This window comes from Theobroma cacao, chromosome 1 (genome assembly GCF_053813885.1).
Source record: "Theobroma cacao isolate CCN51 chromosome 1, ASM5381388v1, whole genome shotgun sequence".
In the NCBI taxonomy this organism is placed as follows: Eukaryota; Viridiplantae; Streptophyta; class Magnoliopsida; order Malvales; family Malvaceae; genus Theobroma; species Theobroma cacao.
The window spans coordinates 4,402,013-4,542,181 of NC_142639.1; the positions used below are offsets into that span (position 1 = coordinate 4,402,013).

Consider the following 140,169-nt stretch of genomic DNA (forward strand, 5'->3'; position numbering starts at 1 on the left):
GGAGTTGGAAGCACTGGTATGAAATACTAATTTGGTGGAATGTTGTCTGCTGTCGACTTGATTCCAGAGGATATTAATTATTTTAATCATTTTTTCTGATCCCATCAGTCTTTTTTCCTCTAACTTTATTAAGTTATTTTCTATCAAAGTTGCATTAAAAATCGTATCCGAACATTTGATTAATTAATTAGTACATAATTCTCTTACCTAAAGGGTAAAGTAACCTTCTCCCCCAATTATATAAAAAAAAAAATTGTATTAAAAATCTTCCATGAATTCCTTTAGTGAGGACATTTTTTCTCTTATCAAATTTGTCTGTCAGATAACATTTTAGAGGAAATTACATGGAATAACTTTTCTTGATAAGAGCATTTTAAAAATAATCATCAAAATAGATTTAATCATTTTTAATTATATTTACTCATGACTTGATAAAAATACTCTTAAAAATATTTTAAATAAATTAAACCATTCATCATAATTTCTTTCCATTTGTGCTTCCGATTTCTCTCTCTCACCATCTCACTCTCTTTAATTTTATCGATTTCTCTCTTTGACATTTATCTGCTATGCTTTGATTTCTCTCTTTCGCATTTCAGATTTTTCTTTCTTGCCATTTCAAGACATCAAGCGATGGTTTGAAATAGCCTTTAATTTGAAGAATTTGATTTTTAAGTATTTTGGATAAAACTAAAATGGTAGAAATGATCATAGATGTTTGAAATAGCTTTTAATTGGATTAATTAGAGACCTAGACATCAATAAACTCAAAATTTTGAAATTTATAAATATAAGTTTTCAAAGGAATTTTTTTTATTTTTAGTTGAAATAGGTGTTTTAGATAAGAAAATTTACGCTTTGATTTGTAAAAACATGTTAGAAACACTTTAATCGGTGTCAAATTGTTAAAAAAACAAAAAGAAATGAAGAGAGTTGAGAAGATTTGAAGTTTTGGTTCGTAAGTAACAACAATATTTTAAGTATTAAAGTGTAACAAAATGTTTTTGAATATGGCGTGTAACAACAATTTTTTTTTTCAATATGGCATGTAACAACCTAACCATAGTGTGTCACATGTTTTTGTACATGACGTAAAACAACCTAACCATGACGTGTCACATGTTTTTATACATGACGTGTAACAACCTAACTATGGCATGTCACATATTTATATACATAGCGTGTAACATGTTTTTGTACATAACGTGTAACAACCTAATTATAACGTGTCACATGTTTTTGTACATAACATGTAACAATCTAACCATAACATGTAACATATTTTTATATATGGCGTGTAAAATCATAACGTATAATTTCATTAAAGGTAATTTTATCCAATTTAATTAAAAATAGTTAAAATTATAAACAATATTATTTTTAAAAACATCTTATTTATAAGGGTTATTTTTTAAAATGCCTTTAACATTTACGTGGATTTTGAGTTCTTTTAAAAGATTATGACAATTGTAAAAGTTCTTTCAATAGATTGATGCTTACAATCAATCATAAGGTGTGTTTCTTGTTGAAATATGTTTAAAAAAATCAATCAACGAATCATAAAACGTGTTTCTTGTCGAAATATTTTTAGAAGAATCTATCAATATGCTGACTCACTGGCAAAAAGGAGTGTGGGTAGGAAGAAATTGTCTCTGGAATGGCGCTGAAATTGAAATCCATTTCCTTGTTGAAGATGGTTTCATTCTGTAATAGGAAAAAAGTACAGCGGAATGGCAGCTTTCTTTCTTTTTGTTATATTGGATTTTTCCTTACTCGGACTACTGCTGTTGTATGAGTTCTCTTCTTTCAGTTTGTCCGAGATATTTTGGTATATCCATCAAGGTACCTAGGACAGAGTCAGGATTTCTAATTTAAATGAGTAAAAAATAAAAAATTTAATATTTGAGAAGACTAAATTATAAAGTTTTTTGAAACTTTGAGAAGGTGGGTGCCCTACTAACCCCCCTCCCTCCGCCGCTGTCAGTACTTATGTTTCAAGTATTACTCGACTCGATTTTAGTTTGAGCAAATCTTAATGAAATTATGACTTAGCAAAAAAGAATACTAATTTTTATAGAAGATTTGAAAACATAAGAATCAATTCGTGTGTGCATGATTTGAATACTTGAGGTAAATAAAATAATTGCTTTTCTATATTAACAATACCATAAATAAATACATAACCTACAATTAATATTTTCCAAATTAAATTAGAGAAGCATTTTAATTTGCAACAACGTATATGGGTAGCTTTCGCGTAATATGTCCAAATAAGACAATTGAATACTGGTTGAAGCTAAAAAGCACGACTACTTCATTTATAAAATCAATGCCAGATTGTTTAAAGAGATTAATAAAGAAGAATAAATAAAAGTTTGAATAAAATATGAGTTAATAAAGGTTAATGATTTCTAAAATTATTGTAGACGTTTAACCAAAAAAGCTGCTAATTAACTACTACTACTACCCCTTCTGTGTCTTTTTTTTTTTTTGTAAGAAAATAAAATATGAAATATTTTTTTTAAGAAAGAAAAAATTTCATGTTTCTATAACCATTTAAAGGTATTATAATCACTAAAAATATTTAAGAAACTTTTTCTTAGTATATCAATTTAATGATTGTTAATAGATATATTTTGTGACCCGTCGACATTTGCCATAAATAAAAGAGTAAAGCTGCTAAAACAAGTCTTCTTAGCTCAAACTTGACATTTGTGCTGGAAAGTTTAAGAAGCTTTGTCTTAGTCAATCCTACATAGCAATAAAGCATATGCTTGCTTTTGTTTCTTGTTTGAATATTTTTAAGATAAAGTGAAAGAAAGGAGTAGAAAAAAAAACCGATTAATTCGATAAAATAATTGATTATGTGAAAAATTATGAAGAATAGTCGACTAAATTTATGTAATTAATCGACTGACATGATGCAAAGATGAGCCGAAACACTTCAAAACTAGGTTAGTCCATTAAAATCTTTGAATAGTCAATTATCGGTAAAATTCAAAGTAAAAATTTGGTTTTGCACCACATTAGTAGACTAAGGCCTTTCATATGGTCAATTAAAACTCAAAGTGAAAGTTGGGTTTTGGAATGTGTACCAGTCAAGAATCTTGATGAATTTAGCCAACTATCAGCAAAAATCTAAAATTTCAAAGGGAAACTAGCTTAAAAAGAATCAGCACTATGAATCCTTAACATCGAATATAAATTTGTAAGTATTTAAACCTTTTTCAAAAACAACAAAACTATCATTTTTTTTTCTTAAAAAGTTACTAACAGTATTTATTGAGATCCAAAAAATATGTCCTCAAAGATAACAATTGAAAAGACAACTTGGTCAGGTGAATAATCACCGTTGAAAGTTATATATCTTTTGATCCAAGATAAACATTATTCCATCACATAATAAAATTAAGACAACTACTTCTAATATCAATCCTCTTTATTCCTTAAAACAGCTCAAGTTTCTTATACATCTGATACCGTAAAATATTTTGTATAAGCTACATTGTTTCGCCTCTCATTAAGAATGTTTAATGATTTGATTTAATTAGTGTGAAGTGCACGAATCAAATAAAAGTTTGATTGTATCCTAAACTATTGCATTAAATTAATTGCACATAATGATTGATGGGGTGTAGCCAATCTTTCGACTATGACATTTGACATTCGAGCAATCTCTCTCAAGTCATTTCTTTCATTTCTGATCTAAGTTTGAAGCATTAAAATACATGAATTTAGTGATTCTTATTGGATGCCCCGTTAACATTTGACTTTAATTTATTGACTGGAAATTTGAGATTGAGCGGCGACTAATTTCTTTTATTCATTACAATAATAGCGTAAGGTCGCTTTGCTCAGGCCCTCTATCCCTTTTTTGTAAGATAAAAAACCAAGATCCTGGACCGCTGTCGGCTTCAAGCGGCCTTCAGTGTGTTCCCAATGTCAATGACGAATCGGTATTTGACATCTGCTTTGAGAAGGCGCTCCATGGCAGTGTTCACATAATCCATAGGTATAACTTCAACATCTGGTTTTACGCTGTGTTTAGCTGCGAAATCCATCATCTCTTGAGTCTCCTTCATCCCTCCAATCATGCTTCCTCCGACTATCTTCCTCCCTGCCATTAAAGGTATATTACTTCTTGTTAGTGCCTCAGTCTTAATTCCATATTATATCCAATACTGGATTGGAATATACAATAGAAAGCATTACGACTCCAACCAACTTAATTAGGATATCTATCGAGATTCGAGACCTCAACTCACTCCCACAAAACATATACTAATAATAATAGATATTCTTACCTTGGAGCAAAGGCAAGGCTGGTAACTCAAGTGGTTTCTCTGGAGCACCAACAAGAACCAGCTTCCCGTGAGTCTTCAACAGCCCAATCAAAGGCAGCAGAGGGTGTTGAGCAGATACTGTATCGATGATTCCATCCAATGTGCCAATGGCAGCCTAAACAGTCAACATATATATGTAGTGAATTTAGAAACTACTACAGACACTCGCAAGAACACATCTTTAATTAAGTTATTGAAAGGGAAAAAAAAAAACGTTTTCAAAACCAAACCTGAAGCTGTTCTTGGTCACGGCTAACCAAAAATGAATCAGCACCAAGCTTTTCCAAAGCTTCCTTCTTCTTGTTAGGAGAGGTGCTGATCACAGTAACCTTGGCCCCCATAGCCTTGGCAAATTTCACTGCCACATGGCCTAGCCCTCCCAGGCCAACCACACCTACATGCAAGTCAGGCTTATCAAGTCCGTAATATCTCAATGGACTATAAACTGTGATTCCAGCACAAAGAAGAGGAGCCGCAGCATCAAGAGGCAAGTTGTCAGGAATGCGGACTATAAAGTGCTCATCAGCAACCATATTGTTGGAGTAGCCTCCATATGTAATAGTTCCATCATAGTACTTTGCCCCGTAGGTAAGTATCATTTTCGGGCAGTAGTTCTCGAGTTTGTTGGTACAGCTATCGCAGGACTGGCAAGATCCAACCATGCACCCCACTCCAACTCTGTCCCCAACTTTGAACTTTTGTACCTTACTGCCCACCGCTGTCACTTCACCAACAATCTCATGCCTGCATCGGATACGAATAGTTAATATCTAATCTATTGCTTAGGTTCATGAATAAATTCTGCTACATATCATTGAATCTGCCGAATTGATCCAGTACATTACAGATCTATGGAAGCTTATATCATGCGCAGCTGAATACTGAAAACTACAAGAGCTAGTCCCTGTTTTCTCACTAAATGAAGCCTCAAAAGTAATTGAAAAGTGATTGAAGCCTCAAATGAGGACTTAATCGTAAATATGAGCGAAAAGGAAACTGATCAACTTAAAATTATCTTAACAATTTTTGGTTTTGGGTGGCAAGTAACAGAAACTCCTAATGATTAATTAACTTTTTGTTGAACCAAAAAAATGCCTACAAAGGCATTTTTTATAATGAACAACAGCAGAAATAGATAGATGAATTGAGGGAGACATACCCAGGGACAAGAGGGTAGACGGAACTGCCCCATTCATTCTTGACCATATGAAGATCTGAGTGGCATATCCCACTATAAAGCACCTTGAAAGCCACATCCTTTTCTCCTGTTGCCCTGCAAATCCACATCATCATTTGATCAAACAACAACAAAAAAGGACCCCTGGAAGAAGAAGAAGCACAGATCCAAAGACAGAAAATAGCATGAAAACCTTCTAGAAAATTTAAAGGGAGAGAGAACACCGGAAGTGTCTCTGGCTGCCCATCCAAAAGCCTTGTTGGGGTGCTCTTCTTCTGGCAATCTGGTCATGTTTGATCGATGCGTAACCGTTTCTCTCGTCAAGTCACAAAGCAAAAGCGAGGCAAATGAAAATCGAAGAACAATCTGGAACGTTGTAGTATGGAGTGGGAAGTTGCGGAGTCTGCTTATTTATAACTGCTACGGGGGGCTTTGCTGACGTACCGAGTGAGCACAATAAGGACGTGCCGGTCTTTAGTTTGGAATCATCTTCCAAAGAAAAGTCGGTTTATAATTCAACATTTTCAGCTTACCATATCTACCAACAAATATACTTGGTATTTTTGTTATTTCCTCTTTCATACCACAAAAGAATTTTCAATTTTCACTACAAGGTTATTATTATAAGTGTGTGTTTTTTTCTGTTAAAATTATTTTTTAAAGAAAATACTAAAATACTAAGTAAGTCTTTAAATTTTTTTCATTTTTCTAAATAAATTTTAATATTCAATAAATTATCTTTTTATTTATATACAAATAAACTCCTATATTAATAAATATATTAATTATTGTTATATCTTAACCAATTGATATTTTTCATGCACAAAAAATTACTGTGATGTGACGTAATGATATGATTAAAAGATATGATATTTTTCACTATTCATTCACATGTTTCATATAAAAATTGTGTGTAACTTTATTTGATAAAATTAAAATTTTTTGTAGATGTACAGGGAGTTTTTTGATAGGGAGAGAAAGTGTTGTAAATAAATAAAAGGATACGTCGGAAGCGACAAAGAGGAAGATTGAAATAGTTCTTAAAGTATTGAGTATTGTGACAGATGAAAGATAATAAAAAGAGCATTATATAGAGAATTTAGAGGGACAAGCTCTAAAGAACCATCTATTCTCTCCAAGAGAAAAGCCCCTCTAAATAAATTGTGAGACTCTTTATGTATAGTGTTAAAAGTGACGGTTACTCAAGAGTAGGTTTTAATTTGCTTAATAAATTATATTATTATAAAGAGTTTTAATGTGAGTAACCGTTACTATAAATGAGTGTAATAAGACTTATTCTCAAGTAAAAGATAATAGAGAAAAGATATACATGAAAAGATACAAGAGAAGAAACTGTATGTGAATAGGTACAAAAGAATAAGTTGTGCATGAATAGGTACAAAAGAAGAATGTGTATGTGAACAGGTGTACGAGAATAAAGTAGGAGGATGAAACATTTGTACTTCAGGAAAAAGTTAAGAATAAGACCTTTTAACTACCTTCATATCTGAGTCATCAAGCTAAACTCTTCGAAATAGCTCAAGATGAAAATAACTCATGAACCCTGTTATTTATTCCGAGTTACTTTCACTGTCATCCATATGAAGTAATTATTCTAATAATATTAGTTGTTTCAAATGAAGCAGTGTTATACTTATTCTAATTGTTCTGCGTGAAGTAGTATTTCACTTGTTTTAATGTTTTGTATGAAATAGTGCTTTACCTATTTTAGTTGTTTGGTGTGAAGTAGTGCTTCAATTGTAATGGTTATTCTCATTATTCTTCGTATAATATTATGCTGTAAAATATTTTTTTAAAAAATAAGTATTAATCAAAATCAAATATCTATAGTAGAAAATTTTGATAAAAAAATTATATAAATATAGTTTTTGTAAAGGGTATTTTTAAAAATAATCTTTGTAGATAAGATGTTTTAAAAAATAACTCTCTTTATAATTTTAACTACTTTTAACCAAGTTGGACAAAATTACCTTTAATAAAATTACACGTCATGTACAAAAATATGTTACACGTCATGGTTAGATTGTTACACATCATATACAAAAACATGTTACACGTCATGTATAAAAATATGTGACACGACATGATTAGGTTGTTACACGTCATATACAAAAACATGTGGCACGCCATGGTTGGATTGTTACACACTATATATAAAAACATGTGACATGCCATGATTAGGTTGTTACATATTATGTACAAAAATATGTTACACATCATGTACAAAAACATGTGACACGACATGATTAGGTTATTAGACGCCATGATTAGGTTGTTACACGTCATGTACAAAAATATGTGACACATCATGGTTAGGTTGTTACACGTCATATTGAAAAAAAAATATTGTCGCCATGTTGAAAAAATATTATTGTTATACGCCATATTCAAAAATATTTTGTTACACTTTAATACCTAAAATGTTGTTGTTATTTATGAACCAAAATTTCAAATCTTCTCAACTCTTTTCATTTTTTTTTTTTTGACAATTTGGTACCTATTAAAATGTTTCTAACATGTTTTCATAAATCAAAACATAAATTTTCTTATCTAAAACACCTATTTCAACTAAAAATTGAAAAAAAAAATTTGAAAACCTAGATTTATAAATTTTAAAATTTTGAGTTTATTGGTATCTAAGTCTCAAATTGATCCAATTAAAAGTTATTTCAAACATCTATAATCATTTCTATCATTTTAGTTTTATCCAAAATACTTAAAAATCAAAATTTTCAAATAGTCATTTACCAAAACACATCAAAACTATCGCTTGGTGTCTTGAAAGCGCAAAAAAAAATGAAAATGCAAGAAAGAGAAATTGAAAGCATAGCAAGTTAATGCTGGAGAAAGAAATCGATAAAATTAGAGAGAGTGAGACGGTGAGAAAGAAAAATCGAAAGTACAAATAAAAAAAAATTGTAATGAATGATTTAATTTATTTAAAATAATTTTAAAAATATTTTTATTAAATCATAATTTAATATAACTAAAAATAATTAAATTTATTTTAATAATTATTTTTAAAATTCTCTTATCAAGAAAGGTCATAATTTTCTCTTTTTGAAATGTGTCAATCGGTTTTTGACATGTCCACTATTCAGCATCTCGTACTACCAGCTTATAACTGTCAATTATATATAAAAATATAAAATAATGATGACAGACAATAAATATATTTGTTTATATTACTTTTATACATGTTAAAAAGATATATGTATCTGTCTGCATAAGCTTTAGAAATTAGCATTACCTCACAAGATACAATATATAATTAAATATAGAAGGTGACAGGTAATTGATTCTTTAGTATAAGAAAGAAAGAAAGTATTTACTTTTCTTAACATATGAATTTTCTAATTAGATTCAAACCAATGGAGAAAACTTGGGCCCCACCCTATCATTAAATCAGCCTTGCATAAGTGGGTCCAGTTAATTCCTGGCGTGAAACGCATACAAACTCAAGGCTCCCTCCAAACACGTAGCAGCATTGTAATAGGCACATGAAAAACAAAGCTGCCACTAGTCCTAGCACGTACATGAAAACGTTGGAAGTGTTGACCCGTTTTCCCATCGTGGGTTTACTCTTTTTCCTATGTCGTTTTGCGTTACGATGCTCTCACCTCAGTCGTCATCCGTTAGCTCACCCACCATGTCGTCCGTATTTACAAGCCCTCACATTTTGTTTAATTTACATCCTCTTTTTTAACACCTTAAATATTCTTGTTTTTATATATATTTTTTATTTATTTTTTAAGCATTAATTTTTAAATATAAAACAAGATTAAAATGGAAATTCTTAATTTTTTTAATCCAACAAAACGTCAAATGGAAACAATAAATTTGAAACAAAAAGAATACTATTCTTTTTGTAAGTATTAAATTATACTTATTAATTGTATATCATTTATCGAAATTTATATATGGAACTTTAAGCTCAATAGTAGAGTGAATAAATGTACAATGTAGCTACAAGCTACAGTGTAGTCAACTACAAAACTATAGTTGTTATGAACCTTGAGCCGCCTTGACAGACTACCGTATTCATTTGCTATTTACGATGTTTTACAGGTGAAGGAAAAGCATCAAACATTCAACCAAAAAGGAAGAAGGAAACAAAGATCGAGGAACAGGACCCGGAGAGACTCACCTGGAAGAGTCTTCTCTCCTTTCAAATACTCCAGATGGTTTTATATTCCATCCCTGGAGATGTGTCTTTCTTCTCTGCTCGTGAGCAGAAAGATAATGCAACTGGTGATTATCATATATAAAGCAGTGATGCGACCAGTGACTTTAAAATTGTGAGTTATGACCAATCAATGAGGGAATATGTTATTCAAGGAAAAAACACAAGTGATGCGGTGGAAAGTTTAAATCCTTGGGGCCACTAAAGAGACATGGAGATAATATTAGTATTCTTTTTTGTTAAAAGGTTTTAAATTATAGTTTGTTGAGAAATTACGAAATTATCTTTAAAAAATTGTTCAAGATCTAACTCAATCAATAAAAAAAAAAATTAAGCACACTCACAAAAACACAAGAATTTACGTGGTTCGGTCTTTTGATGACCTACGTCCACGGGCACAGTAACAGAGAAAAATCCACTAAGAGAAAAATCAGGAGATTACAAGAACAGTCTCAAACTCTTAACCCTTATCCCACGTACACCTAAATCACTCTCTCTAAATCTAGGTGATAATTATTCTTTAACCTATAGGGTCCTTTTATAGTGCCAAATATAATAACCTTATCCTAATATAATTAGGAATCTTATCCTAATAGAATTAGAAATTGTTATTCTAGTCTAACTAGATTTAAATAGTATTTTATAAGGTATACTAATTTAATTAGAATTAAACAATCCTAATTAAATCACAATTCAAAACTATCCTAACAAATCTCTACCTTAGGCTTGAATTCACCAAGCTTCACCTTACGAACCAATCTCTGTCGACACCGCCACTACCCCAATGGGCCTCAAGCACTACGAACACCGATCAAGTCCAAGCAATGCTTGAACTTTATCCCAGAAACTGACTTAGTTAGCATATTTGCCGGATTTTCATCTGTAGCTATTTTCTTTACTACAATCTCACATCTAGATTCTTGTCCAAAACAAATATCACTAACTAAGTCTCGAAGCCATAAGGCCTCCTTCACAATCTCGGTAACAGTCATATATTCAACTTCAGTTGTAAACAATGTAACTACTACTTTCCAACTGATTGCAGACCCTGAGAGAGTGAACACATACCCCATTCGAGATCTTTTACTATCTAGATCACCAGCAAAATCTGATTTGGAGAAGCCAACCACATTACGACTAATGTTTGCACCTCCTTCACACACTAAGCCAACTTCAATAGTAACTTTAGGTGTTTTCACAAGCTCCCATGTTTGATCCCAGTGTAGAGACTCAATCTTCTTAGAAGACTCGGCATATGTAATTTTCTCATGATAAAAGTAAGGCTCATCAATCTCTACTTCCACAAATAAAACATAAGAATCAGAATCACCATCAATACAAGTAATGCTTCGTTGAGATACCAATTCTTGTACCTCTTGCAATTCTTTCTGGATTTCATTATCATCCCGCATTGTCACAAGAGCATTGATTTCAAGCTCCACCTGCTTGCCAACTTTTTGGTCTGATGTGTTTGCAATTCTAGACTTTTTCCTACAAAGTAATGCAGACTTGTCAAAGGTAACATCCCGACTCACCATAAACTTGGGGAACTTATAATCAGTACACCACAACCGATAACCCTTCACCCCATATGCATAGCCTAGGAATATGCACTCTGTCGCCCTCAACTCAAGTTTACCATCACTCACATGAACATGAACAGGACAACCAAATACTTTCAATATAGAGTAATCAGCGGGCTTACCAGACCAAACTTCCTTGGGAGTCTTAAATTCAATTGTAGTTGATGGAGATCGATTTACCAAGTAGCAAGCCATGTTGATAATTTTTGTCCAGAATACTTTGGTTAGGCCAACATTTGAGAACACGTATTTTGCTCTCTCCAAAAGTGTTTTCTTCATCCATTCTACAATACCGTTTTGATATAGTGTTTTGTCGACAGTGCGATGTCTAATGATTTTCTCATTCTTGTAGAATAGACCAAACTCACCTTTGCAAAATTCCAAACCTTTGTTTGTTCGAAAGCTCTCGATCCTTTTCATAGTCTGCTTCTCGATCAATACCTTCCAATGCAAAAAGGTGGTTAACACTTCACTCATAGCCTTCAGAAGATACGTCCACACCTTTCTTGAAAAATCATCAATAAAGATCCACATGTATAATGATCCACCTTTTGATGCCACCGAAAAAGGACCCCACAAATCTGAATGGATGTAGTTTACTGCACTCTTGGTTCGATGAGTTGTAGTGTTAAATTTCACTATATGTTGCTTACAGAAATCTAGCTTTTCACTCTTTTGACCACATAACAAACTACGCTTACACAATTTTCTAATCCCTCTCTCGCTCATATGACCCAATCTCATATGCCATAAATGTGTTACATCATCTTTAGGATCATTAGATGAGACCACAGAAACAGTTTCAATGATCGTGTTTCCCACTAGACATAAAGGTCACCGGATAACTTGCCCTTCATGACAGTTAAGGCTCCTTTAGATACATTCAAGACACCATCTTGGCCACTATTTTTGAGCCCTTCTTATCTAACAAACTCAAGGATATTAAATTTTTTTTCATGTCAGGGACATATTTTACCTCAAGTGTTCTTACTATACCATCAAACATCCTAATTCGAATTGTGCCAATCCCAACATCTGAGAGAGAGAAATCATCTCCTAATTATACAGTGCCCATATCAACAGATTGATAAGTTGTAAACCAATCACGCCTATGACATATATGAAAGCAACAAGTCGAATCCAAGATCCGTGCATCCATCAGGTTACCATTAGTAATTGCAAGAACATTATCAATTTCCTCAAAAGTATCAAAGTCATCTCCAACCACGTTTGTAGTATTCTCAGACTTATTGATCTTTTCATCATCCTTAAATTTGGTACAGTCTTGACGAAAATGCCCTTTTTGACCACAATTCTAGCAAGTTTTCCCTTTTGCTCTAGATTTATCTTTTCTGTCTATACCCTTCTCTCTATCTTTTCCTCTATTCATAACTAAACCTTCTGCTTGATTTTCATTCTGGATACCACCAACTTTCTTCTTCAATTCTTTGGAATTTAAAGATGCTCTTACATCATCGAAAGTGAGAGTGTCTCGGCCATATAATATAGTATCCATGAAGTTTTCATATGATGGAGGCAAAGAACATAAAAGAATTAGGGCTAGGTCTTCATCCTCAATTTTAACATCGATATTTTTTAAATCAAGAATAACTCTATTAAATTCATTAATGTAAGTATTAAAGGACGTACTTTCACTAATCTTGAGAGTATACAATCATTACTTCATATAAAGCCGATTCGTCAAGGATTTAGTCATATAAATACTTTCGAGTTTAAGCCACACTACAGCAGCAGATTTTTCATCCGTGACTTCTCTTAGCACCTCATCAAACAAAGATAGGAGAATAGCACTATGTGCTTTCTCCATAAGGTCATCTTTCTCACCATCAGATAAATTTGAAGGAAGATACTTTTTTTCCCTTCAGTGCCTTCAACAATCCTTATTGCACTAGCAATGCGCGCATCTTAACACGCCACAGGCTGAAATCGTTTCTTTCATTAAACTTTTCAATCTCATACTTGGTCGACAAAGTTGTCATAGCGAGATTCAGATTGACCCAAGATCTTAAAGCTCTGATACCAGTTTGTTAGAAAATTATGAAATTATCTCTAAAGAATTACCGAAGATCTAACCCAATCAATAGAACAAAGAAAGAAAGAAATCAAGTACACCCACAAGAACACAAGAATTTACGTGGTTCGATCTTTTGATGACCTACGTCCATAGGCACAGCAACAGAGAAAAATCTACTAAGAGAAAAATCAAGAGATTACAAGAACAGTCTCAAACTCTTAACCCTTATCCCACGTATGCTTAAATCACTCTCTCTAAATCTAGGTGATGATTATTTTTTAACCCATAGGGTCTTTTTAGAGTTTCAAATACAATAACCTTATCCTAATATAATTAGGAATCTTATCCTAATAGAATTAGGAATTGTTATTCTAGTCTAACTAGATTTAAAGGGTATTTTATAAGGTATACTAATTTAATTAGAATTAAACAATCCTAATTAAATCACAATTCAAGACTATCCTAACATAGTTCTATGTTTTTCCCTAGTATATCCGCAAGAACTTGTGACATTAAAGATTGAAAGAGGAAAAGGGATGGGAAGAAAGAAGAGGTAGGTGAGGGTGAGGGGACACAAGTAAATCTATAGAGTGTATGATTCAAACACAAAAGATTTTAAACCTTTTCAAGAAGAAAAAGCAAAAAATTTAAGAGCATTCTTAATATATGTAGCCATAACTTCAGAATGGTTAGACTTAAGCTCCCTTAGAGGGCAAAAAAAAAAAAAAAAACCAGTCACAATACTTTCACTCTCTCTAAGGACACCTTCATAGCTTGCTAGACTGCATTTACTTTTCGCAGAACCAGTCACATGTAATTTTCAATTCGTCATTATTAAGGGGAATCTAGGAAATCCATATTCTTGGTCCTTCAACTAGTTGCGACCTTGTCGACATTCAAGGCAAATTCCACCAACCCACCTCGTCTAAAGTCTCTTCTTTCTCCATTGCATTAATCCAAAACTTCCTTATCATTTTAATCATAGAAGTAACTTCCTCGCTTTCCTATTTCTTCGAGTTGAAAAGAAAATCATTTCGAAATAGCCAGAGCCCCCACTACTGACATCCACATGTTTTTTAAAGAGTTATTCATCATAAGACTTTCGCAAAATTTTACCATAGTCGAAAAGGAGGACGACAGTACCCAATTAAAGCCCCACCACTCGAAAACACAGCAACAAACCTCCCATGAAAATTGACACCTTAATAGCAAGTGGACACATTCTTCCTCATACCGATCACACCAAGCACACAACAAACTCTTATTATCAAAGGAAATACCTCTAGTTTTCAAACATTGAACTTTGGCGGAACCAAAAAGTTCAATATTGAAAGATACCAAGCTCTACCCCTACCCATGCGAGATTGCCCATCTAGGAAGGTTACAACCCTTTTAAATGAAAATTTACCTTTATTGTCAAGTTCCCAAATCAAAAGGTTTTTTTTAAATGATCAATGCAAACCCTTTGAGGAGTAGTCAAGAAAATCCCACCTACCATATCCCGCCCTAGCTAGCTTGGAAAGTTAACGTTGCCTGTCCAAGTTTGAAGTGTCATGAGCAAGTTCTTGATGTTAACTTGATCAGTAGATTGGATTATACCTCTCAAAAGAAAAGGTCGATTAGATTATACAATCATTTATTTATGTGAACTGAAATGCAGGCATAAGATTGTTGGTGAAGTGACAGACTCGGGAGCAAGGTAAAGAAGTTCAAATTTGGCGATAGAGTTGGAGAGGGGTGCATTGTTGGGTACGGTCATGCCACTCCTGCGATGACTGCACCGACAATCTTGAGAACTACTGCCCTGGAATGATTTTCTCACCTATGGGGCCAAGTACTATGATGGAACTATTACACATGGAGGCTACTCTGCCACTATTATAACCTGCCTCTCATAGTCCGTTGAGATATTATGGAGTTTAGAAGCCTGGTTTAGATGTCGGTGTGGTTGGATTAAGGTGGGCTAGTCATGTGGCAGTGAAATTTGCTCAAGGCTCTAGGGGCCAAGGTGACAATGATCAACATCCCTCCTAACAAGAAAAAGGAAGCTACGGAAAAAAAGTAGTATGAATGGTAGGGAGGAAGCTGGTTAGTGGTAGTGGCAAAGAGGGATGAAAGAGACTCCAGAGATAATTGATTTTGCAGGCAAAGACAATGTGAAACCAGATTTTAAGGTTTTACCAATTGACTATGTGAACACTGCCATGGAGCACCTTGCAAAAGCAGATCTTTTATTTTGTTGTGAAGGAATAGTTTGATTTGTTGACTGCCTTACGTAGTAGGACTACAATCTGGCTCACTAGCGAACTCAGGCCCAAATCCAGAAAAAGGGCCAACCTTGAGAAGCAAATGTTTGTATCTTCAATAAAACCTTACTCAAGAACTTGATTAGAGCTGTCAATATGGGCTGATACGGTCCAGCCCAATCCAAGTTTTTGTGAATTAAAAAAATATGAGTTGGGTCCTATTTTTTATATGGGTCATCAAAATCTCAATTCAACCCACTCCTTGTTCGCTCATGTTGGGCCAATCCATTTCTTTTTTTACAAAAAAAAAATTATTTTTATAGTTTTACTTAATAAATTTTTTATTAATAATATTATTTTATAATTTAATTCATAAATTAAAATTATTAATTTGATAAGTAAAAATTAAACACATTAAAATATATAAAATAAATAATATTATTGATAACTAAAGTATTAATTTTATATAATTAAATATATAAAATTATTAAATTAATTACAATTATTAATTTTTTTAATCCATAGGGTTGGCCGACTCCATCCCACTCCAACCCACTGATTTGGTGGGTTGATCCATTTAAACTCGATTTTAATATGAGCTTAAATTTTCAAACCCAATCCATTCTATATTCAACCAAAAAATGAATCGACCCAATGAGTCAATCCATTTTAATAGGTATAACCATGACCTTAGTCTGTGGGATTATTAAAAGATTATAGAAATAATTTCATTAAAAATTTATATAGTAATAATAATATTGGTAAATGATGTAATAATAATAATAATAATAATAAATGTTTGCCTCAGGATAAAGCTGTAATTAAAGTTCACTCAAAATGTCGAACCTTGAGACTCGTGAATTATGAGAGCGACTTCACATTTCACAGGCAATTAACATGCGAAATGACCAAAGCAACCTCCCAGCAAAAGCGGAGTGAGAGGGAGAGAGAGCATGCTCATCCGTACAACTGGGAGTGGGTTTTATCGAGAACTTCTGGTGGACGAAGAGGTGCGGTGCGGTGCGGTGAAGTGCGGGCAAGAGCAGATGTAACGCCAGACAACAGTACACAGTCCTCCCCCCTTTGATTTTTAATACTGTCCTAGTTTTGTGATTTTTGGACCGTCAGTTAATCTGATGTTTTGGATGAGGTTTGAATTTTGATGGCGACATAACATTTGACGAACCTTTGTGGGTTTGGTGCAACCAAAGTACACTGTAATTTTTTTTTTTCCTCTCTTTCTTTGTTGTTAAGTAACCCCATGCAAAGTACAAAATTACCCTCTGACAAACATTTGTAGTGCAGATTTACCCCCCACTTTCTCTCCTCCTCACTTTATTGAATTAAGAAACCTTGTTCTCTTTGTTTGATGATTTGCTTCATCTCCCTTTCATAATCTCAAAGAAAATTAAAAGGAAAATTAATTAGAACCCTGATGAATCTCTATTGACATTAATATTAATGTACGATAAAACACATGTTTTTTTATATATAGAAGATTGCATAATTATATATCTAACTCAATCTTCGTCCCTGATTTTCTTAAAGTATAATGTGCATGGAGATTGAAAGATAAAAAAAGAAAAAGAAAAGCAAAGCAAAGAACCAAACAATGAAAAAAACAAAGTTAAAATTTCTATGAAAAGGTGTCTCAATGTGGTGTGAAATGGCATCTCTGACTATACCAACTTGAGTTTCGAGGAAAAGAATGATTTATCAAAACAGGGTCCTTTTTCGTTTTTTAGGGAACATCAAACTTCAAGTTGTTCATCAACACAAACAGGTTTTGTAGGACTGAAAGTACAGTGAAATGCTGGGCCATAAAGACTAATTCGGCCTATTGCTGAACAACAGCCAGGGCCTGGCCTTAAGATGACAATAAATTGTGGATCTGACACTTCAGATAAATCAGAAACAATTTCATCCCTCGAGCATAATTTTTCCTTTCTCCTCCTTTATTCATTTGTGCCTTCAGGTATGGAGTGTGTCGAGCGTGCATGCTGCTCTCCGGCAGGCTATAAGTTCCAATAAAGTTTTTCTTTTGGGAACTCCTTTTCAAGTATTAATTTATTACTAATTACTCAAATTACCTTAATCACAATTGAATCCACTATTGTAAATGAAATGGGAACTTTTGAAGACGCCTCTATTATATTTCTTCCCCTGTTCATCTCACTTTTTTTTATATGTTTTGTATATCTAATTTAAAGTCAATAACCTTGAACTTAACAGTAATGGGTGATTTATTTTATTTTCTTTTTTTGTATTTTAAAAGTTATCAACTAAATTTTTATTGTCTCAAAATCCTCCAATTTTCCACTATAATGATTTTTTATTTTGACTTTCATACAAAGGATATGAGTTTTCTCATATTAACTAAGTATCTAGAGCTTTCTTATTTTGATGAATAGGATAGGATTGAATAGACCTTATCTTTTGAATTTCTTACCTTAAAATTTGTCAATATTGTTTCTATTCTTTTAATTCAATAGAATGATTTGAGAGTTGTTAATAGGATTGAATACTTATCATATAGTACTTGTACTATAATATAGACACAAAATTACATATTTTCTTCTGAGACTTGGAAAAATTGGCAATTTTATATGAATAGGATCATATGAAATAATCCAAGAGCTTTTTTTCTTGATCATGTATTCACAATAAGATAAAATAAGAAATGTGCAGTGGATTAAAGGGGAGTAAACCTTTGGGAATTGCAGGAGCTGAATATAGAACCCCAACCCTACACACACCTTATCCATAGTCTTACACATGCACATCCATATATATATATATGCATAAATGCATGTATCAAACGCGAAACAAAAACTCCAAATAGAAGATTCAAAGTTTCGAGAATATAAGAAACTATATGTAGGAAATTGGGAGAGAGAGAGAGAGAGAGAGAGATGGAAGTGGTTTAGATGGGAAGGGGAGGCCCGTGAGAAGTTGTAACGTTTGAGAGGGGAAGAGGCCAAACCAAACCAAAACCATAATTGAGTTGTTTACATATGATATGACTATGAGGCTATAGAGCTTTGGGTTTTCTGGTTTGGTCTCACGGGAATCCAGCCACCCCTCTCTCTCTCTCTCTCTCTTCGACAATCACGTGTTCCTCTCTCTCTCTCGTTAATCATATTCATGTATTGTGATGTATTTGTCTATCTGGACCGAACTGTTTTTCTTCACAAAATAGTAGCAGTTCTTACGGCATTCCACGTTTCTTCTCTTGCATGCATTAAGCTTTCCCTAACGTCTTTGCCCTTTGGTCGGTTCTACTTCTCCCATTTTTGGGTGGATGTCACTTCCCACCTTAACTGCCTTGCTGTAAACCCTAATATCAACAACTTAATTTTTGCCATCAAGTACAAGGATATACTTGAAATATATTTTCTTTTTGGACAAATTATCTTCAGTCAGATTAGCTAATAAAAGTACAACAGCTTTCTCCTCTCTCCATTTTACCTGCATTACATTTTTAATGCCACTTGTAAAATAATCTATATTAATTAAACCAAACCACGCCTTTATTTTTTGTTTTGAGTTTAATTCTTCCTACAAGGAACTAGAATATTCAATAATTACATCACGCAACTTCCTTTCAATAAATATTTTTCTTAAAATCCGATGCATCAAGATTTTTTGATACAATATTTGGCAAGAGAATTTACCAATTAGACTACTATGGTTGATACTTTAATAGAAAAATAATTGGATAAAGTTTGAAAACCATATTATATAATCTTAATTAACAGTGTTTTGTCATTATTTAAATGGATGTCATTACAAAATTCCCCTAACTGCTAATTAAAGTGCAATGTGAGCCACTGATCATGTAACATTGACAACTTAAGTGCAGGGAATTTGATTTGAGATTTCATTATAATAAAGTAAAAAATTATTTATAATTAAATTTTTAAATTTAGGAACACGTCATCTAGTAATTGTGTTAATTCTATTGAATATTTTTTTATAAAATAATGGAAATGGGGGTGGTTTTTTTTTAATTAATAAAAATGGTTGCTAATGGGTACAATTAGCAGTCTAGCTGAGCAGAAGAGATGCTTCCTGCACCCCCAGTTTCAGATGAAATGAGTTAAAAAGAAGCAAAAGCAAAACAAAAAAATAATCTCTTCCTTTCTCTTTCCCAGGGTAAACTAGATGATCTTCTTTCTTTCTGGTTCACAGGAAAAAGTGGTCATCATCAAGCTACAACAAGACAAATAAGAAGAGAATCCCCACCGTTAAAACACTGAACAGGTATAGAGAAAGAGTATCTTTGCAGTTTAAAGGGCTCTTCACGATTTGTACTTTCTTTTTACCTGTATCTATTGACTCATAAAAACGCATAGGGTCAAGCACTAGTTTGCAATCAAAATGTATGGGCTTTCAGCAATAACTTTGTACTGCCTAAGTGGTTTTGTTTCCCCTCCCTGCATTTTTTTAATAGTTTAGAATAAAAGGTGTCAGCAAGAAGCCTTTCATGATATTATGACGACGTGATCAAGTTATGTAGCTTCTATCCACTAAATATATGTTGCTTGTCTCCTTCTAAAGGACTATTACAACGCCAAAAGTATCACTTGTTGGCTTTTCTTTACTTCAAAACGCCTATTATTATGAGCAGGATCAGCGAGGGCCGGGGGCAACAATTCTGGTCATTACTCATTCACTTTTTGGAGAGGTGTCCAAATTAATTAAAAGTAAGATTATGGCCCACAAATCCAAGTTAATTGAGATTAATAATGGGAGAAGGGGGGCCAATTAAAGTGAAGAAGAGGAAAAAGAGGGTTAAAAGGGACATTACATGGCAAAGAATAGACAAGGGCTGCAGTGTTCCGGGCAGAGCCACACTGCTATACACTACACTGTTGCCTCTCTCTGACTCAACCCTACTACTCTACTTCTAATACCACTTCTACCACTGCTCTGCTGCCATTGTTTGCTGCTCTGATTGTCTCCTTTTTTTCTTTTTTCCTTTTCACTCAAACTCTCTATATATATTCCATCAGATCACATATCCAAGCCTTCATGCATGTCATCAACTCCCATAAACATAACATGGACCATGACTAAGTCCCATACTATGTATTTGCATCACACTTCTTGAAAGATTTGGCAGACCTTTTTTATATGAGTTTCTATTTTCACCGTTTCCTTTTTTTTCAATCTCCATCCTATTTATTCATCTGAATTTTAGTAGTAATTGCATGCATGAGATGGTTTTATTTCTTGATAAAAGTTGTGTGTGATTGATTGTAAAGCAAAAAAAATAGTGCAATACCCTCCAATACATTTGTTTCTCCTGACCTAATAATTTATTACTAATCTAAGTTACATAAGCAGTATTTTTTCCTCCTTGTAAAAATTTCACACGTGGATATATATAGGATTAGAAATCAATAAATTTTATGTTAAATAATCAATTGGATTACCAAGAAAGAAATGAAGAATTAAGAGCCAAGGGTTAAAATATGTAAATCTCTTTCTTTTTTTGGTAATAGTCTCTTAGTTGTCATTTATCAATACAAAAGAATTAATTTGAATGAAAATCTCCAATTAACGCCTACGACCAGAAAATTATTATCTAGATATTTCTTATTATATTAACCACAGTTAAATAAATTAATCAAAACTTAATATATCATTAAAGATGTCAAGTCACAACTTAATAATATTTAGTTCAATGATAAAATATACTTATCTTTTAATTCAAAGGTAGTATAGTTGTATCTTAATTAAACAAAAAAAGACATAATAACTTAAATAAGTTTTTGAACTATTCAAGAAAATTTAAATAAATTATTTTTTATTAGTTTAATTAAATTTTTATATTTTTATTTTGAATCAAATAAACTTTTAATTATAACTAATTGTTGGTTAACTATTGTTAATGAAAATATCACTTGTCATTTTATATCATGTGATATTGACGTGGTACGTTGATATGTTTTAATGAATGATGATGTGACATAATAATATGATCATGTGACATTTCACCTTTATGTCAATACCATACAAGCATAAAAAAATAAATAGTATTTTAAATAATGACAATTAGTTATTTGATCTAAAATAAAAATATAAATTTTTTATTTAACATGATAAAAAGACTTAGAATTTATCTGAATTTTTTAAAATAATTTAGAAATTTTTTCAAACATTATACATTAAAAAGAACATAATTGAAAACAATTTCCTTGACTGTAACGAAAGTTTAAAAAATAAAAATCTTAATCGGCTTAAATATTAGAGAAGGAAACACAGTAATATTCTGCATGGGTAGCCATAAAAAATATGGAGTTACTGTAGCTGACTTTACTGCTAGTAGTACAGTTCATTGTGTTTCCAAAATTCTATTTTGGGCTAGCCGTTTGCCCATTGTATCTTACTGTGGGAAATGGACAAGAGGAACTAGAGTGGATTTTATTGAACTTCATCTGACAAAACCAGATATGCATGCTTCATTTCATTTTTAAATACTAGTACTTAAATTTACAACACCAACCTACTTAATCCCTTTTTGTTTCAATGCATAACTTGTCTTAATTATTACTATGAAATAATGAAAATTTCGCTTTTCCTATATCAACAATCAAGAACAATCCCTATCCAATTTTGTTTCAATCTGGTTGTGTATCTCTCTATTCTGCCAGATCAGTTTCAGATCATCTATTCTTTCTTTGTCTGTTCTCTCTCTCTCTCTTTTCCCCTCTAGAGCCAATATATATATATATTTGCCCACTCCTTTTTCTAGTGAGATCTACTCTCTCCCTCTCTCTTTTTCATGTAACTATACTTTATTTATTCCACCAGATCTACTTCAAACAAAACCCAGCTATTATATAAAAATTTCTATGCCCTCCCCACCTAGCCTTCTTTGATGAATATCACAAGACCCCATCATCAACTCCATCTCCCTCTCTCTATCCCATGCATGAAACCAATCAATTAAGTATCTTTGCTTCTGCAAAAGGAAACTGAAACAACCCACAATTTCATTTTCTTTTTCTTTCCATTTTCAACTCCTTTCTCAAGTGTTTTTCCATGATGTCTCCTGATAATCCTCCTGTAAAACCAGCTACCAAGGAAGAAAACCAAAGCGGTAGCAACCGAAAAGCAGCTTCAACGAGGCCACAAGAGCAAGCCTTAAAGTGTCCGAGATGTGACTCTCCCAACACGAAATTCTGTTACTACAACAACTACAGCCTCACTCAACCAAGGCATTTTTGCAAGACTTGCAGGAGGTACTGGACTAAAGGTGGGGCTTTGCGTAACGTGCCAATCGGTGGAGGTTGCCGCAAGAACAAGAAGATAAAATCATCTTCGAGGCTGTCAGGTGACTCAAAAGACTCCACCTCGTCTTCAGAGATGGGTGGATTGAAGTTTTTTCATGGCCTTTCTCCAGCCATGGATTTTCAGCTTGGCGGGTTGTCATTTCCTAGGCTCAATCCATCTCCAGCTGGCATTTATAACCAGTTTGCTTCATTTGCAGATAGTACTAGCCCTTCTTTCAGTCTTGATCCCTCTGGTAGCTCTAATTCTTTGATGGGGCTTAGTAATTATCCATTATCTTCGGTTACAAGTGGACTTAGCGGTGCAATTCAGGAGATGGGTTCGTTGAATGTTAATAGTAGCCTTACTTCTTCAATTGAGTCTTTAAGTTCCATAAACCAAGATTTGCACTGGAAGTTGCAGCAGCAAAGATTGGCTATGCTTTTTGGCGGAGAGAATCAAAAGGAAAACAGCACTGTTTCTTCGGTTCCACTTGACAACCAAGCACAAAAGCCACAACCCATTTTGTTTCAGAACCTGGAAGTTTCAAAACCTGAAATTTCAGCTGTTGGGAATCCAAGAAAAGGCACAAGCAATGAAACCGCCACGGAATGGTTCTTCGGGAGTTCTTATGCACCAGTCACTCCGACTCCAACCACTAGCAGCAATGGCAATGATAATACAAGCAACTGGAATGGGGTTCAAGCATGGAACGATTTGCATCAGTACAGCACTTTGCCCTAAAAAGAGAAGGATCAAAAAAGGTAGACCTTAAAAGGAAGATGGAAAAAGAAAAAAGGAAAAATAGGGAAAGTATAACATATTTTCTAAGAACCCATTTAGGTAATTGTTTGTTTAAAATGTTTTATTGGGTTCAGATATCAACATGTAAACCTTGAAGGGCAAAACAAAAAAAGATAGTGTTTTTTTTTCCTTTTTGTTTCTATTTTTTATTTTAGTAAGATGTTGAACATTAATTAGTCACTTTATAATTATGTTCTTTTTATTTCTACAAATTGTTTGTGTTTGATATATACTTTGGCATATTTCTACAAATGAAGATTGTATGCAGGAGCAGCTGGATTCCTGCTCAAGAAAAGGGCCTAAAATTTTAGATGAATGCGAAAGCTGTTGCTGGCTCTACATATCCTAATAAGTCAAGAAGAAAGTGATGGTATAGGACTATGATTAGGAGATATGAAATATATATAGCAATTGTTCGTAGGTATATACTCAAATCTCTCGATAGATTGCTTTTGGTTGGGGAACTGTTTGTCTTGAGGACTTTGATATGCGTTACGACTATTTTATCTTCCCTTACTCAATCTCTTTCTCTTTGGGATCTGTGATGGATTTTGGACTGTTATTAAATGGGACTTAATGGCATATCTTTGATTTGTTTTATGTTCAGTCAGTGTCCAAAACTCTCACTGTCTCAGTGTCTCAATCTCTCCCTATCAGGGAACTGAGTCTCAGGCTCTTCAGGCTACTGAACATTGTCACCATATATATGAAACACCACGGCCGCAGAAGCAGCTGGCCAAGCCCTTCCTTTGCCTAGCCTTGCAGTGTTAAGCCTGGTCTGTTTCCTTCTTTCACACTCTCTCTCTCTCTCTCAATGCCTAGGTCTCTTCGTAATAATTAGTTGCAGTGTGGTGTGATTTGGTGGTGTCTGAAAAAGTGGTGGTTTGAAAGTGAATTGAATGAAAGACTGTCAACATTTTGAATTGAGAGAGAAAAGGGAGGAGAGATATGGAGGGCATCTAAAGCTTAGGGTTCGTTCTTTTGTGCTGCAAAAATGTTTTGTTTAGCTTTTTAGGGTCTTGGGGGGTGAGCCCCCTCCGTGCTAATTGCTACTCAGCAATCACATTGTGAGTCTGTTTGTGACTGGTGAGCGACAGAGAGAGTGAGGGATAAAGCTTTGCTTTTTCCCCTCATTGCCTTTGCCCCATCTTTATTCATTACTTTCACTATTTATATGAAAAAATTTTGGTCCCACAACCTTGCCAAAGACATTACCCCTAAGCTTCCCCTCCATCTCCTCCATAAGTTTTAGGGAATGTTAAAGCTATTGGGGTGGGAATGAAATTTTTTATCAATTTCTTTTTCCTAAATCTTGTATATCAAATATATTCATCTCAATCACATTTATTGCTTTTACATGTGCATGCAATAGCTAGTTTGTTCCATGTATAATCACAATCATTCTCATTATGATTTCAGTTGATATAGCAGTAAATGAATCAACTTTTATCCAAATCATTGAGCTTTCTCCTCATGCATTAATCAAGTAGCTAGGGAACAATAATTTTTAACCCATTTAGTTTTCTCTCTCTTTTTTATTTTATTTAAAGCTGGGAGTGTGCAGCTTCCTTTCTGCTATTCTAATCCTGAAAATAATGGAACTCATGCCTTTTAATTACTTTCAACATTCTTCCTCTGGTTCTACTTAGAGATAAGAGTACAATTAACAATTATTGAATCCAATCCATCTCTCTGTAATTTTAACAAGTTCACTACTTGTTGGCTAACACTGCTGGCTGCATTGCTGCTTACAGCCTGGAAGAAAAATACATAAAAGAAAGGCCACCATTCTGTCTCATTTTTCTACCCGTTTCTTTTGGCCTACATCACCGCAGAAAGCTATCATTCTAACAACAAAGCAATTACATATCTGCCGACCTTCCATCCTTGAAACTCCCCTCATACTCTCTCTGCCTTTTCTCTACTTTTTAGCATTATATGTGCAACATTCTATAGGCTTATGTTAACCTAAACAAAGGCCATGATTCCTACCCAAAGACACCCAAAAACTCCTCATTGCCTTTGCCCAGGGTCCCCCACTTCCAACCTTTTAACATCATGTTTCTGCTTTTCCCTACCATTTCCTCTTCTGCACAAAAGTTTATCAGCAATCATTTACCCATTTGTTTTTATCTTGTGATTTTTTTTATGGACATAACAATCAGATAATTAATTTCTTAACATGTGGTAGAGAGACAGAGAAGAGATGGTTGGCTGGAAGAAGAAAAACTGATGAAGAAGAACATGAAGGAGATAGCGTGATTAACGTGATAGCTCTCATAGGGATAAAAAAAAAAAAAAAAAAAAAAAAAGGAGGCTTTTGTTTAGACTACTTGGTGTTGGTGTGCCCTTAACTGTCATTTTTACAACTTACAAACATGCAAGAAGCTCATGAGTCATGGCACAGTGGGTACCATCTGCTGGTTCTCATCCTCACCCAACTACCTTTGTTGCCCCCAATCACCTGCCCTTTAGTTTTAGTTTAACAGACGTTTAAACACCAATCCTTTTGTGTGGGTCCAATTAAATCAATCCTGTGATCAGTTTGACTCCACCTTTTCTAATACTACGTGACAAGGACTCAGGCCCCATTTTGTCCTAAGATAGAAACATTAGAAAGCCCTAATCCGTTCACCAGATCTTTCTTTTTTGATTGAGAATTATATAAAAAAATTTAAAGAATTAAAATTATTTTTTTATATATAATTTTGAATTATACAAAAATACTAACTCACCTTCTCTCCCATAAATATATTATCTTTTTAATTTCTAGATTCTTATTTTATATCCCAAACTTAAATTTGTTTCTTAATTCATATAACAAGATAGTTTTTTTAATCTCGTAAATACATTTTATTTATTTTAAAATTTAAATTCAAAATTTTTAAAATGAAATTTTAAACTATTTGTTGAAAATCCTCTTGAAAATTTGTAAGTAATGTAACTAATTAAAAATAATAATTCCCTAAACCTTCCTTTTGAACATAACTAAAGGTGTAAAATTACTCAGCCATGATTGATGAAGCGGATGATCAGAAATCAGATAATGTTAGTGAATTGGACGGTGGGTAACAGCTTGAGAGCAACAATGAAAATGTGGTAAGTGTATGTAGCTTAAGACTTGCACGTAGCAATTAGCGAATCAAAACGGGTAATCATGACTCATCACGTAATAACGTTTCCCTTCTACGAACGAGGTTTTTGGTTTTATTGTGTGTGTGATTACGTGTTGTACCAAGGGGCCCAGACCCAGACATACACAGCCCCACCTGACCAAACGAGAAAAATGTTTTCGCCTCTCATCACTCTTTTTGGCCTCTTCCTACTCTTCGGGGTTCACCTCCTCCTCCTCCTGCTCCCTCCCACGCCTTCCACCAAGGCCACCATCATCATTTCCTTTTTAGCATTTTCTCCCATTTCCCTTTTTCATCCTCAATTAATTTTCATTTTTACATCATTAAATTCGTAATTTGAGCAACGTATGAACAAAATTTATGGCATGAGGCTTTGGTGACATACACATAATAAATTGTATCGATATTTAACTGCGTTGATCACGGATTAAGGGTACAGTTTACTTGTTTTTATCAAACATTAACATATATCTACTCTTTAGCATCCATGCTTTTCATGTTCTTGAAAAATTCTCTTGTTTGTGTCATGTCCGCTAACCCAATTTGACTGATTATGGAACTTCTTTTTCATTGGCCAATGACGAGCTATGGTAGTGGAGATGAAGTGACCCAAAGAGACTTTAAATATTGTATTAAATACCGCACTCATACTGTTTTCTTTCTGTTTCCACCTAAACCAAGCGATGATAGCATAACATTGTTGTTTTTGACAGTTTTTTAATAATTGACTGTGCTTTTTGTATATATCATTTGAATAAAAAAAGTTTATATTATAAAACTACCATATTATGTACATGTTAAATATCCCTTGATCAGTACTGCCAATAGGAGGCTATGGCCACTTGTTTAATGGGGTCGAGAGACTTCATCAGGTTTCATTTTCTTTTATTATATTTCTTGCTTCTTCTGTTGATGTTGAATAATCAAAAGGTATTTTTCCTGCAGTTGTAATCTTTTTTAATTAGATTAGCAGCAGTGTGCTTGGTTGCCTGCATGGTAAAAAACTGAAGCACTGATCTTATCATACAGCATGTTGGAAATGACACTCCACCAAAAAAAGGTAGTTTTGCTGTTCTAAGTTATGATTATAAATCAGCTCTTTCTACCCAGAAACTAATCAAAGAAATTAGGTATGTTGATTGCCGTAATCAGGGATAAAAGTAAAGCCGACATGTTTTACAATCTGTTTTCGGGAATGGAAATCAACATGCAATTTGTCGTTCAGAGACAACTTCCCTGGTGACATTGATGGGATTCATTAACTCATGCCTTCGTTGAACATGGTTAAATAATACTGGATCAGAAGCATCCTAACTATTTAATATATGAAAGGAAGCCAGATTTTGGGTTGCTATGCCCTTACGAGGCTGGCTGGGAACATCAACCAAAAACCTGCACATTAGCTCTGTACAACAAGAACCTGAGAGCAGAGTATTCCCACATTAGCATGGGATTAATATATAAAATTTACAAGCAAAATTTGATTGTAGAAGAGACCAAAACTTTACTTAAAAGTTCGAATTTAATAGGAATTCGTAAATACTCTCCCACTTTGTCTCTAACAACGGATAATGGTACTTGTTCGCCGACGTCGTTTCCTCTCAGGCTCCCGCCTATCCCTTCTTCCTCTTCCGTCTTTCCTATTTTTGATTTTAGAAATCCTAGAACCCCAATCCCAACGACCTTCCCCTTTTATTATTCACTGTCGACGACGGGGTTTAGGGTTTTGTCTTCTTCCTTTAGTCGTTTTCTTTCTCTTCTACTCTCCAAAAGATCTCAAATTAAAATTTGTTTTGGGCTATTGCTTGTTTATCGTGCGGAGAAGGAGTTATTGTATCTCCCAATTTTTCGGTGTTGGCTGCTACTAGTTTCAGGTTTTTTTAATCTGTTAAAGGAGGTATTATCTTGGTCTCCTCCTTGGCTTGCCTGCTGTTGTGTTCTTCTCTGTTTGTGTTCAGTGGAGTTGTTTTTTGTTTGTCGGTATTTTCAACTTTTTTTTTTGTTATTTAATCAAATTTTAAAGTACAATATTTGTTTGGTATTTTCAATTTCTTTTTCCTTTCTTTTTGTGCTTTTTATGAAGGAAATTTTTTTTTATCTCTGCTACAAAATTTTTTTCCATCTTATGCTTTTTTTGTTTCATCAAATTTTGGAAGAAATTTCTTCAATCTCAAATTTTTTTTATGCTTGTATTTTACTTTCCTTTTTTTGTTCCTTTGGTGCCAATACACCCCTACACTATAAAATCCTAATAAGTTCACCAAAACCCTTAAATCATTCAAACCTAAACCAATTCATCGAACTCTAAAATTGATTCACCAACCCTTAAATCACTAAAACCCTAAAATCGACTACGAAAACTCTAAAACCAATTCATCACACCTTAAAACTAGTTTAATAAAACTTAAAAATCAATTCATTAAAACCCTAAAACCAATTTATCAAATCCTAAATCAATTCGTTAAAACTCTAAAATTGATTCACCAATTTACTCAACCTTAAATCCGATTCACTAAAAACCCAAAATCAATTCACCAAATCCTAAAATCAATCCACAAAACCCGATTCACATAACCATAAAAATGATTCGCAAAGAAAAACCAGTTCTCCAAAAACCTTAAACTAGTTCACCAAAACTTTAAAGTTCATTAAACCCCTAATGTGAGCATTGGTTGATAAATGTGAGCTTCCCCAAATGTAAGCATATTGGCAAACTATCGAATGATTGTTTGGTTAATGAAATTATTTGCTTAAGGAAATTATCTTCTGAGCATTTGCAAACTATCGGATGATTGTTTTTTAAGTAATATGAGAGAATATTTACATCCATTTTTGAAGTAATATAAATAGCTGTTCACTTGCAATTTTAACAAAAAAAAAATTCCTAAGAAGCATCGGAAATAAGTGTGGTTATGATGTACAAAGAGATAAGTGGACTCTTTTTTGGCTAAATTATCTTGACCAAATCTTTTTCTTTGTATCTCTCTCCTTAGCTGCTTGGACGTGATCTCTATTAATCCTTTTGTGAGTCAAGGGTCCTTGAGCCGCCCCGGTAACTGGTTTTGCCGTTCTCACAACCCTTGCAATCTTAGGTGGATCAGATTTTCTAGCTCTTTTATCATTCAAAGAAGCAGACATCACCATGTTGTTCTCTGTTTCTCCACTTCTAGAATACCTTTTCCTTCTTGTCTCATGGAGAGAATCACTAACTCTTGGCTGCTTATACCCCTGACTCAAGGGACGGCTGATTGAATTTGAACTCCTTAGGATATGTGGTTCAGCCTCACTCATGAACTCATCATCTCTTCTGCATTTTCCTTCATTAGGAGTGGCCCTCATCACATCACCAAAGTCACGTGCTAGTGCACATTGCAATTGTTGTTCTTGCTCCCTCAATCTATCTTCTAGCTCCTTAATCTGCCAGGAAATTATCATATGAAATCTTAGTGCTTTAACATTATAATTTCTCATGAAAGCACAAATAAAGTTTAAATTTGACAATCATATATCGTAGCACGTTCGAATTTCATGTCGCCAAAAAGAACAAAAGTGTCCATAAGATATTTCATGCGAGTGGGACAAGAAGGAATTAAAAAGTTGAGTCTATGCAAATTCTCATGTTATCAATGGGAAAATATACGACATTATTATTGGGAAGTTATTAGTAATTTTGATTTCAAAAGAAGAATATGGTTTGAGATCTTAAAAGCGCTAGGATATGAATTCCAGGCAAACGGTTAGACATTAATCACCACCATAATACAGGCAAGCTATATAAGTGACCTTTTGACGAAGCAAAATGGATTCCGGGTTTTGTTCTTGCTCTTTCAGCTTTCTCTCAAGCTCCTTAATCTGGAGAAGAAAAATATCATGTTAAACTATCTATTTGATCAGATAAATATAAAATAACATAGCTAAATATTTGCAACCTTGAGTTGAAGGGCAAGTGAAGAGGCCTCGGATTCTTGCACTTGCTCTTTTAGCTTATTCTCAAAATAGTTAACCTGTTTGAATCAAACAACTGACTGTCATCAGTTTTCCTTCCTGTTACAGCTCCTCATTATTAAATGGTCAGACACACATACACGCACATACACATGAAAAGGAGAAAACAATAATAAAAAAGATTGGTTCTAAGTGGTTAGACAATCTATTACCTTCTGCTGGTAACTAGCAGATTCTGATTGTTGTCGCTCTTTAAGCTTGGTCTCCAATTCTTTGACCTTTTGCAGATAATAGATTCTAGTTAGTGTGAATAACGACAGGTTATTATCTCAATTATACTTTAAATGGATAGCAACCTTTTGTTGAAGACCGGTGCAGATCTCCTCTCTCCCCTTCAGTCGATCTGAAAGTTGCGAGACCTGTTTCTCTGACTGGTTCTGCATGCTAGTTTTCAGCTCCAGTTGACATTCAAGTTCTTTGATCTTTTCTTGTTGGGTTTTATAAACCTGGTCTCTACCTTTGGCCTTACTCTCTAGGTTCTGTAAGCTCTCTTCTAGTTTCCTTAGAGACTCATCTTTGGATCTAGATTCCTGCCTTGCTTTGTCAAGCTTTATAAGAATTTAAAAGTACTTGCAGTCAAATTCTTGATCGATTTTATAATAAATAATATTGTTGGAAGAAAACACTCCTACACTTAATAACTAGACCTACCATTGTTTTCATCTTTTGGAGCTCACTTGTATCAACTTGCCTCTTAGCAGGACCCAACTCAATTCCTCGAACTCGAGTTGCAAAATTTAATGAGCTCAAGGTTTCACTTAAGTCCCGCTCTGAAGGGCTAATTTGCACTAACATCAAAGTCTTGGAGTCACCCCCTGATAAATACTAGCTACTGTTAGTTGCAGTATTGGAAGGCTGATTGTTCCAAAATCTAATACCAAAATGAGTAACTAACATAACTTGAATTAACCCTCTTCAAAACAACTACAGTCTGAATGACCCATATATTACCTAATGAATCTTGAAGTAAATGTGTTAACTTCGAGTTCCTGAAATCAAATGAAAGATGTCAAACAAAAGAACAAAAGGGCCAGTGACTCTATTGTCGAGAAAGGTATACCATCACCAGACCTGTATGGAATGTGACTGCTTTTCGTTGCTAATGCATATATTACATCCCCAAGAGCCGAAAGGGATTTATTGATGTTTTGAGCCTCCTTGAGTCGCTCCCCTTGTGCATCAGTTTTTGCAAGCCTCTCACTGCCTGCCAAATCCACAAGCCAAAGCTTGCTCTTGGTGCAGTCCCCAGTCATCAAGTTTTTTGATTTTACCATTATACGAAGTATGCTGAACAAAAACAAAAGAAAAACTTCTCTTTATAAAAATTAACAAGGAAAGGACAACGAATATTTGAATGATCTTCATTCATTTAAATGGAATGTGAAAAAAAAAAAGTATCTTCATACCAGTGGGATCGGCTGCTATGCTCATTCACATTGGTTGATCCAACAGCTCTCGAATTGCTTCCAATCTGCAATACATTCCAAACTTCCTTGATGTTATCAACCTTGGCTTCTATGATGCCTGGAACATGATGGAACCCTTCAGCAGATTGCTTTATCTCCAACCTAGCACTCAAACAAAGTGAATCCATCAAGCCTTAGGCCAGAATCACCATTCACTCTACATTCAGGATACCAAGTTTCAAAAATGACTAGTTAAAATAAAGCTGTCTCACCGCTTTGATGTCGGTGATGTAGATAACAAGTCTCTAATTTGTTCATTATATACTTCAAGAACACTAACAGATATGTTATACATAAAAGTTTCACTCCTTTCCTTGGCAATTTGAAACAACTGCTCAAGGGTTCTATAATTGACTCCCCTGTTCTGGTCAGTGCCCTCCATTGTGAACGTCTTTCCTGTTCCTGTTTGCCCATAAGCAAAAATACAGACATTGTAGCCGTCTAGAACTGATGTCACCAATGGCGAGGCATCCACAAAAACATCAACTGTTAAGGCAAAATGACTTCTAGTTAAATCAGCATCTTACAGGGTTTTGAATGCTTATATTGAGTTGGTAGTATGACAGTTAATTGCTACCTTGATTGTCTTTTGGTGTGTAAACTTGGTCAAACTTGAAAGTCTTTTTGGTGGAACCACCTGTCAGAATTCCAAGGTCTCCATCTTTTGCTGCATCAAAATCTACAACTAGAGCACAACCAGCCGATATCTCCTCTTTACTTAGTGGGCGGCACCGGCAAAAGACTCTGATATTACCTGATATCAAAAAACATACAGTGTGACAAGTGTTTTTCCCTTACAGTCTTCAATGATAAATTGCAAAAGATGCACTACTAAACTACTCAGAAGAGAGAAAAACTCCTGCCTTTTGTTTCCTGAATTTGATTATAGAGCTCCTTTCGCTTTGCTTGCTCCTCACTGTACTTCAGTTTGAGATCCTCACTCTGCGCAACTGCATAATGAATGTCTGAGTCCATGCAGATGCATAAATGAAAACTCCAACTCACTAAACCAATTCAAAAGCAGAACCTACCCAATGCCTGAATGCCAGTGACCATTTTATTTAACTCGGGTATTGACTCAGCACATGCATGTGCATCATGTGAGAGCTGAGCATGTTCATTTTTCATTATCTGCAGAGAAATCAAGAATAAAATGCACTGCAAGAAATAATCTCCTTACAGCTATAGCAAGTGAAATTATCATTGCAATAAGAGATTTTTGACAAGATAACATGATTTACCATTATTTTCTCTTGTAAATCATGGACTGCTGCTGCCCAATACTTCTTATCATGCCCGTACCTGCTAGTAATATTTTTCAAATTTTCGACTTGTTTCCCCACAGTTTCATCTGACAAGAAAAGATTTGTTGAGTTAAAAAGGAGCAAGAATAAGACTATCCTTGTAGTTATAGAACTTAAGCAGCCAACTAGTCAGACGTCTGTAGATAGACAAGCCACCTTCACACATAATCTTTTTCATTTTATTTAAGAAGTCATTAGCACTTTTTGCCATATATTCAGCATTTATGATCAGGTCAGCCTTTAGACTATTACCCACAAATACACCCCCACTCAGAAAACTTCATACATAGAAGAATATTGAAGAACGAGCAATGATTTAGCAAGATCGGCAGTTTTTAAGATCAGTTATCCAAGAAATGTATTTTCTCAAGTAATTAAAACTAAGAACTAATAAACATCTTCTATCAGAATCACTCTAGAAGATTTGTTTACTAACTGAACAAGTCTTCTTCTGCTCAATTAAAAGAATGGTTTAGGAAATATATAAGATGATACCGAGTGTGCGTGTTTGGAAGATCTTGTTGTCAAGCTCCATCCTAACCTTCTCCAGCTGCTCATTTGCAGCAGTCAATGACATCCATGCCTCATGGCATTCATGTGTCTTAAGCTGGCACTGTGTAGTGAGCTCTTGTATCTTCTTCTCATATTTATCTGTAACTTTTGTTCTCATAAGTTTCTTCTGCAGAGCCCAAAATAAAAAGTCTAAATAAGCAAACAGTTTAGAAACTAACTTCTCATACTGAAAACATCTAATCGGAGCTAAATAAACTCTAACCTGAGCTGAGGAAACTTCTATATCAGCAGCACAGTTGTTGCACTTAAGGTATTCTTGCGAGGCCTGAGGAACTGTTCTTAGATTGGAAATAAGGTTTCAAATAAGCAGTTCTTCTAACATGCTCCATAGTTCTAATTGAGAATGAATCAAAAAATAGGAATGCAAATAACGGTACCTGGAATATTTTGTGCTTTCCTGACACATATCCCACAAACAATTGGGCTTCCAATAACTCCTTCAAACCTCATTGCAATTAGCCCATCCTCCTTCACTGAGACCCTCAAATCATCAACTTGCAATGGCTTATTGGCTCCAACAACAGAGAAGATATCAAAATCTGATAGTACCTGCCATATTGACACCAAAATTTTAACATTTCTATACAGTGAAAAATAAAAATAAAACTGAAATGATTTTATCTTAATTAACTTGCCTTCTCTTCCTGCATATAGACATTGAATACCCTCATTCCTTTAGGTCCATTAGTATTTATGATCTCTGCAAAATGAAGATCAACAAAATAGTCTCCGGGAGGAAAATTATTGAATCGGTAGCAGAAGCTCCCGAATCTCGCTGACTGATAAATGAATGGACAATCTCCAGCCTCAGCTATATGCTCATTAGTCTGCATAGCATTTCCTCCTTCAAAGTAACTATCCCCCAGAAATTTCATTCTAGAATCTGCTTCATTCAAAGCCTCACCGCCAGCATTTATAAACATCATAATTTCATCTGTAAATTGTATACCAAAACCAGAAAAACTTACAACCTCGGTGGAATCATATTTGATCCTCTGAACCATTAAGAACTAAAAAATAAAGCCAAAATTCATGATTTACTCATAAGAATTAAATTAATCTACAAAATAAGAATATAATAATTTATAAATAATAAAAGTTACCCCAAAAAGTGTGAACAGAATTTCGCTTTATTTTTTCTTTTCTATATTAAAACTTTCATACAATGTCTAAAATAATACATGTACTTGACAAGATTATATAAAAAAAAAAAGACTCCATATAATTAAATCACGAAAAAACTTTATAGCTTTTTTTTTAATCAAGAAAAAATATTTTAGTTGCTTTCTTTTGTTCCATAATTTTATTATAATTAAATAATTACGATTTTAGCTGGGCACAAATAATAATAATTAGGATTTTAACTAGACATGAAATTTAAGAAGCATTACTTACCTGTGCAATTAGATTTGGAAAACCCAAATGGGATTAGCCTTGAATTAGAGTCACAAAGCATTGAATCTACCGAAGATTCTTCTTCATCTTCGTCCATGGCAGAACTAGGTTTATCTTGATTCAAGGCCATGTCATTCTTTTCCCAGTCAAAAACCCTAGGAATAGACGGATTGGTGAAAAGGGTGTCTGGGTTTTGAAGGAAAGCGTTTAATTGGGAATCATCCATTTGGGAAATCAAGTGATTGGTTGCTGAGAAAATACTTGAGATTTTTCTTGGATTCTTGGTGGAAACGTGTAAGAACAAGAAGAAGAGGAAAAGAAGTTGAAAAATTGGATGCGTTTGATTTTGTGTTGTATTTGGAAAGAAGAATTTTCGAATTTGAATTCTTTAGTCGACCGTTGGGAAAACTTTACCGTTGAAAACCTTTTTAATAAATGGGATCTGCAAGCTCTTTTCCCTGATTACTGAATATCCAATTGACTCAAAGCCCATTGGGCTTCTCTTGCTTCAAAGCCCAAAAACCCACTTAGAAGCCCAATTTAATTGATTTAGAAGACTAGAATTTCATTTTTTTTTTCCAAAAAAGGGGAAGTGGTGCATCCTAGGTATTAAAAAGATTGAGGTTTCAAATCTTGAACTTCAATTTTTCTTTTATAAAGATGTAAAATTTTTTAAATTAAATCTGAATTATTAATATTATCATTGTTATCACTAACATTATTAACATAATAAACCAATGTGTAATTAAACCGATGGATAACTGTGACTTTTTTTTGTTAATATAAATCATTTATAAAACCCCTCAATCAGCATATATACTATAAGGCTATAAGCCCACATTATGTCCTTTTCATATTCTTTAACATTACATTATATAGTTTTTAAGATCAATTTGAATTATTGTATCTTAAATTATATTTAAACTAAGATTACTTAAATAAAGATCCATCTAAATTTAATTTAACTCACCTTTTTTTAAGTTGATTTTATTAACTATACTATCATACAAAACTCAAGCTTAAACTCAAATCGGATACTATATTATATTGGTTTCGCTGTATTATGCCCTAAATTAAAAAGTATTATATTCAACAAAGTCTAGTAGCATAGACTTGTGATTAGCATGGAATTAAGTAGTTATACAATAAATAATTAATTAGATGAATCGGTATCGTAAACAAGAAACAGGCTTAATATTAGTGCAATTATAGACTAAACTGAAAGAAAAAAAAAAAAAAAGAGATTTTTTTTTTTTTGGAGATCACCGGTCAAAGATTTTTTTTCCTTTTTGATTGGTTGATTTCTATTTATTTAATATTTTTGTTGGTTATGATGTCATTGTTCTGCTTGATTTTATCTAAAATAAGGATAATCAGTAAATTGAAACCAAGAATATAATTTAAACAAATTAAAACTAAAAAGAGAGCATAATATAAAAACTTTATATAATCCTTCATCAACAAATAAGAGAAATTACAATTAAAAGTAACAAAAAAAAAAATTCAAATCCTTGAATCTAGCTTGTCAGCTTTGATAATGAGATTTTCTTTAACCAAAACCAATCTATCAGCTTTCTTGAAATCAAAGTTACATAAATGTTCTTGAGGATAACGATGAACATCACATAAAACTTTTCCGCATCGACAAGAAAATCCCATCAAACCAACTTTCTTGTTGCAGCTTTCACACCGGTTCTTCAATTTTGATGGAGCAGAAGCCAGTGAAGAATCAACTGGAACAGAAGGACATGATGCAGTTAAAGCGGTATCAACTTTCGGTTCGGATTTAGACTTAGAAACCAATTCTTTGAGGAAATCATTGTAACACTTAGAGCATAAATTCTTGGTTTCCGACGAACCATAGAAGCCGCAACCCTTTGCACATAGCGGAGGCAGATCAATGTTATCCATGCCGTAATTTCGTCTGCTGGTAACAAGAAAACTCTAAACTCTCGTCGAATGCATATGTTTTTGCAGTAATTTGCTTGTGAAATATTTCTGAACGAACGAGATATATATATATATATATAGGCTTCGAACATATTGATTCCGTGTCCTTGTTAGATTTGGATTTAGTCAAGAAGTTAAATATGAGTAAATTTGTATTAAGTATGCTTCACCGAATCCGCTGAAAGGTTTTATACATGTAAAATTTCTTAAGAAATTTAGTACGGACAAAAAAAAGTGCAGTTGGCGATCCTCTTTAACATGTGGAGTTCATGTTTTCGAATAACTCATCCACTTGGCAATCCACATTTTTTATCAAAGCGGACACCCGTCGCGCTTAACTGCTTAAAATCTCAACATTGCCAGTCACTCCCAAATCGGCGCGTGGGCTATCATCCCCATTTTGTAATTTTATTCTTTTATTTTATTTTATTCTTATATTATTATTAATATAATAGTTGATTCATTTGATCTTTCTAACATATTAAAGAAATTAATATTATTTAATATAATAATTTTAAAAAATGCACATTTCCCCTTAAGTATAATTTTTTATTAGTATTTTTTTTGATACGTTAAATGTGGATAAATAAATTAATTAATTGGTCTTAAAACTCAATTTTTGATCTGTATCAATAAAAATCATAAATTTTTAATCTAAAATTATTAATTATTAAAATTGAATGAAATTACCGTTAAACAAAACTTTTGTTGATAGTTTTATTATTGATTTTTTAAAAATTTATTTTGTACATTGAGTTTATATTATTATCAAGTGGTAATTTAATTGTAAATGAGAAAATCAATAGTAAAATTAATATATTTGATTAAATTGCACATAGATATTTTGAAATTTATAAATTTTTTTGGCCAATTATAAGATAATAAAATTTAATTTCATGAACCAAACAGTTAAATGTATCTAATAATGATTTACTAAAATCGGTTTATAACCCAGACGCCGAAAGAGCGCGTGACGAATCAAATCCCGGAAGTCCACCAGCACTGTCTTAGGAGCAAGAAAAGAAGGGGGCGTCCCGATCCTTTCCTCTCTCACCACCCCAACCCAGGAGGCCAAAACCTTCAAATTTTCCCTCACTTTCTCTCTCTTGCTCTTACTTTCTCTCAAATTATTGGGTTTGCTCCACTTCTTCTTTCAAAAATAAAAAAGTAACCTCATGTATTGTTTTAATAATTTCTCCAATTATTGATTGCTGCACTTTTTATTAATTCTCTTTTTTGTTTTACAGTACTCTTTTCCTCTTTTAATCAAATCATTCTCTATTACTTTTCTTCTAATTCATTAATCATGGTTTTTCTTGTTTTGTTTTAATTTTTCTTACTTAATTTTACTGGTTCTAGGTTTTGGGGGGGGTCTACAAGCTGCAAACTTTTGCTTTTGTGGATATTTTTTCTTTCGGAGTGATCTTTCAACAAGTAAGTTACTTAATATAATAAATTTTTGTTTCTTTTTTTTAGATTATTTTTTATTTGAATTCCCATTTGGGTTGTGATATTTGCTTCCTGTGGTTGTATCTTAAGCTTTTGGTTTTCTTTCCCCTTATTTATTCTGTGAAGTTTATTTTAAGGTTGTACATGGACTGTTATTTTTCTACTTGGTAGGATTTGTGAATGTTTGAGGAATTTTGATTTTACCCTACAGAGGAAAATCTGTCAATATGCTTTATTATTGGTTTAGCTCTAATTGTTGTTCAGAGTTCTCTCTCCTGGGTTGAGAAGCATGTAGAGACAAAGAATACCCTTGACTAGATATGTATAAAAGTGCAAGTAGACACTAAGGCATGCTGTTTTGGAAAAGTGAAATGATAAAATTCCTTTTCACCTTGTGATTTTTCAGATGTTATTTCCCAAAATTTTGAGCTAAAATGTTCCAAATCGATCCAGTTTTGAAAAAATTGCATTCCCTCCTAAAATTTCATGCTTTCTCCAATGCTACAATGGTTTTGGCATGTCTGGAACATAAATTTTTCAAGGTTGGACAGAGACGGTTGCGTCTATCTCAAATGCTCAACTTATTGAATTATTTATGTGCCAAAGTGCTTGTATGTGATATTGAATTCCGTATGATTAGATTGGCCAAAAGTGCCCTCACTAGGTGGCAAAAGTATTTTGATGAGTGGAACCTGAGTTTCTTCCCATTAATGACATGGTTGAAGAAAATAAGGGAAAGGGGATGACTATTTATCCTTGGTGTTTCAAATCTTTGCTTAAATAGTCTTGGTAGCTGCCATGTTTTCCTGCACCACTTGTCACCTAAATTCTTCGCCTACATACTCTAATATTTTAGGGTTTTCCTTCCAGCTACTGATCATGGAGACTCAAAATCAGCCAGAGTTTAGTGGACAGAAAAGGATGCTTCCTCCACCTGCTGGAAATTTTCAAGATCGTGAGGAGCTCATTAAACACGTGCGTGATTTTGGGGCTTCCCAAGGATATGTAGTGACTATTAAGAAATCTAGGAAGGACAGAAGAGTCATCCTTGGGTGTGACAGAGGAGGTGTTTATCGCAATAGGCGTAAGATTGATGAAAGTAAACGCAAAAGGAAAGCATGCTCAAGGCTTATCAATTGTCCTTTTGAAGCCATAGGTAAAAAGGAAGATGATGCATGGGTTCTCACCATAAAAAACGGGGAGCATAATCATGAGCCTTTAAAAGATATGTCAGAGCATCCTTATAGTCGTCGTTTTACTGAGGAAGAAGTTAGGCAAATCAAATTAATGACTGAAGCTGGTATAAAACCACGTCAAGTGCTCAAGGCTTTGAAACAAAGTAACCCAGAGTTGCAGTCAACTCCAAGGCATTTGTACAACCTTAAAGCTAAAATTCGTCAAGGAAATTTATCAGGTTATTCTCCTTTTGTTGTTTTTACATTTGTATAATTCTATTGTGAATTAAATAAGCTGTAGAATCTCAATGTTAACTGGGCCTCTCCGCTGCTGCTTGATCAGTATCAGGGTTGATGTTGTTTGCTTTGCAGTTAATCATCAAAATGTCAGATAAGACCAGGTAGCTGTTTCCTGGTTCTAATATGAAGAAGATAGGCCATTTTTCATTTTCATCACAGGATCTAGGATCTACTGTTTGTAGAGTTTGCAAGTACATATTGATGATATAAGTATAATTTGCTGATATTTGGACTAAGGTTCATATGTTATTCGCAAAGTTTAGTGGCAGCTCGATTCTGTTATTTATCTGGTTCCAGGATTAATGCTTATTTTTTGTGTAGAAGACTTCAAATATTGAGTCAAAATGGAGGGAATCAAAGTTGAGAATAGATTGTTAAGCATGCTATTGAGGTTGCATGGGTTTGAGAAGGAACATGTTCTATTAAAGTGATTATTTTTACATTCTAAGAGGACAAGTGAAGATTTTAAACAATAAATCTATTTCCACTCCCACTTAGAGAATGTAATCTTTAAAATAAGTTTATTTTATTCCTCTACAACTTTCTTTATGGTAGAAATGTTTTCTTACAGAGAAAAGTTTCAAATCATGGAGGCCTAACAGATCTGTTCCTGTAAGCACGAATGGAACTCTCACTGGAGAGTTGTTAAGGCAAAACAACCAGCCGGTAAGTTTTGGTGTGAAAGGAGAAAAGTGGTGTATGATGCTTTCCTTTACTGCTTTTATTGCTAGTGCTCTGTATATTTTAGCATGTGTCCATGTGTGTGTTTCTACGTGTGACTACATACTCATGTTTGTCTTATATACTTAATGATTCTGGATTACAACTTTTATAGGTGAAAGTTCCTAATTTTATTGGAGGGAAATTTGTGCATTCACAAGGGTCCATGGTCATTGACGTAATTAATCCTGTAAGTGCATAAACAAAATTCGTCATTTGGTTTTCTCATCCTCTTTGACGCATTTTTATTTATATCACCGTACTTTTAATTAGGCAACACAAGAGGTTGTTTCTCAAGTTCCTTCAGCTACCTACGAAGAGTTCAAAGATGCAGTTAATGCTGCCAAGCAAGCTTTTTCCTCTTGGAAGAATACACCGGTTGCAACTCGCCAGCGCATCATGTTCAAGCTCCAGGAGCTCATCCACAGAAATATTGTAGGAATAAAATAATTTGTTGCTATTATCGAAATATATTTATTTTTGAACCTACCAATATTCATATGCAGAATGTTTGATCATTCCCTGTTTTTTGCCAGGATAAGCTTGCAATGAATATCACGATGGAACAGGGAATGACTTTAAAGAGAGCCCAGGGTGATGTGTTGCGTGGTTTAGGTAGTCTTTGTGGATGCCGTATTGATTTTGTTCCATCATATTAAAAGATTGGTAATAACCAGTCCCAGGTTAGATTTTAATTGTTGCTTTATTTTGCTTGTAGAGGTTGTTGAACATGCTTGTGGACTGGCAACTCTGCAAATGGGGGAGTTTGTCCCGAATGCATCTAATGGCATTGATACGTACTTCATTAGAGAACCACTCGGTGTGTGTGCTGGGATATGTCCCTCTAACTTTCCTGCAATGATCCCTTTATTGGTATGTTTGCCGGCTCCTTGTTTCCTTTCTTTGGGTTTTGGTTCTTCATCCTTTATCTTGTCTAGATTTTGGCTGTTGTAAGCTTCTGAATGTCATTATGCTTCCTCCGATTGTGTACACCAGTTTCTTGGTTGTCTTATGCATTTGAAATTTCCAACCATCTCTAAATCATGATAAAATGATTCTGAGTCTGAGACAAGGCTAATTTGATAGTTCTCAAGTGGCTCTTGTTTGTCTAGTTGTCTAGTTTCTTTAAGCTTTTCTTATTCCAGTTATGAAACTTACTTTTTGCCTGTCGTTATTTCCTCCTTGTGAAACTTGTGTATCTTTTGCAGATGTTTCCTATTGCAGTTTCATGTGGCAATACATTTATTCTTAAGCCATGTGAAAAAAATCCAGGTGATTTGAACCTTTTCTAGTCTGTTTTTTACTTTTGTTTCAGATGGGGCTGTGGAAGTTGGAACTTTATTTTCTGAGACAGGAGTTTTAGGATGTTTTCCTAATGTACAAATGAAGCAACCATCCCTTTATATTGGCGCAAAACTTAGATTTTATATAATAAGGTGGTTCAGTTCTGTCATCAAAGTAATATCTTGTGACTGTGTAAACTTCGAAGATTTCTTCAAAGTATTCATAATATCAAGTGAACAAGTAACATCTTGCATGCCTTACCTTTTCATTTTTCTTTTCATCACATATTGATATCTAAGTGGAATTAAATAATAGACTAGATATACTCCCTGAAAAAAATTGGTAATGATTGAACAACCTTGGTGCTCGGATAGTATTTAATAGTAGTTCCCTTATCTTATTGGGTTACTCCAATATCGTACTAGTGTTTACTGTATATTGCATTTAACTATCTAATCACCTGTAACCTTGTATTCTTGTTGAATTCATTTATGTATGGACATCTATGTTTGTGTTTTTGTCATGTTAAGTGTGTTAATGTTGTCAAAACCTTTTTCTTTTCCTCCTCCAGGGGCTTCAATGATTCTTGCAGCACTAGCAAAGGAGGCTGGTTTGCCTGATGGTGTCTTAAATATTGTTCATGGCACCAATGTATGCTTTACTTCTTAGGAGCCTTCTATCTTTTGGTTGTTAAACTTGCCATTGTAAACATTGTAGAGGAATATATTGGAGGTTTCACTATTATTACATATATGTTACCAGAGAAAATCTTTCTTCCATGTGTGGCCATTGTGGTTGAATTAGGCTTTGCAATAAGGAGTTCAGGTATTAGTATGACGGTTACATATCTACTCATCCTGAGATGGCAATTACACATACAGAAACTTCTAGCTCTATTTGGGGAAAATTAGTCCTAAGTTTGGTGGGTTAACATAGCTATTAATAGAAACCTTTCCTTTGTATTTATCTACTAAAATACCTTACTTATGCCATATGTTTATGGCTGGGTTCTCTCTCTTTGTCTCCTAAGGGTTTTTCTCCCCTCCCTTTCTCAGTTAACAAAAGCCAGCTTCCATATTGTCTGCAGCACAAGCCAATGACAATAGATTATGCATGTTTGTGCATTAAGGAGACAATATTTGGATAAAGAATGAAAAGTAAGGGATGAGACTTGATTCAAATTTTGGGTTAAAATCAATTAGTTTCTGATCTGTATTGGATCCAAATTGCATCATTTGCTTGAGTGGAGGTAGCTCTGGCATCAGTGGAGGGGATGCTAAATGTGCAGGTAGCAGCTGGGGAGTTGGGCTAGAGCCCTGATGCTGAAATGGTTAGTTTGTGTAGGGTGCTCTTTCTCCTTTTTATGTTCTTGACTTGTTGTGAAAGAGTACATAAAAACCCTATCAATATAGATGGTATGAAGGGACTCTTTCACAGGTTGTGTGGGTGGATATCATTGCTATTGCTATGCATCCTTAATTATTGCAGGAATTTATGACCCGTGACCCTCACTCCTTTGGTAGTGTTATCCTTTTTATCTGCTTTAGCATAGTAGTTATAATCTTGCTTATTTGATTTTCTATGCTACATTTGTCCGTTAGATACACAAATAGTGAGAGGAACTTGAGCCTTTTGGTAAATGGGATTTCTCCATGTTTATTTGTAGCTGGTGTAGTAATCTGCCGGAAATAATCTCCTAAACATTTAATTTGCATTCTAGCATTCAAGAGTGGCAACTTGTTCTTTAATATTTAATGTCATATATCACAAAAGGTTCATGTATCCTGAAAGGTCTCTGGCAGCCTCTCCAACCTTGATTAGGATTTTTTTGAAAGGGACTGGACTAGAGTGCAAGACCCATTTGCATCTCTATTTGAGAGACTTTGTCAACATAACTTTTTCCATTTTATTATTTCCCCCCTGAATTATAATATTGTTTTTTTAAAAAAAGGTTTAATCCAACTGCTGAGAATTCCTATCTATGTTGGTAACTTATCTCTGACTGGATTTCCATTAATGTGCAGGATATTGTCAATTATATTTGTGATGATGAGGATATAAAAGCTATATCTTTTGTTGGTTCAAACACAGTAAGTTAATTCTCTGAATCTGGTTCTTGCTTATGGCAATGCATGAAGATATGCTTACCTTAGGCCTTTGGATTTTACTCTCAGATATTCTCCACATACAAGCATACAGTTGCACTTGTTTATAGTCTTCTTGGTGGCTAATCTTTATTTGAAAATTTTACTGGACTTTCATTTGCTAAAATTTGATACTCTCTGTACTATGTCATCGAGCCATTTCAAAATGCATATGTTTCCCTGCTTTCAAAATTACCCATGTGAAGAGTTCATTTGTTGGTAAAACTACCAGAAGATGCTTTTGATTAAAGAGTTTGGTTTGGTATATTTTACTAATGGGACGCTCATTCTATCTAGAACCTTTTGAAAGGGCCACTGATTATGGGACAGAGGGACTTTATACTAATCCCCTGTACTTCCTTAGCTCTTTCATGTCTTGGTGACGTATTTTGCTATGCGAGCTGAAGAATATTGCTAGTCTTATATTCTGCTTTTGTTGTTTTTTGATAGGCAATCAACATCACAAACCTGATAGAAGTACATAGAAATTACAATGGACATGTTTAAGCATGTCATTTTCTGAGCTTCATGCCAAAATTCTTCATTCCATTTTTAATGGATTTCCCCCCTTTTTTTGAGTGAGAAATTTTGGAAAACGCATGGAGAGCCCAATCGCAATTTAAACTTATTTCAATTTCCTGATAAGACTTTCTAAGAGGGGTAAAGCAGATTTGAAACAAGCTTCAACACAGAGCCATATAAACAATGTTTTGAGGTGAAACAGTTTACTTTAAGGGGTTAACTTATTATTTTATTAACTTACGATTCATCTTTCATTGTCTATGCTCATTCCCCCCACCAAAAAAGTTAGGAAAAAAAAAGAAAAATTCAAATTCCATGGGCATTAGTTTTTGTTGATTGACTTCAGTATTTTTTCTTTTTCATTTTTCTTCTATTTCTAGGCTGGCATGCATATATATGCTAGGGCTGCTGCTAGAGGGAAACGTATTCAGGTGAATACTCTTTGTATCTCTCTCTCCCTCTGGGCTTTTCTTGTTGGTAGACTTGATTGAAAAGATGAAACTTGCATGAACTTAGCTGATTATTGTGTTGACCTTTTAGTCCAATGTAGGAGGCAAGAATTATGCAATTATCATGCCTGATGCAAGCATAGATGCTACTTTAAGTTCTCTAGTTGCAGGCGGATTTGGAGCTGCAGGGCAGAGGTGCATAGGTCTAAGTACAGCAGTTTTTGTTGGAGGTTCAATGCCATGGTATTATGATTTCTTTACCTGGAATTATTTGTTTCCCCAGATACCACATTGATTATAGCTTGACTGATTAGTTTGAATTCTAGATGCATTAAATTGCTGCTTGTTAATAATTTGGATGCCTATAGCACAGCTCGGGTGGGCCATCAATTTTGACCACAAGTTGTTTTAGGAAGTTACCTGTCGATCAATGTTGTATGGGAAGAAGGGAATAAGATTGCTCTTCCTAAGAATACCCTTGGTCTGGAATTTTTTGTTTTAAGGACATACATGAGTCACAAAAACCTCTTCCACAGCTCATGGCAGATGCAAACCCCATTTGCTGGATATTATCCGTATTGTTTGCTTCAAGAATTTCTCTTTCAAGTTTACTAAACACTTATCTATGGGTTTAGCTAAAGCTTAAGCTGCTGGTAAAGGACCCAGTTTTTATATTTAAGTTCTTATACACTCCTTTACGTTCAGCTAGATAGATGATTAATGGGCGTTGCTCATGGACCAAAGTGTGGAAAAATTCTGCAATCTGAAGACTGATTAAACAATATCGCACATAAGGGTTGTGCAAGAGACTGGGTGAAAATTAAAGGAAAGGGGTGAAGTTCTTTAGGATTCTAACTTGAGACCTGTGCTCTCATAACATGTTAAAATTGTAGGATTACAATTATCCCAAAATTTTGAGCAAATATGGAAGGACTGAACTTTTATTAATGTAACAATAGGTTTTATTTTGCTTAGAAACCCAACCCAAGCCTCTAAGATAACACATCTGGACTAGTATATGTTCATGTTCATTATATTTTAAAAATCTTCCAAGGATTTACCATTTGAAAAAGTGCTGCAAATAAACTTTGATGTAAGCAAAGGTGTCTCCTGTGAGGTGACCAATTATATGCAACACTTATCCATAAAAGTTATATCTTTTGTCATTTCCTCTAGCCATGGTCAGTGTTGTTAAGGCATGTGCCTAGGTGCTAAGGTGCAGTGCCAGACAACAAAAGCGCCTCAGACCCTTTTGGGCAAGCTGCATTTGGTTAGGCGCATGCCTGGTGCACCTAGGTGGTCTTCTTTGTAAGGCAGCAGGTGCCAAAAAGGCCGCTCGATTGAAGTTCTCTTTCATTTTTGTTTATTTTTAATTTTTTTATTAGCTGTACCTGTAATAGTAAAGAAAGGGACCTATCAAACTCTATTTGTCAATGTTTAAGTATTCAACAACAAACTTGGGACATTAAGGAAATCATGTGTATAGGCCAAAAATAGAAAAGGAATCTTTGCATGTTTTGTAGGATAAAAATGGGCCACTATTAAGAGTTTATTATCAGAATAATATTTCTTAAGCTTATTACACACGCACACACACACACGCATATGCATTGCGCCATACTTCACTCAGGTGAGTGCTTTTTTGCACCTTGTGCCTCGGATAATATAAGGGTTCTAACGCCTAGAGTGTGCTTTGCACCCTTGACAAAACTGGCCCTCTTAATAACTTATATAAGGATGGTTTGATAGTAGAGTCATACATAATACGTTCAATTCAAAAATTCTGAGTGTTCATGGATTTTGGTGGTTCTTTGTCTCATCTTTCTCCATCTCGTCTCCAGAATGTGATTTCAGATCCTTTTCTTTGAGGTTATTATCATCCTTTATTTTTCTACCGATCATTGATTGCATGGGAACTGAACTTGTCCGAAAAAGAGGGGCTTCCTTCCTGAATCTTTTTCAACTATCTCATCCTTGCCAATGGCCAACCTTTTGAATGTTCAATTTTCATGGAATTAATATGTTTGTTGATAAATAGAAAGGTGTGGCGGTTTCTTTTATGAAATAAAAATTAATTGGTGCAAATAAGATGAGTTTTTGTAGCTTGAGTGTTTTACTAATATGTTCAGGGAAGAAGAACTTTTGGAGCGTGCCAAAGCACTTAAAGTGAATGTAGGATCAGATCCTGGTGCAGATGTAGGTCCGGTGATTAGTAAGGAGGTAAAAACCTACCTTCAGGACTGTTTCAAAATTAATCTACATTTTCAAAGAGGAGTGAAATTGCTGGTTGACTTCTTTGCTACTAAAATTTTCTGTGGAAGTATAAACATGTCTCCGCAGCTGGATTAATTTTGCAGGTTTCTTGTATCATGCATGCTTTAGATTCACACAATTATTGTCAACTTTATTCTCTGTTTTATTTCCTTATTGCTTACTGATCTCACAGGTAAAGGATCGCATAAATAGATTAGTTCAAAGCAGTGTTGATGGTGGTGCTAGACTTGTTCTTGATGGGAGAAATATTGTGGTATTCATTTGCTCCAGTCCTTTTCTAAGGCAATTATACTATCTTTGGAATACTAACATGTGTTAAATGCACTTTCTATGGTCTGCTTGATGTGCTTGCTTTGAGGGTTGAATCAGCTTTGTTATATTTTCAAGAGAACTGCAGCTTGATGTTGTTGATCAATGATTGACTTCAATACACTATTGATAATTCGAAATGTTATCAAATCTATAACATAAGTAAAAGGAAGCCCCAAAGGGGCTTCCTCCTTTAGCCACGTGGAGGGCTAAGAAAAAAGAGAAAAAGAAAAGAAGAAGAGAAAAAAGAGAAAAAGAAAAGAAGAAGAGAAAAAGGAGAAAAAGAAAAGAAGAAGAGAAGTAGAAAGAGAAAAAAAAAAAACTAGAAAGAGGCCCGTGTGCAACACACGGGCCATAATGTAGTATATCTTATAATAACTGCTGCTGCTACAGACATTTTTATGGGTATTTACAATAATTTTTAGCTTAACCATACACATGTTCCTGAATAGGACAATGGTACAAGTGTTGCTGGTTGTTTGCTTAAGCTCATGGAATGAGAGTTTACATAGCAGCTCTGGTTTGTGATTGATGGTTTGCCCTACCTCTACCCATCCGAACTGGATGTTGGATTCCTATCCGCCTAAAATTGAGTGTATTACAATCATAATTGTAAAGAATTCTTCTGACAGCATGTGTCTTGTCATTAATCATTTTAAACTTTCTTTATAGAATTGTGTGACATGTGACTGCTTCTGTGTGTGTGTGTTTTCTTAATTTTCGGCTTAAGTGCTTCTCTGTGTGTGTTTTCCTATGTTTCAGCTTTAAATCCTTTAGTGGTCTATGATTGGTTGAAGGAGTCTTGATTTTGTTGGTACACCTACATTTCAATTTTTAAGCTGGTGTGTTGTCAGTTGAGATGATGAATAATCCTTTACTCTTTCAGTTTGAAAAGCATTTTAATATGTTTTTAATCTTGCAAAAATCAACAAAGAAGTGGCATAAAAATATGTATTTGAGACAATCACATGATTTTGGGAGGCATCTCTGGGGAGGAGAGGCAGGGGGTGTTTAGAAAGTAGATTAAATTATATAAATGAATGAAATGTGATTTTCCATTTTTTTTTTCTCCAAATAGTCTAACCAACCCACTTCCACCCTAGATGTTGTTTCAGGCCAAAGGCCTCTAGAAAATCATCTGGGACTGTTGTCTAAAATTCATAAAGGCATCTCTGTGATTACTGCCATGTCCTTGGATGTCTTTTTAATATAAGATCTTGCCAATATGTTCTTCCTTTTCTTCTTTAGCTGGATCTAAAAAGTAAATCTAAAGGTCCAAATGTATTGCGTAGAGTAAGTTTTTTAAAAGAGAAAGTGAGGATAAGGTAGAATGAGATGAGACTTAAGAGAAGGATCAATTGTCTACTTAAAACAATTTATATGCTGGAGAACTTCGGAATGAGGGTTTTATTTCTTTTTCCTTATGGGGATTTCTCATTCATTCTTCTGTCATTTTATTTCTGGGCATCATATCCCATTCAAATCTGATGGCCTGTAGATTATCAACCTGAAATCTATCTTTTATTAGGCTCTAGATTGGCAATGTTGGAGATATAACTTTCAAAAGTTTAGTATCATAAATCCAGCTGGTTTAGATGCTATAATGGACTAGAATATAACATAAAATTTTTCAGTAGTTAAAGACAGATGCAGAGGTCTTGTTATCCCATTGGCACTTATCTTACTGATAAAAGTAGAAGTTTACATATGATTCTAAGACTTCTTAACATTGTTTTTACTGATAGATTGTGTAATTCAAGGTTTATCTTTCTTTAGATATTGTTAAGGCTTCCACACTACTTCCTTGTTTTTAGTGTATTTTGTGCTTGTTTTCTCACCCGAAAATTTCTCAGTTGTCTTTTCCTGAGTCTGTTTGTTACAATTATTCTTGAAATATATTGATTCCAGGGGTCCTGAACTTTGATTTAACTAGCTTCTGCAGTTTTTTCTTTTGTTCTGTTTTGTTTTTCTTTGTTTTTACTCAGAAGCTAACTTGGAACTTTCTTGACTCTAATTTTTGCAGGTTCCTGGTTATGAGAATGGGAATTTTATTGGTCCTACTATCATATGTGATGTTGCATCCAATATGGAGTGCTGCAAGGTATTCTTTTTTTCATGCTTCCAATAGTTAGATTTTTATAATGAATGAACTTGGACAGTTAATGATTGTCAGTGGAAGAAGAATTAACTCAAAGACCTTGGCATATTCTTGACCATACTGTATCTTGTTTTGAGCAGGAAGAAATATTTGGACCGGTTCTCCTTTGTATGCAGGTATCATGTGCTTTTACTTCTGCATTAGTATTTTAAATACATGGGGTTGGTTGGATATTGGCTAACAGCCTTCATTTCTGCAACTACCAACAGGCTGGGAGCCTAGAAGGGGCCATAGCCATTGTAAACAGAAACAAGTACTTAACTCTAATCTCTTTATCTCATTTGGGTTTGAATGTTCTATTTCAAAGTGTTTATGATATATTTCTACTAGGGCATGATCAATGCAGGATGCTGTGGAGTTAATCCATGTATAGGGAAAAATTAACATGTGCCCCACTTTGGATTTTTAGAATTTACACCTTTCCCTGGTTTTCTGAACTTCATTCTCCTTTTTTATTTATAATTTTTATGCTTACCCCTTCATTACAGAGACACAAATACACAAGCACACATACAATTTCCCCTACTATTAGGGCATGTGGTTTCAAAGAATATGAAGTGTAAGATAATATAGATTTGTTTGCAGGGGGTTTTCTAAGTTACCCTTTCATAAAATTATATTTTTCCTCCTTTTGTGATTTGTCCCTTACCTGGCAGGCTGATGTTAATTGTACAACATGCTGAGCATTTGCTGACAATTCCTACTAGATATTGTTGTTTGTTGTCATAAGAATATTGTTTTTTCCCTTAAACCCTGAGAATAACTTTTATGTTAACTATGCTTTCTTTCCCGTTGACGTTGAAATTCACTTCTAAAGTTTCCATGACTTGTTCATCTCCAAGTTTTATTCATACCTACTATTTTCATAGGTCCGTGAATGGAGCTTCTATATTCACAACATCTGGCTATGCTGCAAGGAAGTTTCAGAATGAAATCGAGTCCGGCCTGGTAAGACCCTTTTGTTTGGCATCAGAAAACAAGGACTTGTTAAAGTGCTTCTAACCTGCAAAAGTGCTTTAAGGATTTCTTTGTTTGCATCTTCTGAAGCACTTAAAGTGGCAGATGTTTTTGACCCAAAAGAACTTACCTGCTTGGCAAAGCTCTTTGTTAAGAATTGCTTTACTTGAAAGTCTGTTGCATCAAATGCCTTCTTATTAATTTAAGGTTCATTATGGTCTTGTTACTAAAATCAGTCTATCATTTAGATGTCGAGTCTCTTGATTGCTCATTTGTACTATTTAAAGAAGAAACCATATTGGTCTGAGCTTACTATATAGTATTGTAATAAGTTTTTCATGCAAATTTCTACCAGGAATCCAAATAGCCCTCTCTCCTAGTGGCAAAGTGCTTCACTTGTCTCAAAGGCTTTGATACTGGGAGAAGTGGAGTTACTACCTTAGAGGATGCACCCCATTATAGCTTAACTCTTATTTAAGCCTTTTATGATCTTTGACCGTGAACTAATTGTCATTGTCTAACCTGAAATGTGTATGACTCAGGTTGGGATCAATGTTCCTGTTCCCGTTGCTATTCCAATGCCTTTTTCCTCTTTTAATGGACCAAGAACATCTTTTGCCGGAGATCTTAATTTTTGTGGTCTGTACCTCTCTCCTCTTCCTCTCTCCTTAGTACATGTTAGTTGACCCATATTCTGAAATGTGATTCTATCTTCTTCTCTCCTGTCTATGAATTGCAGGAAAGTCAGGTGTGCATTTTTACACCCAGATCAAAATGGTGGCACAGCAGTGGAGGGATTTACCAAGCCTAGGATTGTCCTCGGGTTTGCATCTATCATCTGAGACTGATATTACAAGCCGGGGAGTCTCTTCAGCATTGCCTCCATCATCAGAGAGAGATTCACCATACCGTAGAGTTTCGCGGGCCATGTCTCCAGAATCAGAGGGTAATTCACCAAATCATGCATTGTTGCTTTCTGTTGCTGCAACTTCAGAGAGGGATCTATCAAACCCGGTAATTACATCTCTGCCTCCAACTGCTGATGGTGATTTACCAAATCATGGAGCATCTCTCCTCATACCTCCGACATCAGAGATGGATTTGGAGAACCAAGATGCATCCCTAACCGTGCCATTAGGAAGAGAAACATCAAACCAAGGAGTGTCATCAGCAACATCCCATCAATCTGAAAGGATGTATACGTCGCAAACATCACAGTGGAATGAAACTCCGACACTAGCATCTCAAAGAAATGAGCCTATTCCTCCACCCTCTGAGAGGATTAATATACCTACAACATCTAAGAGGAATAGCAATGCAGCTCCAACAGTTCCGAGGTCGGACACTGCAATAGGTTTAACTCATGAGCGACTATATTTGCCTACATCCCATAAAAATGACAGTATGGTTCCCATTTCACATAGGAATGAAAGCATGTCTCCAACTTCCGAGAGAATATATATGATGGCAACTTCTCACTTGAGCGACAGTATGGGTCAAACGTTTCAGAGGACTGATGCCCCAATGTTTCCAACTTCTGAGAGGATGTATGTACCTGCCACTCCTCACAGGACCGACCACATGGGATCAACTTCTCAGAGGGCTGATGTTGCATTACAGCCAGCCGCCGAGAGGTTATACATGCCTGCAACATCTCAAAGGAACGATAACATTGCTTCGTCTTCTCACCGGGCTGAGTCCATGCCCCAAAATTCCGAGGGCCTGTATCTGTCTCCAATTATTCACAGAAATGCTGGTATGCCGCCAACATCTGAGAGGTTATATATGCCTGCAGCATCTCAGAGGATGTATGCTCAAAACACAATAATTTCAATGGATGATTATCCCAGCCAAGGACCACCTATGACTTTGCCTACTTCACAGAGGATATAGGATAATTATGTTTTTTCCTTTTTATTTTTCATTTTAGGAAACCTTTGTAGACAAATCAGTATAGTAATAATAATACTATTTAGGTTTATTTCTTTTTTTCCACCCCCTCCAAATACCAGAATGCTTTTACTTCACACTTAACCCTTTTACTAGGGCGGGCTAGCTGCAAATTTCATTTTTCACGCTATAATATAAGGGGTGTATGACTGGTTGTCGATGGAGCCACATTGGAGAGCCCTTTTAATTTTTTGCTTCTTATTGGAGAACTCTATTAGTGATTAATCCTACTTTGACAAGAATTAGTTATAGCAAAACAAATTTTCTGTCAAAAATTGTTTTTACGTTTTTTTACTAGTTTTAAAGAGAAAAGAAAGGAAAAGAGAGGAAAATGAAACTAGGTGGGAGGCTGGTCTTGTAATTACCCCTCCTCCCCTCTTCCCTTTCTTGGGTGCACAGATATTTATAAATTATACTTCTCTGAAGAGGAAATTCCAGACTCCATAGATAAGAGAGAAAGAATGATATGCGCATACGAACCTTGGGTACAAGCTAGTATTAGTTATCCTCCACAGCTCAAACGACTAAACCAAGTACCCAATCTTTCAATCACTAAAACAAAGACCCAAGTTCAAAGAAAGTCTCTTGACAACAGATTCGACGATATTGAAGGTGATGATAAGATTGATAATGGTGGTGGTTCCTGGTTAATGAAATTTACATTGCCATCCCATGTTAAATCAATTACAAGCACGTCAAACCCATTTATCAAACACTGTCTTAAGCTCAAGAGCAGCTCTTCTTATCGCCACTCTCATGCTTCTGCTCTTGTTGTTGGCACTACTCCTCTCAGGTAACCTTTCTATTCAAATTCTAGCTTTGGGTCTCTTTGAATTTTCAGTTTAACTGCACAAAACCGCAAATGGGTTTCTTTTATTTTATGCTATTTGCGCTACGGTAGTTCAGTTACTTACTTAGAAGTGGAGAAAGAAGCACAGAAAAAAAGAACTAAATAGTAGTTCACACATCAGTATTTTGAAGGATTAAAAGTTATTTTGCTTCGTTAGTATGCTCGTTAGTGAAACCTTTCTTTCATTCTTCCCTAAAAAAATCCCTATTGTATAACATATGATGTATTTGCTTATAATTCTTGTTATTTGTGGGACCTCTTTCAGATAATGGCATTTTCAGGGGTCACCTCGATCCTCATGTTAGAGCTCTCTTATCCAAGTTTTTCTGCAGTTTATGTTAATTGTTTGAAACTCTAGCTGTTCCTTCTGCTTATCAAAATGCTAATCAGCTCATGGCCATATGTGGGGTGCGGTGGGCTATTGTTTGTTGTCATTTTTCAGATGATTATTTAAAAAGTTGCTATAAGTCATAGAACTTGTCCATGGCTTCGGTTCTTGCTGTAAGAGAGTTTTCAATGATTTCTTTTATTCACTACAATGTAGACCTTGTAAACCATTTGACTTTTGAGTTATTAAAATTAGTACCTCATTTGAATTTCCTTTTTCCCTACAAGTCACCTTGCTTATTATCCAACTTTGGAGACTTCAACAAAATTAGGATGAAGTCAGACATGTAAAGTATATTGTTTGGTAGATGGCATTGTTATCGTTGTTATTTAGTTTCTGTTCCAAGGGTTCCATCTGCCTGGGCTAAACAAAGAGTTGTTACATTCAACCTTTTCAGGGAAGTATACAGGTATCAGGATTCGTCACAAGAGCAAATTGTTGGAATGGATTGTTTGCTGCTGCTTGACACAGCTAAAATTCCCAAAGGACTGGATAAACACTCTGTTCATGTTGTGCATGTAAGCTCTATGGTGATGAAAAAACTTTCTGGGGTGCAATCAGCTGAATCTATTGAAGCGATTGCTATAATGAGGTTCCCTACCAGTTTCTTAAATTTGGATGTTGATCTAAATAATTCAGATTGTCAAAGTTGGTTCCCATCCACACATCGAATTTTAGTCCTTGATGGCATTCAGGTGATTCTCAAACTTTTTCCATGCAGTTTTCTTTTGTCCCTTTTTCTGAGGTTCCTGTTGATTCCACCCCGCTCCCGTTCTAGAATCTTGCTTTATGATTTAAAATCATAGTTCCCTATAGGCTTCTCAACATTTCTGAAAGAACATGAAGTTGCAGTTGTTGTTCTTGTCTGCTGTCTCTATAAAATTTTACAGAACATTGAAGTAGTTGTTCCAATATCTTTTTAGAAGCACCTAGAGGAAATCATATGACCGTGAAAGTTATTCCTTGGGTTGGTTCCCTCATGTGCTTGGCAAAGTTTTCTGTCAAAAACTTTGTCATGTGATATCTGCTGGAACTTGATTAAGTACTTTCTATGTTGTAATGTCAACTAAGAACACATAAACAGTTGTAGGCTGAACATCTGGTGCAACTAAAGTATCAAATGCATTGAATGGCAAAGGACAGGTATGTATTAGAAGTCTTTGGTTTTGTTTTCCTTTGATGTGTTATGACTGGAAAACATTTAGTTCTCTTTAATGCTTGATATTCATATTGATTCGAAGATGTAATGGTGCAACACCATTTAATCCCAAAGCTATAACTGCAGGCATTTAATTTGAGGAATCTTCTGGACATATGGATCTCTAATTCATAAGAAATTGATCCCTGCAGGACCCTGGTAACCTTGGCACGTTACTCAGATCAGCTATGGCCTTTCGATGGGTGAGGAATAAAATTTTAAACATGAAGTTATTTCTTTTCTTTACTGTTTGCTTCTCGTCTTCAACAGTTTCCTATTTATTTATCAAATTCTCATAGACACGCATGCTTTACTGACACTCTTATCACAATTCATGTGTGTAAGTTCATTAAATAACAATTCTCTTATAGCTGTCAATGACCGTTTTGAAACTTTAGGGTGATGCGGCATGAATCCACTCATGTGCAATGTTTTATACATTTTAGGTAGATTGTAGATGCATCATCTAGAGTGACAAGCTTGTGTGTAAACATGCTATTTGTTTACAGGCAAAAATTGTAATGGGGTATTTCACTCAGCTGTTTGAACCAAGAATCAATAGGTTGCACTTATGGGACTTCCTAACGATTTGTTAATCATAGTTAGATATTCTTTTCTCTATTTCAATGTCCACGTTCCATTATTCCAAAGGGTTCTGATATTATGATCAATATCCAACAGGGAGGTATATTTCTTCTTCCTGGTTGTTGTGATCCATTCAATGAAAAGGCACTTAGAGCAAGCCGGGGAGCCTGCTTTCAGCTGCCTATAGTTTCGGGCAGTTGGTACCATCTTGAAACCCTGAAAGATACATTCAATATGAAGATGCTAGCTGGCCACCCAGACAGTGATGGGAAAACAGAAAAGGTGTCTTCACTATCTCAAGAGTTTGTACATTCTTTAGCGCATGTTCCATTATGCTTGGTTTTGGGAAGTGAAGGGCGTGGCCTTTCAGAGAAAGCTCAGCAGGAATGTGAGCTTGTGAGGATTCCTATGGCAGGAGAATTTGAATCTCTCAACGTTTCTGTTGCTGGCGGGATTTTCTTGTATATGTTACAGCCTAAGAACTAGAGATTGAATTCTATTTCTCATGAATTTCATTAATTCTGAATGTCTGATCCTCCCTCCGATGAAGATTTCTTCAGTTCGGTACACCTGTCCCTATTTATAAGTTAAAATTATAAATGGATTTATATTTAATATCTAAAAAAAATCTTTGAATTATTTAGAAAATTTTAAATAAATTTTTATTTTTTTATTACATTCAATCAAGATCATTTATTTTTATTTTAAATCATATAGGTCTTTATAATTAATGTTTGATTAATTGTTATTAGTTAAAATATTATTTGTTATTTTATATCACATTACATTGATGTGATATTTTACATAATATATAATAGATTATAATATAATTATGTGATATTTTTACCATTCATATCATTATTATATGGGTATAAAAATGAAAAGTAACATCTTAACTAATGATAATTAATTATTTATTGGTCATTAGAATTTATTTAATTTTAAAAAATATATAAAAACTTAATTGAATGTAAAAATAATAATAATTTATTTAAATATTTTTAAATAATTTAAAAAAAAATTTTAACCATCATGTCTTAAATTTATTAATAATCTATTAATGGATATAATTTTGGTTGTATTTTTACACCATACCTTTAGAATTTGAGCAAATACAATAAAAAATTATAAACTTATTGATTTTTAAAAAATACATTCAAAAAGGAGTTAAAATAATCAATGTGGAATTTTTAAAATTTGAGTAAATATAAAAAAATTATAAACTTAGTGATTTTTTAAAAAATAAATTAAAAAAAAAAGTTAAAATGATGATGTGGAATTTTTATTCGGATTAAAAACAATGTTTTAGGTAAAGTAAATAGTAAGAAAAATAAGTCTACATTGGACTAATAAAAAATAGTTAGTGTTGTTAGCCAACTTAGCTTTTTTTTTATAAAAAAATAACTTAAAAGAACAACTATAAGAGAAACATAATAGAAAGTATTTAGAGAGAAAAGATTTTATTCAAGTATATCTACATACGAATTGAAAAGGCCTATTTATAGGCTAATAACTTTTTATCTAGATTGAATTTACAATATGAAGATAATACTAAGATATTAGATGGATTAATTAAATCTTAATCTTCATCTAATCTAATTTACGTCTAAATCTAAATATATATAGTATAAATAGATATTCACAAAAATATTCATAACACTTCCCTTAAATATCCATTGTATCAAGAATATGTCTCGTTAAAACCTTACAAGGAAAAAATCTCATAGAAAAAAATTCAAGTGAAGGAAAATAGTACATAATTCTTTTTAAAAATACGCTTTTGAAATATTGTCTTATTAACAACCTTATCAAGAAAAATCCAGTGGTAAAAACTTTGATGAAGGAAAATAGCACAGTGCATATTTTACTTCTCTTGATGACTACATTATTTAATATCTTCAAAACAGTACATTCCGATCTTTTGTACCAACTTTTCAAATGTTGCAATAGGAAGAGCTTTAGTAAACAAATCTGCTAGATTGTTACTTGAACGAATTTATTGAACATTAATATCACCTTTTTTTTGAAGCACATGAGTGAATAATTTTGACGAAATATGATTTGTCTTATAACCTTTAACGTATCCTTCCTTTAATTGTCTATGCTAGCAGTATTGTCATCATATAATGTTGTTAGCATTTCCTTCTTAGTTGACAAGCCACACGTTTCATGAAGATGTTGAGTTACAGATCTTAACAAAACATATTCACAACTTGCCTCATGAGTTGTTACAATTTCTACATGGTTAGAAAAATTAGCAATTATAGTTTGTTTTATAAAACGTCATGAAATAGCCGTACCTCCTTATGTGAACAAGTAACTTATCCAGGATCGAGTTTTGTGTGGATCAGATAAATATATTGCATTTGCATAATCAATAAAATTTAATTTTGATACATTTAAATAATATAAGCCCACGTCATTGTTCCTGAGAGATATTGAAGCATATGTTTAATTCCATTCTAATATCTTTGAGTTAGAGAATAACTATATCTTATTAATAAATTCACAGCAAATGATATATCAAGTCATGTATTGCTAGCAAGATACATCAATACTTCAATTATAATAAGATACGATACTTCAGGATTAAGAAGTTCTTCATTATCCTCACGAGGTCGGAAAAGATTTTTTTTTTCACATCTAGAGACCTTACAATCATTGATGAACTCAACAAATATGTTTTGTCTGTATAAATTCATTTTAACACTTTTTCTATATAATTAGATTGATGGACAAAAATTTCATTTATTAAGTACTTAATCTGAAGACTTAAACAAAACTTTATTTTTCTAAAATCTTTCATTACAAATTCTCTCTTTAAGCAATCCACGATTTTTTATAACTCTTCATAAGTTTCAATAATATTTGGTTCATCAATATAAACAGTAATTATCACAAATTCATATCTAAATCTTTTTATAAAAACATATGGGCATATAGGATCATTTTTATAGCTTTCTTTCAATAAATATTTACTAATGTGATTATACCACATGCGTATGGATTATTTTAATCTATATAAAGATTTATTTAATTTGATTAAATAAATTTTTTGAGAATTCAAATTTTATGATTCAGGTAACTTAAATCCTTCAAGATTTTTCATATAGATATTGATATTAAATGAGTTTTATAAATATGATGTAATTACATTTATTATACGCATTTCAATCTTCTCATATATTGCCAAACTAGTTATTATAAAATTGTAATTGCATCCACTACAGAGAATATATCTCTTCATATTCAAAATCAGATCTTTGGATAAAACCTTGTGCGACAAGCCGTGCTTTATATTTCATAATCTTATTTTTCTCATTTCGTATTCGCACAAATACTCATTTATGTCTCACTGATTTTACACCATTTGACGTATGGACTACAGGTTCAAAAACTTCACGTTTTGCAAGTGAATTCAACTTGACTTTAATTGTGTCTTTCCATATTAGCCAATCATTTTTATGTCTACATTCTTCACAGATGTAGGTACAAAATCTTCATTTTCTTTCATAATATTACGTTATATATTATATACAAAATATCTTCGACATTTATTTTAATCCAGTTATATTTTTTTCCATCATGACATAATTGATTGAGATCTCTTTATTTTCAATGATTTCAAGTACCTATTTTTTTTTTACTTTTTATCACTTATGTCAGGGGTCTTTTTTGAGTTTTTATTTCCTCATTTTAACCATATTGAATATTTGCTCATTTTTTTAAGATTTTATTTTTGAAACTAATTGGTCTCCATGCTTCTAGCGTGCCTTGTCCTGTAGGGATATCAATACTAATATGAGCATTTGCAGCTGATATATAAGATTTAATTATTCTCTTTAAGTTAATAAATACGTCTGGTAACTGATTTATTATATTTTACAAAAGAATTATCTTTTGAACTTCTTGCTCACATTGGTTTGTATGAAGATCAAACTAGATAATGATAATTTATTACAAGATATTTTTTTTTCTAGTTGCTTATTTTCTTTTCCTAATGTCGAAAAACTTGTTTTATAAAAATGACAATCAGTAAACCTTGTAGTGAATAAATCTCTTATTGAAGGTTCTAGATATTTAATTATAGGTGGAGATTCATACCCAACATATATTTCTAATCTCCTTTGAAAGCTCATCGTTGTGCTTTGTGGTGGAGTAATTGGAACATATATCGCACATCCAAAAATTTTTATATGAAAAATATTTGGCTTGTGATTATAAACTAATTGTATAGGAGAGAATTTATGATAACTCGTTTGGCCTAATGCATACAAATGCTGTTGTATCTAAAATGGCATGCCCCCAAACAAAAATTGAGAGTTTAAATTTCATAAGTAATGGCATTGCAATCAGTTGGAAGTGTTTAATAAACGATTCTGCTAGACCGTTTTGTGTATAAATATAAACAATAGGTTCTTCAACAATTGTTCCAACTAATATGCAATATTCAAGGCTCGAGATGTAAATTCACTAGCATTGTCAAGACAAATTGTCTTGATTACATAATTAGAAAAATGTGCTTCCAAACAAATTATTTGAGCAATTAATCTTGTAAATATCAAATTGCAAGTTGATAATAAGCACACATGTAACCATCTAGTTGATGCACCTATTAAAATCGTAAAATATCTAAATAGTTCATATGGTGGATGCATGAATCCATACATAACCCTGAATATGTTTTAAAAACATAGGGAATTCAATTTCAACTTTAGCTAACAATAGCCTTATAATTTATTTACCTTGAGAGCAAGCAACATATTAGTATTTCATTTGATTGAAAAATCTTCTATTTTTTTAATGAATGACATATTAATTATTAATAATATTTTGCATCATTATTGATCCAAGATAGTCTAATCGGTCATGCTAAATATTAAAATCATTAATAAATTTTTGGTTTACCATGAGTTTCAATTATTCTAATATTTGTGTAGTTTAATCCAGATAATAAAGCGAGTAATTTTTTTTAACACACACCTTCTACTTGAGATAATATATGTAATATAGAGGTGTTAAATATCTCTTTCATTCATTGTCTCAACATTCATTGTCTGAATATCTTTAAAACTCAATAAACTTCTTTGAGACTTAATAGAAAATAATACATATTCTATTATAAACTTTATTCCTAGAGGTAGTAAAATATTAATTCTTTCGGAACCTTCAATTAATTTTATACTATCAGATATTGAATTGACATTGGTTTTTTTCGTTATAATAAGAACATATTTCAGCATCTTCATAATATAATTATACTAAAATATATCAATTATTATTAAGTTTATTTTTAGATATTTCTATTATCAATAAAATGATCAATTCCTTTTTCAGCATAAGAAAATCAACAATGGATATTTCCATTGCCAATCATATAATCAATTCCTCTTTATGGGTAGACAAACATCTTGATGTACTATATCAACTTGACCATAGTTAAAATCATCACAAGATGTTTTAAGTTTCAATGATACTTGATAAAGTTTAAGAAATATAATAGGTACACGACCAATGGTAAGTACGTTTTCTATATTCTTTTTATTTTTTCCATTTTTTGTCTTTTCATTATTCATTCACTTCTGGTGGGTTGAAAGCATTTATTCGTTTTGATGGGTTATAAGTATTTATTCACTTTTAATGAGTTATCCACTTCTTGTGGGTTAGTGAGTGAAGGTGTCCATTCATTTCTGGTGACAAAATTATCCATATTCTGGTTGTAAAATTATTTTTTATTAAAATAGTGATAGTGTAAATTATTATGACGACCTCTTCTATATCTATGATCATAATTATTCAATGATGTGGTATTCACTTCAGAGAATAGATAGATTCATGATCATGACCATAATTATTAAATGATGTCGCATTCACTTCAAGAAATAGACGAATTTATAATTTTTTATTAATAACTTGTCTGTTACATTCACTTCAGAAAATAGATATTATAATTTTTCATTAATATCAAGGGACAAAATATAATATGTACTACATGATAGCAAAATTCATATTAAAATTGATTTTAGAGAATAAAAATACTAAAAAAATATCAAGTCACTTGATTTTTTAAAATCAAAAAAAAAAAAAAAAACAAACCTTTGTGAGAGGATGAAAAAAAAAATACTAAACCTTACTTGATTTGCTAAAATCAGAAATCGAAATCAATTATTGAAATTGGATTGAAGCTTGAAGATGAGGAAAATAAAATTTAAATTTAAAAGATTAGAAGATCGTGTGTTATAAAAATATAACTTAAACAAATAATTATAAAAAAAAATATTCAGAGAAAATATCTTATTCGTAAATTACAAATGAATTGAACGGACGGCAGTGATATTTAGAGTTAGTAGATACATACAGTCCAATAAAGCAAGAAACAATTAAAAAATCCCTCCTTTTTCTCCTTCCAATCTCTCCATCACTCAAATCCCTCCTCGACTCCTGGTCTTTGAATCCTCCATCGTCGCCGGAATCCACCGCAATCGACAGGCGATGATAGTCGGAAAGCAACAGTTACAGCAATCTCAGCTGTTTTCTCTTAAAGGATCCATCCTCACTCTCTCCATTGTCACCCTCATTTCCTTCACTTACTTCTCCTTCAAATCCCTTCGTCCTCCTCTCCCCCTCTCCCTTCCCACTCCTCAGCTTACTCTCCTCCCCTCTGCCACTGCTACCATTCCCTTCGCGCGTAAAGTCGCCGACAGAGAAGAAAACAATGTCGATAAAGGTAAAGATGACGACAACGACGAGTTGTTTACCGATATTTACCATTCGCCGAAGCTTTTCAAGTTGAATTTCAAAGAAATGGAGAGGAAATTCAAGGTTTACATTTACCCCGATGGTGATCCTAAAACTTTTTATCAAACTCCCCGGAAACTCACGGGTAAATACGCCAGCGAAGGTTATTTTTTCCAGAATATTCGTGAGAGTCGGTTTCGTACGGACTATCCAGATCAAGCTCACCTCTTTTTTATCCCAATTTCTTGTCACAAAATGCGAGGCAAGGTAACCCAAAAAAAAAAAAGAACTTCTGATTAAAATTATGTTTCTTTTTTTTTTTAAAAAAAAAAGCGAGATTAGATCTACAGATATCAGTTAAATTTGTAACTTATTTTTGTTATGACGATTGATGCAGGGCACTTCTTATGAGAATATGACTATAATTGTTCAGAACTATCTAGATAGTTTGATAGGGAAGTATCCTTATTGGAACAGAACCCTGGGTGCCGATCATTTCTTCGTTACTTGTCATGATGTGGGTGTTAGGGCAACGGAAGGAGTTCCATTTCTAGTAAAGAATGCGATTCGTGTGGTTTGTTCTCCGAGCTATGATGTTGGATTCATTCCGCATAAAGATGTTGCACTTCCTCAAGTTTTGCAGCCATTTGCTCTTCCGGCTGGTGGAAATGATGTAGAAAATAGGTAAAAATCTGTTTTTTTCATTTTTGTTCGATTGTAATGCATAAATAGTTTGTTAAAGGAAAATGTTAATGTGTGCATATTGGCATTGGTCATATTTATAGAAAGGTTTTATAGTTTGTTCCAAATGTGACAGTAAATGAAGAAGCATTTCTTAAAGTAGCTCTAGTTAACAAAATCATAGACACTATTTAACAAAACCCTTTCTTATAAAGATCAGGAATATAAGTCTGTAGCTTCATGCTAACTAGAAGCATTCTTTGCAGGACAAGGCTTGGTTTTTGGGCTGGACATCGGAACTCAAAGATTAGAGTTATACTGGCTCGTGTGTGGGAGAATGATACCGAACTTGACATTTCGAATAATAGAATAAGTAGGGCTACTGGACATTTAGTGTACCAGAAGAGGTTTTACAGAACTAAATTTTGCATATGCCCTGGTGGCTCTCAGGTCAACAGTGCTCGCATAGCTGATTCAATCCATTATGGATGTGTTCCTGGTAAGCATTCTCAACTTCTTGTGACTGCTGCAGTGGAGGATTTAGAAACTTGTATATTGTTAGTTGCTTATGGCTTGCTTAACGATGCATGTGAATTGCCAAGTTATAGGACTAGGCTGGCTACAAAAGTAGGAGGAACTTAAAACCACACATACAAACAGGAGTGAGGAATTCAAACCAAATACACAAACAGAATAAGTTTATTTGTTTGGCTCTTTGATTTGCTGTAGAGGAGGTGATGAGACTTCCTTTTTGTGATACAGATGACCTCTGCTGAAATACCAGTGATAACTGAGATATTCTGACTAAAACTGGTAAGAAATTAGGATATATTTGTAGAGATATAATGCTAGGATTGCTACTAAAGGCTGGGCATATCTAAGGAGGTGCGCATCTTTTAGTCACGCCTTGTGGAGCAGATGAAAACATTTTATAAAATTCCTATTCAGATAAAAACTTAGGAATATCTCTGTTACTGTGACAGATGGTGCAGAATATAGTTAGCTTCCCAGCATAATCTAAGTGTTGATTCTCAAAGTCATGGCTATCATAAGTAATGAGCTAGATTCAACTTTAGACTGATTTAGTTTTATTGCCAGCATCAATTATCTACTAGTTTTTGATGCCCTCTAATTCTGGACATAAGACTTGCTTTACTACCCTGATTTGTATCATAATTATCAGAAACACTAGGAACATCAATTTTTATCAATAATTTTATTCCAGGAAGAAGATTTATGAAACTTGAGAATTGGGTTGGAGTAGGGGCTTTAACTTTTCCTTTTTTAAAGGGTTTGAAAAAACAGTAAGATTTCCTCATTTTGAGTTGTATGTTTTTGGTAGGGTGTTATTTTTGCCTTGTTGTTAACTTGTTTATCTTGTAAGCCCCACCCCCCCCCCTCCTCGTCTTCCAACAAAGTAAAAGAAAAAAAGGAGAAGAATGATTAAAAATGTTCCCTCTAACCTATTTGGCTTGTTTTCTTGCAGTAATATTGTCCAACTATTATGACCTGCCATTCAATGACATTCTTGATTGGCGAAAATTTGCTGTTGTCCTTAAAGAGAGTGATGTGTACCAGCTCAAACAGATCCTAAAGAACATATCGGATGAGGAATTTTTTTCACTTCATAAGAACTTAGTTAAGGTAGGAGCCTTCCTTTGCAAAACTGATTCATCATTTTTCTGTAAAATTGAAGTTCAATGTCACAACAATTACCTGCAGTGGATAAATGATAATTTCTTATGACTTTGTTTTATCAGGTCCAGAAGCACTTCCAATGGAATTCACCACCCATAAAGTATGATGCATTCCACATGGTTATGTATGAACTTTGGTTGCGCCACCATGTAATCAAATACTAATTTTGTTGATTTGTTGACGGATGTAGTTCCATTTCACTTTTGTATACACTAAAAGGTTGTCTCCTAACAACCTAAAAGCTTGTATTTTATGTACATACTGCTTAAGTATTACGTGCCAAAGATGTCAGTTATTTGTTTGTTCTTTATGTTCTGTTTTGCATTTAGTACGTACTGCTTAACTTTAGGTTTGGCAAACTGGCTAACTTGAACTGACTGGAGCTAAATCAAAGACACAATGTCTTTCAAGGGCATGTGTAGCTCAAAACTGGATTGTTGAGACATCTGTGGTTATGGATGAACTTCCGGACCGATTGTTCGCCCAGATACTGTAACGATTATGTAGGTTTTCAGTTGCATACTAAATGTATAGGTGCTTTTTCTACTCTAGCTTTTCTTAAAATAAATCTACAAGAAAAGCATGGAATAGTACTATTATTATTTTATCAAGGTAGAATTCTATGTTGAGCAACCTTACATTAGTTACCAACTTACTTAGAAATACAGAGAATCAACGTACATAAAAGTTTTGCATCATAAAGTAACGAGAGAGTAATAAAACGCGTGTTTGCGTGCATATATATACATACACTTATTATGCACAAACGATAGCATCCTCAATCTCATCAGGCCTCTGCAGGGTCATGGGAATCGAACCGCTCTGAGATCCAGCAGTGCTGCTAGTAGCAGTTCCACTGGCATTGATCCTCAAGTCTGTCCTCTCTTTTTTGATTGCCAAGTATGCTAACATTGCAGTGTTAAGTGCATCTGAGCATTTTATTTATTAGTTGGTGTATGATTTTTTTATTTAAATGACAGAGTTCGTAGTGTAAAGCATCATTATTGGGATAACAACAATCCCTGCCAGGATTGATGTGGCCTAATCGCCCGTTCTATTATTGTTTTTCGTCCATCCCATGAAACTTGTGCTTATGAAGTACATGTTAATCCCCGTCACAAACAGCCACGTGATCAAGGTAACCTGCTTATTCAACCACCAGAAAAAATAAATGAGAAATTTCTGTATTGTCAGAAAAACTTTTCCTGCTATGGCATGGAATGGAGAAAGATATTTCAGTATTTGAACTCATTAATCTCACCGGAATAGAGTTTTTATGCCAGCCCATCTTGGCTGCACTGCTTGTAAATCTAAGGAGAGGTACCCATGCAAATGGTAGCTAAAATGATAAGATCATCTGAAGACAGGCAAACACGATATCTGTTTTCTAGTTGCTTTAATAAAGAAGATTTAACAAATTCTTTCCGGTTTGACATTACAGAAGCAATGATGATGAGCCTTGCAGGCCCAGAAGAACCGCCGATTATGCAAGCCAATAAACTCGGTGCAATGGCAATAAATCTTGTGATTAAATTTCTCAACCATAGTTCCATTTTCATGCCGAGGAAACCCCGTGGGGAAAAAAGAAGTGCCAATTTAAGATTTGTCTTTCTTTCAAAATAAGATAAGTGATTGAATAAGCACCTGCATAATATATTGGCCAGCATATAGTCCTGTAACAGTTGAACTCTGCCCAGAAGCTAGCAAAGATATGGCATATGGTTTTGAACTCCAGTCTCCAAGAGCATTCTATGGAGATCAGCAAAGCAAAACGTGAATACGTCATATCGTGGAATGAAACGTGAATTAGTCATATCGTCTCTGCAGGGCCGGCCCTTGGGTAAAGCCACCCAAGCAAAAGCTTTAGGCCGCCAATTTAAAAAGGCCCCAAATTTGAAAAGGTACTATAATTTTATAATATAATTTAATTAAATTAAAAATATATAAAAATTTAAAATTATATAAAAATAATTAATAATTATAAATTTTTTTTATTTTTTAATTATGTGCTTAATAAATTTTAATTTTTTATTATTTCTTAATTTCTATAATATTTTTAATTATTAATTATTTCTCTTATTTCTAATCAACTACCAATCATATGTATTTAATCATATCAAACAATTTTTTTTTACTTATTTATTATATTTTCAATTAACATATTTACTAAATTTCAACAATTATTTTTTTTATATAAAATAAATTATTTTTTTCAATGTATAATATCTACTTTGAAATTCTTCTTTTCTCATTTGCTCTTTTTTTTTTTAAATTCAATTTTCCTTCAAAAAACAAATAAGAAGTTTGTTATGTTATTATTTTTATAAAACTGTGAACTTTATTTACGGTTAATAATAAGTATTCAACAGTTAAGTACTATTGTTTTAATAGTTATAAATTTTTTTATTTTAATTTATAATTTATATCATATTATTATATTATTTTTATTTTATGTGATAATTAATTTATTTAAATTAAAAATTTTAATTGATAATTTATATTAATCATTTAAAAAATATATGATAGTCGTTTTAAGCCTTTTTAAGTTTATTGGGCCGCCCTGCGCCTCTGACTTGGAATGAATACCAATTTTGGACTCCATTATCTTTTTAATCATTCTTCTCTTCCATATAAATCATAAATCTAACCTTGAGTAAAGAAACTGCTGAGTCTAGAGTGATATTCTTGCAATCTGTCCTGTTCTCTGGGGATAAATTTGGATGGAAGCAAACACTTTCAGTCACGGATATGACTGCCACATTGATGAGGAACGCAAAAACTAGGGCTAACCCACTTTCCAGCGGGAAGTACTTGCTTGCATTCTATGAGAATTAGAAACGGATTTAGACTTATGATTACTGAATTTTTAAGTGTCATTATCTCAAATTAGTCTGGTATTGGAAAAGGTTTTGGTCAGCCACCCTGATCCTGATGCCTTCAAAGGAGTGTGGGATTTTTCTTGAGATTACCAATGCTGACGGAAGGAAAGGGTTGTGCCTGAAATTTCAAAAAAGACAAAGAAAGCGATGCAACTGTTCTAACTTATAGTAATCCTGTCAAAATCCTGCATGCCACCATGTTTACTCTAAAAATAAGAATCTAGAACTCTGAAGTAATATGTTATTGAGAAATTACGGCACGATGAGAGCTCCTAGAAGAGCTATGGCGTTTTTAGTGGCTTGATCACTGCTGAGTTTAGGGACAAACATTCCAGTCATAATCTCCTTTGCACTGGGGCTGGCACGCACCATTACACTGAAGAAGCAGCCACCAACGACAGCTACTAGGCTACCAATGACAATTTCCAGCTTCCGTATCTATCATTGGCATATATAACAGCACAAAGAAAAATTAGCTTTGCAGTCCGAAACACTATTTACACACACAAAAAGAAGACTTGCAGTAAATTAACTACTTCAATTCTCTACTACTCACACCATATCGTTGCAGTCCAAGGAGGAGAAGAGTACTCAATCCTGCCAGAAGTACCCCAACCCACATGGGTACTTTGAAAAGTATCTGAAGAGCAAATGCTGTTCCTATCACTTCAAACCCATAAACCAAATATTTAAATTAGTTCTTGCTTGGAAATATAATGATTTGCAATTCCAGCTCTAGTTCATATCAATGGAAGATAGAGATTTTAAGTCCGAATTGAAAGAAAGAAACTTCTAAGGTGCTACATTAAATGGATGATATTTTACTATACGATTAAATATTACAAACCTCATGGGATGTCGGCGGCTGTTACAGCTACCTCGGCCAGAATCCAACGGCAGTAAATGACCGGCCTTGGGTACTGCATCTTGCAATGTTCTAACAAATGTTTCGCTGGAGAAATTTATGCCTTTTGTATTTTTTAATAGCTTAGTGAAATATTTAAATAAAATGATAAATCAAGAAGCATTGGAGTTGAATTATTTTTGGCTGAAAACCGTGGAATTAATTAACGATATTTCTATTAATCAAGTGGATGAGTGGATGAGTCCTCTTTCTCATTAAAGAATATACAATTATTAGTTAAGAATTTTATTAATAAATGTTTTAAAGTGAATTTGTTATTATTATTTTTTTATAATTAAAGAAAAAAATATTTGAATCTTATTTTTTAAATAAAAGAATTATATATTAATTAATGAATCAAATATTCAAATGTAAGTGAATTTATTATTATTTGAAAAAAATCATTACATGAATAGTAAAAGATACTTTTAATTATATCCAAAGTCAGAAGCACTCTCAAGATAGAGGTGAGCAGAATCCTTTGATTTCAGACATTATCAATTGACTGCCATTTGCCGTATTTGGGCAATGTATTATTTCTTGCATGTAACAACAACATAACATGTTGTTTTTATTGCTGTCTTTTTCTTTCCATTTCCTACGATGATAATAATAAGTAAGCAAAAATCACTTCAACCACTATTCAACAACTACCCTTTTCATTGTACAGTTTGTACTTTTCAGTCCTCGTATCCCCCCACCCCTCTCTCTCTCTCCCCATTTATTTCTCTCATGCACGTATTGTCGCTCTCACTCTCCCTCTAGTGTCTTTTCCTCCTCTTTAATCTGGACATCATGAACCGGATATAAACAAATAGTTATCAAATTCTCTATTTAGACTTCAAATTGAAGACCAATATTAATTGAAAGAGTTCAAAAGATACTAGAACCAAGTTTAGAAAGGCAGAAAATGAATTCTAAACAAGTGTTAAGTTCTATTCAAACTTAAAGATGATCAAACGTTTCCTTTCAGCAAAGCAATCAGGAAACTATTTAAAAAGGAGAAAGCTCAAGGATGGTGGGTGATGATGAAAAACCATTGCGTCAAAATAATGTTACTCCTTGGAAACAAAACTAGCTGTCAACTATCGGGAATGATGTTACTAGACTGAAGATGCTTCCTTCTCCATCAGATAGAAATTAATTGTCTGATAGATTATTGTTTGGGGGTAAAGAATTCAATAAAAACAATATCTATCACAAATTTTATCAATCAATCGGATCATCTGAATGACGTCAATGTTGTCAACATGTTTACATATTTGCACCATCAATGACATCGATCAACTTGTCTAGACTGCAGGTTCAATATTGTTCTTTACTCCATTTTGATTGTTTTGATTTTCAGATTGAGACTGTGTGAGTTTTTTTTTTTTGGGGGATGGGGGGGTAGGGTGTTTGTACAATTCGTTCTTTGTCAGATTAGGCCAAGCGAATGGCTATAATCAGTACAATTCTTTTTCGAGATATTGTAGGTAACATATTCATCGAGACCTGTTCTGATTTCTGTAATTCATGTATTTTTTACACTGATATTAATGCTGTTGTTGCAAAGGCTTCAATGAAATCTGGATATCATATCTATCACATTAGTTGTATGTGTTTTTATTTTTTTTTTCAATATAAGCATGAAAATATCTAAGAGAAAACCGGAATTCGAATCTTGGACCATATAATGATACCCGTTAAGCCAAGTCTTGGTTGATAGGTATCTGGGTTTACGCTTATGTTTTCACTCGATCATCTTCATCTCTAAATCACACAGCATCCGACTAACTTACTATACAATCGTTTTCTTTATATCTATTTTTGTGTTGGACAATATTTCTGCCTCTAATTTGTATAAAACTGTCAAAAAGGTTTCACCAATTTAAATTATTTATAACACTTTCGGATATAAAGACACAAATAACAGGATATAATTGCTTGGGACTTGCATGTTTTTCATGGATCAGTAGTGTACATATTTGTACACAAGCTACAAAGTGATCAGATTGGTTTTATCTACATTTAGATTTAAAGCTATACACATAAAGGGATCAAGTAATCTGTCTGAATTTGAAACTTCAAGTCTTGAGCAGATAACTTTCATTCAAATTAACTGATAAGGTTCTGTTCGGTGTGGACAAGGCTAAGTGTTTAATTGTTTACATTGTATAAGATTTGGTTGCATTTGGTATGAGAATACTGCCTTGGTCACTGCTGTCTGACAGTCTTTTCGATCATAGGCCTGCAGGTCTTGGAGTTGTGCAGCAGACCTCTGCAGTTTATAGCTGCCTGCTGCTTCAAGAAGTCTCGGGAGCTGCTATCTATTTGACGTCATGAAGCACTGCTGCGTGAGCTTGGTTTGAAGTGTGAGTATCCGCCTTTGGTCTTAGTGGTTGTGCAGCAGACTTCTGCTGTTGAGCTCCCTATAGCATCAAGAAGTCTTGGTGAGTCAAGAGGCACTGCTGTGTCAGCTTGAATTGAAGCTTGAGTGTTCTCCTTGACATTGGAAACTATCGATTGATAATTAATTAAAATTATCAAAGAATATGCACAACACATAATTTATGGAACGACTCAAGTCTTATAAAGATTTAAATACTTAATTGTGATATAAAGGCCTATTTGTTGTAGGTACTGTAGACTCCAAGGACCATATTTGCCTCGGCTTCCAAGGGCCTGAATTAGGTTGGGATTACCATGGGCCTTCCTTCTGGGGAAATTATCAGCCCTTCCATCCCAAGTCAATGTGTTCAAAATCCTATCTCCCTCGATTGACTGATCAGTCTGCACCGCCTGCTGTTAGCCTCATTCCATTGGCATTGAAGAATTGAACTAGCTAGCTACATCTGGTTAAGTATGTTCCGCTTTATTTACTAAACAAGTAAGCGTCTATGTATCTTACTTTTCTTATGTGATGAAAGAGAACTCGATGTCTTAATTATGAATTAGGAGTAATTAAAAAACTTTGCGAATATTTCAAATTGGTGGAATATTTTGGAAAGTAACTTCACTTGATAAACATGAAGTAGATAAATCCAAAAGAGCATAACTCCTAAGTCGAAGTTGATGTGATTAGAGTGTGCTTTAATATTTGTCTCATTAAGATAGAAAAAAGCATCTGAAACCAATGGTCAAGTCAGAGGATAAGACAGGGTCGTAAAAAAACCCTCCTTTATGCTTATTTAACTTTTTCATTTATGTCTTATTTGTGATTTCAAACCAAATTAGACAACAAGACACTCTCTTGTAAAAACTCCCTGTCTATACAATAATTAATCTTTCCCTTGGATTATTTGTAGCCTATTTGGTATAATCCAAACCAACCTTTGAGAATCCAACTTTTTCATTTTTTAACAACAAAGTCAGACAAGAAAGATTGGAGCTCCTAACCTCCAATTTTTCTTAGAAAAAAAGCACATAAAATATTTTCTTATGGTTTTACATTATATATATATAGGTGCTCGGATTCCATTGATAAAAAGCCAATTCCGATCATTGGATGGTCCCCAAGAATGCATTTATAATTAGAAATACTCTATGGTTGCTGTCTTACGGGGAATAAACAAGGACAAAAGAGGATAAGATAGAAAACACTGCTCCTACATATCAAATTGAGCTTTTAAGCCGTCAAGTATAGAAATAATGGAGTGAGATTAGAATAGAGATTCGTAGTACTTATTGTGTTGAAAAGAGGAAAAAAATTAGTAATTTTAGATTATTAAACTGAGATCTCTTTCTCAAAGCATAAGATAATTCCCATTTTTATGATCAAAAAAATTATGTGTTTTTCAAAATTCCTCATTATTTAAAAAAGAAAAGAAAAGTTACATTTTCTTAAAAAATTAATTTAATAAATTAAAGAAAGAGGCGTGGCAACCAAATAGGCAAACACCAATACTAAGCTATGAATTTATGGCGCATCCTCCACAAAAATAACATTAAATATTTTTTGGGGTCCATTCTAGCATTGATCACCAGCGCATTGAATATTGATTATCCCATACACATTGACATCATTTGACAAGTGGGGAGTATGGTCCAAATTATCTAACCTCTGATAATTGGATTTATTCTTAGTGAACCAACCGCGTTTGATCCACCATAAACTCCTCAATCAAAGTGTTTGTGGTTCAATTAATCTCTATTACCATTTATATATGTACCATCCACAATCAATAGAAGGAATTTATACCTGACTTGGCTTTTGCATCTTGCTTCGTCGAGGAAAAAGCATTTCTTTTGTGGACAGTAATAGGACAAGGCAGAGTTAGGGAGGTATCTTGAAAAGCTAGCCGGCTTGTTATCATTGAATACCGTCTTTGGATTGCGGGACAAGTTCAAAATATAAATGACAGCTTTAATAATTTGGGATTCAGACGTCCGGTCCTTCATGCGATTATACGACTGCCATTTTCAAAGGCAAAATCATCGCAGAAACGATCCAGAAAACGAGGGCAAGCGTAGGACCAATGTTATAGTTTATAGTTGATTAAAAATTTTGTCTTTATGTCAAATATTTTGTAGTTGTGGGAATTGAGCCTTGTGAGTTTCTCTTTGTGCATCTCATCTCTTTCTTTGCCTATAAGGAAATTCAAATCTAGGCTTCGGCAATTCTTGTTTTTTTGGTTTATGATGTAGATATTGCTAGTTTTTTGTTAGGAAAACACAAGACGTGGAAAGAGATCTTGGGTTGCTAATGCTTTGCCCATATACCAATAAATAATGAATATACAGTTATCGTCTCCTTCTTTTATTAGAATTATGATTATTGTTAATATTGTTGATTTAGATGGTAATAGGATGAGTTGAGTCAGTTTCAGGTTTAAATTATTTCGAGTTTTATCGGATCATATATTGTTTTGAGTAAAGTTATTGAGTTTGAGTTGTTCAATAATTACGGATTTCGATAATTTGGATCAAATTAAGTTAAATTCAAATAATTTCCATGTCGGGATCGTTTTAAATAAAATAATTTCAAATTATTTTGAGATATAATTTTAGAAATATATAATAATTTATAAAAATATAACTAAAAGATCTAAGAATTACTATTTATATTTAACTTAATTTTTTCTACTTAAAAAAACTTACATATTAACATTAAATAAATAAATAATAATCAAATAAGTTTTATGCACCAACTATCAACTCTCTGAGCTTTGTCTCAAGATTCTTGCTTCAATTTCATTTGTAATTTGTGGTGCTTAGCTAAGTAGAGCATTTCAATTTCATTTCAACCGGTTATTGTCCGATGCATGTAAAATAAACCATCGATCCTTTGCAGTTTGCCCCAAAAAAAAAAAAACAAAGCAAAGAAAATGATAAAAACTGGTAATGGATTGGGTTTACATCTATATATCATTACCAACTAGACGGCATCTTCACACTTTTTTAATGATTTAATTTTGTTGGACTAACTGGAAAGTAATTTTTTTCTTACCAAATCACTAAGTAGACAACTATTGGAATATTATTTATATATATACCACTAATGTGATAACAAAATGGACGACGAATATGTTAAAAGAGCAATTATCTTGCAACTTCTACAAGGAGCAAAATTTTTATTTTTTCTTTTTCCCTCCTTTATGCATGTGTGCATGCACATATAGGTGTAGAATTTTAATCAATACAATATCTCAATTATAAGGCCTTGGGCCAAAGTGTATTTAAGGAGATTTTTGTGTTTTACTTTGGAATTTTCTTTTGTATTTATATACTATGGGAATTAGTCAAAATCACATTAGTTTGGAAACAGTTGCTTTTGTTTTTGAAAATCCAAGCTGAGTAAAAATAATTTGGAGAAAGAATTAAACAGATAAGATGGTCCAAATTGAATTCCAAAAATGGAAATACGACAAACTCTGCGGCATGAGGAACAAGAAACATGCATGTGATCACGCAGTCAACTTTAGATGTTTTTGGGTGCCTCTGCCAACGAGCTGTTCCTTTATAAGATCATATGCATTTAATGTATTTAGCCGCCCAATTTGTACCCCAACATTAAATCCAAGCACGACTCTAAATTTTGGTAGTGTATTAACCCTCCATTTGTTTTTCTATTAAAGACAAAAGCAATAAATAATATTACAAATAAAACGTCATACATTATTTACAAATGATAAGAATATATATATATAGCTTTATGTTCAGTTAAACTATAAATGTAAAAATAGCTTAATTTATAATTCCATCTTTTCAACTTGTTTTTCATTATATTCATATATAACACATCCAAAACATTGAACGAAAATTATGTTTTGTGAAATTAAATCAACAAATTTATTTCCCTTAATTTCCCCTTTTGTGCAATTATTTAAAATATAAAAAAATCATTTTATATTTCTTAGAATAGTGAAACAAAAATAATCGAAGATCTAAAATTCCGAAATCTTAATTTAAATTAACCATATATATGAATAGAAAATATGATGCTATTTTAAAAAATATATTATAGTTGTCATTTATAATTTTTCATGATATTCATTTAAGGTGCCAATGAATTCACAATAATTAGTCATCTTAAGAGTGAAACAAAGTTTTTGGAAAGGTATTAATAATTTTCTCATGCCAGTAACAAAAATACCCATTTTTCAGCCAAAAAGGCAAAAGCAATAAATTCTAATTATATATATATTTGACTGTCAATCAACCCTCCCTCTCCCCATCTCTCTCTGTCTCGATTACACTGTTAACTTGATTCCAGGCTCCGTTTATAATAAGCTTTCTGTCTACTCCTCATTTTTCTCAAAAAATGGCGTCTGGGTCTTTGGTTAGACCAAGCCAATCCCCTGCACCATTTCTGAAACCTACAAGGCCAAACCTTAGTTGCAAAAAACAGGTTAGTCAATCTAATGATAAGTTTTCTTTACCATAATTGCCATATTCTGTCTGCTTTTCTTCGTCTAAGATAAAGATGGTTTTCTGATTCTCATTTATTTTTGGTTTTGTTTTGTTTTTAAAACATTTCTGGTTTTGTTATCTGTGATGTGGGTTTTCTTTAATGTTCATGTCTTATGGATGGTGCAAATGATCGTTGCTCTTTGCGCTTTCAGTTTTGTCTGAGAGCCTCTGCCGGAAGCTTGGACGATGAGGAACGTAAAACGATGATAACGAAACAAAATGATGGCTGGAAGATCGATTTCTTCGGGAAGAAACCGGCTACGCCATTGTTGGACATCATCAAGTACCCTGTTCATATGAAGAATTTATCCACAAGGGTAAACTAGAGGATCATCATGGGATCCTTTGTCTCTCTGTTAATCTGTTTACCGGATTCTTCATTTCTTATCTTATGATTAGCCAGCTTGTTCCTGTTATATTTTTTTTGTTCGCTTCCGTACTGTCTTTCTTCTGTCATAACCAGCTATCTGCACAATTCCCTCTTATATTGTTTTTGTTTTCTACATTTTCTGCTGGCTTTTTTGTTAATTTCAATATTGAAATACCTCTAGGACCTTGAACAACTGGCAGCAGAGCTTCGAGCTGATATTGTGCACACTGTATCAGAGACCGGTGGGCATCTTAGTTCAAGCTTGGGTGTAGTGGAGCTAACAGTAGCTTTACACCATGTATTCAACACACCTGAAGACAAAATTATATGGGATGTCGGCCATCAGGTGAGAGTCTCGAGCGACTCATATTCATATGCAAGTTCAGAAGTAGGTAGCATATTTAAATGCCTTAAAATCGTAGAAGATGGTTCTGAAAGCAATAAAATTGCAGGCATACGCACATAAAATTCTGACAGGAAGAAGGTCGAGAATGCACACGATAAGAAAAACTTCAGGGCTTGCAGGTTTTCCTAAAAGGGATGAGAGTGTTTATGATGCTTTTGGTGCTGGACATAGTTCTACAAGCATATCTGCCGGACTTGGTATATGGTTCTCACTCTAAACTCTTTCATTCCATGACCATGAGCTGTAAAACATAAAATTTAAGATACATAACTGAGAACTTGAGAATATAACCAACATTCAATGAAAAAAATGTAGGCATGGCAGTGGCAAGAGATCTTCTAGGGAAGAAGAACAATGTCGTTTCAGTGATTGGAGATGGAGCCATGACTGCAGGACTTGCATTTGAGGCCATGAATAATGCAGGATTCCTTGATGCTAACCTAATTGTCATATTGAACGATAATAAACAAGTATCTCTGCCAACTGCAACTCTAGATGGTCCTTCGACCCCTGTTGGAGCTCTCAGCAGGGCTTTCACCAAGATTCAAGCAAGCACAAAGTTACGCAAACTTCGTGAAAAAGCAAAAGTAAACCTCTAAGCTTTCTTTTATTTCGGTCTTCCATCCCAATTCTTCTCCCATCTTTGTATCAACAGAAGTCTGACCGGGACTACTTGTGTTGAAGGACCTCGCTAAACAAATTGGCGTACAAGCACATGAACTTGCAGCAAAGATAGATGAGTATGCAAGAGGAATGATCAGTGCTTCTGGCTCCACCCTTTTTGAGGAGTTAGGGCTATATTACATTGGTCCAGTTAATGGACACAATATTGAAGATTTAGTATTGATCTTTGAAAAGGTGAAAGCCATGCCTGCCCCAGGGCCAGTCCTAATCCATATCGTGACAGAGAAAGGAAAGGGCTATCCCCCAGCTGAGGCATCGGCTGATAAAATGCATGGTAAGATTCCAACTCGTATATAAATGGTGATGTTATGACCTATCAAAATGATCATTATTCTATATGCTCTCAGGTGTTGTAAAGTTCGACACCAAAACAGGCAAGCAATTTAAGCCTAAGTCCTCTACACTGTCATATACACAGTACTTCGCTGAATCGCTTATAAAAGAAGCTGAGGATGATGACAAGATTGTAGCCATCCACGCAGCTATGGGTGGGGGAACAGGTCTGAATTTCTTCCAAAAAAGGTTCCCAGAGCGCTGCTTTGATGTAGGGATTGCCGAGCAACATGCAGTTACTTTTGCAGCTGGCTTAGCCACTGAGGGTCTCAAGCCATTCTGTGCCATCTACTCATCATTCTTGCAAAGAGGGTATGATCAGGTGAGCTCACCACAATATATATACTAAATTGTATATGACCGGATTTCATTCTGAAGCAATATTCTCTCATTTCTCACTTTCTCCTGATTGGCACTTTTGTTGGAATATTTTAACTCTAATGGTAGGTGGTGCACGATGTGGATCTTCAAAAATTACCTGTCCGCTTTGCCATGGATCGAGCTGGTTTGGTTGGTGCAGATGGACCGACCCACTGTGGGGCATTTGATATCACATACATGGCTTGCTTGCCCAACATGGTGGTAATGGCCCCATCAGATGAGGCTGAGCTTATGCATATGGTTGCAACAGCAGCAGCCATTGATGACAGACCCAGCTGCTTCAGGTTCCCCAGGGGAAATGGCACTGGAGTAGCTCTTCCACCTAATTACAAAGGAACTCCTCTTGAGGTAAGCATAATGAATTTTAGGATATCCAAACAGATTAGTACAGAGCAAAAAAACTGATTAGTGTTTCTTCTTCAATGGTTCAATAGATTGGGAGAGGAAGAATTATCATGGAAGGCAATAGAGTAGCTATTTTGGGATATGGCTCTATAATTCAACAATGTATTGAAGCAGCACACGTGCTCAGATCTCAAGACATTTATATTACAGTAGCTGATGCAAGATTTTGCAAGCCTTTAGATAGAGATCTCATCAAGCAACTAGCACATGAGCATGAGATTCTTATTACTGTAGAAGAGGGTTCTATTGGAGGTTTTGGCTCTCATGTTTCACATTTCCTGAGCTTGACGGGTATTTTGGATGGATCTCTTAAGGTATATATATATATATATATATTTTTTTTTTTTCTAAATATAAATTTCTAGCTTCCTTTTAAAAAATTTGCCTTCTTCACATTTAGGGTTTGTTTGTTCAGAATCTAAATAGTTTTTGAGCCTCATTGCAGTTGAGAGCAATGGTGCTTCCTGATAGATATATTGATCATGGATCACCCAAAGATCAGATTGAAGAAGCAGGGCTCTCCTCAAGACATATCGCTACAACGGTCCTATCTATGCTAGGAAGGCCAAAAGAAGCCCTGCAGTTCAACTAAGCACAAATAAACATCAGAATCTAGCAGTGGAAGTAATTGCAAAAACATTCAGTAGGAAGTTATCCACCACATTAAATATGATGGGAGACTCACCTAGAGTCCAAACTGACATTAGATCTGGACTCTGCTTTCCAGGCGTAGAGAAAATTGTACAAATCTGACTTAAAGATTCATATATGGGTTGTTGATACAGAAAGGTCAGAACTCCTTTCGGGATCACAAATGAACTAGTCAAAACCATAGTTTTTGTTTTTGTATATTCATCAACCCCTGCCCCACCAATTAAAAGTTTCCTGCAGCATAATGTATTATCAATAGACTAGTTTATTAATTCTAGTAGATTCTCAACTATCTCAGATTTTGTAAATAATTCAAGTAGATAATCAATGCCCCAACAAAAATTTCCAACTGGAGTTAAGGCTTTTCTAAGAGGAGTTGATTTTTAATTGATAGATGACTTATCGTCGATCAAGCTCAATGAGCAGCAATTCAAATTGGATAGTAGAATTGGCAGCAAATTATTTTTCTTTTCTGAAGTGCAAGAAGAGGGAAAGAACTGGATGAGTCAGTTGAGGAGGATGGTTGCTGCACTTGAAAGGCATACGAACATCTATAGTCTGTACTAATAAACTAAATGAGGCTTTAGTTCACTCTTTACATCAACTTGACCTCATTTTAAACTTTTAAAGTGACCTTAGCCTCTCCCCATCAGATTTTATGTGAATTCCTTAGCATGTTAAAATTCTAAATCTTCCTACTTTATTTTCACTTTTCTCTACTTATATGAAAAAACTCTTTTCTATATCCTATGCCAATAACAAGGTAAAACATATCACCATGTGAGGAGTTAAGTTCTGTAAGTACCCTATTATCTCCTATGTTCTGTTTGTTCAAGTTTAATCAGCAGCAAACCATGGCCAAAAAGAGTATTTACATCAACTTTCATAATACCACAGGAAAACCTTCTAACAATAGTGTAAATTGAAATAAAATTCCATCAAATTTAATGTGCCTCTTTAATCCAGGTCCTCCGCAAATTGTTGAGGCGCATCCATGTCAATTGAAAGACAGCCGCTTTTGATCCACTAGTGTCAATCCACTGGTATGTAAAGAAAGAATCAGTTTAGTTGATCAGTCCAATATAATTGGATAGATCTGCCCCGGCTGAACCTAGAAGGAAGGATAGATATCATTTACAAAATATGATTCACCATTAATCTCCACAGGAACAGAATCCATCTTTAAAATGATGAAATCATTTTGCATCTCGGGCAATTATTTCTCTTTGAACAACATTGGAGACCAATTTTATCTATGAGTGACAAACCCCACAAACTCTTAAGGTTTTTAAAAATACTGATGTTAGCAGTCCAGTTACTAGCCTTCCATAAAGCAAAAGCAACGGCAAGTTTGTCACTGTGATAATACAGTAACCTTTCCTTCTTATCCTTATCTATATCTTGCAACAAGAGTTTTGTATCAGGCAGATAACCCAAAATTTTGAACCCCTCAATCAATTCCTCGAATGTTTTAAATATCTCTGTTGAATTCGGGTGGGACCAATCCCCAGCCGTCAAAGTATGGACCTCCTTAATAACATCAACCCTACTCACTGCAGGATTCTTTTTCAATCTCATCTCCCTCATGGTGCTTTATCTCAATAACAAGGCTTCATTTACATGTTGAAGCATAAATATTTGACAGAAGAACACGAGATGCTTCATCCCCATGAGCAAGCTCAAGCACTCTGTTTTCAATTCTGTCTGCCATCCCCTACCTCTCCATGAAAACTACAGGCACTGAGAAGTCTCCTCCATGATACCAAAAATGGATTGCTGACCTGCTTTATTAAAGTTTCTGCTTCTTCAAGTCTCCCAGAACATCCCAGCAAATCAACCTTGCAAGCATAGTGATTTACGGATATATAATACAACTTAGTATTAACATGTTAATATAACTCGTAAAGTCTAATCAACAAATATATACATATATAATATTCGATCTTCATTGATTTTATTGAATAAATTAAAAACTCTATTGTATCCTATGAATTCAACTTATATACTATTTTGGGGTATTCAAGGTTCAGATTTACATGAAGGTAAATCAAATTTACCATATAACTTTGAGTAAGTGTAATTTTGTCACTATTTTTTTAATTTTATTCAAATGTAATCAAAATTTAAATATTTTATTAAAAATATCCTTTTATTTTCTTAAGATTATTTTTTTTGCCATTAACTTAATTTTAATTTTTTTTAATCAAATTAAAAATATATAGAATGATAAAATTTCATATGTTCAAAAATATATGATAAATTTGAGTCATCATTATAAGTAGAGTGATAAATTTAAATTCTATCTCATTACCCTATACATAATAGTGCTCTCACAGTTTTTCTCCTGAATAAGAACTAATAAATTTAAAACAAAAAAGAAAGACAAATTTACAACAAAAAGGAAAAAGAAAAATCATGATAAGAAGAAAAGAAATAACAATTTAGAAGTTTATATCCGAACATTCTACTCATTGATTGGTGTACGATCTCTCTACTTAAAAAGTAAAGTTTGAATTTGTTTTTCCTAATTAAAAAAAAAACAATTTTAGAAGTTTAGTTGGCATTTCATTTAAATTTCTTTACATATTTCCCTCAATTCCAAAAAAAAAAAAAACCAATTTTGGAAGTTTAGCTGGCATTTCATTTGAATTTCTTTACATATTAGAAATTTCATTCACGTGCTTTAATTACTGTACATAAAGCACCATGGATTATTTTTCCTTAAAAAAGTTAGATTCAAATCTAATTTTTTTAAAAGATTAATGCTAAATCCTAGCAATTGAGCATTTAATTCATTAGTTGGTAAATAATCTCTCTATTTAAAAAGTAGAAAAATTAAAAAAAAAATACTAAATCCTAAAAAATTTAAATTGACGGTTAATTTTTTCTTTTCATTTTCACTTTATTTTTATTTATACGGATTTATATTTGATGCATTGACACTGTATATCTTCTTATACACTATCAGGCCACCAAAATATGAAACCTCATCAATGAGGTAAAATTAAAATCCATTAGGGACGTAAAACCAAATATTAATAATTTTTTTAAAAAAAATCTTTTTTTTCTCTCTCCAACATCCTTTCAATTGTTTGTTTTTTGTTTTTTTCATCTCTCTCCAATTCCATCATCTTCTTCTCCTTTTTTTCTTCCATTAAGATTAAATTTGATAAAATTATACAATTTCAAGAGCAATGATAATTAAAAGTTTTTATTCTCTCTAAACTCTCCTTCATGAGTTCTTCCCCTTTGCACTATTATCATCTCTACTTGTCCCTAGATCGAGATCTAGGGCAATTGCAAAAACAATATAACACTCGATCTAGGGCAATTGCAAAAACAATATAACATACCTAACTTATGTCTAGTACCATAGGAATTAATCAAAATGAAATTCTTGCGTGTTTCATGTTTTAAGGAATCAAGATTGTTAAATCAATCCATGAATACTCTTTAGAAAAAAAAAAATCAATCCATGAGGTACCTTGTTATAAAACATATAAGAAAGTAATACCCCATTATAGTCCTATAAAAATATCTAAGACTCAATCTCAAATCTCACACTCTAAATTGAAATTTTCATTATTGATTTTAAATTTTAATCAATCACATGTAAAGTAAAGGTAAACTTAAATAAATTTTCATTTGTTTAAAGAGAAGAAGAGAAAGGTTAAAGGAAAAAGTGGATTAGAGTTTAGAGAGAAAGTTTCTCTTTCCTTTTGCACTTTAAACCCGAAAGAAAAATAACTTTAAACCAAAAAAAAAAAGAAAAACAAAATCTTAAAGATTTTTTAGAGAGACATGGAAGATCTGTAAAACTTTTTGAGATTAGAAAAGTTAAAGAGAAACATGAAAGAGATTTTAGATTCAGTAAAAAAAATTTTAATTTTTTACCTCATTAAATGTTAAAAACTTTTTAATATTTAGTTTTAGGTCCCTAATGAATTATAGTTTTATCTCATTAATGAGGTGGCACATTTTGGTGGCGTGACAATGTATAGCTTCTATACACTGTTAGTGCATTAAATATAAACCCTTATACAAAAGATTTCTATTTGATGCACTGATAGTGTATATCTTCCTATATACAATTAGGCCTCCAAAATGTGACATCTCATTAATGAAGTAAAATTAAAATCGACTTAAAACTAAATATTAATATTTTAAAAAAAATCTTATTTTTCTGTCTCCAACGTCCTCTCATTTGTTCGTTTCTTGTTTTTTTTAATCTCTCTCCAACTCTATCATCTTCTTCTCCTCTTTTTCGTCCATTAAGATTAACTTTGATAAAATTATACAATTTCAAGAGCAATGATAATTAAAAGTTTTTACTTTCTTTCTAAACTTTCCTTCATGAGTTCTTCCCCTTTGCACTATTATCATCTCTACTTGTTCTTAGATCTAGATCTAGGGCGATTGCAAAAACAATACAACATACCTAACTTATGTCTAGTACCATAGGAACTAAACAAAATGAAAATCTTGCATATCTCATATTTTAAGGAATCAAGATTGTTAAATTAATCCATGAGTACTCTTCAAAAAAAAATCAATCCATGAGTTCTTTCAGTATAAAACATATAAAAAAGTAATACCCTATTATGATCCTATGAAAATATCTAATTGAATCAATAACAAGAACATAAACTGAAGACTTTCAATCTCAAATCTCACACTGTAAATTGAAAATTTCATTATCAATTTCAAATCTTAATCAATTACATGTAAAGTAAAGCTGAATTTGAATAAATTTTTTATTGTTTAAAAAGAACTTGAGACAGGTTAAAGGGGAAAGTGGATTAGAGTTTAGAGAGAAAGTTACTATTTTCTTTTGCACTTTAAACCCGAAAGAAAAAAACAACCTTAAATCGAAAAGAAGAAAAACAACATCTTAAAGATTTTTAGAGAGACATGGAAGATCTATAAAAATTTTGAAATCAAAAAGGTGAGAGTGAAACGTGGAAGAGATTTTAGAGAGAGTAAAAAAATATTAATTTTTTACCTCATTAAATGTTAAAAACTTTTTAATATTTAGTTTTAGGTCCTTAATAAATTCTGGTTTTATTTCATTAATGAGATGGCACATTTTGGTAACTTGACCATGTATATATTAAATATAAACCTTATACAAAAGGTATAATCAGTCACTTTATTGGATTCCAATCCCATTTTTCTTAAAATTATAATTCTTTCTCAAAAATTTTTAAATTGACGTTAATTTTTCCTTTCCAATTTCACTTTATTGCCTTTTTGCGCAGAAGGATAATGATAATTTTGTTAGGCTAGTAATAAAAAATAATCAAAAGACCTATCCAATCCCTATACTCTTCAATTTTATTCAATTTAGTCACTGTACTCAAAATCGAAGTAATTTAATCCCTTGAGTTTAGGAATTGCGTCAATTTAGTTCCTTTCCTTAATAGAATCCAATTTTACCGTTAAATGATGACGTCAATGATGATGTCATTGTTGACGTGTCACATTTTGATGATGTGACATTTAAGATGATGACGTGGCATGCTATATGGCACCAAGTGATGACATGGCAATGCTAGATGGCACTATACGATGACATGGCAGTGCTAGCGTGGCACTAACATACTGACATGGCAATGCCACGTGGTAGATCAAAAAAATTTTCAAAAAAAAAATCACTACGTCATAAGGACTAAATTGAACAAAAATATATAGTGTAGGGATTAAATTGACCACAATTGAGATGTTGAGAGACTAAACTAAAAAAAATTTTAAAAATATAAATCTTTAAGTATATTATTGATATGCTTATTAATAAGCCAAATATTCAAGTGTAAAAGATTTATGGTGTTAAAAAATATATATAAATATTTTCTTACTTGATTATTTGATTCTAAAATATATAAATTAATTTATCTTTTTTACAAAAAAAAAAAATTAAGTTTGAATTCTCCTTCTATAAAAAAATTTTGAAAAAATTTCATACTTAAAGTTAAATTTAGATGAATAACGTACATTATATTAAAAAAAATAATATAAAATAACTAAATATGTTGATTTAGTTACAACATTCACAATTTACAAATACACATTCTTTTGAAATTATTCAACTCTTACCCAATTTACCTTTTATTTAAATTTACTCAAATTAGCAAAATATGTTGATTTAGTTACAATATCCACAATTTACAAATACATATTCTTTTGAAATTATTCAACTCTTATCTAATTTACCTTTTATTTAAATTTACTCAAAATTTCTTATAAAACGATTTTATTTAAATTCAAATACTAGAATCAAATTCTACTAAATTTAAATTTAAATTATTAATTTGGATCTACAAAAAATTTATTAACAAAATAAAATGGTACAAATATTTACAGTTATATTTTACTTTATTAACTATAAATGCAGTATTTAATATAAAAAATTTCAACTTAAAAAATATAACTTGAAATATTAAACAAAATAAAAACATAAAAAATAAATAAAAAATTCAAAGGGTCGAACTTAGATTCTATGGTTGTAATAAGATGTTTGTTATGTCCAAATTAAACAAGTCAGAATGAAAAATTATTTTTATAATCATCGCTAACTTCATATCTCCGTTCTTCATTTTTTTAAAAGAAAAAAACTAAATCAACATATTTTTGACTTTAGCTCAAGTTAAAAACTAAGTTAAATAAATTTCAAATTTTTATACTATTATAAATAAAAGAAAAATGAATCTATTTAGTCATTTTATATTATTTTATTTTAACCTAATATAAGTTATTCATCTAAATTTGACTTAAAGTATAAAATTTTTTTAAAATTTTTTTTATAGAAAGAGAATTCAAACTTAATTTTTATAAAAAAGATAAATTAATTTGTATATTCTAAAATCAAATAATCAAGTAAGAAAATATTTATATATATTTTTTAACACCATAAATCTTTTACACTTAAATATTTGACTTATTAATAAGTATATCAATAATTTACTTAAAAATTTATATTTTTCAAATATTGTTTCAATTTAATCCCTCAACATCTCAATTTTGTTCAATTTAGTTCCTATGCTATATATTTTTGTTTAATTTAATCTCTATATTGTGGTAAAATTTTTTTTGAAAATTTTTTTAAGCTACCGCGAGGTACTAACATGCTGACATAATAGTGCCACGTCAGCATTGTCATGTCATCGTATAGTGTCACGTGGCATTGCCACATCATCACTCGATGCCATGTGGCATGCCACGTCATCATCTCAAATGACACATCAACAAAATGTGATACATCAGCCATAACGTTATTATTTAACGGTAAAATTGGATGTCGTTAAAAAAAGAGACTAAATTGACGCAATTCCTAAAATTAAAAAACTAAATTACTTCGATTTTAATTATAGAGATTAAATTGAACAACATTGAATAGTATAAGGATTGAATAGTCTTTTGACCAACAAAATACTCTCATTTTTCACTCAGAAGGAAAAAAAATAAATTCTAATTATATAGTTGGCTGTCCGAACAGTTATGACAATCCAACTGCCTCTCTCTCTCTCTCGCTTGCACTGTTAACTTCATTCCAGGCTCCGTCGATGTTAAGCTCTCTGACTACTCGTTTCTCTCAAAATATTTTGATCAAAAAATGGCGGTTTCTGGGTGTTTGGTTAGACCAAGCCAATCCTCTGCACCATTTCTGAGACCCACAAAGCCAAGCCTTAGTCGCAAAAAACATGTTAGTCAATCTAATGCTAAGTTTTCTTTACCATAATTGCCATACTCTGTCTGCGTTTCTTCATCTAAAATAAGATGTTTGCTGATTCTCATTTATTTTTTGTTTGCTTTGTTTTTAAAAGATTCTGGTTTTGATATCTGTGATGTGGGATTTCTTTAATGTTCATGTCTTATGGATGGTGCAAATGGTGGTTGCTCTTCGCGTCTTCAGTTCTGTCTGAGAGCCTCTGCCGAAAACTTGGACGATGAGGGATGTAAAACGATGATAACGAAACAAAATGATGGCTGGAAGATCGAATTCTCCAGGAAGAAACCGGCTACGCCATTGTTGGACACCATCAACTACCCTGTTCATCTGAAGAATTTATCCACAAGCGTAAACTACAGGATCATCATGGGATCCTTTGTCTCTCTGTTAATCTGTTTATGGGATTCTTCATTTTCTTCTCTTATGATTAGCCAGCTAGTTCCTGTTATTTGTTTCCTTGCTCTCTTTCGTCTGTCATAACCAGCTATCTGCACAGTTCCTTCTTATGTTCTTTTTGTTTTCTAAATTTTCTGCTGGCTTTTTTGTTAATTTCCATGTTGATAAACCTCTAGGACCTTGAACAACTGGCAGCAGAGCTTCGAGCCGAAATTGTGCACTCTCTATCAGAGACCGGTGGGCATCTTAGCTCAAGCTTGGGAGTAGTGGAGCTCACAATAGTTTTGCACCATGTATTCAACACACCTCAAGATAAAATTATATGGGATGTCGGCCATCAGGTAAGAGTCTCGAGCGACTCTGGTCTATTTCGTAATCGGAAAATAATTTTTATGGTAATTTTTTTATAAAATATTTTATTGAAAATTTTAATATTCTTTTGTAGTTTGAATAAATTATGAAAAATATTTTTTATTGTTAGAATAAATTGAGGGAAATATTTTCTGTTCACTTATAAATTTTTCTACCATAATCTATATTAAAAAATTTTCCACTAATAATTATAATAAACTAAAAAATAAATTACTCTTTCTCTTAATTTTTTAAATAAACAAAAAAATACTAACCCTGACTTCCTTTTTATCATTTTCTCTATCTCTCCAATAAACGCTTTCAAATACTATAAGCAAAAAGATTCCAATTATCTAAAGAAGAGAAAAAATGAAAGTTCATTATTTTATTTTTGCTTTATTTTTTTTATTTTCAATTTTTGAGAGAGTTAGACTAAACTTCCAACAATGAAAGCAAGAAATCTCCATTTTTTACCTTTCATAGTTGAGTCCAATTCATGACTTGTTCTCCAAGAAGTCTTCGGATAATTTTTCATGAGGTCGATCCCTCTGCCTTTGCCGACGAAGCATATTAAGGCCATGCTTGCACGGTGGCACGAGTCTGTGAAGCTGAATGAGGTCACAGGTTCGGAAGGAAGCGAGGCGAAGCTGCGACCACGGGCACAAGTTAGCGATACTGGACTAGATAGTAGCTTTTTTTTTTTTTTTTGAGCCATTAAATTCATTTCCAGTGCTTAGAAGATCAATTTTATATATATATATATATATATATATATATATCTGACCAACATTTGGTTTCTTGACTTGCATCTCAACAATGTTTAATCTTTTCTTAATGCAAAAAATGAGGGTGGTTTTATTTTGTTTTCAACCTTAAGCACTTTGGGAGCAAGTATGAGTTTAGATAGGAGGGATTAAATTGTCTTACGCCCTCGGCGGGATTAAATCGTGTTTACTCGAAAATGTTTTAAACCCAACAAATATTTTCAGCCTTCCAAACAACAGAAAATGGTGAAAAAGTTTTCCGAAATGCAATTTACAGCATACCAAACTGACCCTCATTTCCATATGGAAGTTCACAAGTAGGTAGCAGATTTAAATGCCTCTTAAAATCGTAGAAGATGGTCCTGAAAGCAATAAAATTGCAGGCATACGCTCATAAAATTCTGACAGGAAGAAGGTCGAGGATGCACACGATAAGAAAAACTTCAGGGCTTGCAGGCTTCCCTAAAAGGGATGAGAGTGTTTATGATGCTTTTGGTGCAGGACATAGTTCTACAAGCATATCCGCTGGACTTGGTATTTGGTTCTCACTGTAAACTCTTTCATTCCATTACCATGAGCTAGTTGTAAAACGTAAAATGTAAGATACATAACTGAGAACTTGAGAATATAACTAACATTCAATGTAAAAAATGTAGGCATGGCAGTGGCAAGAGATCTTCTAGGGAAGACGAACAATGTCGTTTCAGTGATTGGAGATGGAGCCATGACTGCAGGACTTGCATTTGAGGCTATGAATAATGCAGGATTCCTTAATGCTAACCTAATTGTCATATTGAATGACAACAAACAAGTATCTCTACCAACTGCAACTCTAGATGGTCCTGCGACCCCTGTTGGAGCTCTCAGCAGGGCTTTAACCAAGATTCAAGCAAGCACCAAGTTCCGCAAACTTCGTGAAAAAGCAAAAGTAAACCTCTAAGCTTTCTTCTATTTCGGTCTTCTATCCCAATTATTCTTCTCCCAATCTTTGTATCAACAGAAATCTGACTGGGACTATTGGTGTTGAAGGGCCTCACTAAACAAGTTGGCGGACAAGCACATGAACTTGCAGCAAAGGTAGATGAGTATGCAAGAGGAATGATCAGTGCTTCTGGCTCCACCCTCTTTGAGGAGTTAGGGCTATATTACATTGGTGCAGTTGATGGACACAATATTAAAGATTTAATATCGACCTTTGAAAAGGTGAAAGCCATACCTGTCGCAGGGCCAGTCCTAATCCATATCGTGACAGAGAAAGGAAAGGGCTATCCCCCAGCTGAGGCATCCGCTGATAAAATGCATGGTAAGATTGCAACTCGTAAAATATATATGGTGATGTTCTGACCTATCAAAATGTTCATTTTTCTATCTGCTCTCAGGTGTTGTAAAGTTTGACACAAAAACAGGCAAGCAATTTAAGCCCAAATCCTCTACACTGTCATTTACACAGTACTTTGCTGAATCGCTCATAAAACAAGCTGAGGGTAATGAAAAGATTGTAGCCATCCACGCAGCTATGGGTCGCGGAACAGGTCTGAATATCTTCCAGAAAAGGTTCCCAGACCGCTGCTTTGATGTAGGGATTGCCGAGCAACATGCAGTTACTTTTGCAGCTGGTTTTGCCGCTGAGGGTTTCAAGCCATTTTGTGCCATCTACTCATCATTCTTGCAACGAGGGTATGATCAGGTGAGCTCACAACAATAGATATGCTACATTGGATATGACCGTGTTTCATTCTAAAAACAATATTCTCTCATTTTTCACTGCTTCCTGATTGGCACTTTTGTTGGCATATTTTAACTCCAATGGTAGGTGGTGCATGATGTGGATCTTCAAAAATTACCTGTCCGCTTTGCAATAGATCGAGCTGGTTTGGTTGGTGCAGATGGACCGTCCCACTGTGGGGCATTTGATATCACGTACATGGCTTGCTTGCCCAACATGGTGGTAATGGCCCCATCTGATGAGGCTGAGCTTATGCATATGGTTGCAACAGCAGCAGCCATTGATGACAGACCCAGCTGCTTCAGGTTCCCCAGGGGAAATGGTATTGGAGTAGCTCTTCCACCTAATTACGAAGGAACTCCTCTTGAGGTGAGGATAATGAATTTTAGGGTATCCCAACAGATTAGTACAGAGCAAATAAACTGATTAATGTTTCTTCTTCAATGGTTAAATAGATTGGGAGAGGAAGAATTATCATGGAAGGCAATAGAGTAGCTATTTTGGGATATGGCTTTATAGCTCAACAATGTATTGAAGCAGCACACATGCTCAGATCTCAAGACATTTATATAACAGTAGCTGATGCAAGATTTTGCAAGCCTCTAGATAAAGATCTCATCAAGCAACTAGCACATGAGCATGAGATTCTTATTACTGTTGAAGAGGGTTCTATTGGAGGTTTTGGCTCACATGTTTCACATTTCCTGAGCTTGACGGATATTTTGGATGGATCTCTTAAGGTATACATATATATATATATATATATATATAATTTTTTTTTTTTTTCTAAATATAAAATTCTAGCTTCCTTTCCCAAAAATTGCCTTGTTCGCTTTTCGATTTTGTTTGTTCAGAATCTAATTAGTTTTAGAGCCTCATTGCAGTTGAGAGCAATGGTGCTTCCTGATAGATATATTGATCATGGATCACACGAAGATCAGTTAGAAGCAGCAGGGCTCTCCGCAAGACATATCGCTGCAATGGTCCTATTTATGCTAGAAAGGCCAAAAGAAGCCCTGGAGTTCAAGCACAAGTAAACATCAGAACCTAGTAGTGGGAGTAATTGAAAAAGCATTCAGCAGACACATTATATGCGATGGGAAACTCGCCTAGTGTCCAAGCCGACATTACATCTGGACTCTGCTTTCTAGGCGTAGAGAAATTTGTACAAATCCAACTTAAAAGATTTATACAAAGGTCAGAACTCCTTTTGGGATCAATCCCCCCCTCCAATTAAAAGTTTCCTGCAGCATAATGTATTACCAATCGACTAGTTTATTATTTGTAGTAGATTCTCAACTGTCTCAGATTTTATAAATAATTCATGTGGATAATCACTGCCCATCAAAAATTAATTTCCAACTGGAGTTAAAAGGCTTTTCTAAATGGAGTTGATTTTTATTTGGTACAAGACTTATCATCCACCAAGCCTAATGAGCAGCAATTCAAATTGGTTGGTAGAATTGGCACTAGCTTATTTTTCTTTTCTGGAGTGCCAGAATAGGGAAAGGACTGGAGGAGTCGGGTGAGGAGGATGGTTGCTGCTGTTGCGCTTCACAGGCATATGATTATCTGTAGTCTGTACTTATAAACAAAATGAGGCTTTCCATCACTCTTTACATCAACTTCACCTCATTTTTAACTTTTTAAGCGACCGTGGCCCCTCCCCATCAGATTTTATGCGAATTCCTCAACATGTTCAATTCTAATTCTTCCTACTTTATATGAAAAAACTCTTTTTATCTTCTGCCATACCAGGGTTAAGATGAATATATATATTGGGAGACAGGGTTAAGATAAATATTATATTTGTAATTTTTATTAAATTAATTTTGAATGCACCATCACAAGATATGGAACATTTTATCTTGCCCTGAAACTTTAACCTTCTTGAAATTTTGTTGACAAAAACTATGTAATAAACAATTATGATGATCTAATGTGAAAGATCGATAAAGGGAAACAATGTAAGTGATACCTTATTAAAGTAATGTTATTTTGACAGAAATCGAACTCACCTTTTGCAGATAACATGAAAATAAAATTAGTATTTTACAAGTACTTTTTATTTTATAAATAATAAAAAAAACCTGAAATTATCAGAAAATTGAACACTTTTAACATTTATTAATTACTTAACCTTTTTATTTTTTATTAAAACATTATAAATTCTTGAAGACATTGCTTTAAAATAAAGTATAGCAAGCGTGTTGATCAAACAAGGAATAGATGTGATTTAACAGTCTAATTATGGATAGAACAGGAGGATGGGTTTAAAGAAAATATCCTTTGTTCAGGTTCCTGCTTGAAAACAACTAGTAATAGCATTCTCTAGCAATAAGTGCATGCAAAAAAGCCAAGTCAAGCGGCCAACCATAAGAAGAGCAGATTTAGCGATTTACCCAAATTGCATTTTCAATACATAATTGAAACTAATAGGAAGAAGAATTCGTCCTTAAATTTCCGAAAACTGCCTCTTTCTTTAAATTTTGACAAGAAAATTTACTGATCCGTGAGGCTACAAATTGGAAAAGAGTAATGATCAGTGAGACTATACCTAGAGTCAAGAGACTGTAACAGCCACAGAGAAAATGACATCGTGAGAAATAAAACATAACGCTGAACTTGTACTGTTCAATAATTGACATTTCAAGACTATAATCTATTGTAGCATTTCCCAATAGAAAAAGTGTAATAACAAGCCCCCTCCCTATGGAAACAATCCTATGTGTTTGATCTTTGTTTTAAATATTTTTGCTAAGTTGTTAGTGGTTTTCCAATTTCATGTCAACAGGTCACTCCTATACTCATCATTTTCTACATGGAACTACGATAGCTATGGGATAAGTAGTTCCCTTGGCCAGGACAGAACACAAACATCAATTCGAGCGAGCAACAAAATTCAGTTGTCTCCCATGCAATTAATGTGGTTACCAATAGTGAGATTGACTATCTGGTGATGAAGATTACTGGTTGGCTTGAATGAACGCTTGAAGCAAGCTTTGTGCTATCAGGGTTTGATCTGGAGTCCCTGATATAAAAACTATCCCCTCACTTTCACCGGGACTTGGATCATGAACTTCGACTTTTGCACCTGAAATCTGATTCAGCAGTACCACGCACAAATTCATACCCAAAAAGATGTAGATAATTAAAGAAACAGTCAGACTACAATACAACATCCTGAGAGGTCAGTGTGTTTTTTCTAGGGTATATGAAAATTACCTCTTTGAGACGAGCAAGGTTGCAGCCATGTTTACCATAAATGGAGCCAAAAACATCTTCAGGAACTACAATCTCTACACTTGTATTTTTCACAACAGCAGACTTCTTACTGCTGCGTAAATGAGAGATAAAAAATCAGATTAAATTCTTCTATAAAACTTCGTAATATATTTTTTTTTTCCACGATAAAAGGTAAACTGCTCATACTCAATAACTACCAAGAAACACAGATTGACAAAAGGACATCATTTATTGGAGTCTCAAAATGCCCTTTACTTGGGAAGGATAATTATACGTGAAAGGAATCAAGTTCCCTATAATCAAACTGTGTTGATGAACGCAGCTCAAACAACAGGTAAGCGGCTACCATGACCTGCTATCTCAATATTACTCATGGCAACAGCTATAAGAAAACCCACACAGCAAATGTCCTTCAATCACCCAAATTTTGATCTTCCATAACCATAAAGATACACAAGAAAAACACTTTGCTTACTTAACTGACAGAATTAACAGCAACAAAAAGAAACAGCTTTAATTTTATTTTTGTGTAATACTGACCTTTCAAGTTCAAGACCACCTGTACCCTCTGCATTGGCCAGCCCATGTCCTCTTCTCACAGTCTGAAATCACAGCCAACCCTAAACACTTAGGTCCTGGTGTCCTCAGACTACTATGGCAAGGAAGCAACAAAGAATAGGGCAAAAGAATAAATAAACAAAAATCTTTCACCTCTAATAGCGGAGATTTCGGTGGACAGCCTACATTGTTAGAGAGCCCAAGATTACCCACTGCTCTTGTTAAAGCATTCTCTTGATCAGAATCAAGAGACAAGCCTAATGATTGAAGCAAGCCAGAAGTAGTCTCACTCCCTCCTTTGCAGGGGCTCCTTCCTCCCACTTCATTGAGCACTTCACTTGGAAGAAGAAAATCCAGTGACCTCTCAAGGTCTAAACTCCCTCCAAAGGTAGTTGAGCCTCTCTCTGCATCTTGGGTGGCAACTGTACACCCATTTCCTGTAGTCTGCAACTAAACCCAACCCAAGCATTGAGGTCCTTGTACAAATTCCTATAAAATTAGTGAGAGCAATAGTTTATGAGGAAAAAGAAAAGAAAAGGCAAAAGAGCTTTTACCTGTTGTGGCTGCAATTTGAATGGAAGAGGACCAGCAGTATTGTCTGAGAGCCCAGGTTGCGTTCTTTGAGCTAAATTAGGTCCTTGATCAGTATCTGACGATAAGCTTGTTGGTTGGTACGCTTGAGGAACACCTGTATCGCTTACTTTCCCATAACAGTTCCTCACTCTCATTTCATTAAGCACTTCAGGTGGCAAGAGATTATGCCTTAGCCTACTAGTTACTTGAAAGATCGCATTCTGCACGCTTTTATACTCACCAGTAATCTGCAAAGATAAAAGTTAAACGACAATGAAACCGCCTTCAAGCTGAAATTGATTATCAGGGTGGCACTCAAAAGTTCATCACCTACTGAAGTAACGAACAGAAACTGAAATTTATTTAAGAGCCTAAAAACCCTTGGCAGCAAGAAATCACAACTGTCATAACAACAGAAAAGATGGTGTGTTGCAGTGTTCAGGCTGAAACCCACTAATTTGAAGCATCATCAAGATATTGACAATCTTGACTCAAAAAGCAATAAAATTTTTCGTGATTCTAAAAGTCATAGCATCAATTGAAGATTTGCTATCACTATCAAACACCAAAAAGATGGAAGCAGTGAGGACTTGGACACCCTAAGGGGAGAAATCACCTGTAGCGCTCAAAAAGATTCTTCTTATATTTATAAAAAATCATCTCTAACTGAAAATGTTAATTATACTAAATAATATAACGTATTTTGTTTCATTAATAAAATTGAATCACATTATCTAAGCATCTACTTCTGTTTGACTCAAACACTAACAGGAACTCAGTGGATCCTTCCCGCATTGCAACCAACTTACACAATGATAATGCTAACAAAATTAATATTAGCACCTGCACTACATCCTCTGGAGAATGATCCAGCGTCAGGTCTCCATCTAATATTTGTACATCAGCACCAGTGACTTCTACAATCTCAGAAAGTACCCTGCCTCCTTTGTCGTTCAAGCAGCTGACTAGGTTTTTTGCAACTAGAAGCCTAACAGTTACAGCAGAACCCTTACTCAGGCCTGATGGAAGTCCTTTTCCAATGTCAGCCTCAACTGATCTTGCAAATACAAGAACAACAGCATTTTGTGCAGGAGAATACCATGATTCAAGGTTCTACAATAAACAAAATCCTCGTTCAATAACAAGGTAGGCATGGGCAATGCTTTTGTCAGTGACCACATGTTGCAAGCAAGGAAAAAAAAGAGAGCAAACGATTGAATAAAAAACAGTGAATAATGTCTGTAGAAACTACTGGCATTAGTAAAACCTCCACAATCAGCTTTGAGACTAACCTCCAATGCAGAAATGGTGACAACACGCTCACCAGACTCGGTTACTGGGGCTGCAAACATTATAGAAGCACCTGTTTGATTTTGTAAAGCTCTGACTATGGCCCCCTTCTTACCAATTATGGCCCCAGCAGCACCATTGGAACAGAGCATTCTAAAGACTACTTCTTTTTGTGTACCATTTGAATCTAGGTTGGAATCTCCATCAGCATCCATAGATGAAAAGGTGGCATTTGATGATGCACTCACAGAATTTGCTGACATAGGTGGCAACAGCGAACTAAGGTGTGGAAAAAATTCTATGTGTGGCTCAGGGGAGGTCCCACGTGAAGGTTTCTCAGTAGGAACACTCATAGGTGTTGACTCTCTGTCCAAAGGTGGGCAAGCTTGAAGGCAGCCAGATACAGCAACCAGAGCTTTCTTGACAGCCAAAGTGCCACCAGTTATCTGCCATAATACAAAAAGAATCAAATAGACAAACTTTAGTGATATTAACCATATCCAAAATAAATCTTTCACTACCAAATTGTGAAACTGATTCATATATTGTTAATTCGATTGCCTCTTCAATTCCACAACTCAGAGACATTACCAACACAATCAAGCACAATACCTGTTACTAGCTTTTTTCATATCATCCACATGATCAAATTCACAAACATCAAGACCAGTACAGAAGCTTCTATTATTAACTTAAATCAATATCCCTTTTTTTTGGGTACAAATGGAAGCCCACTAGACTTCGAACTACTCACATAAAGTAGCTCTCTCCCATCTCATAGACTCTGTCCTCTTTAAACTTGAACATGAAAGTTTCAAGTTATAAATGCAAGAACGTCGCTGAAAATGTATCTAGTATTATTAGAATTTACACAAAATTTAAGTCCATAAACATTAACAATTTCAAAAAAAAGAAAATATATCATCAACATCGAAATATTTACACCCATACCTTTCTATTTCGCACATTATTATTATTATTTGATTTTCTTTCACTTTCTGGAGAAGTAAACACACAAAAAAATAACCCTCACCTGAATTAACTCATCGTTTTTTCTTCCGCATGGCGGCGGCGGCAAAATCCTAATCTTAGCTCCAGTCTCCGTCCTCATTCTCACAATATTGTTCCCTCCTCTCCCCACAACGGCACCAATCTGTGTCGTATCAGCCAGCACCCCACAGTAAGCTTCTTCGTCCTCCCCATCACACGCGTTTCCCCACTCTCTCTCAGCTTCCACTTCCCACACGCGCTGGAAAACCCTAACCATCGCTTCCTGAGCACACGACACGTCACATTCTTCTCCCTCACCCAAACTAAACCGCCTCTCAACCGATCCCGACCCGACTATCAATATAACCCGGTGTGCCGACCCGCGAACCGGTTCCTCGCAGTGGATTCGAGAGGAAGTCTCGCGGCGAAGTTGAGAAACAACGGCGCCGGAGTTCCCGATGACTCCTCCGATGGATGACACGTGGCAGATAATACGAAATGACACCTCGCCTGGTAAGGGAACGATCGTTACAGGTGGGCCTTGGCGTCCCCTCCGACGGTTGTAGGGGTTTTGCATTTGGAAGAAAACAGAAACCAAAGCTTTGTCTTTCTTTTTTTTTTTACTGGGTTCGTTTCTTTCTCTTGTGCTGCCTTAAAAAGCAGAAAATATATATTTTTTAAACTAGTTTAATGTTTCCTTGGGGGGTGGGCGTGTGTTAAGGTTACTGAGAGTTGCAGCGTTTTTTCGCAGGTGGCGTACGGGTTGGTGTTATTGGCGTGGGGGGAGGTGCGAGGGTAAGTAGCGGTTGAAATTACGGGACGCGGTGTACGGAGCATGGGGAGTGTTGGGACAGCAGCAGCAATAGCTCTCTCAAAAGGGAGTGTTTCATTGTTTTCAGCTTTCAAACTTCACATTATTTTCTTTTTCTTACCTTCCTATGGTCAATTGACAAATATTGATTGTGGGACGGGTCTAATTATGGCGTAAGTGAGAATAATTGTCAATAATAATAATGGCAATAAATGAAAATATGTAAAGAAAGGGGTGAAAATGGAAAAGGGTAATTCTTTCTCCTTTAAATTTGCTCTATTTGACATTATTACCGAAGCAATTTGATAATGTTTTCTATTTTTGGTATATAATAAGGGTTAACCTTTTTTATTTTATAAATTACATAACAGTAATTATGATAATGTTTTCTTTAGTACTTGTTCAATTCTATATTCGAATTGGGTTGTTGAATTTTTCTTCTTTTTAAAGTGGTATAATTATGACATAAATAGTAAAATGTTGTTTATTACCAACATATTCTCTTTTTTGGTAGAAATTTTTTCTTTTTCTACCTCCACTTGTGAGAAATTGAAACTAAAATATCTTTCTTCTCTTTTTTTTTTTTGTTTTATTATACCACGTATAGAAAGATATTTTGAGTTATTATTCATCTTTCTCATCAAACACAATAATAGTACAACGAAAATAAATCACAATATATATTTACAGTGATTTTACATTAAATTTCCATTGTCCTCTCTTATCTTTCCTTAGCTCTATGCCATGAAACGGCATATGGTCCAAAGAGTGCACTGCCGTCAATTACCCCACTTTCTTTTTGGTGATTCATTCCCTTGTCCTTGTCTGACTGCCTACTTCCGAACACAGATAGTCTGAAATCTAACTCTGTTTTTTACCTCCTTTTCATAGGTTGTTCTTGAAACAAGGATTGAATCAGCCATGATTTTTCAGTTGGCTGCGACAACATTAGTCAATCGAACGTGGGAGGAATCTTCTTTCAGAATAGTCGCTGTCAATGGTTAATGATCCTTGGAGATGAGTTGGTGCCTACCTGCCCTAAGCAATTATTTGACTTGAAAAATGGAAATGAAGCACTTGCATGAAAAGGAATATGCCTGCCTTGAACGATTAATGGACTCGAAATTGCATTGAAAGGACACTACTTTGAGAATATGTTCTCTCCATTTCTTTTTTAGTTGGTGAGATTTTGTTTGCTCTAATTTATGGAACTAGAATCTTTAAAGCTTGGCTTTGGGGGTTTCCATTACTTTGAAAATGAACCCTTTTCCTATTTGTTGTTTAATTTACTGGCAATAAAAACTTCAATTTTCATGTTTCTTGAATATTTAATCATAAATGTCCTAATTAAGCAAGATGTTTTTAAACTATTGAACTGTAGAATACTCTCTCCTAATCATTTGAATTTAGTTCAAACCAATAAGAATGGAATCCAATTTAGATAGAGATTTTAATTTGAATTATCACACTCTCCCTTTATACTATAGAAAAAAATAAATAAATGAATCTCAAGTTTACTATTAAAACAATCGTTAGAGAATTATCATGATGTGATCATGAAGCATAAACTGAGTAGTACTGATGCAAAGATGATGATTTAGGGGATTTATTGTTGCAAATTGTGTTTGTGAGATCGGAGACCTGCAAGAGGAGATTTATTGCAACAAAAGTGTTGGTTGTAGCTGAAATAATTTTTAATTGATTTAATGGTACTTTAACGAATTTTTTAAATCAACGTAAGAATTTTTGTTATGGAAGATCTGAGATAACAAATGTTGGGTTAATAAAATAGAACACACGAAATATTTTAGAGATTTTCTCACTACTCTAGAGATATTACCACTTTTCTTGTAATATCATACTCTTACCAATGGTAAGCGATACATAATTTTTGGATAGTGTGACATGACTCAAAAATGTATAAAATGTATTGTTAGTTTAATAAGGAAAGTACACACCACAAGATAATCCTAACTAGAAGAAAAGTATGGTGGTTTTGTTTGTGGGAGATTGGTAAAGAAAACAAAAGATCATGGCAGCTAATATGGTCTCAAGATGCAAACACAAGTGAGAGGTAACCTCAGCATTGTTGGAAAATCATCTCAAATGATTTAGTGGATGCAGAACTCGATTTTTTTTAATGGTGCATCGCTTCCAAAAGGGGTAACCTCGACTATTAGTGTTTTATTGCCTAAAGTTTCTAACCTTTTGCAATGAAGTGAATTCCGACCCATTAGTTTATGTACTGTATTTAATAAAATAGTTACTAAACTATTGACCAATAGACTTGCAAAAATCTTGCCTAGATTAATATCAAACAATTGAAGTAGGTTGGTTAGTGACAGATTAATTTCAAATAATATCTTTCTTGCACAAGAGTTAATTTATTAGATCGACAAGAAAACTCATGGAGATAACGTTACTTTGAAATTGGATATGATGAGAGCTTATGGCAGATTGAGTTAGGATTTTTTATATGCTATGTTGTGACAGTTTGGTTTCAATAAACAGTGGGTTAACATGATCCAAAACTGTGTTTCAAATTGCTATTTTTTGCTGTTAATTAATGAAACTTCAGTGGGTTACTTTAAACCCCGAAAAAGGATTGCAACAGAGGGGTTCTATATCCCATCTCTATTTATTTTAGCAGCGAAATATTTATCTAAGGGGCTTAATACTCTATATGATCAATTTCCCTAACTGCATTACTCTTCAGGGCGCTCCAGGGCTATAAGCTATTTATCCATTGCAGATGATATTATCATTTTCATTAATGGCAACCAATCGTTTTTGGGTAAAATTCAAAAATTCTTAAAAGAATATGAGGTGATTTCTAGGCAAAAAATTAAATCAACAAAAAAGTTGTTTTGTTACAGGCAACAAAGTTGCCAATTCCAAGGTCCAGATTATCAAAGCAGCCACGAGATTTACTCATAAAAAATGGCTAATAATTTATTTGGGAGCACCGTTATACAAAGGACACAAAAAATCAATTTAATTTGATTCGATTATAACTAAAATCAGGGACCGCATCTCTGGTTGGAAAAACAAAATTCTATCATCAAGGGGACAGATAACATTTATAAGAAGTGTCCTGTCTTCCATGCCATTGTATTTGCTTCAGGTACTTCTATGGGGAGACTTTATATTTGTTAAACATATTCATTGGACTACTTGAAAGAATATGTGTTATCCTAGCAATGAAGGGGGACTAGATATTCGTAGCTTAATGGACGTTTTTGATGCGTTCACTATGTAATTATGGTGGCGATTAGATTTATGAAGAATAAACATTGTTATGGTCAAGTCCTAATGCGAGTTCAAATCAAGCCTCATGACTCCCCTATTTAGAAGAGATTATTGAGTGGCTGCAGAATTGCGGAAAAGAACATTCGATGGAAGGTAAGGAAAAGTGAAGTGCTTTTTGGGCACGATTATTGGTGGGGTATACAACCCTTGGTATGCTCATTCCCTTCCTTTGCAGGTTCAATGGTGAAAGTTGATTATTTTTATGGGATGTGGATAAATTAAAAGCAATGTTTCCAGAGTTAATAGCGGAGAATATAGTTGATACTCCCATTGAAAAATCATGTGAGGATATTGCATTTTGGGTCTCCAACTCCAATGCTGGTTTTTCAACAAAAAGCGCTTGGAAGATAGTTTGTCAAAAACATAATGTAAGTGACATTTTCAAGCTAGTTTAGCATAGAAGTATCCCACTTAAAATCTCATTCTTTTTTTGCGAGCGCTGCATGAATAGTTACCTATTGATATCCGGTTAGAAGCCAAGGGGCTTCCACTAGCATCAAAATGTCAGTGCCGCAATTCAGAAGAAACCTTAATGCATGTGCTTTGGTAAAGTCCTGTAACGAATCAGGTTTGGAATTTTTTTTTTTTTTTTGCCATTATTTTCAGATTTCTATCGTTCAACCTCAAAGTAATTTGCAAATTTTATAGGCTTTGTTTTTTTCTGGAGACTATACAAAGCAAGGCCATATCCATTTTTTCATTCTCATTTTTATATGCTGGTCCTTATAAGTTGAACAGAATGATTCAAAACATAGGTGACTTGGAGTTTGCTCTCAACGTGTAATACGACGAATAATCAAACTTTTGATGCAACTCCATAAAGGGAATTTAATCCGTAAAAAGCAATGAAAAGATGATATACAAATTGCAAAGTTGTGGAATATCAACTTTCCACATCAACTTCCCTCATCGCCTGAAGCTAAGCAGTGATGAAGTTAAGTTGAATGTAGATGGAAGTTCGAAAAAAACTTCTAGCAATGTCGCAGGAAGGGGAGTGGTGCGTGACCATACAAATATGTTACTATTTAGGTTTTTAGAAAATTTTGAGCCAATTAATTCCTTGAAAGTCGAATTATGTGCACTTGAAATAGGTCTTCATCTATGTCGTGCCCATAACTTTAGAAAAATCTGGATTGAAATAAATGCTAAGGTGATAGTTAATATGATATTGGAAGTGAGTTATGGTTCTCATGACACCAGGTATATACTAGCTTCCATTCGAAAATGCCTGCAACACTTTAATTATAGAATTACTCAGAGCTATCGAGTGGGAAATCAAGCCACAGATTATCTCTTCAACAAAAGTTACACATATCAAGGATTCAAAGTATTCATTAGCTCAGAAAATGACTTAAGGGGTATTTTAAATTTAAATAAAATCAATTTATTTTATATTAAATTTATATAAATATAAATGAGTAGTACTTTCTATTTATTTTTGTACCTTTAGTTCATTGTAAAAGAGATGTACTATTTATCCCTTTTTTTAAATTACATGCAAAAAAAGTAGTCCCTATGTTACGAATTTTTTCTAATTTTTCACATATAACTATAAAATAAGGTTTGTGCCCCTCCTTAGTGTACTTCAATTTTCCATCTCTAATAAAACTTTAATAGAAGCTGGCCCCGAAAGCTTTTCCAGCATTAAAATAAAAAAGTGAGATGCAATTCTTGTCAAGAAAGGTTAGACCGAGGCTCCTCTTTGGAGTCAACAAGGGTAAAGTTGACGTGGTGGCAACACATTGGTACTGGTGGTGTTGCGTGATTTCGGTAGAGTGGGGACGGGCTATTGATCTTGATTTCTTCAGGGTTAAGGATAAAAATATTTAATAGATAAGAGTTGCTACTAGCTAGGGTATCTTGATGACAAATGGCTCTAACACATATAAAGTAGGTCTTAACCTTTCAAATCATGGAAGAGATGCAACCTCTACGTGTGAGTTTCATAGATTTGCAAGGATGTGAGAAAGAGTAGACAGAGGATATTCAATGAGTTTAAGCTCTAGAGCATAAAACTAAGTTTTGTTTGGAAGCTCAATTTAGTATTTGTTTTTGGATAATCTGTATTTTTTGGTGTGTAATCTTTTTCTCTCTCGTTTGTAAACAGTAAATATGGGATTATGTTAAGTATTTTTTTTTTTAATAAATCATTTATACCCTAAGACTTTTTCCTCCAATTTTCTTGTCAACCTTGTTTCGTCCTTTTCTACGATATTTCTCATCCTATGTTTGACGGTTGGTTTCGTGTCCTTTGACCAAAGTCTGATTCTTGTCTGTGGGCAGAGTTAGCGGTAGGGCGGGGTAGTTGCTTGTTCTGTTCATAGATAGTCTGTGTCTTTGGGTCGTCTCTCAGTCTACATTGACGCGTGGCACAGTTTCTTTTTCCTTTTTTTTTTCTTTTCGGTGGTTTTATTCCATTTTTATTATATGCTTTCTCATTTGAACCCGTTGCCTTTATTTTTAATCTTTGTTGGCAGAATCTTTTTTTTTTTTTTTCTTTAGCATCTTTGTTTGAATTTCGCTCTTGTTTTGGAAGTAATTAAGTCCTAATTCATTGAAAACCTTTTGTCTTGCTTGTATATGTATTTTTTTCATTTATACTTCAAAATCGAGACTTCTAAAAATATCTCTGTAAAATTAAAAAAAAATCATATTTTTGATATTATTAAAAAACGATCTATATATTTTTTAAAAAAAAATTAAGAGAAGATTCATTTTGCAGCTTAAAGCACAACTCTTTCCATGAGCACACCTTCTTTTAACTTTGCGCTAAAGATATCAGCCTTAACTCTCCTCCTCCTTTATCAAAGCCTTTTAAAGGGGTAACAAAACTAGATCGAGTTTGGGTTGAAACCCACCATTTTAAGGAGGGACGACCCATGACAATGGCCGAAGCCCAAGACTCACTGCCCAAAACCAGCTGCAGTGACAGTGCTGCTCAACCCAAAAACCCAGAAGAAAGTTGTAGCGGTTAAGCCGCGTACTAGCATTTCTGACAAACGTTCAACTGAGCAGCAGCCTCCCCAAATATCCTCCTTCAGCTCCAGGCGCTTCGCTCCTTCCGCCTCCTTCCATGAATGGATCCCCTACTATCACCACCGTCCGAGCCCCCACAATGAGAAATCCAACAGCCATTATAAATCCAGGTCAGTCCTTCCATTTCCTCTCCATCCTCGCAAAATCTCTCTCCTCTTTCCCTTCCTCTCTTCCCCTAGACCCTGACCCACCCGATCACGACATCCCTTCGCTCCTCCACTCCATCCTCTCCAAACCCAATTGGCAAAGACACCCCTCGCTCCCAAAACTAATCCCGTCCATATCCCCTTCCCATGTCCATTCCCTTTTTTCTCTCAACCCCAATCTCCTCCCCAAAACTGCCCTTGATTTCTCCTATTGGATCTCCAAAAAACCCAATTTCAAACACTCCGTTTTTTCCTATTCTGCCCTTTTAAACATCGTTGTCACTAACAAATTCTTTGGTCCAGCGGAGAAAATCCGCCTTGCCATGATCAAATCTTCTTCTTCAATCCATGAAACCCGGTTCGTTTTAGAGTTCTTAACAGAAATGAATAAAAACAACCAGCTTCATTCCACTTTTAAGCTTACCGTTAGATCCTATAATTTTTTATTGATGTCTTTATCGAAATTCTCGATGATTGATGAAATGAAATCTGTTTATAGTGGAATGTTGAACGATATGGTTTCGCCAAATATTTACACTTGGAATACTATGGTTAATGCTTATTGTAAGATTGGGAATGTGGTTGAAGCTGATCTGTATGTGAGTAAGATTGTGCTGGCGGGATTGAGTCCCGATACCTTTACTTTTACTTCATTGATATTGGGGCATTGCAGGAATAAAGATGTAGATAGCGCATTCAGGGTTTTTAGAGTGATGCCTAATAAGGGTTGCCATAGAAATGAGGTTTCATATACAAATCTTATTCATGGTCTGTGTGAGGCTGGACGTGTTGATGAGGCTATTAAGTTGTTTGAAAAGATGGAGGAGGATTTTTGTTATCCTACGGTTCGAACATACACAGTGATCATTAGTGGCTTGTGTGAAGTAGGGAGGAAGACAGAAGGAATGAATTTGTTTGAGGAAATGTCACGGAAAGGGTGTGAGCCGAATGCTCATACTTATACAGTAATTATTGATAGCTTATGTAAAGAAAATAAGGTTGATGAGGCAAGAAAAATGTTAGATGGGATGTTAGAGAAAAGGCTGGTTCCAAGTGTGGTGACCTATAATGCTTTGATTGATGGATATTGCAAGCACGGATTAATGGAGGCTGCACTGGAAATTTTGGGTTTGATGGAATCTAACAATTGTTGTCCAAATGATCGAACATATAATGAATTGATAGCTGGGCTTTGTAAGAAGAAGAATGTTCACAAGGCAATGGCATTTCTTGATAAGATGCTTGAACTTAAGCTGGTACCAAGTGTAGTCACATATAATTCATTAATTCATGGGCAGTGTAAAATAGGGCAATTAGACAGTGCCTTTAGGCTGCTTGAGATGATGAGGGAGAATGGTTTGGTTCCTGACCAATGGACTTATAGTGTTCTTATAGACTCTCTTTGTAAAGTTGATATGGTAGAGGAAGCTCGTTTTCTGTTTGACTCTCTCAAGGGGAAAAGCTTAAAAGCAAATGAAGTTATATATACTGCTTTGATTGATGGATACTGCAAGATTGGGAAAGTGGAAGATGCTCATTCTTTGCTTGACAGAATGCTTACTGAGGACTGCTTGCCAAACTCATGCACATACAATGCTCTTATAGATGGGTTGTGCAACAGGAAAAACATGAAGGAAGCGTTGTTTATGGTGGAAAAGATGGTGGGGATGGGTGTAAAGCCTACAGTACATACCTATACAATCCTCATTGAATGGATGCTTAAAGAAGGTGACTTTGATCATGCTCATAGGGCTCTTGACCAACTATTTTCCTCGGGATGTCAACCTGATGTATTTACCTATACTGCTTTTATTCATGCATATTGTGGTGTAGGGAGATTGAAAGAAGCAGAGGATGTGATGATTAGGATGAAGAAAGAGGGAATTTTTCCAGATTCTTTGACATACACATTACTTCTAGATGCATATGGATGCTTGGGATCAGTGCATTCTGCATTTGATGTTCTCAAGCGTATGTTTGATGCTGGCTGTGAGCCGTCTCATCATACATATTCTTTTTTAATCAAGCATCTCTCAAAGAAACAAGGGACAAAGGATGATAGCCCTGCAGTGCATTTGGTTTTAAATGCCACTCTGGTTAATCATGCTGATGTGTGGAAGACAATGGAATTTGACACTGCTTTGGAGTTGTTTGAGAAAATGCATCAACATGGTTGTGTACCCAATATTAACACTTACAGCAAGCTTATTATAGGACTTTGCAAAGTTGGCCGCTTTGAAGTAGCTCAAAGGTTATTTGATCATATGAGAGAACAAGGAATATCTCCTAGTGAAGATGTCTACAACTCTCTTCTTAGTTGTTGCTGTGAGTTGGGAATGTATGATGACGCTGTGATAGTGGTGGATCTGATGATAAGTTCTGGTCAGTTACCAAACCTGGAGTATTACAAGCAACTGGTTTGTGGACTATGTGCTGAAGGGAATAAGGAGAAGTCTAATATGGTTTTTGATAACTTGCTTCGTTGTGGTTATAATAGTGATGAGGTAGCTTGGAAGGTTCTTATTGATGGCTTACTGAAAAAGGGGCTTGCTGATAGATGCTCTGAACTCCTAAGCATCATGGAAAAAATGGGCTGCCAGCTCCATCCTAATACATATTCAATGTTAATTGCTGGACTTGAAGAAACATAGAGCATTTATTCTTGGTATTGTTTCCTTTAGATTCTTGCCTTTTTGTTACTCAAAAAGATGCCTTTGCGATGCTCTTCCTTGTCTAGATTGGCACTAGGATGTATAGATTGAAGACAGCGTTTTGGCTTGCCATCTCAATACGTAAAAGAGGGGTTGAAACATTCCAGTTGGCTGGCAATAAGGGAGCAGTGAGAAGCACACACACATCTGCTAATTGTGGATGTGGCCCTTCATCAAACAAACCATTTCACTGACAATCGAGAGGCAAGTATGCATTTCCTTTCTCATACTTGTTCATATAGTGGTGTTTTTTAGCCTCTAGTAGACTAGTATCATGTTCTTTGCTTTTCATTTTTCCTCCCTAATGCTCATTTAAGAGGATTAAATTTTCAAATTTGCCTGCAGATGTATGATTATTTTCTCCTTTTAGTCTATGCATATTCTTTGTGCTCCTCCTAGTACACTTAAAAATGCATGTGTCTAAAAAGCACAAGTGAAACCATTATTAGATTGTTATCTTTGTCTATCTAACAGAAATGAAGTGCTAAACTAAAAGATGGCATCCTGTATATGTAAGGCAGGCATGTGTGAATACTTGCTGAAATTAATTAACCATTTATAAGTTGCAAATTTCTTTTCCAAAATATGTTGGCATGATTTTCCCTGGATGGTTTTGTTGGGCAAGATACTCTAAAACATAATAAATACTAAAAAAAAAATTTTTTTTGACATAAAAATTATACATAGCAATGGTTTTATGTTTACTGATTTAGAAGTGTTGGTACCCATCTAGGTAAATCTCTAAAAGAGAAATGTTGCATGAATTGATGTATGCCACTTATGAAGTTCTGCCTTATTCTTTTGTTTTCTTGTTGAGTTCTGACATGTTCTTGACCTTGATATTGAAGGCGTAGCTGCTGACCCGCAAAAGCTTACTTTTGCATCTTCTCGATGTTGTCAGAATTTTGCTGCTTTTGACAATCTGTTCACTGTTCTTATCTTATATAACTTGAATGGAATGTCTTAACAGTTACTTGATTTGCCTAGCAAAGATAGGAGAGAAAGTACCTTGTAATAGTTTACATTTAACTTTTTTCTTTTTTGGGTTTATAGTTATATAAAGTTGGTGTTACTATAGTGTAAGAGAAGTTCAGAAAATAACTTTGTTCCTTTTTGACAACAGAATAAACCATTCAAGATATGAAAGGAGCAAGAGTTTACTCGAAATGACCATTAAGCCATAACTTTTACCCTGCTTAGGAGGATTGACTGAACATATATTTTGCTTCACAGGTAATGGGATTAAATCGGCAACAAATTTATATTCCCCTTCTTGGTTTAGATTTGCTCATTACATGACAATAACAGCCTTTTTAATTTTTGTCATGCAGAAATCCTCAAGCGTCTACTCAGTTGGAAAAGCATCAAACTGAGCCTAGCTCAATTACTACTCACTAATAAAACCTTGTCGTCGGTATCAACATTAGAGATTATATCTCCATGCTAACAGCCTAACCACCTCTCACGTGTCAAAAAAGAAAAAAGAAAAGAAAAAGTCAACAACAAGTAACTTCTGTACAGTGATAATTCCAATGAAATTGGAATAAAATAAATATGTAATTCTTTTGAAAGGGTTTGAGGATGATCTGTAGTGTTTGAAAGAATTTCTCCAATTTTTGCAAATGATTAATTATTGGTGTAAACCCAGAATTACCACCCTTGGATCTCGTAACAAAATCTGCAAAGTAATTTTGCGAAGACAGAAGCACACCTCATAACAATCACTAAAATCAATCCAGAATTACCACCAAGCAAACAACATTGTAATTCTATCAACAGAATCAGTAAAACCGAGCTTCCTCATTTCTAGATATGGAATTCTCAGTAGTACGCATGCTAGAGGGAATTTGTTCGATTTCTTCCTATTTTACACATCAAATAGGGAATTATTTTCAAACAAGCTAAGAGGACCCAGAGCTGCTTATTCTTCCATTCTGCTGCCTTTGATTAGATTCTTATTGGTGACAAGGAAACTCAGTAATTGATCAATGTAGCATTCTTGTTTCTCCCAGTCCCCAAATATCTCCTTCATTTCCTTGGCTTTGGCCCTGTAAATTTTACCCTCTTCCTCCACCATCACCAACCTAAGTGACTCAGCCACCGAGTCTCTGGTGAAAGCTCCATCATCTTCATTCCTCGGTATTACATAACCCATTTTTTTCTCTTCCATAACTCTAGCATTTAACCCTTGATCAGCCAAGAACGTCAACAGTATAAGAGCTCTCTTCCAACTCAATTGCCTCCACAACAGAGCCCCACCCAGCGTGACCCAAGAATCCACCGACCAAGTCATGAGCTAAAATCTTCAGTTGAGGACCCCAACTCGTGAAAACCACACCACGCCCTACTGTTCGCTCCTCGAACCCATCTGGTAACTCAATGGACTCATTATCTGACACCCCTCGTCGAGTCATTAGCACCCAAAAGAAAGGTAACCCTGATAACTCTAAATCCTAGAGCTATCTCAGTCACTTCTTCTTGACTTGGTTTCGCCTCGCTGCCAAAAGCAACATAAACCACACTCCCTGGTTGTTGCTTGTCTAGCCATTCTTTTATTGGTTTCCAGATTTCATCGTCATGATTTCCATTATTATAAGCAGTCGGTGGAAGCAGACCAACTGGAATAACAGCTTTCTGGTGAAGTTCCTTTAAAAGATTCAAGTACTCGGTCTCAAACTCCCAACAGCTTCTTACAGCTATTGCATCGGAGCGTTCAATTGCTTTCCCAAAACGGTAGAGATCTGAGGTGTGGGAACCCTCTCCCGCTATAGAATCGAAGATTCTCAATATCTCGAAAAGCCGAAATGCTACGGAGGACGGAAAAGGAACCCATTTGGGTGGCTTGGTGAAATCCTCTGGTTTCTTACGATCATCTTGAATATCAATGAAAGAAGAAGGCGGCTTAACTTGTGTTAAGACTTACCGCATTGAATATGGTAAAGTATGCGTTAGGGATGCCGAGGTTATGGGCTAAAGGAGGTAGCCAGTATGGAACAAAATCGAAAAGTAGCCAATCTGCGGATGATGTTACAAGAAACTTTGCCAAGGAATCTTGAAGACCATCGAAGGCTATATTTTCAAGTAAGAGACCTTTTCGTAAGGAAGATCAATGGTGGCCTCAGCGTTCTCAGGAAGATTTTCAACGTGAGGCTGAGGGAGTTTTACAAATTGTATTGAAGATGCTACATTTGGAGGGAGTTTCGGGAGACGGTCGACGTTTCTTGGGGTGGATATGAAGGAGATTTTGTGACCCTTTTGGGCTATGAGCTTGGCAAGTTCTAGGTATGGGATCATGTGACCAAAGGCTAGCCATGGGAACATGGCTATGTGAAGCTTGGTGCAATCAGCCATGGATGAAGAAGATCTCCGAAGATAATCAGCAGGTTAATTAAAACTGTGTTTTAGGTAGAGAATTTGATAAATGGATTGAAACATTTATATAAATATATAGTACAATAAAACACATCAAAACTTTTTGTATCATACATTCTCTCTACATAATCTATATCATGATTACTTAAAACCTCTTAAAGATATATGTAAATTAAAATGAGTTTCTTCTAGAGTGATCAATTAGAGAAGCTTAGGAAATGTGAATGTCATTGTAATTACACAAGATAATTTATTTATTTAAAAAAAAAAAAAAGAGTTGTTTTATGTATGGTAGTTTACATTATGAAAGGTCTTAATGGTGGTCTTCATTCACTGAGTTCACAGCTGTCACAACTCCTATGTCCCCTGTCCATTAATGGTGGTCTGGTTGGATATTTCTTAGGTGCTACAGGTGTCAGGCAAGGAGACCCCCAGCCGCCCATACTTATTTGTTATTGCAAGGCAGGTGTTATCCCAACTTCTAAACTCAGCAGCTGCGCAGGGAATTTTTCAAATACCATCCACGATGCCATAGGGTTGGTCTTACTCACTTGAGTTTTGCATATAATCTGCTCATTTTTTCCAAGGGCGCAAAAGACTCCATCATGGCCATTCACTCTAGATAAAAGTAATTTTATGAACTTTCTGGCCTCCAGCTGAATAGTGCCAAAAGCGAGCTGATTTCCTCTGGTATTTCTAAGCATATGTTTTTCTGATATTCAGCAGTATATTGGGGTTAAACTTGGTCTAATGCCAGTGAGATACCAGTCCCCTCATCACAAAGAGGCTCGTGATGAGGATTGTGCTTCTCTAGTTGAGAAGATTACAAACAGGATCGACAGTTGGACCTCCACGTACTTCTCCTGTGGTGGAAGGCTTCAACATATTCAATCAACCCCCTTTACTATGCAGAATTTTCTGGTCAAAACGCGATTAAAAAAGTTTCTCAACTCTGCTCTTCTTTCTTCTGGGAAGGAAAGAAAGGTGGCCCCTGTCAAAGCTGGGTCATTTTCTGCCAACTTTTTCGTTGTTGTATTGCTGAAACAATGGTGGTAATTGTGCTTGTAGTGGTCTGTTTTCATTTGTAGCAGGGTTTCCTGCTTCTGGGATAAATGAAATCTCATCATCTAATTAATTTATTACTGATATTTTTTGTTCTCTAGAATGATATAATTCTGCTATCTATTTTCTTCTGAACTAATCATGCAACACAAGGGCTGAGATGAGTTCAAGCATTTTCCTTTCCACCTGATCTATACAAAAACGGTTTCCACAAATCAAACAATAATTTTTTTCAGGGATTTCTGAACTTTTAATTGAAACCCATTGCACTGCACAAATCTTATTGTGTGTGGGCATGACCAGATTCTTTACAAACAATACCATAATGCAGAATTTGAATGAATCAATCATTGCACTGCTGAAGCTTTTGGCTGTTGCAGACATAACAATTCAACATTTATTTCAAACGGAACAGTTTGTCGGGGTAGTTGCCCCTTGCTACGTACGGGGAGTCATCTCAAAATTATATCACTGTTTTTTATAAGAATTTAGTGATATTAAATCATCGAAAATAATTAAATTATTGTTTTAAAAGAATATTTTATTTCCATCCAAAAAGATGAAAAAATATTCATTGAAATGTGATGATCTTTAAAATCAATTACGAATAATTTTACCTTTCTCACCCAAATAAAATAACTTTCACCTGATAAATTTTTATTCTTTCAAATATTCTTTGTAATCAACTTAAAACATATTTTTCCTTGTACATATCTTTTCTTTTGGTTATGTCAATATTTGTTTTGGTGGCAAAGTCAAAATTATTTTAATAAATTAGCTTTATTTTTCCATTCAAAGGTATTCATTTAATTTTAAAAAGTTGAAAGTTATTTTATCAAAGATAAATATATCTATCATATTTGTTTATTGATTTGATTCATTATAACTTATTTATGAAATAAAATATTAATTTTTCACACATTATTATGCTAATAAAATATTTAAAACTATTAATTTCTTACCTTGTTACAACTGATTATTTTGATTTTATACAAAATAGTGTTTGGTTTTTGCGTGATACCAAATTTGATCATCTCTAACTTATGAATTAATAATTACTAAATACAAATAATATCAAACATGATGATATTAAATCATCAGTTAAATCTATAGAAGGTTTTTTTTTTTTTAATTGAGAGAGGAGGATTTAAATCTTATTCTAAAAGTAGAAGATCATATATCAATCAATGAATCAAATGTTCAAATACCCGAAAGTCTTGTTTTCAAGATTCGAAATCAATAATTTTAATAACATAACATAATTTTATTAATTTAAATACTCATGATTCTGAGTTTTTTCTCAAACCATCATATTGTTACCCTAATGAGCCTATGGAAGAGAAAGAGGGAGAGACCTAGAAACCTTGGACAAAAACCTTATTCTCATAGAAATACAAGGTTCATATTTCTTCTTCTTTTTGGATACTAAGCCAAATTAATTTTGATCAATGCCATCGACTTCGGGGTTCTTGAGACGCCTGTGATTTTCAAGGTAACCCAAGAAATTATCCAGGTACCAGTTTTGTTTGTCCCTGTCGCCAAAGACCCTTTTCATTTCCTTTGCTTTGTCCCTGTAAATCTTCCCTTCGTCCTCCACCACTACCAACCTCAATGACTCAGCCACACTATTCCTAGTAAAAGATCCGTCTTGCTCCTTCCTCGGAATCGAATACCCAATCTTCTTCTCCTCCAATAAGCGGGCATTGATCCCTTGATCAGCGAGGAAGGTAAACAATATAAGAGGTCTCTGAAATTGAGGTGCCTCTACCACTGAGCTCCACCCTGTGTGAGTCAAGAACCCACCGATCGAGTCATGAGCTAAAATCTTGAGCTGAGGTGCCCAAGTCATGAGAACCACACCACGCTCTTTAGTTCGCTCCTCGAACCCTTCTGGTAACTTGATGGGTTCAGCATCAGTTGATCCGCGACTCTTCCTTAGCACCCAAAGGAAAGGCAACCCTGAAAACTCTAACCCTTGAGCTATCTCATTCAGTTCTTCTTGGCTCGGTTTTGCTTCACTTCCAAAAGCAATATATACAACAGATCCTTTCTCTTGCTTGTCTAGCCACTCTTTCATTGACTTCCAACCCTCAGTTTCCTCGCTGTTATTGTAATCCGTCGTGGGAAGTTCACCAACTGGGATAACAGGTTTCTCATAAAGTTGCTCTAAGAGTTTTAACCACTCAGGTTCTAACTCCATGCAACTCCTTACAGCCACCATATCACAATCTTTTAAGGTCGCACCAAAACGATAGAAGTCTGAAGTGTTGGTTTTGTCGCCAGTTATTCCGTTATAGATCTTCAAGACTTCATAAAGCTTCAACCTCACCGTTGAAGGAAAAGTAACCCACTTGGGCAAAACCGCATAATCTTCAGGTTTTTTGTGATCCTCGTCCCCATGCATAAGGAACGACGGTGGTCCAAGGTAGCCAAGGCAAGCTGCGGTGACTATGCTGAAGAATGCGTTAGGAATGTTGAGACTACGAGCTATACTTGGTAGCCAATAAGCAGCAAAATCTAAAAGAAGCCAATCAGGAGACAAAGATTGAAGTAGCTGAGCCATGGGTTGTTGGAGACCATCATAGGCCTTTTTGAAGTACCAAACGTCGTCTAAAGGAACATCTATGGTTGCTTCTGCGTTTTGTGGGAGATGGTTGATTTGGGGTAGTGGGAGTTTGATAAAATGGATTAGAGAAGCCAAATGGGGAGGGAGTTTTGGGAGACGATCGATGTTTTTTGGGGTAGAACTGAAGGAAATTTTATGACCCTTTTCAGCCACGAGCTTGGCAAATTCTAAGAATGGGATCATGTGACCGAAGGCCAGCCATGGAAACATAGCTATGTGAAGCTTACTCTCACCTGCCACTGTTATGGGCTTCTTTTTCTTTTGTTTTTCACTTGTGCTCGAGTCAGGAAGGGCAACTGAACCAGGTTGATTTATCATATAATCGGTTAAAACATAGATACAAGAGGGGCCCACAGCAATGTAGTTTCTTGTTGCTAATAACCACAAGTTTTTGAGACAAATTGGCCCACTCATATCATCGAAAGGGCAAATTTGAATGGTGGAGCATTGCGAATCGTTTGTGAGTGTTCGAGCTGGAGTTCAGTGGGGTCATTTACTAAGTGCATCCAAACTCCGCTTGTTGAATTTTCCTTCTCATGTCTCTTCTTCGTCTTTATTTGTGCCACCCTTTGGTGCAACGAATCCTTGATAGACCTTTTAAGTTTCGAAGTTTCATCATTATTTTTTTTCTATCCTATAAATAAAGACTGAAAATTATCAAAATAAGGGTATCATGGTCTAAGATGATATAATTGTTTGGACTTTTCATTTCTAATTAATATCTATTGTCCCCATTAAAAAATTTATCAAATGAAAACTAATTACTGTTTTCCTTCATATATAATGTACAACTAACGAGTTTTCATTTGTATTAATAAACATTAAGGTAATTAACTCAATCATGATTATGTTTTATCTTGTCTTTAAATTGAGAGCATTAATTTAGCCTAATTTCCTATTTAATAATCCGAAATTTCACTCTCCTTCTCAAACTTTCAAGTTGAAAAATTTTAAATTCTAATTTTTTAGATTATCTTCTCGAAGTTAAGTAGAGGTGGAGTGTTATACTAAACTATCATGTATTAAGTTGTAAATTTTTACTTTAATTCTTTGTGGACATGGAGTCAATCATGGAGAGGGAAAAAATTTGGGACACATAATGAAACCAAGAAACAAGAATTGGACAGACTAACGAGAGTACGAGGTGGACCACATGCTAGCCTTTACCACTAGCAAAGGCTCGAAAACCATCGGCGGAACCAGACAGGGTAGCATGTGGAGTCCGTCTGGACTTGGATAAAGCTTTGATAACTTCTTGTGGTTCTTATTAACAATCAAATATTCAAATTCATATAAAAAATTTTGAAAAAAAATAATACTTTTTTAGATAGGTATTTTAAAATTAAAAATATAACAGTTTTCAATTTACAATAAATATTAATCAAATTTTGAGCATAGACAATAGTTTTTTATAAATTTTTAACATATTATTGATTTCCTCGTTGAACTATATTAATTTATAAAATAAAATACATTAAGATTTTCAACTTTTGACTATAATTATATATGAATTTATTAATTTTCAAAATGTACAATCTATTTCACAAATCTATTTCACAAAATATTTTCGTTAAACATATAAATTTTACTGTTGTCAATTATTAATATTTTTATTAATTTGATGACATAATAATTTTTTAAAAATAATTTTATTTTTTAGTAATTTTAAAAATTACTGTTATATGAACTATATTTTTTATTTTTAAATTTATCTTTTTTTAAAAAAAGCTCTTTTAAGTCTTAACCCGACCACCTCCGCCGCCTCATGACTAGTGGAGAACCATGGGAGGCGAGCACTGGGGAGCATCGATTGGTGCTCCCCTACCTTAAGGAGCACCAGATCATACTCCCCTGGGGAGCATCAGGGGAGCGCGATACAGCTGGATCTGGCGCTCTTCGACTGCAAGATGGTCAATCGGTAAACAGTATGATGGAGAGGGTTTTTTTTTTTTTTTGAAAGAGAGTGAAAAAAGAATAAAATTGTTTTAAATATTTTATGTTTATCCATTAACGTTGTTTACGTACCATCTATTTCAAAACTAATAAATCAACATAAAATTATGATTAAAACTTAAAAATATTAATATATTTTAAATTATTTTATAACTTTTAATTTTCTAAATTAATTTTTATTTGATAACGTTAAAATAAAAAGTCTCATCATCTTGAGTTATGGTTCCTAGAAAATCTCGTTTTGAATTAGTTATTGATTTGATTGACCCTGATATCAATAATTTTGATCTCTTGATTATTTTGGTAGAAAACTATATCTAAGATATAACTCTAATTCTGATAACTTCAGATCTTATATTTAAACTATATAATCTCTTTTATTAATTCATACATTTTCTCTGCATAATTTAAATCATGATTACTTGAAACCTCTTAAAGATGCATGTAAATTAAGAACTGTGAATGTCATTGTAACTCCACAAAATAGTTTATTTATTTTAAAAAAAGAAAAAACAGTAGTTGCTTTATATATGGTAGTTTACGCTATGAAAGGTCTTAATGCAATGATCTGTAACTAATTTTGTGGTACATACGAGTAAATTAGAAAACAATAAGAGATTCAAACCTTGAATTTTGTCTCTTCAAAGGAAGGATAAGAGCCATTAGACAAAGTTGTTTTATATATAGAAATCTATTGGTTTTGAGCTAAAGATTGAGAAGTACTCTCCCATCTATGTTTTTGCTTTTGTCCTCGAATTCCAATTCCAATTCCAACTTCAGATTTCTAAATTAAAGTTTCAAGTGTTAACTGATAAAGCATTCCCTTAGGAATAGTTATTGACCCATGCATCTGAAAAGTGATATAGAGATAACTCAAAAATATCAGGAAAAAATAAAACAGAAAATTTGCCCATATGATGAATATGCCCTAACAAAGTTACACACTTGACTGATCATTTTGCCCTGACCTTGCTTCGTTCTAAATGCTACATACACCAGATCTCTAGGAAGAATTTTCAATATGTTATAAATATGCACAGCACCAGACGTTTCCATAGTTAGTTAATCCTCAAACAAGAATTGTATTTTTGGCCATCAGACTTTACACTTGATTGCACAAGGTAAAATTAGATCATATATAAATGTAACATCTTACCTTTCTAACAACAAAAAAAAGCCAAAATTTCGGTGAAACCGGTACTGGGGATACATATGCTCGCTGACAAATGTCCTTGCAAAACTATTTATTTGGTGGTGAGGTCAGCTTATTTTCCTCAGAATCATGCTTCAAGGTGGTATCCCCACCCATCAATTCCTGAAAACCTTCAACCTTCACCGGTGGAGCTCTAACAATACCCATGTTCCTGCATGCATACAAGATAGTGAATTTCAGCATATGATCAAGTTGACATAATCCCCAAGTAAAATTAATTCTCCAAGTTGTGTTTTTTACTGTGTTTGCATTTGATGAATTTGTGGAGACATCAACTGTCTGAATTGATTGCTGGGCTGAGCATGCAGATTTGATATTGCAGCAAATTGCTGCTGACGGAACTGCATTTGTGAATGTCTGGTGTTGATAGGATTAAAGGCATTGCTATCCATTGGCAGCTCTGATGGGTTTTCAATCTTAACTTGCACCATAGGTCGGTCTTTATCCATATCCATAACAGGACGAGGGGTGGATGGATGGCGCCTACGTATTCTTTCCAACTGCTGCTGCTGCTGAAAAGTTAAATTTTGTGGATGAACCATTTGCTGCATCTGTGGATGCATTTGTCTCATCGGTAGCTTCACCATCAAATTTATGGAATAAATATTGTTAGGAAAACCACAACATGAAAAGATCAAATTGAGGACACACACACGTACCATTAAATTAAAAAGAAAAAAATGCAATACAGGAGTTAAGCTAAAAGCAGGAGCATCTCTTCTAAATTCTCATCCATAACCCTACTAGCCAATCTGCTCTATATTCGAAGTATCCAATATCATCACCCAAAGACTATATCAACATCAAAAAAATAAAAATAAACCCCAGGACTATAAAGACCTCAGGAGAAAGTCTTAACCACAAAATCCAAGTCCAATGACAAAGATTCGTACAATGATAACACTAAAGGTGCACAGAAGGCTTTTCCATTGAGGACCACCTGGCAAGAAGTGTCCATACAAGCCATTCAGCAGGAGGCAAAAAATAAAATTAAACTCTACATACTTGCTGAGCCATTCGAAGAGCATTTTGGTGCTGTGGCTGCAATTGTGACTGGATTCCATGCATTTGTTGCGGAGTTTGTTGCACTACGTTCCTGGTACTATCCTTGACAAGTTCAGCTAGAGTCCCAAAGTTACTGCGATAAAGAAAGAAACATCTTAGATAATGCATGCAATAGAAAAAACTTAAATAAAAGAAAATAAAAACACAAAAATATACAAAAAAGAGAGAGAAGTATGTGTACTTGACGTTAAAAACGGAACCATCAAAAAGATGAGAATTTGAGAAGTTGTACAAAAACTAAATACATACATATGTAGAACAACAGGCAAGTTTATCTAAGATAAGCAAGCTTTTTCCAGAAATTCTCCAAATTAGGCATGGTTTTGTAGTACATTAATAGTGAAATCATGATTCTCCAATCAAAATGAAAGAATGTCCATATTGTACAATCACTTCAAACCATAAATTTATTCATAGATTATTCTAAAAATTTGTTTAAATTTATAAGTGATGGGGAACCCATTTCAAAGGTTCTTCCCCTTCCACAATGTGCCAAAAATATTCAAGACAAAAATATTCAAGACAATGACAGTGTATCCATGCAACAATTTAACTTCATGGTGCAGAAAACACATTCTTCTTTACTAATTCAAGGCCAATTAACATCCTACTAGAGCACCCAAATAATTTTTTTTTTCTGGAAAGTTCAAAACATGACAGTGAATTAAAACCAATGCCATAAAATAAAGCAAACTGGATTTCAAAACTTACCTATATCCTGATGTTTGAAGAAACATCCTAATTAGTTCAATGGCTGAGCATTGTTTTCTGTAATTATCAGTAAGAACTTTTATATTACGACCGAGTCTACAAATGTGACAGCTGAGAAACTGAGAGAAGACTTCCACTGGAGCTTCTGTGGCACCTTCAAACCCAACACCATTTAGTAACCGTGCTATGACCTTTCGAGACATCTGTGATGCTTGTTCCTGACCAAGGAGCTTCCTGTTATTCTTCCCACGATGTGTGTTTCCACCTTGTTCCATGTTGAGGTACTCAGGCCTTATACCAAGCCTCTCAATCATAACAGGACTCCGGGTTGAAACTTGGGGTAGAGTATCAAGAACTCCGTAAAATTCTATTGTCTTCTTATCCCACACTCTGGTAGCTGGTGGAAGGGCACTATCAGGTACACAGTTCATCATAGACATTATTTCAGGGAAAAAGGGGATTTCATCATCGCCTGAGTTATTGCCATCTAGAACAGAATTTGATTCTAGACCAGTACTTCCGTATCCCATGTACTGATCTTCCTGAAATGCCACACGTCTTCTCTTATGCTTCTCAACAATTCTAAGATATGTAGTCATCTCCTCTGGTGTACGTTTTTCAGACTCTCGGTCCCCCAAAAACAACTTATAAGGCCTGGAAAGTCTATACTTTTCAATAAATTGATTATACCACGTTTCTGGCAGTTCTTCTTTCCTATATCTCTGGGATAAACTATCAAATTCAGATTCACCATATCTTGATCCAGCACTAAACGATGATTTAGACTGATTACCCAGAAACAGGGAATAGTTAGAAACTTTCCACTAAACATAGAGTAAAAAAATCGATACAATCAATAAGATTCAGTTTGGCTGTTGCTTTTACAACCACAAGTAAAAGGCAGAGAGCAAAAACCGGATTAAGATGCACGATTTTACTTTCATATGAAATAACCATACTCAAAGTGAAGTTTCACTTTCACCATTTCCTCATATTTTTCAAACACATTATATAATTTTGTTTAACTATTTACTGATACTTTATAGCCACTTTTGAACCCAAAATTAATCCTCTTAATACGAAAAAATTAGAGTACACTAAAATTAAGTAATTATATAAAAAAAGAAACCAGCAATTATGAAACTAAATATTGAAGTAAAGAGAAAAATCACACCTTTGACGGTGCCGCATTAGCTGCAGCACCACCATCCTGCAAGGAACCCTCCAAAGTAAAGTACACGTCATCACCGTGCAGCTGCAAATCTAACCAAAGCAAAATTGCATTAAACATTTTTTTTTCAAATAACTAAAATGCAAGTTAATTATTGGACAAAGTTCCTTACAGTTCGGATTAAGCTTTGAAACGGCAACTGAAGAAGAAGAAGAACTATTAGCGGGGTTTGAAGAGTTGGATCTGAGGAAGAGAGCGACGGTGGCTTTATCGAACAAGAGGGCGCGAGCTCTGAGCTGGAGATGGATCTGAGACCTAGACTTCGAGTCGTCAACTCGCATGAACGATTCCCAAGCCGAAGGAGACGAGAGGAAATGGATGAAAGAAGCGTAGGTGGAATCGCCGAGCCAAGCTCGCCAGACACCGCATGATTCTAGCCGCCGAGCTAAGTCGTAGCCGCGTCCGTCGTCGCCGAGAAGAGCCATTATTTGGGGCAGGGAAAAGAGCCGGGAGTTTGAGTGTTTTTGGAAACGATTATGGGTCTGAGTGAGATTGGCTTGACAATTTTTGGGTCTGAGTGAGATTGGGTTGAGGATTTTTTTGATGGCAATGTTGGGCCCATTTTGAGCTTGTTGGGCCTGACGAAGGAGAATTATAAAAAAAAAAATTTTGAAAAACCGCGCCAGGTAGGGGTCGAACCTACGACCTTCTGCTTAGGAAACAGACGCTCTATCCACTGAGCTACAGGCGCTTCTTAAGAGTATTTGTTATTTTAATAAAAATTATCTTACTTTCTTATTTTTTATTACAACAAAACAAAAACCTTAATTAATACCATCACAAATCTAACATTAAATAAGAAACCGGCATCCGACAAGTAACTTAGAAAACAGGACACCGATGCACATATTTAAAGACATCTCATACAAGAGATTGTTCATTAATCATTCGACTATTTAATACTTCACTTGTTTGAACGTCTACGCTATTGAATCCATCCCAAGTTATATTCTGTTTTTAGGACTACCTTGTACATCTAACAACAACCCAAATGTGTGGAGCTTTGTCCTCATGTCCTATGGCTACTTTTGCTTTGCCCATGACTTGTATCATACCTCCACGCTTTGCTGCGGCTCTTAACTTATCAATGTTGCTTGGAAAATCATTTATATCATGCTGATGCATTGGTCACTACAACACAATTTCTCCATATAGTTTTGTACAGGAAATTAACAGTAAAGTAACAAAGAATATTGAATTTAGACAAAAAACGATGTTTCCTTTTTTTTAAAAAAATGACATCTTTAATTCTCCCAATTTTGATGATCGTATCTAACTCTAGATATTGGTAGAATTTCCAAGTTAAAAAATCAGTAAAAATGAGAAAAAAAAATTAGAAAACAATTCATAAATTTGCATCATGAATATTGGGGAGGTAGCCAAATTGAAATAATTTGTTCTTGAAAAATCTCCAATGTAATCTACTAAAAAATAAAGCAAACGCACTATTTAAAGCAATAATAGAGAACAAAATTTAAAAAGGTAAAGAATATTAATTAATTAATCAAAAGAAAGCAAAAGTCAGATAGCAAATCAAGATCAATTAATTATAAAAAAAACTCTTGGAGATAATTAACTAATCAATGAAATTTACACAAATAGTAGAAACATTAACTCAGAGCATTCATAACATGCTACAAAAACCAAATTGTAGCATTTAGCCAAATCAACCCCCAAAATTTATCTCTCCTCACGCCTCTTTCCCTTTCAAACTCTTTTATTTTTTAAATATCCTAACTCAACCTTATAAATACTTATAACATCCTTGTAAATACTTTATTGCCATTCCTAACCATGTTAGCCCTCAAAAATTCATCCAAAAATAATAATAAAAAAAAAACTCAAAAAAATTCCTTCATTCTCCTTTTGGACAGGTGCCGGCCTCACATGAGCCTTACCTCATTTTAGAATAATGAAAGATTTGACCAACGCCCAAATAATAGTAGCAGAAGGTCACTTGAGCTGCAATCCTCTCCCAGCCTCATCTTGGGAGACGACCTTATTGAAACAAAAGCCTGGAAAGAATTGTTTTTCACTCTACCAGGATCTAGGAGATGTAGCCCCTTATCCCAACCCCTTCATGTCAGGGACATGTGGCCCATTACAAAATGAGGAGAAATACTAAATTGTCCGATAATCCAATTGGCGATTATTCATAAAAAATAAATATTTATAATTTTGTTGTTATCATCTTCATATCAGTTATAAATACTCTACTATAACAAAGTTGAATAGCAATTTGTTGTGCATGATCGGAGTATTATCTGCCTTTCTATTTTTGGCTAGTTTAAACTGTTTGTTCTATTAGCTACCAAAGGCTATTCTTCCAAGACTTCAAGCAATTGCTCTTACTCCTTTTACTTTTCTTGTATCATATCTCTTTTCCGAACTCTATCTGTTGCCTCCTTTCTCAGGAAACCATCAGCGAGCCTTTGTGTAACTTCATCTTTTAGATGACAAATCTTGTGTCACTTTTACATATCCAAAACTTGCTTTTCGATGTTATGTTCTTTGGACTCAAATAAAGAATCCTGGAAATGATCTCCCGTTGACATGTTGATACAAAGGAAACAATTGGCTTTATGCATGGAAAATGCACTGTTTCCAAGTAACAATTGTATATTAGAACCACAGGGAAAGGGGAAAATGAAAAGTCATCTTTACTCTTGGAATTTATATAAAAGGGATGAGTCAAGGTGGCAAGCAACCTATATTCAGGATTGTAGAACATAGATTACTTGCAAGTAAGTTCAAGAATGTGATCGAATTGCATGTTCTTCAGATATGAAATTGATGGAACAAGTATAAATTCTATTGGTATTGCTTTTCTGGGAGTACCTCGTTAGAAAGTCTTCAGAATCACACTATCCAATAGGTTAAACAAAGTCATTGTCCCATAATTGCTTCTTACAAGCTTTTAAACATGTGAGCAAGGTGCTACTACTTGCTAGTTTTCAGGATCACTGAGATCCAGCCAACTTAATTTGTAAGCATCTCCACACAACTTTACTGCCCCTGCAATCATCAAAAATTTAATTCCAATCAATTGCTTAATGGAAGACTACTCTCCTCTCCCTTTCTTAGCTTCTTTCTTTATTTTTCCTTTTCTTTGTAGTTTATGTTTGATCTATCCTCTGGATTTTTCTAATTGAAAGCAGGGCTTTTAGGTAGGGAAATTTGCATCTAAGAAACTTGCCATTTTGAACATCGAGTTCTTTTAGCCCATTTTGATAGCCCTTCTTTATCTCCACCGTATATAAAACTTGTTATTTACTCCTTTTCCTTGGCTTTGTAACTCTTAAACTAACTCTGACCACCCCTATTATTCTTTGTTAGTTTTGCAAATTGCAAGCTGTTATGACTTTGGTTTAAGTTGCATGAAGAATATACAATATAAGTGGTTCTGGTTGCCCCAAAAACACCGACACAATCATCCGGAGTCGAATGTTTATTTTGACCCCTAATTATGAAATGGTTAAGTTTCTTCTATTGAACAATCTAATTAAAACACAACTCTGGGTAGGCCATTCCCTTCTCTAAGATTTGTTGACCTCAACTGATTAGCATTCTTGCTTGGATATGCCAGGCTCAAAAAATCTGGCTATAGAATTCCATGTCCAGGAACCATTCCCTGACAGTTGGATTGGTTCAATTAGCCCTCTTATTTAAAACACTTGCTCCACTTATCCATGAAAGATTTATCAATTGTTTGAATTGAATGGCGTGATGTGTGATGTCTTGGGTTTGCTCAATGCCAGTAAACTAATTTTCCTTAATTTTTGGGTGTTATATAATAATTAAACTACACTGATATTCAGGCGCATCTATCAGTTGGAGCAAACCGAAGCCCTTATGCACCATCACCATTTCAGCATTCCTCAACTAACCCGCATATGTATCCTCCCCCACTCTCTATATTCAATCCCATATCTCCTTTCAGGGTTGTTGTCCCACCTTGAACTTTAGTATCAAATCCAAGTCAGAAACTTAGACAATGAAATTTGCACTAAAAAAAAGGAATTACACAAGGTCCTGTTCTGCTGAAGGTTTTTGTTTACGTAAGTTTACTGAAGGGTCCCCTTATTCAAAAATAAGTAAACTCTTGCTTGCATCAGCAACTGGCCCTGATAGTTTCTGACCGGGAAGGATCGAGTCTCACCTTGATTCTCGGGTTTGGAGTATCTCTCTTTTGTGTTTCCTTTTGACCTTTTTTATAGTCCAAAAGTTTTAAAAAGAACGTTAGTGAATTCAGTTAAACGCACTTTCCCTACCTGAAATGACATTGGTCATTGGTGAGGTTGGTGGGGTTTTGAGGATTTGGATTTGGATTATGTAAAGATGTTACAAAATTTTTCCCCCAAAGGTCATGTTAACGGGGTTTAGTTCACCCACTTCACTATGAGTCTCTCCACTCAACATCTTTTAACACCTTTTTCTCATGCTTGTGATAGTGACTCCCCTTAGCTAATGGGAGATGACCCCTTGCAATCTCAATCCATCCCACCAATGTATCATTTAGTCTAAAACAATTTGACCAGAGTTTTCATGAGGCATGACTTATTTTCGTTGTGCTCCACAGTAGAGTTGGGAATAGCAAAAATCTAGAGTTTGGGGTTTCTAATTAGTAAGTTCGTTATGGTAAATCAAGTTCTCAAATTCGGTTTGATTGTGATGGATTTCTACTTTGGGATATATTAGGGCTCAATTACAACACAAAAACAAGATGACTGATCCAATCATTTTCCCAAAGCTACTCTACTTTCAAGCGGGTCATCTAAAGCCAATTGCCTGTCGTTTATTGGTAGTTTTTGGGTGGCCATGAACAAGGAAAATGCAATCTTTCATCAATGTTTTCATATTCATGACACCCCAAAAGATAGACCTGAAAGGAAAATAAACATGATTGTAGATTATTTCATGCTGTCGATTTCTTCCTCATTGCATGCGCAAATTATTCAGTTAAAAATCTTCATTTGGGGTAATAATGAACATTACTAAATAGCAAAATTGAGAGGAGGGGAACATACCATGTGTTTTGAAGTCCGAATTATTCAAGGTACGTGCAAATGATTCAACCATGTCGGGTCAGAACCAAAAAAGAGAAAGAGAGTATGCATTGGAATCGCAGGCAAACCAATTATGCTGCATTTCTCTCATTTGCTACAATAGTAAATGATAATAGTTGTAAATTCCTTCAAGGTACAACTTTTGTTTAATATATATTATTTCAAGTGCAATGGTTGCCCAATGAATAAGACATGGCATCTCCCTATCCCATCAAAGTTATCCACATTTCAAAATTTGAAGTGGTAGGTATAATTAAACACAGGTTAGGTGCCAGGTCCCAATAACCCAATAATCTTTGCTATACTATATTTTCTAATCTAAGAGAAAATCAATTGGAATTAATTATTAATTAACGATCTATTACCGAGCCAAATTCAAGTGTCTTAAAAATTAATACTAATTTTGAGATCATGCATGGTAGTGCTTGATTTTCATTTAAATTATTTGCATGCTCGACCTAGTCTACTATTATTTGCTATGAAAATCTTTACTTAGCGGTAAAGAAAAAGGAAAACCCTTTTTATTTTTAGGGAAGTTGTTGCCATAAATTGATGGAGAAAGATATCCGAAATTTTTTGTTCGAATATTTAGCCTTAATCATTTGAATCAAACCCAAATTGGTCATAATATTAAATTCTTATTATTAGCTTTTTATTTGCTAGTTATTTAAATATATTTTATTTAGAAATATGTACTCTCACTAGCATAAAAAAATTCCATGCTCCAAACTTTTCTTGAAGAAATTTCAAATTACATTTCTTATACGAAAACCCATTAAAAAGGTAGACTTTGACCCTCAAAATCTAATTAGCAACAAAAACGTCCCTGTTAATATCCCCAATTTTGTTCTTACTCTTTAACTTTTAATTAATTAATTAATCTAACTTAATCCTTCCCGCCCTTGGAGCTTTCATTTCATCGGGTATCGTACGGGCATGGGAGCCATCCAAGGTCCAGCCCCTCCACTAAAATTAAAATATATTTTTTAAGAAAAATATATTATTGAAATAAAATAATGTACTTTTTAATAATACAAAAATAAAATTCCCACCACATAAAAAGACAGTCCTTCATAATGCCCAAATTACCCTCCAAGAAGTGTACAAATTTACTAACCGTCGGTCGGGGGTCGTTAAGTTCTTATTCCTCCTCTTACAAGCGTCAGTTGCGGCAGAAATCTCGAGCGCTGAAAACCAACGGTCTGGATGGCATCAGACAGACATCTGCCTCTGCGTCAACTTAAATAAATAAATGGTAGTATATTAGTATTTTTGAATGACATTAAAAAGAGTGAAAAAGAAAAAGAAAAACATGGGGGGAGGAAAGAAAAGTTTGTATAAATATAGGAGAGATTCCAAATCATTCTCAAACTGGTTTTTAGCTTTGCTTTGATGCTTCTAAGAATAACCAACTCCCAAAGATATACCGTTTCTTAAAACCACTCTCCCTATCTAAAATTCTTTGGTTGCAAACCAATCTTCTCTAAGATTGGGATTGGAATTCCTCCTCATAACATGAACATGTAACTTTAGTTGAGTTTTTTTTTTTTTTTTCTTTTTTGGGGATTTTCATGCTTGTTGATTATCCAAGAACTTTTCAGGCTCCATGTTGAAGAGGAATTTGGATTGAAAATACCCAAAGTTTTCTTCATTTTTCGAGTAGTTGAAAAGCCGTGGATAATGGCTGTGGAAGGTGTATATTTCAGGCTTCATTTTTCCGTTTTGGAATTTATTTTATGTTTTCTTGTTATTGTTGTTGTTTTTGGACACTTTAAATGTTTCCATGAAGTGGGGTTGTACTGGTTTTTTGATATAAAAGATAGGATTTTGCTTTCTGTTACCTTTGTGTCTCTGAAGGCTTTTTATTGATTGGTTAAATTGTTAGTATAACTTTTTGTTTTGCTTATGCAGAGACAGGAAGAGAGACAGAAGAGAACCCAGAAAAGGAATCGAAAACAGGGGTGATGAGAAGTAAATCACTAAATGATCAGCCATCACCAAGGGGTGTTTTGGAAATCCCTGTTCTGGGATCAGACTCTGATACCAGCAGCTGCAGCAGCAATTCTAGCTCGTATTCTCCAAAGAAGCGTGTTTTCCAGAAAGGGAGCCGAGATTCTTCTGGTTTGCAATGGAAGAATATAATTGAAAGCATTAAGAAGAAATCGGTCAGAAGGTTCTCTGTTATTCCTTTGCTGACAAGTTATGAGATTTCCAGGAAGAACTTGAGGAGGAAATTGGCAAAACTTCAGGGCTCTGAGGAAGAGGTTGATATTGACTGCCTACCCGTGCCTAAACCATCATGGAAGAATTTTTGTTACTCAGAGCTTGCTGCTGCAACTGATAATTTCAGTCCTGGTAACCAAATTATATTTAACCTTATTCCTTTTGCTTTCTCCCAGCTAATTCAATTTTGCTCTTCAAATTTTAAGTTTTGATGTTTTCAATCCTTATTTTCCTCCCTGTTTTTTGATATGTTTGTCTGTTCCTTCCGCTTTTGGTTTTTTTTTTTTTTTTTTGGGGGGGGGGGGGGGGGGGGGGGCGGGGGAGGGGGGTGGTTGGGGAAAGGGGGGGACCCAAAAAATAGGAGACATCATATTGGGAAAAAAAAAAGTTTGGATTAATGTCAATCAGTATTTGTTTGGCAGATAGAAGACTGAACTGAAGTGGGCTTGACTTGTGTTTAAAGAGATTTATGTAGCCGCCACTTAATGTTTTGTTGAGTTAAGTCAGAAACAAGGTCTTGTCTTTTCTCATTATTGCATTTACTACTAAAGTAGTCAGAAAAAGTATGAAGTGATGTTTCTTGTCTTACCAGTTTCATCTAATCATATACGGATTTTACTCCACATGAAAAATTATGGAAACTATTGAATTTCCCAGCTGAAGGGCCTTTGCTGCTTTAGCGAATATTGTTTACACAGGTTGTGGCTTTTTTGTGTTTTTTTATTACATGTTTGGTTTAGTTTTTTATTTATTTATTTATATTTTAAAAATAAAAATAAGATCAAACATGGTCTTTTGATAAATTTTTTAAAAAATAATTTTTTTTAAAAAATAAATTTTAAAAAGAGCTCCAAGGAATATTTTTTTTTGACTTTTTTTAAAAATATAAAAAAAAAATATTTTATTTTATTTTAAAAATATTTTTATTTGTTAAAAATAATTATAATATTATTTTTTTAAAATATATTTTATGATAATTTTAATAAAAATTATAATTTATAAAAAAAACTTATAAAAAAATTATCAAATAATTTTAATTTAATTTTAAAAATTATTATTTTTCATAAAAATTTTATAATAATTTTTAAATTAAACAAAAAATCAAATCAAACAGGTTTTTATAAGTTTAGATAGATTAAATAAGCTTTTTAAAGTTGGATAAGTTTCAATATCGTGTATATATTTATCTTTAGTAAAAGGGTTAAGGGTTTCTCAGGGTTAGGCCTAATTTTCTTCCCGAGTTTCATATATATTTGATTATAAGTTATATCAACTACATCTTAGAAAGAAAGAAAGAAATACATCGGCAGCCAGACGGTCAAACTTGCCTACAATTGAAACCAACTTATGGGTTTAAAGAGAAGTTATTTTTAACTAAATGAAAGTTAAGATGGGGGGTTGAATGAAAAAGATGTGGGAACTGGCCAGGTTGACCCCTGCAGTTAGCAGCGTAACATCCATACAAATTTGATGACTTAATGGTTCCCTTTGATCACGGGGACATGAAGTTGACCGTTTACTGAGTTGGGTTTTCTGTATCTTTTGAGTACGATTCTGAATATGTATCAAAATTTGGTAGAGAATTTGGTGGGAAGAGGGGGCCATGCAGAAGTATACAAAGGGCACTTATCTGATGGTCAAATTGTAGCGGTGAAGAAGCTTACCAAGAATGACAAGGAACAAGAGGACAGAGCCAGTGATTTCTTGTCAGAGCTTGGGATTATTGCTCACATAAATCACCCAAATGCAGCTCACTTAATCGGATTCAGCATTGATGGGGGCATGCACTTAGTCCTTCAGTTTTCCCCTCATGGCAGCCTTGCTTCTGTGCTTTTTGGTACTGTGCCTATTTCTCTATTCCTATTCATCACACAATCAATTTTATCAGGAACAGGGGAAAACAAGCGAAGAATTAATTCTAAATGGCTGCGGTCATTCTATTTTAGCCTGTTAAATATACTTTTAGATCAACCATTACATATCCAATGGACTAACGAGGACATGTTCTGCACTGCAGGCTCACCTGAAAGTCTAGATTGGAAGACAAGGTTTAAGGTGGCTGTTGGGGTAGCAGACGGATTGAAATATCTCCATCACGACTGCCAGAGGCGCATTATACACAGAGACATCAAAGCTTCTAACATATTGCTCACCCAAGATTATGAAGCTCAGGTATTTTCAATGCACTGATATGTATATCTTTTCTCTGTTAATGCTATACTATTTGGTTGAATGACACCAACCTTCTAAGTTCTTCTACTCACTGTAGATTTCAGATTTTGGTCTGGCAAAGTGGCTCCCCGAGAATTGGCCTCACCATGTCGTCCATCCCATTGAAGGAACATTCGGGTTAGGCATGCAGCTTTTTGCCTTCTTGTCATTAGCATTGGTCTTTTCATAAAGTCCAAAAATATTTGCCATATTGGGGCTAATGTTTATGAAAATTGACTCCAGGTATTTAGCTCCAGAATATTTTATGCATGGAATTGTTGATGAAAAGACTGATGTATTCGCATTTGGAGTTTTATTACTGGAGCTGTTAACAGGTCGCCGTGCAGTTGATTCATCCAGACAAAGCCTTGTGATTTGGGTGCATTTTCTTTACCAAAATCATCAAATCAGCAAAAGCATTTCAACAATTTATATCCTCCAGAAGGATATAAACTTATTTTCTGTTTCATATACAGGCAAAGCCACTTCTGGAGTCAAATAAAGTAAAGGAATTGGTAGATCCTCGGCTAGAGGATAATTATGATCCAGCTGAAATGAAACGTGCCCTGTTAACAGCTTCCATGTGCATTAACCACTTAGCCACCATGCGCCCCAGCATGATAAGGGTATGAAACAATCTCGAAAACATCTCCTTTTTTTTTTCCCTTGTCTAATCCTACCAATTCCTCCAAATTCATGCTATAAACCCCGAATTCTTTGGGGATTTACAGGTTGTAGAGTTGCTTAAGAATGAAGGTGGTCCTGTAGAGTGTCAGCAGAAGTCTTGTCGAGGGAAAGCTGTAATTGTAGACGGTTGTGACTTGCAAGATTATACTCGCACCAGCTACCTTGATGACCTAAACCGTCACATGCAGCTAGTGATGGAGTAATGCAGCGTGCTGCTGCTGCCGCCGCCGCCGCCGCCACTTTTTGTTAGTTGTCTGTGTGAAAGTTGGAAAAATAGTATGCCTCTGGCCCTGAAGGGTTTGGCTAGTCGTTCTTCAGGCTTTCAGCTTCCTACGATTTCCTTAGAAAAAGGTTAATTGCCTTGCCTTACACCTGCGGAGAACATTGGGAAAACAGGCATTATAGTTCACAGCCATTGATAAAAGTGCTATGGTTCTGAAGAAAATGGGTTTCGATAGAAACCGGATGCCATGGGGCCATTGTACTGAAATTTACATACGCAAGAAAATCCTTTGTTAAAAAAAAAAAAAAACTCAGCTTCTCATAAAACTCATCTGTAAATGTAACACATAGCGTGTATAAAGTTGTTGCAGCAACCTTATCCGTGAATACTATGAGAATTCAGATCAGATTGGCACTAAGGTAACAATCACAGGAAAGAATTATCTCAAAGCTTCATAGCCTCGTTTAAACAAAACCCTTTCTTCATTGAACCTACATTCGTCTAAATAAAGAAAGTTGGACGATTTTAAATTCAAGCAGTAGTCTTACAACTAACTTCCTGCATATAGATATTAGTATCGAATGATGATTTGATTTTTTTTATAAGTGTGTGTGGAACGAAAGTAATGTCCCATATGAGAATACTTTCGATTTGGCTTTTTTTCTTTTGTGAAGTCGAAGAAATTGATGAACAAGCAGCACAGACCAAGGGTCCATATAGTCAAATTCAAAGGGGCAGAAAGTTTGCAAAATACGCAACTTCAGAAGCTTTTCATCTTGTTTAACCATTTCTTTTCAGACTTCTCATTTCTCGTGGTCCTCCAATTTTTGTCCTTACTATGCTACACCGAAGTTTAGATAATCATCCTCATACCAAACCTAAGTTTAATTAATCAGGTCCAGTTTCCTAATATAGTTACCTTAAATACCTTACCACTCCATTAAATTTGGACCCTTTAGGCCCAACAAACGGCCCAAATTAATGAACAGCAGAAACCTAAAAGACCTATTCCTGACGGAGCAAGGGAAGGGACAGGGAGAGGGAAATCAGAAATGGCAACTGAGGTTTTTCTCCAGGTGGCGATTTTGACATTAACACTCGCGATTTTCTTCGCGATTCGACACTTTCCCAAACAAGCCCTAACCAAGCACCGAATCGACCATCGAGCCACCACCCAAACCCAACGCCATCTCACCCGAGCCACCCACTTGCTGTCTCGAGCCAAATCCAATCCTCACAAAGACGAATCCCAAACCCTAGCCAAAAGCGCCATATCCGAAATCGAAAAGGCACTCTCTCTTTCCCCTAAAGACCCAACCCCTCACGTTCTCAAATCCCTAGCTCTCGACTTGTTGGGCCACAAGGGATCCGCCCTCCGATCGCTAGATTTGGCGCTGACTTCGCCGCGCTCTAAGTCACTCGCGCAAAGCGAGCGCGTGGAGGCGATGGTGAGGAGGGCGGAGTTGAAGTTGGCGGTTAATAAGAGAAGGCGAGTTGATTCGGCGGTTACGGATTTGGAGGAGGCGATTCGGGTAAGTGAAGAAGAGGGTGGGGTCAAAACGAGGGCGTTTTGTTTGTTGGGTGAGTGTTATGAGTTAAAAGGGATGAGGGAAGAAGCTAAGAAGGCTTTCGAGGAGGCGCTTAATATGGAGCGTGGATCTAGCGTGGCTCGTCAGAGCTTGGAACGGTTGAGTTTGTCATGAGTTATGACTCCTCAACCTTTTTTTTTGTGTAAAAAACAAAAAAGTACGACTCAGATTTTTCTGTACGTGTGTGAGTCTACAAGTACATGGGAAATTTTGTAGGATAACAATTGCTACTACTGTAAAGAAGCCATTGAAATTCGAAATAAAACTATTTTTGTGTAATATAGTTTTTTCATTTACGAAAATTAAATACTTTAAAATATTAAAATGTACAACACTAAAGCATTAGTCACGGTTTCCATAAACTTTGATTGATGTGACACATTAGACGAGACATTGAGTTTAAATGATGAAAGCAACACATTACCAGTCGTTGCCTTTTTTCATGCACGTAGATATTTTCCTTCCGCGTTTGATGTGACACTTGTATTTTTCTTTGAGTACAAACCAAAGGGTAAAGAAAAGCCCAGGCCAACACAGTTAATGTCCCGTCGTTGATCTTTGAATTAAATTCGGGAGAAAAGAAAGACTAGGAAACAGTTAATATAGATGGTTGGTCCGCCATTAAGATTATTATAAAAAGCTCATGCTTTTCTTAGATGAGAAGAGAACGGTGAAAATGTGGGGACAGAAGAGCTAATGATGGGGGCGCAAATTAAACTTGGAGAGCATTCAAAAACTTTTCGCAAGAAAAAGGATCGGATGTTGCCCATTTTTTTCAACATGCGTCTCATCTTTTAACATCTGAAGACAAGATACTTACAAAATCCAGCTTTCCTAATTTTTCAAACTAGAACCTTTAGCCTCCAAAAACAAAAACCCCTTACCTTAATCCTACGCTTGCCAAGGTTAAGAGGTAGATCAGGTGGTGATGGTCAGATATGGGGTCAGCTGGGAGCATGGCGCCTTTTACTACGACTTGTTAGCTGAAATTGCAACTATTCCTGGTTGTTAAAAGTTCTTGGTCATTTTAGTAAGTCTGGTGAGGCCATAAGAAGAACTCAGCTGGCTGCTGCATTACATTCAATTGGGTTGCCATTGCTGAGGAAGAGCCAGGTGGATCAGAAATGCCTATGTTGGCAGCCTGAAGCTGGTGGTAGAGATTCTGCTGATAAAATGCTGCCGCCGCTGCAGTGTCAAAAGGGATTCCGCAAGGAATAGCAGAAATTGGCTGCATGGGAGCAAAACTTATATTGTTGCTGTTGGAGCTGCACTGGGGTTGTCGCTCATGGTTTACTATTGGTTTTTGCTCCGATTCAAGTGAAAGCTTTAGGCGCTTGGCTGCCCCACCAATGGGAAGAGAACTCTTGGCAATGGCTTCAACATCATACCGGTTCATCTCAAAGTTGGTAACTGCATTCACACCCCTAAACTTTATGGCCGCAATATCATAGGCCTCAGCTGCCTCCTCTTCGGTGGCTGTCACCATACACAAGATGATTATTCACAGTTGCCAACAAGAATCTTATCTACTATTCTATTTCGTACAATACAATAACTTAATTCTACAACCAAAAGTTGTCAAGTGGGTGAGCCTGTTCATCAGCATTCCTGCAGCCCTTACCAAAAGTTCCTAGGTATAAGTCCTTATTTCCAGCAACGCGGCCAATCCTTGCTTGCCATCGCCCCTGTTGATGATGCCTGCAAAATTATGGTAATAAACTCAAGCTTCGGTCATTCGCCAGATAATTATGTCACATAAATAAACACATCATAAAGATTTATTTCGGATAGTGAATAATTCAAACTCTAAACAAAATGTTCTAACCTTGTGACACCTCTGTAAATTGATGCTCCCCTTGAAAATCCGCTACTCTTCCTATCAAATATCAATTTGAGAGAACGAAACATTAACCTACTGCAGCTGAAATAAAAAATACAGGAAGCCCAATTTATTATGGTCACAAAGTATTACCTCCGTAAGGATGCAATAAACTCTTGCTTGGTCACATGTTTCATCTCCTCTAACTCTTTCGTATAATTTGAAATCTAAAGCAAGCAAAACATGGATCAGTTAACAAGTTCATGCTCTAGCAAGGGCGCGTAAAATGTCATGCAGGAACAAGAGGACCAGTATATTGATTAGTTTAAAATACAAGAACTGTGCATATATAATACCGGGAAGTTGGTGGTTGCCGTGGGACCCCAGTACTTTAGAGCTGCCAAATCGTAAGCCCTAGCAGCTTTTTCTTCCTTATCATAGCCACCTGGCAAATCACAAGACATATTTTTAGTCTATAAATTTATTTGGCACATACGAAATCGCAAAATTAAACTTCTTAATAAAACTACAAAATAATATTATTGCAGGAGTTTCTTACCCAAGTATACTGTAGAAACACAATTTGAACATTGAATGGCAGCGAGACATCAACGAACGATCCCACATTGCGTGCAAAAAGTAAGGCAAGGATGTCAGTATCATATCAGGTAAATGTGCTGGTCAAAATTTTCCACTAGGAATCATTTCTATAAGCAATATAACGCCAAAAATAACACGAAGAACCATGTGCTTTTAGTTGGTATGGTGAGGTGGTTAAAGAAATAGAATTCTTTTGGTATTGAAACCAATAAAAACGTGATGATAAAACTTTAAAAATTCTTCAATCTTGCACAGTAAAATTGCCTTGCCCTTTAATTGAGCTAATCAATCTAAAAAAAATCCACATTGTACATTGACTATTAGGGGGAAACTCTAAGCAAATATCACCTACTTTATAAAATAATACTGCTTTACAAGTGTTTTTAATTTAATTGAAATTTTAAAGTACAGATTACGCTTTCTGGAGTGCTAGTTTTGAGTGTGAATCAGAACAAAGCCCACATTACCAGACTTCACGAGCAACACTATCAACAAGTTTAGGCAATAATCTTTCAAAACAAAATTTGCAGGCAATAATAGTGGGCGGGCACACATACTTTTTATCTTTAAATTTAAAAAAAAAAATCAAATGGGTGCTTTGGTCAAACCTAGACCCTCTTTCTCAGACTCTGCGGTGGGCTGTCTGTTTGGCTTGATAGCAAAAGCAAAAGCAAAAGCCAACTCAGTAGATATCAGACTGTTTCAGAGTTCAGACTTTCATTCAAGTGTAAATAAGGTCTGAGACAGTGGTGGGTGTGGGTCGTGTCAAACAAACCCCCTTAGCAGAGTGAAACAGGCCCCAGGTGTCTGAGTGAGAGAGAGAGAGAGAAGAGAAAGAAAAACAATGAACAAAATGGCGGCACATCTGATCAAATCAATCAGATTTAAAAAAAAAAATACCAATGGGATAAAAAGAAAGAAAGAGTTTTGCAGCAAAAGGATGTACCATTTGTACATATATATAACATCAGTGTTTCAATCATCATAAAAGACTGATGACAAATGCCCCCTCCCCCCTATTCCCACTGAACCCCTTATTAATGCACCTTTGAATGCATGCAACTTCTTTTCAGTGTCACAGTGTATCTATCTTTCTATCTTCCCTTCCTCTACATATTTGCATTTCTGAATATATTTTTTTGCCTTAGTTTAGAATAATTTGAGAAAGAGAAAGAGAAAGAGAAAGAGAAAAAAATAGAGGACCTTGACGCCCTTTTCTGGCTTGACCCTCTCTCCTACAGCTGTTATCCCATAGATGCGCTTCATATCTACCCGTCCATCTGTGTCTGCATTGGCCAAGCCAAGTAGCCAACAAAAAAATGAGTCATAACCAATAAGCATAAAATAAAAAACCTCCATATTTCAAGTTTACAGATATTGCTTTAATTAACTAAGTAACCAATAAAAATCAATAAAACTAGAAAAATGAAAGGAAAATGAAGATGGATTGATGGGATGTTAACCTGGTGACACCTCTGTAAATTGAAGTTCGCTGACCGAAAGTATCAGCGATCTTCTTTGAGCAATCTGAGTCAACCGAAACAATGGCCTTATTATTATTATCATTAGTATTGTTATTATTATTATTTTCGCAACTTTGATTAACCCCGAGTGACAAAGCACCGGCAGTCGGACGGTTGGTGAAACCCAACTCGGTACCAGTCGACTCAATGGAGTGACCAGGAAACTCAACAGCTGTCAACTGAGTCCGACCCATTGAGGCCGAGTCATCAACTTCGGATCCCGAGTTCGTCGAAAACGCTTGAAACCCAGTAATTGCCTTGAGATCTTGGTGCTCACTGAAGTAAGCAGAACCGCTGTGATCATAGATTTGAGTCAAAGATGAGTCTTGGGTTTCGGTTTGGCTATCTGAATATCGAACAATCGATGAGGAATCTCCAAGGAAGTCTTCAAGCTTCGGCGCTTGTTGGTGGAAGCTTGTGAGAATGGGAGATTCATCAGTCATGGCTGGAGGATGAGCTTCTTTGCATTGGTTCTCCTCTCCTTCCGTAAAGAACACTTGATGTTTTGGATTTGTCCAGCCTTCAAAATAATAAAAAAGAACATGCACATAAACGAGTCGATTCAGTATTTCTTTCTTTCTTCCAATCCATGAGTTTTTTCTTAGCTACCAAACATAAACAGAAAAAAAAATGGGGTTATTTTTGTATATATCACTACAGTGAGCTTTTCAAGTCGGTTTAATTCAGTAACCAGCTGGAAAATTAGCTCAAACTTTAAACTACACCATATATTGTAAAATTATTTCATTTTAACCGCCTACAAAGAAAGATGGGACTTAAAAAATCGTTGGGTTCTCCCATATTTTCTTGGCAACAGAAGTTATGAAAAGAAGAAAAAACAAAGAGAACAGAAAGAAGAAAAAAGAAAAAGGTTTACCATTAGCATAGAAGTTATCGATCAAGTAATGAGGAGAAGACACAGCAGCCGCAGAGGATCCTTCATATGACACAAACTGAGGCTCAGATGATGACCTCAACATCTCCATCGGAGATAGTGAAAATGAGAGCCAGTTACTCGCTGGAGCCATTTATTATTCTTATGTATATATACTATAACTCTATAACCTTCAATAACTTTTTCCTTTCTCTAAAAATGACACTAAAACCCAAAACTATTACTTCAGGAAACAAACAAAAATTAGCTCAGAAACTTTTTAACCTCAAACCATACCAAAAAAATTAAAATAAAACCGATGATATTTTTACCTTAACCGTTAGTTAAAACTGCTCCATTGAGAAAAACAACTACGATAATCACGAAGCTTAGAAAGAAGAACAATTTTTTTTAAAACTTAAAAGAGCTTAAATGCACGCAAACTCATCTGGGGTTTCTTTGAAGAAGCTAAGTTTTCGAATTTAAGAAAGAAAAAGCAAAAAGAGAAAACTGCTTGTTTTGTTTTGCTAAGCGAGAGAGGAAAGGAAAAGAGAAAGCGTTGGTATTGGGGTTTTAAAGGGAGAGAAAGAAGAGAGAGAGAGAGAAAGAGCGCTTTGAGCGGTTTCAGCTGCCAACCGGCGTAAAACCAGAGAGGCCACTTTCAAAGAGAGAGAAAGTTTTGTTTGAGAGTTAAAAAAAAAAATTAAAGAGTTGAAAATAATAAGAAAATGGGGAAGAGGGGGCTGTGGAGGGTGACTTTTAGCTCTGCGCGGTGAAGAAAGACTGTCTGAAACAACGTCGCGAAAGATCCGGGCTGGTGGAAATTGAAGAGAATTTGCTAGGGTTCTTTTCGTTTTTTATATACATTATAATCTTTGCTGTAACTTTTGTTTTAACAGTTTTACTCAAATGACCTTTGTTTATTTTTCTTCTCGATTTTACACACTTGTCCTACATGCAGCTTTCCAACCTTTTACTACCATTGGCTGTTTCGAAGTGGTCGGTTATGAATTGGATCCGGACAACCCGGTTTTTTGTTTCTCTCCGGATTCCTATCCATGTCACAAGCCCGGGTTTTGGATAACTTTCTTATATTATAACAAGTTTAAAATAAATAGTTTTAGTATATCTCACCCGGTAATTTTCTTTTGTCAAATTTACAATTAGTGTCTATATCCTATTAAAATAATAAATTTAGTTTTTATATAATAATTTATAAAAATTAAGTTTCTAAATTTTTTAAAATTAATAATCTCAATCCAATATGTTAAAAATTTTTTACTATCTATAATAATATGACGTTTGTATGTATTGATGTGACATTAAATTTGATGACATGATAATGATAATGGAATATTTCATGAATGATACAATAATAGTATTGATATAACGTGATTAGGCACTAATATAAACTTTATAACTGTAGACATTAAATTATTTAATATGGGCTAATGATTTTAAATAGGATTGAAAAAAAGAGAGATAAAAATATGAATAGCTTTCAATGATTTAGGGAAAGAATGCTTTGAGATACAAAAGAATTGAATTTTGGTGCTTTATAATTTAAAAATGTGAAAAAATTGTTGTGAAATAGATAAAAAAAAAAGTCACATTATCATATTTATTGCAACATCAATAAAAAAATTTCATATTAGTATAAATAATAAAAAAAATTTAATATCGTTAATAATTGAATTGATATTGTCAATTTTAAACAATATAGAGCTCAATTTTTACAATTTATTGTAGAAGAACAAAATCTACCACTTTGATAGAGTATAATAACTAATTTCATAATTTAACCTTTATTTTTTTGATCGATTCGATTGATAAGGTGATATTTTGATATTAAAATTTATTATTTTTAAAATATTATTAATGATTTTTATAAACATTAATATTGGATACGATAATAGTATATTTTGTTTTAGTTTAAAAATAACATATTCTATATGGTGCCTTGATCTAGTTAGACAAAATTCCAAAATTATCTAAAATTATAGGAAGTAAAATGCACCTAATAGATAATGAATCTCAATTATGGCTTCTATGATTGGAGATAATTGATTGAATGGTAATAATCACATCATACCTAAAACAAACAAGCAAACTCAAATTCTCTTCTAATCTAATATCAAATATAAGAAAATGTGACTAATTACAAAAAATAAACCCAATGCTTGTAATACCTAAATGAACAAAAAAAAAACCACAATTTATTTAAATATAAAATTTCAAACTATTGTTTAGTTGTAATTTGTAAAATACCAAAAAATAAAAACAAGTAGTGTTGTTTAATATAGAAGTTGTACTATCTGCGTTTTGATATGGCTGAAACGAAGTTGCATTTATTATTGGATCGGAAATATACCATATAGTACTCCTGGTGAAGTTGCATTAAATAAGTGTTCCTGTTTGAATCTGTACCTGCAGTCTGAAATGTGAACAACTGAGTTCAATGCACTTTCACTATTTATCAGGTGATTTGTTTCTATTAGATGGAGGGAAAAAGAAAAAGAAAAGCAGTTTGTGTTTGCAAAAGTGAATTATAAAATTGTTATTTAACGTCAATATATATATATATATATAAATTTTATTCAAATTATATAACATAATAATTAAAATGATTAATTAAGTTTGAGAATTTTGACCTTAGGTTTTACTTTGAGAGGGAAATACAAATATGATATCAGTAACTTGATTCCTAACCAATTGTCTAACAGTTGGAACCCTTTGTATATATTTTTAGTTTGAAAAGAAGAAGCAGCAATTTGCAGAATTGCGACGACCCATGCTGCGGAGAAATTTGTTTATGTAATTGATCTAAAGCTTTTTGTCCACTCGGAAGCTTTTGATTGGAAAAGTTGTCTCTCGTGCCTCAGCGCGCCCAAAACTATGACCTTTGGCAAACTTTTTTACGTCCCCAATTGGCAAAGTGAACAAGAATATTAATGAAATAGCCAGCAAGACGAAAAAGAAAAAAAGATTGAATATGTACAAAGAGAAAGAGAAAGAAGGGATCAAAGACAAAGTTAAACAGGGTTCATATAAAAAAAGCCGAAAAAAGAAAAGGAAAAGTAAATGGGAGGGAATAGAGACAGAAAACACACTAGAGTTACCTGAGATTCGGTCAAAGGAATAGTATAGGTAGGTAAAAAACAAATGTTTTCCCGGGGTTTTTTGGGTTTGGAGGAAACCAATGAAGTGCGAGACCCGAAAGCGAGAAAACCGGGAAACAATGAGCCCCGATCACCAGGG

At 34.4% G+C, this 140,169-nt stretch overlaps 16 protein-coding genes, 2 non-coding genes and 2 pseudogenes across 25 annotated transcripts; 9 read left to right on the plus strand and 11 right to left on the minus strand.

Annotated features, from left to right (window-relative positions):
- Window positions 1-3,725: 3,725 nt before the first annotated feature.
- On the minus strand, window positions 3,726-5,914 carry LOC18611430 (putative mannitol dehydrogenase). The gene is made up of 5 exons (XM_018126044.2): window positions 5,714-5,914; window positions 5,503-5,616; window positions 4,574-5,087; window positions 4,305-4,458; window positions 3,726-4,117 (listed from the first exon to the last, which is right to left on the minus strand). Exons 1-5 carry the CDS (start codon window positions 5,809-5,811, stop codon window positions 3,915-3,917), a joined length of 1,083 nt encoding a protein of 360 aa, XP_017981533.2. The 5' UTR covers window positions 5,812-5,914; the 3' UTR covers window positions 3,726-3,914.
- Window positions 5,915-22,366: 16,452 nt separating this feature from the next.
- Window positions 22,367-23,965, plus strand: LOC18611434 (dof zinc finger protein DOF5.7). Its single transcript, XM_007047673.3, has one exon. It carries the CDS (start codon window positions 22,639-22,641, stop codon window positions 23,608-23,610), a length of 972 nt encoding a protein of 323 aa, XP_007047735.1. The 5' UTR covers window positions 22,367-22,638; the 3' UTR covers window positions 23,611-23,965.
- Window positions 23,966-29,596: 5,631 nt separating this feature from the next.
- LOC18611435 (Di-glucose binding protein with Kinesin motor domain-containing protein) lies at window positions 29,597-35,840 on the minus strand. The gene is made up of 19 exons (XM_007047674.3): window positions 35,548-35,840; window positions 34,788-35,086; window positions 34,530-34,701; window positions 34,355-34,425; window positions 34,075-34,258; window positions 33,517-33,626; window positions 33,307-33,406; window positions 33,139-33,225; window positions 32,853-33,029; window positions 32,488-32,761; window positions 32,216-32,377; window positions 31,881-32,096; window positions 31,761-31,798; window positions 31,461-31,624; window positions 31,106-31,357; window positions 30,962-31,027; window positions 30,734-30,808; window positions 30,588-30,656; window positions 29,597-30,221 (listed from the first exon to the last, which is right to left on the minus strand). Exons 1-19 carry the CDS (start codon window positions 35,771-35,773, stop codon window positions 29,757-29,759), a joined length of 3,207 nt encoding a protein of 1,068 aa, XP_007047736.3. The 5' UTR covers window positions 35,774-35,840; the 3' UTR covers window positions 29,597-29,756.
- A 1,210-nt stretch (window positions 35,841-37,050) lies between these two features.
- Window positions 37,051-37,458, minus strand: LOC18611436 (putative zinc finger A20 and AN1 domain-containing stress-associated protein 8). Its single transcript, XM_007047679.3, has one exon. The coding sequence runs from the start codon at window positions 37,456-37,458 to the stop codon at window positions 37,051-37,053; it is 408 nt and encodes a 135-aa protein (XP_007047741.3).
- A 1,014-nt stretch (window positions 37,459-38,472) lies between these two features.
- Window positions 38,473-53,356, plus strand: LOC18611437 (uncharacterized). Of its 3 annotated transcripts, none has more exons than XM_088804698.1 (21): window positions 38,473-38,674; window positions 38,857-38,931; window positions 39,817-40,360; window positions 40,993-41,087; window positions 41,257-41,331; window positions 41,415-41,576; window positions 41,678-41,756; window positions 41,860-42,014; window positions 42,350-42,413; window positions 42,997-43,076; window positions 44,450-44,515; window positions 45,472-45,522; window positions 45,632-45,783; window positions 47,670-47,760; window positions 47,987-48,067; window positions 50,147-50,224; window positions 50,362-50,397; window positions 50,491-50,534; window positions 51,151-51,229; window positions 51,781-51,877; window positions 51,978-53,356. In XM_088804698.1, exons 3-21 carry the CDS (start codon window positions 39,826-39,828, stop codon window positions 53,129-53,131), a joined length of 3,174 nt encoding a protein of 1,057 aa, XP_088660824.1. In that variant the 5' UTR covers window positions 38,473-38,674; window positions 38,857-38,931; window positions 39,817-39,825; the 3' UTR covers window positions 53,132-53,356. The 3 variants fall into 3 exon arrangements, with proteins under 3 accessions (XP_088660824.1, XP_007047742.3, XP_017982248.2); XM_007047680.3 differs by having other exon boundaries at window positions 38,473-38,664; XM_018126759.2 differs by lacking the exons at window positions 42,350-42,413; window positions 42,997-43,076 and having other exon boundaries at window positions 38,473-38,664.
- A 155-nt stretch (window positions 53,357-53,511) lies between these two features.
- On the plus strand, window positions 53,512-56,754 carry LOC18611438 (tRNA/rRNA methyltransferase (SpoU) family protein). Its single transcript, XM_007047681.3, has 4 exons — window positions 53,512-53,981; window positions 54,824-55,121; window positions 55,777-55,827; window positions 56,306-56,754. The coding sequence occupies exons 1-4, from the start codon at window positions 53,650-53,652 to the stop codon at window positions 56,693-56,695; spliced, it is 1,071 nt and encodes a 356-aa protein (XP_007047743.3). The 5' UTR covers window positions 53,512-53,649; the 3' UTR covers window positions 56,696-56,754.
- A 5,814-nt stretch (window positions 56,755-62,568) lies between these two features.
- Window positions 62,569-65,636, plus strand: LOC18611439 (Exostosin family protein). Its single transcript, XM_007047682.3, has 5 exons — window positions 62,569-63,214; window positions 63,345-63,631; window positions 63,895-64,127; window positions 65,115-65,272; window positions 65,389-65,636. The coding sequence occupies exons 1-5, from the start codon at window positions 62,702-62,704 to the stop codon at window positions 65,488-65,490; spliced, it is 1,293 nt and encodes a 430-aa protein (XP_007047744.3). The 5' UTR covers window positions 62,569-62,701; the 3' UTR covers window positions 65,491-65,636.
- Window positions 65,637-66,295: 659 nt separating this feature from the next.
- Window positions 66,296-73,404, minus strand: LOC18611440 (metal transporter Nramp7.2-like; annotated as a pseudogene).
- A 2,379-nt stretch (window positions 73,405-75,783) lies between these two features.
- LOC18611441 (1-deoxy-D-xylulose-5-phosphate synthase 2, chloroplastic-like) lies at window positions 75,784-79,579 on the plus strand. Its single transcript, XM_018114317.2, has 10 exons — window positions 75,784-75,938; window positions 76,153-76,317; window positions 76,552-76,716; window positions 76,823-76,973; window positions 77,092-77,363; window positions 77,461-77,734; window positions 77,808-78,115; window positions 78,241-78,522; window positions 78,609-78,893; window positions 79,025-79,579. Exons 1-10 carry the CDS (start codon window positions 75,852-75,854, stop codon window positions 79,169-79,171), a joined length of 2,136 nt encoding a protein of 711 aa, XP_017969806.2. The 5' UTR covers window positions 75,784-75,851; the 3' UTR covers window positions 79,172-79,579.
- Window positions 79,580-85,710: 6,131 nt separating this feature from the next.
- LOC148764445 (small nucleolar RNA snoR8a) lies at window positions 85,711-85,805 on the minus strand. The gene has a single exon (XR_016024360.1). It is a non-coding gene; the product is annotated as a small nucleolar RNA snoR8a (small nucleolar RNA).
- Window positions 85,806-86,839: 1,034 nt separating this feature from the next.
- LOC18611442 (1-deoxy-D-xylulose-5-phosphate synthase 2, chloroplastic-like) lies at window positions 86,840-91,341 on the plus strand. The gene is made up of 10 exons (XM_007047690.3): window positions 86,840-86,929; window positions 87,140-87,304; window positions 87,529-87,693; window positions 88,851-89,001; window positions 89,124-89,395; window positions 89,497-89,770; window positions 89,847-90,154; window positions 90,281-90,562; window positions 90,649-90,933; window positions 91,078-91,341. Exons 1-10 carry the CDS (start codon window positions 86,840-86,842, stop codon window positions 91,228-91,230), a joined length of 2,145 nt encoding a protein of 714 aa, XP_007047752.3. The 3' UTR covers window positions 91,231-91,341.
- Window positions 91,342-92,631: 1,290 nt separating this feature from the next.
- On the minus strand, window positions 92,632-97,728 carry LOC18611443 (RNA-binding KH domain-containing protein). Of its 4 annotated transcripts, none has more exons than XM_018114064.2 (8): window positions 96,894-97,727; window positions 95,863-96,306; window positions 95,414-95,683; window positions 94,552-94,818; window positions 94,151-94,441; window positions 93,980-94,041; window positions 93,419-93,530; window positions 92,632-93,294 (listed from the first exon to the last, which is right to left on the minus strand). In XM_018114064.2, exons 1-8 carry the CDS (start codon window positions 97,425-97,427, stop codon window positions 93,160-93,162), a joined length of 2,115 nt encoding a protein of 704 aa, XP_017969553.2. In that variant the 5' UTR covers window positions 97,428-97,727; the 3' UTR covers window positions 92,632-93,159. The 4 variants fall into 4 exon arrangements, with proteins under 4 accessions (XP_017969553.2, XP_017969552.2, XP_007047753.3 ...); XM_018114063.2 differs by having other exon boundaries at window positions 93,419-93,527; window positions 94,151-94,447; XM_007047691.3 differs by having other exon boundaries at window positions 94,151-94,447.
- A 6,176-nt stretch (window positions 97,729-103,904) lies between these two features.
- On the plus strand, window positions 103,905-108,434 carry LOC18611444 (Pentatricopeptide repeat (PPR) superfamily protein). 2 transcript variants are annotated; one of them, XM_007047697.3, is made up of 3 exons: window positions 103,905-107,071; window positions 107,987-108,096; window positions 108,195-108,434. In XM_007047697.3, exon 1 carries the CDS (start codon window positions 104,044-104,046, stop codon window positions 106,801-106,803), a length of 2,760 nt encoding a protein of 919 aa, XP_007047759.3. In that variant the 5' UTR covers window positions 103,905-104,043; the 3' UTR covers window positions 106,804-107,071; window positions 107,987-108,096; window positions 108,195-108,434. The 2 variants fall into 2 exon arrangements, with proteins under 2 accessions (XP_007047759.3, XP_088665609.1); XM_088809483.1 differs by having other exon boundaries at window positions 103,905-107,067.
- Window positions 108,435-108,630: 196 nt separating this feature from the next.
- On the minus strand, window positions 108,631-110,214 carry LOC18611445 (UDP-glycosyltransferase 91A1-like). Its single transcript, XM_018113945.2, is given in 5 exon segments — window positions 108,631-109,087; window positions 109,089-109,313; window positions 109,315-109,770; window positions 109,772-109,936; window positions 109,939-110,214. Coding segments are annotated over 5 exon segments (1,425 nt in total). The 3' UTR covers window positions 108,631-108,784.
- Window positions 110,215-112,526: 2,312 nt separating this feature from the next.
- Window positions 112,527-114,241, minus strand: LOC18611447 (UDP-glycosyltransferase 91A1 pseudogene; annotated as a pseudogene).
- A 2,515-nt stretch (window positions 114,242-116,756) lies between these two features.
- Window positions 116,757-120,607, minus strand: LOC18611448 (transcription initiation factor TFIID subunit). The gene is made up of 6 exons (XM_007047701.3): window positions 120,209-120,607; window positions 120,040-120,128; window positions 118,866-119,650; window positions 118,095-118,227; window positions 117,330-117,667; window positions 116,757-117,240 (listed from the first exon to the last, which is right to left on the minus strand). Exons 1-6 carry the CDS (start codon window positions 120,519-120,521, stop codon window positions 117,117-117,119), a joined length of 1,782 nt encoding a protein of 593 aa, XP_007047763.3. The 5' UTR covers window positions 120,522-120,607; the 3' UTR covers window positions 116,757-117,116.
- Window positions 120,608-120,714: 107 nt separating this feature from the next.
- Window positions 120,715-120,787, minus strand: TRNAR-CCU (transfer RNA arginine (anticodon CCU)). The gene has a single exon. It is a non-coding gene; the product is annotated as a tRNA-Arg (tRNA).
- Window positions 120,788-126,296: 5,509 nt separating this feature from the next.
- On the plus strand, window positions 126,297-130,892 carry LOC18611449 (Protein kinase superfamily protein). 2 transcript variants are annotated; one of them, XM_007047704.3, is made up of 9 exons: window positions 126,361-126,417; window positions 126,764-126,855; window positions 127,074-127,517; window positions 128,965-129,222; window positions 129,403-129,557; window positions 129,655-129,734; window positions 129,840-129,975; window positions 130,073-130,222; window positions 130,328-130,892. In XM_007047704.3, the coding sequence occupies exons 2-9, from the start codon at window positions 126,843-126,845 to the stop codon at window positions 130,484-130,486; spliced, it is 1,395 nt and encodes a 464-aa protein (XP_007047766.3). In that variant the 5' UTR covers window positions 126,361-126,417; window positions 126,764-126,842; the 3' UTR covers window positions 130,487-130,892. The 2 variants fall into 2 exon arrangements, with proteins under 2 accessions (XP_088660257.1, XP_007047766.3); XM_088804131.1 differs by lacking the exon at window positions 126,764-126,855 and having other exon boundaries at window positions 126,297-126,417.
- A 466-nt stretch (window positions 130,893-131,358) lies between these two features.
- On the plus strand, window positions 131,359-132,374 carry LOC18611450 (Tetratricopeptide repeat (TPR)-like superfamily protein). The gene has a single exon (XM_007047705.3). The coding sequence runs from the start codon at window positions 131,559-131,561 to the stop codon at window positions 132,207-132,209; it is 651 nt and encodes a 216-aa protein (XP_007047767.3). The 5' UTR covers window positions 131,359-131,558; the 3' UTR covers window positions 132,210-132,374.
- A 427-nt stretch (window positions 132,375-132,801) lies between these two features.
- AIL7 (AINTEGUMENTA-like 7) lies at window positions 132,802-137,731 on the minus strand. The gene is made up of 9 exons (XM_018114290.2): window positions 136,915-137,731; window positions 135,978-136,557; window positions 135,718-135,800; window positions 134,474-134,482; window positions 134,271-134,359; window positions 134,068-134,141; window positions 133,921-133,971; window positions 133,717-133,793; window positions 132,802-133,571 (listed from the first exon to the last, which is right to left on the minus strand). Exons 1-9 carry the CDS (start codon window positions 137,063-137,065, stop codon window positions 133,123-133,125), a joined length of 1,563 nt encoding a protein of 520 aa, XP_017969779.2. The 5' UTR covers window positions 137,066-137,731; the 3' UTR covers window positions 132,802-133,122.
- Between the last annotated feature and the right edge of the window lie 2,438 nt (window positions 137,732-140,169).

Excerpts from the sequence above, each read along its gene's own strand:
- LOC18611444 (XM_007047697.3), top strand. The coding sequence starts at position 104,044 with ATGAATGGATCCCCTACTATCACCACCGTCCGAGCCCCCACAATGAGA.
- LOC18611435 (XM_007047674.3), bottom strand. The coding sequence starts at position 35,773 with ATGGATGATTCCCAATTAAACGCTTTCCTTCAAAACCCAGACACCCTT. Across the intron at positions 34,259-34,354 it reads TAGAAGTTTCCTCAGCTCAG|AAGAAACTTATGAGAACAAA; the intron begins GTTAGAGTTTAT and ends TGGGCTCTGCAG. Across the intron at positions 33,226-33,306 it reads CACTGGCATTCAGGCATTGG|TTGCGCAGAGTGAGGATCTC; the intron begins GTAGGTTCTGCT and ends TTCATTATGCAG.
- LOC18611434 (XM_007047673.3), top strand. The coding sequence starts at position 22,639 with ATGATGTCTCCTGATAATCCTCCTGTAAAACCAGCTACCAAGGAAGAA.
- LOC18611443 (XM_007047691.3), bottom strand. The coding sequence starts at position 97,427 with ATGCAAAACCCCTACAACCGTCGGAGGGGACGCCAAGGCCCACCTGTA. Across the intron at positions 96,307-96,893 it reads AAAACGATGAGTTAATTCAG|ATAACTGGTGGCACTTTGGC; the intron begins GTGAGGGTTATT and ends GTATTATGGCAG. Across the intron at positions 94,819-95,413 it reads CTCCAGAGGATGTAGTGCAG|ATTACTGGTGAGTATAAAAG; the intron begins GTGCTAATATTA and ends TTATCTTTGCAG.
- LOC18611448 (XM_007047701.3), bottom strand. The coding sequence starts at position 120,521 with ATGGCTCTTCTCGGCGACGACGGACGCGGCTACGACTTAGCTCGGCGG. Across the intron at positions 119,651-120,039 it reads CTAATGCGGCACCGTCAAAG|TCTAAATCATCGTTTAGTGC; the intron begins GTGTGATTTTTC and ends CTGGGTAATCAG. Across the intron at positions 118,228-118,865 it reads CTTCAAACATCAGGATATAG|TAACTTTGGGACTCTAGCTG; the intron begins GTAAGTTTTGAA and ends TCTTTATCGCAG.
- LOC18611441 (XM_018114317.2), top strand. The coding sequence starts at position 75,852 with ATGGCGTCTGGGTCTTTGGTTAGACCAAGCCAATCCCCTGCACCATTT. Across the intron at positions 76,318-76,551 it reads TGAAGAATTTATCCACAAGG|GACCTTGAACAACTGGCAGC; the intron begins GTAAACTAGAGG and ends AAATACCTCTAG. Across the intron at positions 77,364-77,460 it reads AACTTCGTGAAAAAGCAAAA|GACCTCGCTAAACAAATTGG; the intron begins GTAAACCTCTAA and ends CTTGTGTTGAAG.
- AIL7 (XM_018114290.2), bottom strand. The coding sequence starts at position 137,065 with ATGGCTCCAGCGAGTAACTGGCTCTCATTTTCACTATCTCCGATGGAG. Across the intron at positions 136,558-136,914 it reads CGATAACTTCTATGCTAATG|GCTGGACAAATCCAAAACAT; the intron begins GTAAACCTTTTT and ends ATTATTTTGAAG. Across the intron at positions 133,572-133,716 it reads CTTATACCTAGGAACTTTTG|CCACCGAAGAGGAGGCAGCT; the intron begins GTAAGGGCTGCA and ends GTATGGTGACAG.
- LOC18611449 (XM_007047704.3), top strand. Across the intron at positions 127,518-128,964 it reads AACTGATAATTTCAGTCCTG|AGAATTTGGTGGGAAGAGGG; the intron begins GTAACCAAATTA and ends AAAATTTGGTAG. Across the intron at positions 129,976-130,072 it reads GACAAAGCCTTGTGATTTGG|GCAAAGCCACTTCTGGAGTC; the intron begins GTGCATTTTCTT and ends TTTCATATACAG.
- LOC18611442 (XM_007047690.3), top strand. The coding sequence starts at position 86,840 with ATGGCGGTTTCTGGGTGTTTGGTTAGACCAAGCCAATCCTCTGCACCA. Across the intron at positions 89,396-89,496 it reads AACTTCGTGAAAAAGCAAAA|GGCCTCACTAAACAAGTTGG; the intron begins GTAAACCTCTAA and ends TTGGTGTTGAAG. Across the intron at positions 90,155-90,280 it reads TGCAACGAGGGTATGATCAG|GTGGTGCATGATGTGGATCT; the intron begins GTGAGCTCACAA and ends CTCCAATGGTAG.
- LOC18611436 (XM_007047679.3), bottom strand. The coding sequence starts at position 37,458 with ATGGATAACATTGATCTGCCTCCGCTATGTGCAAAGGGTTGCGGCTTC.
- LOC18611437 (XM_088804698.1), top strand. The coding sequence starts at position 39,826 with ATGGAGACTCAAAATCAGCCAGAGTTTAGTGGACAGAAAAGGATGCTT. Across the intron at positions 42,015-42,349 it reads CTGCAATGATCCCTTTATTG|ATGTTTCCTATTGCAGTTTC; the intron begins GTATGTTTGCCG and ends TATCTTTTGCAG. Across the intron at positions 51,878-51,977 it reads CGGAGATCTTAATTTTTGTG|GAAAGTCAGGTGTGCATTTT; the intron begins GTCTGTACCTCT and ends TATGAATTGCAG.
- LOC18611450 (XM_007047705.3), top strand. The coding sequence starts at position 131,559 with ATGGCAACTGAGGTTTTTCTCCAGGTGGCGATTTTGACATTAACACTC.
- LOC18611439 (XM_007047682.3), top strand. The coding sequence starts at position 62,702 with ATGATAGTCGGAAAGCAACAGTTACAGCAATCTCAGCTGTTTTCTCTT. Across the intron at positions 63,215-63,344 it reads GTCACAAAATGCGAGGCAAG|GGCACTTCTTATGAGAATAT; the intron begins GTAACCCAAAAA and ends CGATTGATGCAG. Across the intron at positions 63,632-63,894 it reads GGAAATGATGTAGAAAATAG|GACAAGGCTTGGTTTTTGGG; the intron begins GTAAAAATCTGT and ends CATTCTTTGCAG.
- LOC18611438 (XM_007047681.3), top strand. The coding sequence starts at position 53,650 with ATGATATGCGCATACGAACCTTGGGTACAAGCTAGTATTAGTTATCCT. Across the intron at positions 55,122-55,776 it reads TAGTCCTTGATGGCATTCAG|GACCCTGGTAACCTTGGCAC; the intron begins GTGATTCTCAAA and ends TGATCCCTGCAG. Across the intron at positions 55,828-56,305 it reads CAGCTATGGCCTTTCGATGG|GGAGGTATATTTCTTCTTCC; the intron begins GTGAGGAATAAA and ends AATATCCAACAG.
- LOC18611430 (XM_018126044.2), bottom strand. The coding sequence starts at position 5,811 with ATGACCAGATTGCCAGAAGAAGAGCACCCCAACAAGGCTTTTGGATGG. Across the intron at positions 4,459-4,573 it reads GTGACCAAGAACAGCTTCAG|GCTGCCATTGGCACATTGGA; the intron begins GTTTGGTTTTGA and ends TTGACTGTTTAG. Across the intron at positions 4,118-4,304 it reads AGCCTTGCCTTTGCTCCAAG|GGAGGAAGATAGTCGGAGGA; the intron begins GTAAGAATATCT and ends CTTTAATGGCAG.